Source organism: Neoarthrinium moseri (genome assembly GCF_022829205.1).
Source record: "Neoarthrinium moseri strain CBS 164.80 chromosome Unknown scaffold76_Wmoseri_CBS_16480, whole genome shotgun sequence".
In the NCBI taxonomy this organism is placed as follows: domain Eukaryota; kingdom Fungi; phylum Ascomycota; class Sordariomycetes; order Amphisphaeriales; family Apiosporaceae; genus Neoarthrinium; species Neoarthrinium moseri.
This window is the reverse complement of record NW_026055190.1, coordinates 1-134,941: the sequence shown is the minus strand read 5'-3', so window position 1 is coordinate 134,941 and position 134,941 is coordinate 1. Positions and strand designations below refer to the sequence as shown.

The 134,941-nt window shown below is 51.9% G+C and overlaps 44 protein-coding genes across 44 annotated transcripts in view; 22 read left to right on the top strand and 22 right to left on the bottom strand.

The window, feature by feature from the left end:
- JN550_011948 (uncharacterized protein) overlaps nt 1-354 on the bottom strand; it is a gene marked incomplete at both ends in the record, with an annotated part of 2,049 nt that extends 1,695 nt beyond the window's left edge. The window contains 2 exons of the mRNA XM_049310371.1: nt 1-38; nt 86-354. The exon at nt 1-38 is cut by the window's left edge and continues 36 nt beyond it. Coding sequence (XP_049166117.1) covers nt 1-38; nt 86-354 — 307 coding nt within the window. The remainder of the gene's footprint in view (nt 39-85) is intronic.
- Nucleotides 355-808: 454 nt separating this feature from the next.
- On the bottom strand, nt 809-3,769 carry JN550_011947 (uncharacterized protein; the record flags this gene model as incomplete). The annotated part of the gene is made up of 2 exons (XM_049310370.1): nt 809-2,358; nt 2,413-3,769. The coding sequence occupies 2 exons, from the start codon at nt 3,767-3,769 to the stop codon at nt 809-811; spliced, it is 2,907 nt and encodes a 968-aa protein (XP_049166116.1).
- Nucleotides 3,770-4,196: 427 nt separating this feature from the next.
- Nucleotides 4,197-6,646, top strand: JN550_011946 (uncharacterized protein; the record flags this gene model as incomplete). The annotated part of the gene is made up of 5 exons (XM_049310368.1): nt 4,197-4,951; nt 5,018-5,290; nt 5,674-5,741; nt 6,251-6,483; nt 6,551-6,646. The coding sequence occupies 5 exons, from the start codon at nt 4,197-4,199 to the stop codon at nt 6,644-6,646; spliced, it is 1,425 nt and encodes a 474-aa protein (XP_049166115.1).
- Nucleotides 6,647-8,173: 1,527 nt separating this feature from the next.
- JN550_011945 (uncharacterized protein) lies at nt 8,174-9,930 on the top strand (the record flags this gene model as incomplete). Its single annotated transcript, XM_049310367.1, has 2 exons — nt 8,174-8,553; nt 8,610-9,930. 2 exons carry the CDS (start codon nt 8,174-8,176, stop codon nt 9,928-9,930), a joined length of 1,701 nt encoding a protein of 566 aa, XP_049166114.1.
- A 357-nt stretch (nt 9,931-10,287) lies between these two features.
- Nucleotides 10,288-11,628, bottom strand: JN550_011944 (uncharacterized protein; the record flags this gene model as incomplete). The annotated part of the gene is made up of 1 exon (XM_049310366.1): nt 10,288-11,628. The coding sequence occupies one exon, from the start codon at nt 11,626-11,628 to the stop codon at nt 10,288-10,290; it is 1,341 nt and encodes a 446-aa protein (XP_049166113.1).
- A 672-nt stretch (nt 11,629-12,300) lies between these two features.
- On the top strand, nt 12,301-12,699 carry JN550_011943 (uncharacterized protein; the record flags this gene model as incomplete). The annotated part of the gene is made up of 1 exon (XM_049310365.1): nt 12,301-12,699. One exon carries the CDS (start codon nt 12,301-12,303, stop codon nt 12,697-12,699), a length of 399 nt encoding a protein of 132 aa, XP_049166112.1.
- Nucleotides 12,700-16,047: 3,348 nt separating this feature from the next.
- JN550_011942 (uncharacterized protein) lies at nt 16,048-17,607 on the top strand (the record flags this gene model as incomplete). Its single annotated transcript, XM_049310364.1, has 2 exons — nt 16,048-16,387; nt 16,451-17,607. The coding sequence occupies 2 exons, from the start codon at nt 16,048-16,050 to the stop codon at nt 17,605-17,607; spliced, it is 1,497 nt and encodes a 498-aa protein (XP_049166111.1).
- A 530-nt stretch (nt 17,608-18,137) lies between these two features.
- JN550_011941 (uncharacterized protein) lies at nt 18,138-19,730 on the top strand (the record flags this gene model as incomplete). Its single annotated transcript, XM_049310363.1, has 1 exon — nt 18,138-19,730. The coding sequence occupies one exon, from the start codon at nt 18,138-18,140 to the stop codon at nt 19,728-19,730; it is 1,593 nt and encodes a 530-aa protein (XP_049166110.1).
- Nucleotides 19,731-21,615: 1,885 nt separating this feature from the next.
- JN550_011940 (uncharacterized protein) lies at nt 21,616-23,474 on the bottom strand (the record flags this gene model as incomplete). Its single annotated transcript, XM_049310362.1, has 6 exons — nt 21,616-21,916; nt 21,991-22,203; nt 22,264-22,460; nt 22,520-23,184; nt 23,254-23,303; nt 23,359-23,474. The coding sequence occupies 6 exons, from the start codon at nt 23,472-23,474 to the stop codon at nt 21,616-21,618; spliced, it is 1,542 nt and encodes a 513-aa protein (XP_049166109.1).
- A 991-nt stretch (nt 23,475-24,465) lies between these two features.
- Nucleotides 24,466-25,718, bottom strand: JN550_011939 (uncharacterized protein; the record flags this gene model as incomplete). Its single annotated transcript, XM_049310361.1, has 3 exons — nt 24,466-24,548; nt 24,599-25,084; nt 25,139-25,718. 3 exons carry the CDS (start codon nt 25,716-25,718, stop codon nt 24,466-24,468), a joined length of 1,149 nt encoding a protein of 382 aa, XP_049166108.1.
- A 1,665-nt stretch (nt 25,719-27,383) lies between these two features.
- Nucleotides 27,384-28,277, top strand: JN550_011938 (uncharacterized protein; the record flags this gene model as incomplete). Its single annotated transcript, XM_049310360.1, has 3 exons — nt 27,384-27,665; nt 27,729-28,052; nt 28,110-28,277. 3 exons carry the CDS (start codon nt 27,384-27,386, stop codon nt 28,275-28,277), a joined length of 774 nt encoding a protein of 257 aa, XP_049166107.1.
- A 4,198-nt stretch (nt 28,278-32,475) lies between these two features.
- JN550_011937 (uncharacterized protein) lies at nt 32,476-35,478 on the top strand (the record flags this gene model as incomplete). The annotated part of the gene is made up of 1 exon (XM_049310359.1): nt 32,476-35,478. The coding sequence occupies one exon, from the start codon at nt 32,476-32,478 to the stop codon at nt 35,476-35,478; it is 3,003 nt and encodes a 1,000-aa protein (XP_049166106.1).
- A 530-nt stretch (nt 35,479-36,008) lies between these two features.
- Nucleotides 36,009-39,903, top strand: JN550_011936 (uncharacterized protein; the record flags this gene model as incomplete). Its single annotated transcript, XM_049310355.1, has 5 exons — nt 36,009-36,549; nt 36,603-38,296; nt 38,781-38,985; nt 39,172-39,225; nt 39,293-39,903. 5 exons carry the CDS (start codon nt 36,009-36,011, stop codon nt 39,901-39,903), a joined length of 3,105 nt encoding a protein of 1,034 aa, XP_049166105.1.
- A 1,487-nt stretch (nt 39,904-41,390) lies between these two features.
- JN550_011935 (uncharacterized protein) lies at nt 41,391-42,611 on the top strand (the record flags this gene model as incomplete). Its single annotated transcript, XM_049310354.1, has 2 exons — nt 41,391-42,129; nt 42,181-42,611. 2 exons carry the CDS (start codon nt 41,391-41,393, stop codon nt 42,609-42,611), a joined length of 1,170 nt encoding a protein of 389 aa, XP_049166104.1.
- A 1,762-nt stretch (nt 42,612-44,373) lies between these two features.
- JN550_011934 (uncharacterized protein) lies at nt 44,374-46,200 on the bottom strand (the record flags this gene model as incomplete). The annotated part of the gene is made up of 1 exon (XM_049310353.1): nt 44,374-46,200. One exon carries the CDS (start codon nt 46,198-46,200, stop codon nt 44,374-44,376), a length of 1,827 nt encoding a protein of 608 aa, XP_049166103.1.
- Nucleotides 46,201-46,844: 644 nt separating this feature from the next.
- Nucleotides 46,845-48,885, bottom strand: JN550_011933 (uncharacterized protein; the record flags this gene model as incomplete). Its single annotated transcript, XM_049310352.1, has 3 exons — nt 46,845-47,978; nt 48,028-48,782; nt 48,879-48,885. 3 exons carry the CDS (start codon nt 48,883-48,885, stop codon nt 46,845-46,847), a joined length of 1,896 nt encoding a protein of 631 aa, XP_049166102.1.
- A 1,977-nt stretch (nt 48,886-50,862) lies between these two features.
- On the top strand, nt 50,863-52,586 carry JN550_011932 (uncharacterized protein; the record flags this gene model as incomplete). Its single annotated transcript, XM_049310351.1, has 2 exons — nt 50,863-51,147; nt 51,237-52,586. The coding sequence occupies 2 exons, from the start codon at nt 50,863-50,865 to the stop codon at nt 52,584-52,586; spliced, it is 1,635 nt and encodes a 544-aa protein (XP_049166101.1).
- Nucleotides 52,587-53,746: 1,160 nt separating this feature from the next.
- JN550_011931 (uncharacterized protein) lies at nt 53,747-55,253 on the top strand (the record flags this gene model as incomplete). The annotated part of the gene is made up of 2 exons (XM_049310350.1): nt 53,747-54,690; nt 54,854-55,253. 2 exons carry the CDS (start codon nt 53,747-53,749, stop codon nt 55,251-55,253), a joined length of 1,344 nt encoding a protein of 447 aa, XP_049166100.1.
- A 1,110-nt stretch (nt 55,254-56,363) lies between these two features.
- On the bottom strand, nt 56,364-59,210 carry JN550_011930 (uncharacterized protein; the record flags this gene model as incomplete). Its single annotated transcript, XM_049310349.1, has 2 exons — nt 56,364-57,292; nt 57,344-59,210. The coding sequence occupies 2 exons, from the start codon at nt 59,208-59,210 to the stop codon at nt 56,364-56,366; spliced, it is 2,796 nt and encodes a 931-aa protein (XP_049166099.1).
- Nucleotides 59,211-61,533: 2,323 nt separating this feature from the next.
- On the bottom strand, nt 61,534-62,271 carry JN550_011929 (uncharacterized protein; the record flags this gene model as incomplete). The annotated part of the gene is made up of 2 exons (XM_049310348.1): nt 61,534-62,097; nt 62,218-62,271. 2 exons carry the CDS (start codon nt 62,269-62,271, stop codon nt 61,534-61,536), a joined length of 618 nt encoding a protein of 205 aa, XP_049166098.1.
- Nucleotides 62,272-63,970: 1,699 nt separating this feature from the next.
- Nucleotides 63,971-64,693, bottom strand: JN550_011928 (uncharacterized protein; the record flags this gene model as incomplete). The annotated part of the gene is made up of 1 exon (XM_049310347.1): nt 63,971-64,693. One exon carries the CDS (start codon nt 64,691-64,693, stop codon nt 63,971-63,973), a length of 723 nt encoding a protein of 240 aa, XP_049166097.1.
- A 4,162-nt stretch (nt 64,694-68,855) lies between these two features.
- On the top strand, nt 68,856-70,545 carry JN550_011927 (uncharacterized protein; the record flags this gene model as incomplete). The annotated part of the gene is made up of 6 exons (XM_049310346.1): nt 68,856-68,987; nt 69,091-69,396; nt 69,649-69,709; nt 69,764-69,827; nt 69,878-70,445; nt 70,510-70,545. The coding sequence occupies 6 exons, from the start codon at nt 68,856-68,858 to the stop codon at nt 70,543-70,545; spliced, it is 1,167 nt and encodes a 388-aa protein (XP_049166096.1).
- Nucleotides 70,546-70,610: 65 nt separating this feature from the next.
- Nucleotides 70,611-71,180, bottom strand: JN550_011926 (uncharacterized protein; the record flags this gene model as incomplete). The annotated part of the gene is made up of 1 exon (XM_049310344.1): nt 70,611-71,180. The coding sequence occupies one exon, from the start codon at nt 71,178-71,180 to the stop codon at nt 70,611-70,613; it is 570 nt and encodes a 189-aa protein (XP_049166095.1).
- A 350-nt stretch (nt 71,181-71,530) lies between these two features.
- Nucleotides 71,531-73,576, bottom strand: JN550_011925 (uncharacterized protein; the record flags this gene model as incomplete). Its single annotated transcript, XM_049310343.1, has 5 exons — nt 71,531-72,125; nt 72,181-72,998; nt 73,048-73,360; nt 73,423-73,453; nt 73,516-73,576. 5 exons carry the CDS (start codon nt 73,574-73,576, stop codon nt 71,531-71,533), a joined length of 1,818 nt encoding a protein of 605 aa, XP_049166094.1.
- A 2,453-nt stretch (nt 73,577-76,029) lies between these two features.
- On the top strand, nt 76,030-77,396 carry JN550_011924 (uncharacterized protein; the record flags this gene model as incomplete). Its single annotated transcript, XM_049310342.1, has 6 exons — nt 76,030-76,289; nt 76,357-76,379; nt 76,431-76,450; nt 76,503-76,847; nt 76,903-76,943; nt 76,991-77,396. The coding sequence occupies 6 exons, from the start codon at nt 76,030-76,032 to the stop codon at nt 77,394-77,396; spliced, it is 1,095 nt and encodes a 364-aa protein (XP_049166093.1).
- A 1,503-nt stretch (nt 77,397-78,899) lies between these two features.
- On the bottom strand, nt 78,900-79,178 carry JN550_011923 (uncharacterized protein; the record flags this gene model as incomplete). The annotated part of the gene is made up of 2 exons (XM_049310341.1): nt 78,900-78,910; nt 78,959-79,178. 2 exons carry the CDS (start codon nt 79,176-79,178, stop codon nt 78,900-78,902), a joined length of 231 nt encoding a protein of 76 aa, XP_049166092.1.
- A 2,014-nt stretch (nt 79,179-81,192) lies between these two features.
- Nucleotides 81,193-83,098, bottom strand: JN550_011922 (uncharacterized protein; the record flags this gene model as incomplete). Its single annotated transcript, XM_049310340.1, has 2 exons — nt 81,193-81,948; nt 82,082-83,098. The coding sequence occupies 2 exons, from the start codon at nt 83,096-83,098 to the stop codon at nt 81,193-81,195; spliced, it is 1,773 nt and encodes a 590-aa protein (XP_049166091.1).
- Nucleotides 83,099-83,821: 723 nt separating this feature from the next.
- On the bottom strand, nt 83,822-84,936 carry JN550_011921 (uncharacterized protein; the record flags this gene model as incomplete). The annotated part of the gene is made up of 6 exons (XM_049310339.1): nt 83,822-83,848; nt 83,912-84,031; nt 84,088-84,130; nt 84,187-84,262; nt 84,336-84,433; nt 84,509-84,936. 6 exons carry the CDS (start codon nt 84,934-84,936, stop codon nt 83,822-83,824), a joined length of 792 nt encoding a protein of 263 aa, XP_049166090.1.
- Nucleotides 84,937-85,519: 583 nt separating this feature from the next.
- Nucleotides 85,520-86,348, top strand: JN550_011920 (uncharacterized protein; the record flags this gene model as incomplete). Its single annotated transcript, XM_049310338.1, has 3 exons — nt 85,520-85,576; nt 85,638-86,119; nt 86,207-86,348. The coding sequence occupies 3 exons, from the start codon at nt 85,520-85,522 to the stop codon at nt 86,346-86,348; spliced, it is 681 nt and encodes a 226-aa protein (XP_049166089.1).
- Nucleotides 86,349-86,796: 448 nt separating this feature from the next.
- On the bottom strand, nt 86,797-88,538 carry JN550_011919 (uncharacterized protein; the record flags this gene model as incomplete). The annotated part of the gene is made up of 4 exons (XM_049310337.1): nt 86,797-87,266; nt 87,328-88,142; nt 88,193-88,332; nt 88,428-88,538. 4 exons carry the CDS (start codon nt 88,536-88,538, stop codon nt 86,797-86,799), a joined length of 1,536 nt encoding a protein of 511 aa, XP_049166088.1.
- Nucleotides 88,539-89,247: 709 nt separating this feature from the next.
- JN550_011918 (uncharacterized protein) lies at nt 89,248-90,137 on the top strand (the record flags this gene model as incomplete). The annotated part of the gene is made up of 2 exons (XM_049310336.1): nt 89,248-89,742; nt 89,796-90,137. 2 exons carry the CDS (start codon nt 89,248-89,250, stop codon nt 90,135-90,137), a joined length of 837 nt encoding a protein of 278 aa, XP_049166087.1.
- Nucleotides 90,138-90,576: 439 nt separating this feature from the next.
- On the top strand, nt 90,577-91,703 carry JN550_011917 (uncharacterized protein; the record flags this gene model as incomplete). The annotated part of the gene is made up of 4 exons (XM_049310335.1): nt 90,577-91,243; nt 91,295-91,442; nt 91,506-91,540; nt 91,597-91,703. The coding sequence occupies 4 exons, from the start codon at nt 90,577-90,579 to the stop codon at nt 91,701-91,703; spliced, it is 957 nt and encodes a 318-aa protein (XP_049166086.1).
- Nucleotides 91,704-92,127: 424 nt separating this feature from the next.
- JN550_011916 (uncharacterized protein) lies at nt 92,128-93,184 on the top strand (the record flags this gene model as incomplete). Its single annotated transcript, XM_049310333.1, has 4 exons — nt 92,128-92,322; nt 92,381-92,726; nt 92,784-92,904; nt 92,983-93,184. 4 exons carry the CDS (start codon nt 92,128-92,130, stop codon nt 93,182-93,184), a joined length of 864 nt encoding a protein of 287 aa, XP_049166085.1.
- Nucleotides 93,185-94,342: 1,158 nt separating this feature from the next.
- JN550_011915 (uncharacterized protein) lies at nt 94,343-96,052 on the top strand (the record flags this gene model as incomplete). The annotated part of the gene is made up of 3 exons (XM_049310332.1): nt 94,343-94,399; nt 94,474-95,040; nt 95,261-96,052. 3 exons carry the CDS (start codon nt 94,343-94,345, stop codon nt 96,050-96,052), a joined length of 1,416 nt encoding a protein of 471 aa, XP_049166084.1.
- Nucleotides 96,053-97,605: 1,553 nt separating this feature from the next.
- JN550_011914 (uncharacterized protein) lies at nt 97,606-98,665 on the bottom strand (the record flags this gene model as incomplete). The annotated part of the gene is made up of 5 exons (XM_049310331.1): nt 97,606-97,643; nt 97,714-97,877; nt 97,941-98,185; nt 98,263-98,432; nt 98,515-98,665. 5 exons carry the CDS (start codon nt 98,663-98,665, stop codon nt 97,606-97,608), a joined length of 768 nt encoding a protein of 255 aa, XP_049166083.1.
- Nucleotides 98,666-105,147: 6,482 nt separating this feature from the next.
- JN550_011913 (uncharacterized protein) lies at nt 105,148-106,353 on the bottom strand (the record flags this gene model as incomplete). The annotated part of the gene is made up of 3 exons (XM_049310330.1): nt 105,148-105,911; nt 106,081-106,179; nt 106,236-106,353. The coding sequence occupies 3 exons, from the start codon at nt 106,351-106,353 to the stop codon at nt 105,148-105,150; spliced, it is 981 nt and encodes a 326-aa protein (XP_049166082.1).
- A 1,606-nt stretch (nt 106,354-107,959) lies between these two features.
- On the top strand, nt 107,960-109,739 carry JN550_011912 (uncharacterized protein; the record flags this gene model as incomplete). Its single annotated transcript, XM_049310329.1, has 6 exons — nt 107,960-108,136; nt 108,203-108,343; nt 108,408-108,492; nt 108,550-108,618; nt 108,669-109,268; nt 109,318-109,739. 6 exons carry the CDS (start codon nt 107,960-107,962, stop codon nt 109,737-109,739), a joined length of 1,494 nt encoding a protein of 497 aa, XP_049166081.1.
- Nucleotides 109,740-110,042: 303 nt separating this feature from the next.
- Nucleotides 110,043-112,095, bottom strand: JN550_011911 (uncharacterized protein; the record flags this gene model as incomplete). Its single annotated transcript, XM_049310328.1, has 6 exons — nt 110,043-110,163; nt 110,226-110,923; nt 111,054-111,256; nt 111,337-111,541; nt 111,705-111,858; nt 111,914-112,095. 6 exons carry the CDS (start codon nt 112,093-112,095, stop codon nt 110,043-110,045), a joined length of 1,563 nt encoding a protein of 520 aa, XP_049166080.1.
- Nucleotides 112,096-112,607: 512 nt separating this feature from the next.
- Nucleotides 112,608-116,323, top strand: JN550_011910 (uncharacterized protein; the record flags this gene model as incomplete). Its single annotated transcript, XM_049310327.1, has 4 exons — nt 112,608-112,631; nt 112,695-114,964; nt 115,106-115,195; nt 115,255-116,323. The coding sequence occupies 4 exons, from the start codon at nt 112,608-112,610 to the stop codon at nt 116,321-116,323; spliced, it is 3,453 nt and encodes a 1,150-aa protein (XP_049166079.1).
- Nucleotides 116,324-116,957: 634 nt separating this feature from the next.
- On the top strand, nt 116,958-118,193 carry JN550_011909 (uncharacterized protein; the record flags this gene model as incomplete). The annotated part of the gene is made up of 2 exons (XM_049310326.1): nt 116,958-118,131; nt 118,180-118,193. 2 exons carry the CDS (start codon nt 116,958-116,960, stop codon nt 118,191-118,193), a joined length of 1,188 nt encoding a protein of 395 aa, XP_049166078.1.
- A 264-nt stretch (nt 118,194-118,457) lies between these two features.
- On the bottom strand, nt 118,458-119,774 carry JN550_011908 (uncharacterized protein; the record flags this gene model as incomplete). The annotated part of the gene is made up of 1 exon (XM_049310325.1): nt 118,458-119,774. One exon carries the CDS (start codon nt 119,772-119,774, stop codon nt 118,458-118,460), a length of 1,317 nt encoding a protein of 438 aa, XP_049166077.1.
- Nucleotides 119,775-120,185: 411 nt separating this feature from the next.
- On the bottom strand, nt 120,186-121,103 carry JN550_011907 (uncharacterized protein; the record flags this gene model as incomplete). Its single annotated transcript, XM_049310323.1, has 1 exon — nt 120,186-121,103. One exon carries the CDS (start codon nt 121,101-121,103, stop codon nt 120,186-120,188), a length of 918 nt encoding a protein of 305 aa, XP_049166076.1.
- A 3,177-nt stretch (nt 121,104-124,280) lies between these two features.
- On the bottom strand, nt 124,281-125,289 carry JN550_011906 (uncharacterized protein; the record flags this gene model as incomplete). Its single annotated transcript, XM_049310322.1, has 2 exons — nt 124,281-124,774; nt 124,833-125,289. 2 exons carry the CDS (start codon nt 125,287-125,289, stop codon nt 124,281-124,283), a joined length of 951 nt encoding a protein of 316 aa, XP_049166075.1.
- Nucleotides 125,290-126,883: 1,594 nt separating this feature from the next.
- On the top strand, nt 126,884-131,755 carry JN550_011905 (uncharacterized protein; the record flags this gene model as incomplete). The annotated part of the gene is made up of 4 exons (XM_049310321.1): nt 126,884-126,954; nt 127,005-128,850; nt 129,275-129,447; nt 129,625-131,755. The coding sequence occupies 4 exons, from the start codon at nt 126,884-126,886 to the stop codon at nt 131,753-131,755; spliced, it is 4,221 nt and encodes a 1,406-aa protein (XP_049166074.1).
- Between the last annotated feature and the right edge of the window lie 3,186 nt (nt 131,756-134,941).

The following is a 134,941-nucleotide window of genomic DNA, read 5'->3' as shown; positions in this document are numbered from 1 at the left end:
CAACTAGCGGCGACATGAAGAACAAGGAAGCATGGTCGCTAGTACCGTTTAGCTGCGGCGGCCACGAGTCCTGGAATATACATACGTGTTAATGGTTATTTCCGTAGGCTTCATGCCATATTTGCGAGTAATCAGGTGGCTCAGCATAAGTGCCTCGAATGCCTTCAGTGCTGATATGCTCTCGGCAAAACGCCAGTTGATAGGAATACTCGGTTGAGAAGAACCTTCAAACCGGACAAGTTCGCTGAGGGAAAGCAGTTCGATTGGGATACCCTGCATCAGTGGGTTCTTCAAGATGCCATCCTCGAGGACTTTCTGTGCCTGAGATGGCACATCATATTTACTCGCGTTCATTTTTGAAGATGTCAATTGAAATGAAAGTCTTTGGATCAAGATGAATTCGACCGGAGATGGCCAAATTTGCGGCTCCTTCCGGTATTTCGGCCCTTGACGCAAAGCGGAGTCGTGACACCGGAGGAGCCTCGGCATCATCTTAGTGCTGTCGCGACACGGAGTGCGGGACCAAAGCGGGGCATTGTAGAAAATCTCTCGGTTCAGGTTGCAAGTCTATAGTATTGTGAAATTTATAAACTGGGGAGGAAAGGAACTCAATGTTGCCGTGAATGCTTGCGAAATGCGTGCACAATGGAAGCATGCCCGCTAATGATGCAACGAAGTGAGTGGAACTACCTATACCTATGTGCCTATCGATTCGTACGAAAGTGGTGCTCCTCAGTGACAACCGAGATAGAGCAGCTGGCGTGAGTCTTCTACATATTCGAAACAAACTGCATATTAAGCCGGAACCTCACCACAATGTTGTGCTCTCGTCCTTGCCATCTAGGTTCTGTGACTCCTCATTATGTGCCTTGACCGTCTTTCCCCTTTGCAATTCACCGCGAATAGAAGGCAGAGCTTCAGCCACTGCGTCTGTGCTAGCCTTCAACTCAGCCGCCATCATATCGATTCGATGTTTCAATGCGTCAATCTCTTTCTGCAACGCGTCGCCAGAATCTTTTCGTCCTATACTGTCTACTCCTTCTCTCAAGGCAGTGATCTCTTTTCTTCTTTGATCGACCAGCTTTTCCTCACTCGCAACACGCCTACTTCTATCCTTTGGTCCCTCCGCGTAGCCGTGTGAGGTATGGACAGTAACCATGTGCTGTGGCAACGGTGTGTTTTCCTGTGAGTTAGTGGTCGAGTGGCGCGCCGAGCGACTACCGGAGGAGCGTCCCGTGCTGTAACCGGAGTCATATCCTCTCTCGCCTGAGATATGGATAAACATTGTATCATTAGAGTTGCGTGCCGTGCTGTAACCCGAGTCTGTGAAGCCGGACGGGCGTGGAGAGCGGTCTCGGCGGCGCGTGTAATGGTATGGCCTGGTGGATGATTGGGAGACTCTGGAGTCATCTCTGCCGTGCGGAAGTGCTATGGAAACTTGCGGATAAGTGTATTCATCGTCATGGTGGTATCTGGCTGGCCGTATTCTGTTGTAATGGTCGTCCAGGGCTATGCCAAAGCCTCGATTCCGATCCCTTTCAGAACGCTCATTTCGATCGAGACTCGAACTTCGGTCGTTCGGGTGGGGAATACGAGCTCTAGGAGCTTCCAAGTCGCTGAGACGCCCACGCTGAATGTCGTCGGATTCGTGGAAGCGACGATACAAACGAGCTCTGTCCGGGGACTCGTACTCGTCCCGTAGATCTCCTCTGTGCAAGATGTTTGGTCTGATGTAAAAATCTTGTTGGGGTCGGCGATCGAAGTCGACAGACTTTTCTCGTTCGTACCTTCTGGGACGGTACCTTGGTTCGAGGTCCCTGTCCCGTCCAGTTTTCTCGTCAGTTTCTAGAAGCCTCGATCCATATCGAGTATCCACGACTCGAGAATCTCGTCTCGCTCGAGTCCTTGAACCGATCAAATCATCTATCACTCGCTCCCTTGCACGGCGTCTTCCTTCGAGCTCCAAATCTACATGAGGTGGCTGTGAATTCCGTCTCCAATGGATACTTCTTTCACTTTCTTTACGCTTGTGCGGATTAAGTTCGCTCGCTCCCCCGTTGACTAAATCGGTAGTTATCGAGCATCCATTTGATGCAGGGGTCTTAGTTAGTTCTGTTGTAAGTTCCGCTTCAAGGTCGGGGATGGCTAAGTCCATCTTCTCCATCGCAACGCTGGCCATGTCAATTAGAGAGGCCACTGTAACCGTCCTGGCCTGCAGGGTTTTTGAGATGTCGCGAAGAGTATCTTGCATCGGCATGATGTATCCGCCCCCAAAAGCGTCGGAAGCAATGACGTGTCCATAGACTTCGAGGGTTCTCTCGTTCACAACCCAGGATCCCGAATCACCGTCGACAATTTCTAAGCCACAGTTAGTCCTTGACCATATCAACTACTCTCGTTTAGAATGCAAACCTTTTCCCAAACCAAGATTCACTACCAATGTATCCACAAACACCTTGCCGGGACCCATAAGGATTCTCGATGGAAGCGGCGAGATAGTCCCCCTTTTCGGTCCCTCAGATCCAGTGATGACGACTACCGACTTTCTCACACCATTGTAATCAGAAGATGGAGGTGGCATCAGCAAGTCACCCGATGTGGTGGCTACAGGGTCCGCCGCATCATCAGCGTTGTGCGTGCGAGGGCGCAGTCGATTTGGCTTGTACTTCGACATTTCAATGAGAGCCCAGTCAAAATAAGCAGAGACATCGGTTGTTGCTCGATCAGACTGATCAGCCACTTGGGGGCTCTTTTTGGAGATCCTTCCCATGACACCGAGCTCGAGAGATGACCAAGCTGTCGAGCCGTCCTGGAACATCAACACTGTCTCGGAACTCTCCAAATTTCCAGCTTCTGAGGCGCGCTCCTCAACTTCGCTGGCAGATGTGCGGTCCTTCTCGGAGGGATTTTCCAAGTCAGATTCACAGTCAGAATCTGTTTCCGAGTCTGATAGGAATAGTTCGTCACTTGTCGAGGGCACACTGTCACTGGCTGAAGCGATTGACATATAATCGTCTGAGTTGCCGACAACATGACCCGCAGTCAGGCCGTAGAGTCTGAAATCCCCGTGCTGATTGACAGCCTTGATAATTCCTCCCAGTGTGGCTCTCTTCTCTGTTCCAGACGGGTGACGGATGACAATAGGAGCGCCGCAGAAGGTGTCAGCGGTGAAGCCAACGTCGCCGTTAATGAGGGGTGCCAACACATCGATATCATCCTCGGCTTTCTTGGGGTCTGGAGGCCGCCCGTAGATAAGCACCTCAAATGATGGCAAGCTTTTATCGGACGGTCGAACCAAGTCTTGAACCGACGACTTATCAAAGAACTTCCGCACACGCTTGCACTGGTCCTCAGCTGCCAGCACCACAATATGCGGTTTCGCTTGGGCAGCTGTCTTTCCAAGGACCATCAGCCGTATGGCCATGGCGCGGTACTTTCCCTTGGTCTTCTGTACATACTTCAACAACGGTGTTTCAATCCGCAACTGTATGACTTTGAACCGATCAATTGTGGCTTCATCCACGTGAATGTCAAATTCGGATAGGTCATCGCCAGCCTTGACTCCTGATCGCAACACCAGCGTCTGGGTAGGGATCCTGTCGACGGAGTTGGACGAGCTGCGGCTCGACTGCTTTGAGGTTCGGTCCGGAGTCTGTGACTGTGTGAAGTAGCCCGAATCTCGGCGCGGCTCGAGATCGGCCGATTGGATCCGGAGCTTCTGCACCTCAAGCGGGGCCGACAGCGACGCCGACCCGGTATTGTCGTTCATATTCGTTTTCAACGCCTCAGAGATGATGAGATGTTTTGACCTAGCGATTGAACTGTTGTGAAAGAAGGCAGAGGAGACGAGGCTCTGGGAGATGTCCTGGCAATGGGGAGGCCGCTAACTGCTGCATGTTTTCAGCTCCTGGCGATATGTACAAACACCGCCACCCACTCATGTCAACATGGGCTACCCTCTGTCATTCGACAATCCTTTGGCGCCCAGCACTGCCGCAACCCTCCCTCCCCCTCCACGCACCGCCAGGCCTGTTTCAGCTCCATCACATTTCGGTGAATTGCTTACATACCTAGGTATTGAGGTCCAGCCAATACCTGCCATAAAGACCCGTCATCCCACTTACCTGCTGTCGCGTCGCCATTTTTCCACTTCTGGTGCGTAAGCGACCGGGGAAACCGAGGCTAGGCGCTCCGACATGATTGGCTCACTTCAATCAGCGTACCCCCTCGATCAAGTGGACGACGTTGACCTGAAACGGCTTTGTGAAGCCCTTTGGGGGTGGGAGCTTTGCGCGAGCTGTAAAGGCGGTCAATCTTGCAGCGGAGCAAAGTGCGCCTGGGAGCGCGCGCCCGTTTTCGCAAGCTATTTCGCATTTTATAAGGATGTGACGTCCGCCTATGTCCCCGAGCTGCTCTACGGTGATCAGCCGGCGCTCCGGTCGCACCAAGATGTCGCCGACATCATCCGGCTGATCAAGGATCGGCCGGACGAGCTCCGGGCCCAGCTCACCCACCAGTATTTCTCTCAGCGCCCGTCCAAGTCGCCCTCGTCTACCGACCAGCATCGCGCATTCAATATTGTCGTCAAAATTATGACCATGGTGAACTGCTCCGCCGAGCAGCAGCCGTCCGGCATACTTGATTTGGGCACGGAGCTGGGAACTCAGCTAATACCGTGGCACAACGACGCAAGCTTCTCGAGCTTTGTCTCACGCGCGTTCCCCAAAGGCGACGTAGGGGCGCTGAATGTCTTGGATCACGCCGGGAAGTCACGCGATATCCAGTCCTCGATTACCGCGCGGCGACTGGAGAAAATTGCCCGCCTGACTTTCCGCGGCACCGAGGATCTCCGGAACCATCTCAGGCTTGACTCGAAGAATGGCGTGGTTGAAATATATCACTACACTAGTGTTTTAAAGGAGCATCTGGCCATAGCTAATTCACCATTCAAGTAAGTTGTAAACCTTGGTCAGATTTATAGAGAAGAGACCGGATCTTGCTTACAGGTAATGGATAGAAATAATATCCCAGCACAGGTCGCTCTTGAAGCGCTCCACTCGCTCCAGATGATTCTCTTTCCTTTTGGGACGGATTCAGAACTGAAATTAAGACGTCTTGTCGCGAAACAGTCTCTAGATCCAGACTGCGTAAACTATGATTTTGTAGCCTACGACGAGGACTTTCCCTACCGCCACTTTGGGACTAGACTGATGGAGCTCTATGATGAAGTTGAAAGCCCTAGTCCTCGAGGCATAATGGAGAAATGGTTTGAAAGAAAGAGCGGCGCACGGTATGTCATGATGGCTACATTCGTTGGTGTCATTATAGCGGTATTCTTAGGCATACTTTCTTTAGTGGTAGGAGTATTTCAGTCTTGGGTGGCATACCAGGCGTGGCAACACCCTGTATCTCCGGGCAACGAGTCTTGACCTGTCCTCGCTCACCAGATTAGTTTATGTATGAATAGTGGACGGAATCCCCAGTTTCTCAAAAATGTTCGTGCATATCGTAGATTATATCGCAGTTGGTAGTATAACTAGCATATTCAGCATGTTGAGACTGCTCCGAAATTATATCCATAAACACATTCTTGACACCAAACCATTCCATCTGGCTAAGGTGTTGGAAATCTTGGCACCTGGCTCAGGATTCCTAAAAGCAAGTGTTGTTTAGAGGGCTCAATCCACACGAAGGTGGCGGCCATACGAGTGACCTAGTTCTGTATCTGAAGCACACATCAAGTATGCGTTTTGTAGTTCAATTGAATAATTTCTGGATCAAGTTAAAATAGGGAATATAGTGTTATAATACGATTTATGCCTGTCAACGTATATAGGCAAAGATGAGAATTACCTGTTTACTAACTACCTTCCCTCTTGGGCTGCATCGCTGAGACGCCGGCTGAGTCATAGTCTCCGATATATTCTAACCATATATGGTAATTACTGGTGAGCCTCTAGTCTGCAGCTTGTAATCTCGGATCTAAGGTAAACAAGCAGCAGCCAAAGCTGTGATAGACGTGGTTGACGAATTTTGATTACCAGATACAGTTAGGCTACGTCTTGATCTTGGTCCGGATTCGTACCGCGGATGATGAGTAGAGCATTGAGAGGACCGGGCCGACTGCTCGCATCACCCTATAACCATCCCCGACGAGCCCTGTCGTAGACCTTCGCCTAGAATCACCAACAAACGCGACGAAGCCTTTGAGTCTGTTGTGAGAGAAAACGGTCTTCTAACTGAACTACAGACCCGGCCATCATGGATTTACATGATTTGAACGTGTCCTACAAACGCGATACTGCCGACATCGCGTTCGGCCCACAGGAGGATGATGTGTTCGACTTCACGCTCCTGTTCGAACAGGGCATTCTGGGGATTCTCCCTTCTGCCTTGTTCATCTTAGTGTCCATAGCCAGGACGATATCGCTATGGCAGAGGGAGACCTGTGTGCGTGCCGGACGGCTCCTGTGGGCTAAGCTTGTAAGTCGCCCATGGGGGCAGAGGACGTCCAGTGTGGTCAACATATCTCATGCTTTTCTGCACACAGGCAGCAGTCACAACGTTAATTTGCTTCCGCATTGCCCTGGTCGCGCTCTGGGCACTTCCTGGAACGGTTGGGACGCAGGTGTCACTCACTGGCTAGGCCAAGTCGCCACTATATACACACTTCACTGAGACCCTTAATGGCGTGGCAACTATCCGAGCATTTGGCTGGCAGCGCGGCTTTCAGGAAGAGAGTCTTCGGTAAGAGTTCACGGTTGCTAAGCCTCCTAAACCTTCCCCAAACCCAGTCCGGATTCATTTCAATTGACGGACTCGATCTCGCGTCGGTACCGAGCGCAGTGCCTCGAACGCATCTCACAGCCTTGCCCCAGAATTCCGTTACACCGCCTGGCTCCGTCCGTACGAACCTTGATCCTTTGGAGACGGTTGTTGGTGACTAGGTTCTTATCGATGCATTATCTCGAGTTGGCGTGTGGGAAACCATCAGCAGCCGCGGGGGCCTCGGACTATCTCACGGGCAGCAGCAGCTCTTTTGCCTAGCTCGGGCCCTGCTGAGCAAAAAGCTTGTAGTGCTTCTGGATGAAGCCACTAGTAGCGTTGACCACCATTCGGATGAACAAGCGCAAAGGGTGCTGCGGGAGGCATTCAAGGACAAAATCGTCTTGGTAGTGGCGCACAGGCTAGAGACGATCGGCGACCTGGATCTCGTTGTGGTCATGGAAAAGGGACGGATCGTGGAGGTGGGTGACCCTCGTGAACTGAAGAGGAAGCCTCACTCGCTTTTCCGGACGCTTTGGTAGAGCCGACACGGTTGAAGTGAGTAGCTGTGAAAGTCCTGTGAGTGCTATAGTTCAGGTCACACCGCCAAGAGCTCAGGTTCAAAAGCGGAAGTGGGTTTTGTTGAGGGAGCTTTGTTAGGCAGACTATATCGCGAAGTTTGACTTTAACATAGAGTGCAACTGTGTCTCTGCCACAGGTGTGTGCTATGTCTCTATGTAGCCAATGAGCTGCTTGCGTACTTCCTGGATTGGAACTTCGCAAATAATTGCCGTTTGGTTAGCCCGCCCAGTCTCGGACGCCAAATTCGTCAACAAAAAAAAAGACACAGAAGGCGCCTCGTTCCTGCAGGAATCCTTCAGACGGCGTTTTCCCACGCCCCAATGATGCTTATCTGCAGGCGTGCCCATGCCCGCGCGTGATGTAAACGATATTAGCAGTAATCCTGGCGGCCGCCCGCCTACCCAGGTCCAGGTACCCAGGGTGCGCAGGACGCAATTCGTAACGAGGGCGTTCCGCGCTGATAAGCCCCGCTACAGCGTCCCTTGCTCGTTCCCCGCAGTATGCATGTCAGGCAAGGCAGGATCGTCATCACCGGCCCCAAACGGCAAATAGCTCCTCGCTGACTGTTCCCCTGGGTGAATTTACGATTGCGTCTAGTGTAGGAACGCCTTGGCGGTTCCGTTTCTTTGCGTTGTTTATCTTCACCTATATCTCCGAGCTGCCAGCCTGGGCCCCGATCTCTGGTCAGCTTCCCGTTCCCTTCCAGCCCACCCACGTTCGCTCATCTTGTGCAACTTCACGAGCACGAGCCCGCTGGGATTCAATTGGTGACTTTGCCCGTTTATACTTCAAAGACACCAAACCTGAAAGTGCGTGGTAAGCCAACATGTTCCCACGGTACCGCACAACGGCTATTGCATGGCTCGTCCAGCTAGCCTGCATCACGCAGTATGCTACGGGATCGCCTTACCAGAGCCACGAGCCTCGACTGGGCGCCGTGGCATCTGAGAAAGACGTTTGCAGCAAGATCGGCATCCAGCTCCTCAAGGACGGCGGCAATGCAGCAGATGCGCTGGTGGGCACCGTGCTGTGCGTCGGCGTGATCGGCATGGTTCACAGTGGCATCGGAGGCGGCGGCTTCATGCTCGTTCGCAGTAGCAATGGAAGCTACGAGTTCATCGATTTCAGAGAGACGGCGCCCGCCGCAGCTTTCGAAGACATGTACACAAACAATACCGCTGCCAGCTTGTACGGAGGACTCGCGAGGTGAGCCGCTTTGATATACCTGATATGAGTCTAAGTCGAGCTGATCTATTTTCTAGTGGTGTACCTGGTGAACTTCGAGGCCTGGAGTACCTGCACAAGAACTATGGAAAATTGCCCTGGGAATGCGTGGTGAAGCCGGCAATCAAGGTAGCCCGCGAAGGCTTCAGGGTGGATGAGGACCAGGTTCGTTACATGGATTCCGTAACCCCCAACGGCAAATTCTTCACCGAAGACCCGTCTTGGGCTATGGACTTTGCACCGCATGGCACCAGACTCCAGTTGAATGACACCATGACGCGAAAGCGTTATGCAGACACGTTGGAGGTAATATCCCAGGAAGGACCTGATGCCTTCTACACGGGAGCCATTGCGAACGCGACTGTCTCTGCACTGCAGAAATCCAACGGGACCATGACCTTGGAAGACTTGAAGAACTACACCGTAGCCTTGAGGAAGCCTTCGTCGATCACTTACCGCGGGTACAAGTTGACTACCTGCGGTACCCCCGCAGGCGGTTCTGTTGCCTTGAGCGCCTTGAAAATCGTCGACGGCTACTCTGGATTCGACGACCCTTCCGCCATCAACCTTACGACTCACCGTCTTGATGAGGCTATGAGATTCGCGTATGGCCAACGGACCAAGTTGGGAGACCCCTCATTCCTCGATGGTATCCTCGAGTACCAGCAGTCCATGCTTTCTGATGCCGCAGCCGCGGAGATCCGGTCCAAGATCTCGGACGTCGCCACTCAGAACGTATCAGCATACGACCCTTCCGGTATCGAGAGTCTCGAGACCCCTGGTACGAGCTATGTTGGCGCGGCCGATGCCAGCGGCCTCTCGATCAGCTTGACAACGACTATTAATACCTTGTTTGGATCGCAACTCATGGTCCCTGAGACTGGAGTCATCATGAATAATGAGATGAACGATTTCTCCATCCCCGGATCAAGCAATGCTTTCGGCTATATTCCCAGCCCCTCAAACTACGTGCGACCTGGGAAGCGACCTCTGTCATCGATTTCACCCACTATTGTCGAGACTGCGGATGGCAAGCTTTACTTCGTAGTTGGATCGGCTGGTGGCAGCCGTATTATTACAGCCACGATTCAAAACATCCACCACGTAATTGACCAGGGCATGACCGCGCCTGAGGCATTGGCCCAACCCAGGCTTCATGACCAGCTGGTACCGAACCAGGTCTCCTTCGAGTGGGCTTATGACAACAGCACGGTTGCGTTCATGCAGAGCCTTGGCCACAACGTGACCTGGACTGCCCCAGGTTCGAGCACAGCACAGGCCCTGAGGTTGCTACCCAATGGAACTTTCGAGGCGGCAGGTGAACCAAGACAGATTAATTCTGGTGGCTACGCGATTTGAGACAACAGCAATATCAGGAACGCAGCGTTTCAGCCAAACAAAGAGCGGCCGATAATCAACACCCCATAATAAATAATGAGCTTTACATTCTTCGAAAACTCGTGATTGTCTCATTGGTGACCCTGGATAGTATTGTAAATGCATGCTTCTGTAATATCACTGTCCAGTGTAGAAACGCATCGAGCTGGAGCTATCTCTGTCAGGATGACGAAAACCCGACCAATAGTAACAAACTACTCCGACTGATCGAATACACATTGGCTGCCGATAAAGTTGCTTTGCTAATGCATTCTTCTCTGTATTCATGTCCTGGCCTGTGGCCGCTGAATAAAGGTCCTTTCCGAGGCTTTTCGTAACTCATATCAATCTCGCAATCCAGCTCTGATACCGATCACGGTAGGTTTTGTTGATGAAGTTTATTTCAAGGGCTCGGATCTGGGTTGCCACCTTGGCGTAGATACGAGGTTTGGGCTTTGAAAAGGGCGAATCGTCACCATTGGGCTCGCCATGCGGATGGCCTTGAATATTCACGATGTGACAATCCCGGGATCCTTGGTCTGCCAGTACCGAGTAGAACTTCATCGACTCCACGCTGGCAGCCTTAGCCGCGGCATCCGCTCGACAGTTTCCGTCGACGTTCGTGTGCGCCGGCACCCAGTGGAAGCGGACTCGAACTCCCAGCTGAAGTATCCATTTCAGCGGACCCATCAGGTTGGTGAATGTATCGTCTGAGAATATCTCAGGAACAGTGTCTTGCCAGGTGAAGTCGTGGATATAGTAAAGGGATGACTGCGAGTCCGTCATAATAATCACGCTGGGGAACTCCGGCCGCTCCTGATTGCCATCCTGGAAGCCGCGCCGGCGGCTGTCGTCGACCATTCTCTGGATCTCGCAGGCGGCGATGTCCAATGCCAACCCAATTGCATATAGCTCTGCCTTGTGCGAGTGATGCGTCCCAATAATGGCGTACGAAGCGTTAGACCACGACGGGGGGCCTTGGCCCAAGAATCTGGAAGTAACAGCAGCGCCAGCTATGCCTGGGCCATCCTCGTTACCGTTTTTCGTGGCGGCGTCGGTGTACAAGACAATTCTCTTATTCTCCGGGTTCCAACCAGGATCAGCAACGTCATTTCCGAAAACAGCTGCGCCAACGTGGTCAGCTATCGTGATTTTGGGATTGATCTCCGGCGACAGCATCTGCGGGCAAGTTCTGAACAGGCCCCTCCTTGCGCATATCCAGCAGAAAGCGTCACGGGATCCTCTGTCGGAAGAGATGTGGGAAGGATCTCGGGATGCTGTGTCGAGCGCGAGGTTAGCTCGAACCCAAGCACGCCTCTGATCTCTAGTGGCTCGCGCGACGAAGTCAGCTTCATCGAGAAAGTCGCCATATTTCGACAAGCTGACCGAATCGATTTCCTTCACCGGGGCGGCCTTGGTTAACCCAGTCCTGGTGGCTGAAGCTGTGCTCAGTTCCATGACCGATGAATCCGTCGTGCCGCCGTGTTCTTTATCCTCAACAGGGGCATCATGCCTTCCATAGTCTGTCATGCCCAGGTTGGCTTGAGCACAAAGCACGCCTGCCTCCTGGTCATGTGGTTCATCTGACACCCCTCCCGAAGCGATGGAGTCCAGGGTGCACATGAGCCGTGCCCGAGCCTCCTCCAGGGTCTCTGAATGGCTCTCCGGTTGATCAGACATCCCAAAGTCTGAATTCCTTTACCAAGCACAGCGAAAGAGAAGCAAAATTGAGAACCGGCCACGATGTAAGTGTCGTCAAAACCCTAAACTCTGTGAACCATAGGAACAAGACACCCAATCCGAGTTTGGCGCAACATGTTAAAAGTTATGTGACCACTTTAGCCAAACTGATGAGCGGTTCATGCATGCTACCAAAGTGTCGAAGGAGTCGTACTCATGCTGCGGTTGCTGACCGCATTCGATGTAGTATAATGCTTCGGCCAAAGTTGACGGCGGTCTGTCGTGAAGAGTGTCGTCGCCCCCAAATCCCCTAGGGGATAGTACCTTGACACTAAATTTGGTGCCGCGTCCCAGCACCTGTGAGCAGCCACCGCAGCTGTCCGCACTCCTACCAGGTTTGCCAAGCACAGTCGACAACGACTTCTTTTCCATGCATTCAAGCAAGTGACAGAAGCTCAGCATAACTTAACCTTAATGCTTAATGCTTTTGTCTCTCAGGCATTGCATGTGCCAGGTCAAGATACAATCAGTCATGATCAGAAGACCCGGTGCGGTGTTCATCCGAGAAATAGCCGTCCCTGCTCCTGACTTGCGTCGGACGAAGTCCACCGTTTCTTACATGTCCCTCCTGTCCCAACTACTCTTGGATGCGCTCCGCGCAGTTGGCCTGCGATGAGCTCCCCACTGCGTCTCTTCACGACGCTCATCCGCACGCACCACATCACGTCCCGGAAGAAGCTGCAGCGCGTCAAGAAAGCCGCGGCGCACCGCTCCATCCCGTACGTCCTGGTCCGCTACGGCGGGTCGCCGGGCATCATGTACGCCGAGAGCGCCGATGGGGAGTCGCTGAGCAGCTGGGTCAGCGCCGTGCACGAGCTGCGGTACAAGGACTTCCAGTGCGCGCAGAAGCCCGCGGCTCGTGAGGTGCTGCTGGGGCAAGAGACAAAGGCGCCATCGTCCTCCGCGCCGTTCAACGAGGTCGAGTCCGTGGCTGCCTTCGGGGACGAGATGGAACGGCGAGGGCTTGCCTCGTGGTGGAAAATCGGTATGGGCTATGAAAGCCAGGGGTAAGAGATTGTGGCACCTTGCGCGGCCATGCCTGTGACCTTGCGTGGCTTGTTCACCGCGTTGGGACTTCCAGCAAGCCAGCAAGCAGCCGTTTCCAGTAGGATCAATCTCGCTGGACATATTCAGAGCCATTGGACAACCATTTGCAGTATGAGGCTTGATCAGGTACGTCGTCATGTCTATTCTATCCAACTCTATTCTATTCTATTCTATCCAGGGCCCAAGTCTCATAGATTGTCCGTATCATTTACCGTGCTATGCGATTGCCAGCTCCAGTAACGCCAGTTTCGTATGGTATATGCTACTGCCCATGATGCTAATGCTAGTGTGTGTACAAGTGCTGGTCATGCAAATGGCTCAAATGATGCTTAGCTGCTGGCCTAGCCAGTGAGCATCTCGCTGTTCCAGCCAATGTCGTGGAGGCACTTGTCGCAGATATAGGACCCAACGTTGAGGGCCTCGTGCTTGTAGTGCGGGCAGTCTGTCTTGGCGGCAAAGTGCTGCTGCCGCCCCACCGGGCAGTAGATCTCGAAATGTTGTTGACTGCCTACTTTGTTACAGCCCTGACAGACTGTGCGAAGTTCTTTGGAGGGACACATCGTGTCTGTGACGTATCAAGTTCGAATCGAGTGGAAACCGTTGCTGAAAGGTAGAGGGTATATGGAAAGGCAGCGCGGGACTGGGTATGGGGTATCTTCGCTGATGGTACTGATCCGGAGGAAAATGCTTGCTGTTATATGAAAGACGTCTATAAAAGCTGTGAGGCAAGTAATATAGGTGAATGTCCAAGAAGGTATCGTGAGGTGGGTTCGGGCATATATGTATGTGCCCCTGCACGGAGATATCTCCGGATCTCTGTCTGGGTACTACTAATGCCAGCTGTAAGGTTGACGCAAGAACCAGGCGGTCCAGACTTCACGATACGCCTTGGCCAATTGGCGACACCTCCTTTCCCTGTTCTGATGTCGTTCAGATAGTGAATCCAGTCTGGCGGTTGTGGGGGAGTCGGACTAAGAGCTCCGGTTGGTTCAAGTGGTGAGGGTCGGTAGGTATCGGGCGTATTGAGATGCGGATGCTCTAGTCGTCTACGCGTCGGTCACACGTAAGAAGAGATTTCAGTCAGGAACAGATAACCCGAGTTGGCTCGTTGAGTAAGATGCGGCGATTCGTCCGTTCCTTATGCGATACGATGCGCGAATAAGAACCCGATATTCGCCTACATATCGCGTGAAATTCAGAATCGGTAGGACACGATCCCCAGTTATAATGATGTCACCTGGAACATACCCGCAGACTCAAAGTTCTCCAGAGTCCCAATTGCCGCCGGCGCCGGCGGAGAATCATCCTAGTGGCCCCAGTGGATGCCGCCCACCTCCAGACTCTTTTCCATCGTCGCAACTATATACTACTATCGTTCCAGGTTGTTTGTCACCGACTTGCTTCCATCCATGGTTCAAGGTAAACGCAACACGGCAAGAGTTGAGACTGGGGCCGGAAGTGTCTATACTGATGGGACAAGTGGCATCTAAACGTCAGTCTTTGTAGCTGGAGAGCAACGCGCCTTTGCATGTTCTCTATCTCTCTTGCTGCCCAAGCCGAGCCGCATATGCAATCCTCTACCATGCGTACCTGGGGTTGATTACTCAACGAATAGACGGCTGACTGGTTGACGGGTTAACCGCCACGTGCGACACACGGCTGTTAGATTTCTCCGGTTCTAGGTGAGCTGGTCCCAGGCCGTTCACGCTGAAGCCTGGGCGGAATTTACCGTGTAATGCAGGCAGTTCAGCTGCGCAGTGGATTGATGCGGCTGATGTCCGACATATGGTGTCTACTGCAGGCTGTGCTGGAGCTGAAGAAGAAGCTGTTCACTGCTGTCAAAATGAGCTAGAATTTCTCCGTCTGGTCCATCCTGTTCATTCCCCCTTTTGATTGAAGCGCTCCATGTTGGATCTGCTGCGCGTTTTAAAGCTGCTCGATCTGGTCAGATAAACGGACGGTCGACACGATTCAGCATACAGACAGGACAGCCCCCAAGGTGCTTGCTTCCGGCTTCCGGGGGACAGCCAGCAGCTGAGGAGGGGGCCGCAAACAAGGAGCGTTTCAACTTGTTAGCACTACCTCAGCTTGACGCGGGAGGGCGCCCATGAGCAAGTTCTTCTGAAGACCTCAGGTCGAGTTTGAGCCGCCTGTGGCCAACAGTCTCACCGACAAATCAGAATGATAGAACCGCTAGGTAGGCTGGCTAAGCTAGAGGTGCTGTGAGTTTAAGTGGGCGGGGCGGTGCTTATTTTGGCAGAGCGTTGAGCCGAGTTCCGTCCAACCTCTAGGGCTTTTCAGCTGTGAGGCCAATCAAAGACGTCTCGGGAACGTCGATGGCATTCAGCTCACGACCCTGAGTGTTTCATGCTTACGGCTGTGGGACGAGAGCGCCTTCGCATTTTCAGGGACTGTTCTTTGTCTCCCAGATTGCCCCGATCCGCCAGGCCAAGAGCCATCGGCGGATGAGCTTAACTGTCGACAAGCATCGCCATCCAAGCCATCATCCGCGATGCCAAGCGCTGAGTTAGCTACCCCTACCCGCCAAGTCAGCCGTAGGGAGGCTAACAGCAGTTAGCCGGGGCCGTGATTTGCTCCACGATCTTGGACGGCACCAGCACTGGCATTGTCAAGATTGCCCTGTTTGTTTGACATTTGAACTAACTTAGACTGCAAGACTGCTCCATCACAGGGCAGACAGACAGGCAGAACAGGGCAAAGGTTGCCAACCCCCCGGTCGTTCCGGCTGCTAGGATTGGATGCTTCGATGCGACGCGACGACTCCGCCACCCGGCTCCCCCCTTGGAGCGCCTGTCCGCATCGTCGCCTGCCTCTTATTAAGCCCTGCCGCAGGGACGCCCGTCCCCTCTCTTTGGGTTGTGTTGGTGACTTAGTCTCTTGGCATCTCATAGTCTATTCAGCTGGGCTGGGTGACATCTCTTTTTTTGTTTCCTACTTAGATGGAGCTGGACCACCTGTCGCCTTAATAACCGCGGCGCAGTCCTCTTTTGTCAGTACGACCCTCTCTTTTTCTCGTGCCTTGTTCATGCGTCATCCTCTCATCTCCTAAAACTTCGGTGTCTTGGCATTGTGAACCCTTTATTTATTTATTTTTCTTTCCACAACCCCTTGCTGCCGAGTGAAATACCACCTTCTGTTGCGCCTGTCCCGACTCCGGGTCCCTTGCAATCTGAGGCGGTTGACGGTTGACATCATCGACTTCGCAGACTTCGAACCCGGCCACACCACGACTCCTTCCACCACTTTCGCCCGCCCAATCCGACCCGACAAGTCGCCAAACCCGGTGCGACCATGAAGTCCGCCGTAACACTCGCTACCGGCTCGCTGCTGGCTTCGGTTGCGCACGCCCAGGTGGTGCAATGGGACATCCAGAAGCGGGACCTGGCCCCCAAGAAAGGCCTGCGACGCCGCGCCGCTTCGACCTACACCGAGGTTATCACCAACGAGGAGGCAAGAGGTGGCTACTTTGCGACCGTCTCCGTGGGTACACCGGCCCAGAACCTGACACTGCAGCTGGATACCGGAAGTAGCGACATCTGGGTTCCCTCGAGTCAGTCCTCAGTATGTGAGAAGTCGGCGTCGAGAGGAGGCAGCAGCAGCAGCAGCAGCGACGGCTGCACCTTTGGGTCTTGTGAGTTCTAATCATGATTTTGATGCTCGCTCGCTCGACCTTGTCTGACCTTTTCCTGCACAGTCAATCCCGATAAATCCAGCAGCTACACCGTTGTGGGCCAGGGTGACTTCAGCATAGCCTACGTCGATGGCAGCCATTCGAAAGGCGACTATTTCACCGACGTTTTCGAGATTGGTGGCGCCAAGCTGTCCAATATGACAATGGGTCTGGGAGAGGACACCGATATCCCGTACGGTCTCGTGGGTGTCGGCTACGCCATCAACGAAGCCATTGTCGGCACCGAGCAGTCTTTGTCAGCCGCCTACGACAACCTCCCTGTCTTGATGCAGAACGAGGGTCTCATCGCGACGAATGCCTACAGTCTGTGGCTGAACGACCTCGACGCCAGTACGGGCAGCATTTTGTTCGGCGGAATCGACACGGAAAAGTACGAGGGCGACCTCAGCCGTCTTGACATCATCAAGGACGAGCAGACCAACTCGTTCAGCTCTTTCATCGTCTACCTGACCTCGGTCACGGCCAACTCATCGTCTGGCAGCGATACGCTTTCGTCTCGGGAATTCCCCATCCCCGTTGTCCTGGATTCCGGCACTACCCTCAGCTACCTCCCCACCGACATTGCCGCCCAGGTGTGGACGGAAGTCGGTGCCATCTACTCCTCCGAAGTCGATTCCGCCATTGTCCCGTGCTCCATGGCCAGTAGCAAGGGTCAGTTCACCTTCGGCTTTGGCGGTGACAATGGCCCCAAGATCTCGGTCGGCATGGACGAGCTTGTGCTCTCCCTGGTCACCTCGGGCTCGAATCCCACTTTCAGATCTGGACAGTATGCGGGCAAGGAAGCCTGCCAGTTCGGTATCCAGAACTTCAGCAGCGATCCTTTCCTGCTGGGAGACACATTCCTCCGGTCCGCCTACGTCGTCTATGACCTGGTGAACAACCAAATCGGCATTGCCAAGACCGACTTCAACTCGACCACCTCCAACGTCGTGGCGTTTGCGAGCGACGGTGCTCAAATGCCCAGCGCTACGGCTGTTGCTAACCAAGTAACTGCAACGGGCTCTGCTGGAACCTTTGCGACCCCGACTTATGGTGCCATGAAGGGTTTCACCGAGGCCAACGCCGCAGTCTCAGTACCCGTGTTCCAGTGGGCGCAGCTTGGTGTTATGGGAGCTACGACACTGTTCATGTTGATAGGAAGTGGTTTCTTCCTCTTATAATGACTCGTATGTAAGCCTACCTCATTTGAGTCTCGGTCGGGTTTTTTTTTTTGGAATTCAAGCACATGTATATAAATAATAAGAAAGCCAAGCTCGATCTTGGCAGGCACTTGACTTATAGAAGCAATTACCGATGGTCGGGTACAATTAACCAAGGGGAGTGTATCGTCGTAGTTGCCATTCGAGTTGTTTTGGGGAGAACTGCATGACGGCGCCAGTGATCTTAGATATATCTAAAACTGTGAAACATCATAACATAATCAATAGTGTCGCGTGACAAGCGTCCTACATAGTATGTCATGTCATACCCTTGGTGTGCGTGTGGCATTGGCGCCCTTGTCCTGCGGTCAGCTTGTGCCACCTTTGGGATTCGATGAAGCCAATGAGGCGCGATCAGGCAGCCTTGATTAATACAATACTGCAGTCTGCAATCTAATGGCTTGACGCACTGCGACTCGCCAGATCGAGCACTCGCAGGAATTGACTGAGGTCCAGCCACGCCATTGGAGCACCAAGTTTCTTACGTCGCAATGGGCAAGCGAATATTGTGGCCGACCGCCAAGCTGCTGGCTCTGGCAGTCATGCGGGCTATCGGGGTGGCCCACCACTTAGGGGCACAGGGCACGGGTGACGGAGATGTGATGCACATCGCGATCGTCGGAGCCGGCATCACGGGCGCCGCTACAGCCTTCCACCTTCACAACCTCTCCCTCTCCAGCCCCAGCCGGCCGCTCTCCGTCACCATCTTCGAGTCCGCCCCACGCGCCGGCGGCCAGGTCAGGACCACGTCCCTGCCGGGCAGTTGGGAGAAGTTGGAAGTCGGAGCGGCGCACTTCTACGACGATGATTGGTGTCTCATGGACGCGGCACGGGCCGTCAACTTGTCCACGAGAACCACGCGGGTGAAAGGAAACGCCCACGTTTGGGACGGGGAGAGCTTTGCTAGGGACAGGGTCTGCCATGCCTCTTTTTTCTGGGACCTGGACCGGTGGTTCGATCCGCGGCCACATTCGCGGCGGCGCCGGCGAGAGGCGTGGCAGCGTCGGAAGGAGGACCTGGAACTGGAGTGGCGTTACCGCCGGTCGCCCGACAAGTTCCAACGGCTAGTGGCTGGGTTGATGGACAGATGGAAGATGTTCGGGGCTAACGCTACCTTCGACAATGTCGGGCGGGAGTTCTCGGACGTAAGTCTTATAGACGGACTCGGCGCGTCTGCGCGGGATTTCCTACGAGGCATGAGCGTGGACGAGGAATACCAGGAGAGGTTCATAGAGCCGTGCCTGCGGGATGCCTACGGCTCAACCTTGGATGAATCATCTGTCTTGGACGCGGCCATGGCCGCCGGGGCACTGCGCTCGAAGGCGGTCTCCATCGTGGGCGGCAACGCTCTGTTGGTCGAAGATCTAATCAGGCGGTCCGGGGCTGAGTTGCACCTGGGTTCCAGCGTCACATCCGTCACGCCCGGGGTCAGTCACTTGTATCGGCTGGCCGTGGCTTCTCAAGGCTCAACGAGTGTGAAGCACGGAGAGTTTGACGCGGTGTTCTTCACGGGATCATCCCAACGTGGCATTTCATCCCCGTGGGCCGGAGCCCACAAACCATCACCAGAAATAGAGAGCCACATTGCGCACTACTCAATCTCAAGCAATCAACAATCACTCGAACCCTTTGGCGGCCCTGTTCCATTGGCTCCGCTCTCCTTTCTCACGGGTCAGGACTCCAAATACTTGGGTGAACGGGATGTGAGGAGCCTGTACACGCACACGCAGTTCTGGATTGACAGACGAGGTACTGACCCCGACCCTGAGTGCGACCAATTCGACGATGTCGTGTCGGTAAATTCGAAGAGGGCGCTCTCGGACAATGATCTCCTGCGGATCGTCGAGCATGGGAGCCACGACTCTGCAGGCGTTGGATGGTTCAGCTGGATAGATAAGCATAGCTGGGTGAGGCAGAACCGGAACTGGACCGAGGTCGGAGTCAATATTGAGGGGAGCATAGAAATACGTCCTGGACTATATAATCTTCGTCACAATGCGCTGGACACGGCCGAGATGGGATGCAGAATGGGCCAGAATGGAGCGCGGTTATTGCATGAAGGACTCATAAGTCCAAAGCAATGACTGCTCAGGGTCGCCTCTCAAGCAAAATGATTTATTTCAGCTTTCAAATGTAATGTTGGAATCATACAGTTGATCGATTGATCAAGTATGCGGTTTAACCCACCTTGCATGAAAGGGATCAGGCGTTCGCAATATGTTACCTTTCATGGTCATAACAACATGATATGATTGCTGTCTCAGCCGCTGATCATCGAGTCCATGAGAACCACCCTAGATTGCCCGCTGTATCTGTGTCACCACTCGGAGGCTACCTGACATCCCAAATCCGTTGCCATCGGGGCTGGCTGTTGCCCGATCCTATGTTCCGCAATACATCAACTTAAAAGAGATGCCATGGCGGAAAGCGTTGGTCCTACGTACCGCAATTGGCTGCTCCTGAAGGGCACCCATCCCTGTCTACGATCTAAACTTGGGATGGGGGCACAGCATACTGCATGCACTTGGTCACCCATCGAGCAGCCCACCGACATGAACTCACAACGCAAGGCAAGTCAGCAAAGAGAAGCCCACATTGTATGTTTTTCAGCATTTCAGGGGATGGCTTTCTTGGTTCCGTCCCAATCAACTAGGCTTTGTTCATCACCAGAGCCCTTTCAGAGAGGTGCAATGCATCCTAACAAGGCTTTGATTTATAAACGCTACAAATTTGACTGGCCGATGCCAGCCGAACACCTACCGGTGGAAACCCGGCCGTTCGACCCTGAAGCACCACCTTCTCCTTGAGGTGTCATGTTCAAAAACCTCTACCTGTCATTTGACCCTTACCAGCGAGGACAGATACGCTCGCCTTACCAGCCAGCCAACTACTCATGGTGCTGAAGGTTGATAATGATGATGATTAGACATACCAGATTCAACTTCTGCCAGGCGCATATATGATGTATAACTCGTGGTCTTGGCTGTCCTAAATGTATATATGCATCGTGCGGCATTCTTGTCTGACTTTGGTACGTTCAAGTTGGCCGGGAATACTATCAAGATGCGCTATGCATTGTAATTGTCTGGAAATAGCCCGAATTATCTTCGAGTACACTAGACCACAAGCATTCCGGCGCGTGATCTGGCGCGTGAAAGGCAGCATTATGATGCTTCCAGGGCCAGGTGGGCTGTCCCACAGCATCCCAACCATGCAGGCTCTTGAGGGATTCCCCTATAAACCCACGACTTCCTGTCACGCTGGCCGCGCAGAAGAATGAAGAGAATGAGATTGCCTCAGTGGCTAATTTCTCACCGCGGGAAAGGGTCAGCCGTTGGTGCTATCTAAGTAGCCTACAGTTTGCGTTTGATTTGAGGGGGTTGGTTGGAAGATCTTATGATACTTGTTGTGGTGGCATGGAGAGTCCGATAGGGAGGATCCACATACTCTACTTACATGTTGTGTGATTGATGACGTGACATCTTTCCGAGGTGGTCATGTGTAAACTCTACTGTTTTGATGCTCAATAGCCTATGTGTTCGACATGTGTAGAATCTAGAAACAGATTTTCAGAAAAGGCATTATGACGGTCTTGTCGTGACTTCAAGCCTGCGATCAACGTAGACTTTCCAGATCCAAACAGGTGGAACGTCCTTGGTATCACCTCACGTCGTGCTCCAAGCTTAGTGCCCTTTATTTCTACAGGCAGATTCTTTTGTTAGCACAAAAGTGGGTTGGATCACCGTTGGTGTCATCGTGACGTTTACTTTGTGGCTCTTCGTTTTCCGGGTACTCACTGGCTTTCAAAAGCCAGTGCAGAACACACTTTTCAGCTCTTTAGGATGGTCGTCACACGTTTGTATTAGAAAACTCGAATGATTTCATAAATATTAAGGACAGCTATGTATCCGGCGGCTCTCGCGTCCAAAGTAAATTCATATCTGGAACCTGTTCTCGACCCGGGCCATTCTATTTCGCAATTTGGTCGGCCCTTCCTAGAGTATCAGTCACAGCGTTGGAAAGCTCGTTGGTCGGTCGATCCTTGGAGTCAGAAACACGAATAGAGCCTTGATCACTTGGTGTCGGCGCGAGCTGCCTCTGCTTTCTTCGGCGTCTCAGCACATCATCAATCCATCGGCCAATTGAAAGAGTAAGCCCAACGCAGAGCACAGCAATGGCTACACTGAATCCACGTCGGTAAAGCGGCCTGTCGTCCGATCGGAAGATTTGTGCCCCGTAAATTCCGGCGATATTGGCACCCATGATGACGCTAAACGCAGACGTAGATTAGTTTCTGGTTGCATTCGGAGGTGCGCGTTCAGTGAAGACTGAAGATTAACTTACCCAGCCATGGCCAAAGCTCTCTGCTCAGAGTCATCACAGGCGAGTGACAACCATGCGATGTTGAGGGGGTGTGAGAATGTGCCAAAGACTTGCGTCCAAACGACGCCAAAATAGCGTACGCCACGAAGCGGGACGTCAGTGAAGACACGGTTGAAGATGTAACCCAGAAGGTGGCAAAAGAGTCCAACCATAACGGTTTCACCTCGTCGGTTACTGGAGACAGACCGAGTGTCAACGATGAGTGCAATAAGACTAAATTCGGAGGGGGCTTACAAATGATCCGAGAACCAGCTGAAACCAAATGACACTGGGACTTGTATGAAGAGACCAACTGCAGCCATGGCATTGCTGACAAGGTTACCGAATCCAAAGCCAGAAACAAGTGTCGGAGCGTAAGTGTCAAATGCGCGCTGCGGGCCGTTGTTACACAGAGTGATAAGGAAGTGTGCCCAAATGCGCCAGTCGGTGAACTATAGTTTGGATCTATTAGCACAACAGCGTCCACATAGAGGAAATACCACTGCCTTACAACTTTACTGAACGCGGCTGCGCCAATTCGCCTCTTCTTCTTCCCTTTCATAGGGTCGTCAAGCAGGACACGCGTCTGGAGAATGTGCAGTTCCCGTGGCGTGAACCAGCTGAACTTGGGCAAAAAAGTACTGTGCGGGTTCTGAAATGAGTCGGGTAGGCAGAAGCCGAAAACGAAGCCCCCGAGGATCGTAAAAGCACCCATGAGGGTAAACAACCAAAACCAGCCCGGCTGGCCGCCAACACCACGCATGTGTAGAATTCCATAGGCCAGCAACTTCGCGGAGGCTTGGCCAATTTGATTGCCAAAGTAGAAAACCATTACACGCTTCGCAGTTTCGGATCGCGTATACCATGTGGAAAGAGTCCAAAGACCACCAGGAATGAAGCCAGATTCGGTGATACCCAAGATGAAGCGCGTGACAATGAGTGCCGCGTAGCCACGCTGGAATGACTGGAACGTACTGACAATGCCAAAGAGGAACAGCTGAAGAGTAAGCCACTTGCCTGGCCCAACGCGATAGAGAATCATATTGGAGGGAATCTCGGTCAAAACAATGCCTAGCGACAACATCTGCTGGCCGACGTTGAACTGATCCTGATCAACGCCCACATCTTGCATGAAATTGTCCGTAATGGCGTTGGCCATATTTCCTCGATCCAACTCTGGTTTGACACTCACGTTAGAAAATCAACATTTCCATGCAATTCCATGCACATATGAATTCGACTTACGCAAGCAAAAGAAACCCAACGTCAGAATAGGCATAATTATAAGGTCCAGCCTACAGGCACGAGGTTAGAAGCCATAGTGATTACAAGTCTGTCCAAGGTGCTTACTTTCGCTTGGCTTTTGACTCTTCCTCAACGGTCCAGTCGACCACCAGGGTAGGAGCTTCATCCTGAGATTTCGTGGCTGAGTGGCTATCCACGTCAACCGACTTGTTGACCTCCATTCTGTGGGTTATGGAGCCAAAGCTTCGATCAGACTAACCAGATAACACTTTGAAGAGACCTTCAACTCAATCGAAAGGCCAAAGTAACTCTGGAGCCGCCTCAGAAGGATGACAGGCCTAAGCGTGCTCTGTGGGAAGGTCAAACATATACGAGGTCCATTATACCACATTCACATGGGCCCAGCCAACTGGTTCGAATTGCGAAATGCGTTGATTCTAGCACGCAATTCGGGCTGAAATCCTCGGCGCGCTCATTGATTGGAATTTTGAACTCTTGGTACGCCTTCTGGTCTCTTCGTATGGACGTGGTGGGCAAGCCATCGGGCCTTGGCGTCTTGGACTCTTGGTGCCGCGTGGGCGGCCGAACCTTCGAAGCTTGGCATCTGGGCGGAAAGGAACTTACCGCGGGCGCCGGCTGTGGGATATTTTCAATGACCCTTAACGTCATTGGAGTTTATCATCGTGGCGCACGTTGTGATGGTATATTTCAGCCGTGATTTAAGTGCAATATGGCATCGCGTGACTGGCTACCGTGGGGTTGCTTTTTGGAACTGGCAGGTTCTAGGCTTTCAAATACCTCTTGAACAGGCATCAAATGAGCTTGGCAACTTGACATATTGATGAGCTCATCCGACCCTGGATGTAAAGAACATCAGTATGCTATCATTAAGTGTACGTAAAATGTAACAGGGCTTCTGTAAAGCTGAGAAACATTTTCCCACAAAGCCCCAAGTTCGGCCCCACGTGTGTGCCACAATATGTCCAAATGCTGGTGATCACAGCCTGGCCTCTATTCTTCGCCGACAGCCACGAACTTGGCAATAAACTCTCTCCGCGGACCTACTGTAAATCCACTGCAATACTGGGCGTTAACATAGTCCCTGTCGGGTGTATTCATAAGGGATGAACATGAAGGGACGGTGTTTTTTTATTTCCTTGGCGTCGACAATGGACTAGGGTAAAAGTTTGCAAAAGGAAACTTAGGCCTAACTCACTCAAGCTGTTCGATTCCACTATCATCAACAATCTCCGTGGCAAACCTGCTGTATATAGCAGCAAGGGCAGCCTTCATGTCTGAAGCTCATGTTAGATAGCCAGAATAAGCGAAGCAACATGTGACTTACGTAAGATAGCAAAGTGATTTCCAATGCACATCCGACCGCCACTACCGAAAGCCCAGAACCACCGATTCATCTCTTTGAGCCTTTCGTCATCCTTGGCGCCTTCCTTCATCCACCTATGAGGCGTCCATTCATTGGGATTGGGAAATACGTCTTCGTTTCGATGAAGGCAAAGCGCGTTAGCCGAGACCCGAACTCCACTAGGCAGCGTCCCAACCCCTTCCAGAGTAGCCCCAGCATGAGACACACGAGGCTGAGGGCCTGGAACTGGTTGATGCAGCCGCAGTGTCTCCATCAGGATTGCAGAGAGCAATGGCAGCCCATCCAGACTCCTGAGTGGTGGCAAAGAGTTTTCTTGGCCGTCTTTTTCTTGCCCGTGGAGACTCCGCAGTTCTTCCCGAAGCGCATCTTGAATGTGTCTATTGCAAGGACGGCTGAGCTGGTAGGTAGAGTAATTGAGGGCTATGGAGCTTGTGTCAAAAGCTGCAACTGTAGAATTTGTCAGCGGAGGATCTGAACATTACCAGTCCTAACAACACTTACCAATGTGATCCATAATTTCACTCGCAACTAGCCTGCGTCTCATGTCTCGATCGAGGTCCTTGTTCGACCTTGCTATGGCATTGTCCAGACTCCTCCAAACGCTTGCCTCCCCCTCCTCAAGCTGCCCAGCTATTGCCCGTGCCTCAACATCACGGCACTTATCCAAGCACCATGCATCGACGAGATCGAGCCCAGTTCCTGACTTGAGTCCAAGGCGTTGAGCTAGATTGTTTAATACCGGTAGCTCTTGTGGGAGGAACACACCCTGTGATCGATCACCAAAACTTTTCGCCAATAATTTCCAGGCAGTTTCGTCATGAAGGTAGTTCGAACGTCCATCCATGCCAAAAATGAACGCAGAAGTCGCATCCACCATCATTCTTGCATAGAGTTGGACGATGCCGACTACAGTACCACTTCGAGCCTGTTCACTAATGTGTTTCACTAGGTCTCGTCCGATGATCTCGTTTGTCGATCTCGTGACAGAAGAAGGCCCTGAGATCAAGTTTGATTTAGCGTAAACAGAACTAATGATTCTTCTCCGGGCCATGTGTGACGCTGCATCCAGCATTGAGAACATATTGACGGTACCACCGATGTTTCTGAACGTCAGATACCATGGAGACTTGCTCCATCCACCCATGTAGATAGTGCGGAGACCTGAGACGTTGTTGACACTCAACTCAGCAGGTGCCAACTGTACTATTGGCCCTAGTCTTCTATGCGCGTCTAATAGGGTTGCGTTTTCACACCGAGAAAATCGTTTGTATAGGATGAACAGGCTGCTATACCGACATGACCAGTGGGCAGCGGGGAGCTTGCGAAGCGGGGAAACAAATGGTCGGGCAATTATCTGGATTGCACACGCCAGAAAGAAGCAGGCAAGATAATATGATATGATTGACATGGCTGTGCCAGTACACTATTTTGTATTGTGACGAGAAAGTGTATGAAGAGATTGGCCGTTCATTGTAGTGGAAAGGGGGCGACATTCTCGGGATGTCTTCATTCATTCAGAAACCTAGAAATACGTTTGGCACATGCTGAATTCGTCTAGTATCTGACGTGCATAATCGCTACCAGTGTATGGTTGCACAAGCCGGCACACACGGTTGGTCCCCAAAGCCAGTCTTATCGACGGAGACGAGTGCTATGTATGACATGGTGGCCGCTTGGGAACGTTTGGGTGGTGTTTGCGTAATTGCATATGGCGGTAGTCTCGTTCATTCTGCTGACCAGAGTTCCATTCTCTTTCCCAAAGATCAGAATTACACTGTATTTCTGAGGCAGTTCAGCTGTATTGAAAAGTTGTGCGGCCAATAGTTAAATTAGAAAGCCATAGTTCTGCCAGTTGTTGTCAAACCCGCTCGCAAGCCTACCATCCAGAAGCTCTTGGTCTCACTTCATATGCTGAATACACCGCCGAATGGACCATTCCGACAAGGCCTTTTGGGTTAAAGTAGTAATCGAGGCCACGAAATATTCATTTACGAAGATCTTGCGTTGAGTGTTACTACAAGGGCTTCTCAGCTTACCAAGTTGAGAGCCACAGGTACCTAGCCAAGTGTTACAAAAGCAGACGGTCAGTCGGTCTCTTTAGCCTTGAACAATATTAACAGAGTACTAATCTCATTTACACCCGTAAGCTATATTTAGAGTAATGCCTCATCCAATGTGATCAGACTAAATTTCTTCCATACAGAGCGTGCGGGAATTATCACCATCCTTGGTTTAAGTTGCCAAATTGTCCTAGAAAAATGGCCCAGCAGGACTCTTTGAGTTATTGTGAGGAGCAGATTGGTACCCACAATCGAGAAAGGGCAAAAGCGAGTCAAGTCCCGGGTACCTGGAGCATGCGTTTTCGTCACATGACAAACTATCCATCGAGGCAGTATGATTGATCCAACATTGGCTTTTCTCAATATCCGACTTAAACGACGGGTTCTGTGCAGCACGGAGTTACTGTTCAATATTCTAAAGCCGACCGAAGACTGGGGTAAATCGGCTTTTCTGTATATTTGCATGTCCGATTCCGAACTCTGCGGGCTAAGCCTCTGTCGGGGATAATGTTCTTGAAGAATGCATATGCGCTCGGCATTTACGGAGTTAATGGAGTCATGATTCATCCAACTCTAAATATCACCACCAAGCGTATAAATGCAATAAACAGCATTCGGTGGACGGATTACGATGTTTTGTCTCATGCAGGCCAAATAACAGGCGATACTTCTTAACTTATATCAAGATGACAAATTCGGACAAGGAGATCGTGCTGGTCACCGGCGGTAACACTGGAATTGGTCTAGAGGTCGTCCGGAAGTTGCTGCGGGATCACGGCGACAAGTTCCACGTAATCATTGGCTGTCGTACAGTATCCAAAGGAGAAGAGGCGGCTCAGTCCCTAAAGCAAGACGGCTGCACTGGAGTCGAGACAGTTCAGCTCGACGTGACCAACGAAGAATCTCTAGCTGCGGCAGCCAAAGCGATTGAAGAACGCCATGGGAGGCTTGACGTTTTGCATGCAAATGTACGAGATTGAATCCTGAGTATCGTCCGACGAAGTTTTGGCGAGACAGCTGACCATGAACAGGCCGGCATAGCTCTGGACCTAAATAACCCTGATCGCAGCGTGGTGCCAATGAGCAAATTGATCATGCAGACAATGGAGACCAATGTTGCCGGGCAAGCTGCAACTGTCGAGAACTTTGAATTTCTTCTCAGAAAGGCCGATAATCCGAGGGTGATATTTATGTCAACCGGCGCAGGAAGCTTCGAATTTATCTCTGACCACAAGGGCCTGGTCTTAACTTGGCCGTCATACTGCGTGAGCAAGGCGGCGCTGAATATGCTGATGGTTTATTACTTTCACAAGTTTCCCAATTGGAAGGTCAACGCCTGCTGCCCAGGGTTCAGAGTAAGTCTGCGGCGGGTCCTTTGCCGAAAGCGTTCAAATCTAACTCGAGACCGATAGGCTACCAATCTGAATAATTTCGGACAAGGATCAGGGGGGGCCAAGCCCGGACCTGTCGATGAAGGAGCTATCAACGCAGTCAGGCTTTCGCTGCTGGGGAAAGATGGAGAGTCTGGTACATATACTCAACTTGAGGGGACGGATGGATGGCGTACAGTGGGATGGTAATATGGACAACTATCACATATCGTCAAGTACAATCTTGTAAATTGAAAATACCCAATGTGGCAAATACTGTATACTGCACGTAGCTTGGAAAGAGTAAAACTCAACGTTAAAAGCATAGAAACCCGCAGCTGAGCGTGGCTGTCTGGCAATCTAGCTCAAGACACACGATACGCTCTGGCCATCCGTCAGCGCTGCAACTACTGCCGAGAACGGTATCGTGCTAAGATCGACCATCCTGCACATCGGTCACATCAGCCAATGAAACTCATAGACCTCCGCGCTGGGGAGATGCTGCTGCTTCCTTGTAGAAAAAGTGAACCCATGCAAGAACCCCAATCAGGAACAGCCAGATCTTGCCCGCCATAGTCCACACCCGAATGGCATCAGCGATGACGACGGCAATAAAAGGCTGCCGGGAAACTAACTTGACCATATTTTATTCACTTACTATGTAGAGCTGGTTGTAGTACGACTATCAACCTAAAAACGTAAGATATGTTAGCCGGACTGATGTTAGGATTCATGCCCAATTCGACACCTAATGATTACTATGTACATATCGAGTGCGGAGAATCGGGCTTTACCGTGCACATAGCATGGTAGAAAGCTCACCTCCGCTATGCCTTTTTTATGTATGGTGTAAGCAGGGGCATTGCACGATCGCTGGCATTGTCGGAAAGATAAGCAGTGGCACTGTAAATGCGAGACAGGGATGCTTGGATAATCACCGCGAGTATCGCGCGATCCAACGTGGGACCCTGGACTCCCAAGAGTACCCAGCCCACGCGTTTAAATTGAAAATCTCCGGCGCCATCTTTCCCAGTCGATCGTGGTATACCATGGTAAAGCTGTTCAAGTACCTGGATTCGCTGAAACATCCCAGCATAAGCCATGCAGCTCGCTTCAGCGCTTCTCAGGGGAATATTGATTGACGGCCATGTCGGCAGCTGCGTCCACAGCTCCTCTTTCTAATTCAGGTGAGCCAAGCGAATTGGAAAGATAAGGGCCGCAAGCTTGCCCATTCAAGGCCGTTTGGCAAGGTTAGAAGAGCTCCGCATGCAGGTATACCCACCTCTATGTATATCACAGTAGTTCTTTGACCTAGTCGGAAGTGCCTCCCAACATCTAGTTCAGAAAGTTGAGGCGGGTCTGATGCCTGTTTGGTACACCCACGATCTTTTGCAGCTCAAGATGTACGAGTGGAAATCTGGGCCGTGCAGCACCCTGCTTGGTTTACCCTGAAGCCATTCCAAATGTACTTTCGTTATGACTCTTGACTCTTTTGTTGTGTGTAAAAGTAATGTAAAGATGCTCATGTTTCTCATTGAGGGGCGAAGTAACACTGAGCAACCAGGTCCTTTGGTATAGCTCTCTACTAAAAACATCGTCGCAGGTTTGCCGAACCTTAAGAAACAAGCCAACTTACTGTTACATGGGAGACACAATAATACCCGTGTTCAATGTTTGGCCACCTTGAGCGTGAACAGTCTACCCCGCGGTGATGGTTTTTAAGCATGGGATGCATGGAGTATGATCTACCAACTCCCTTGCCTCGTGCGGTGCGATATGGGCATCCTACCGTTCTGTCGGTTCTTGCACGAGTCGAAGAGACAGGGCTTAGCATCCACCCATGCAGTTGAACGGACATGGTGGGGGCCTCGCATCTCGCAAGCTGCCGACGACCAGAAATCCAATTTTGCCAACAGGGTAGTCGCGCGATCGAATGTGACGGAGGCAGGGTCACCGATTTTGCGACCCAATCCAACGACGAGATGTCGAGTTAGGCTAGCCAGTAAGGGTGGGAGAGCTTCTGGGCATAGTTTGAACTCCAACTCACATGAGCTCTGGGGTGTATCCCACGGCACTTGCGCTGCTACACTCTCAATGCAATGGTGGTGTTTAGAGTTTAGTTAGGGCGTCCGCTGTTCAGAAGGCCTCGCATCAGTGGTGTTCTCCACTCATAGTGGTGCAAGTCGAGCGGGCAATCACAATCGAGAGGAGACAGCGCGAGCGTATTGTGCCGTGTCGTATCATCAAGCTCATTCACAGTTGCGCTTATTGAGTGTGCTTCTTGTACACGCCCCAAGAATGGCCGCTCACGCTGGTGTCGCCGATTGAACGCAGATGTAGGTACAATTCTCGGCCGTCTTGGAGGTGCTTGCCATAGGGCTCGCAAGGGTCCAACCAACCTGCATCAGAGTGGGCTCAAAGGCGATCTGGGCTGGTCTTCAGGGGAGGACCATGTCGTCCACGCGACTCTACCGTCCAAGGGTTTGGTACGCTCGCAAGCCCCCAAGTTTGACACTCCTCATATCCAGCTGCTCGACAGGGCTGAACGCGCCTTCACACTGATTGATCCTCTGGCACAATACAGACTACGAGGCAAGTGAAGATATTGGTTAGCAGCTGGCGTATAACGAACAACCTTGGAACCGTTGGAGAACCGCGGCACTGAACCACGGCCCAGCTAGTTCTCCGCCGCCAAGGCACTCCGGCAGGCCGTCGGGTCCCCTGACAAGGCATCGTACCATTGCATGCACGAAGTCATCTCTTATCTATCGTCAGATTCCATTTGTGATTTCTATTGTGCAAGCCAAGCTCATTGCTGCGCGCACGGTAGTATCCGGTTAGCGGCCAGGCTAGGTATCTGAGTGGTCTAGAGGCATGCTAGCCCTGCCGTTGCTCCGACGTTGTTGATTGCTTTCCCGAATGTTTGCCTGTCTGGTTTGCTCTAACTTGGGTTTGCATGCATACAAGCTCGTGAGCAACCGAAAGCCGCAATAGCGCCAAACCGTTGTTGCTGGCCTTGCCTCTCGTCATCGGCCACTTTCGTCGGCGGCTTGAATATAAGCCTCGCCTAGCTGTCTCTGGCTTTCAATCGCTGCGAGAGGGAGGTATTGGTTTGCAGCTGCGTTTTGGTGCAACATTGCTAGGCCCGTGTGGCTATGATGGCCCACCACTTCGCAATAAGCACCAGTGGAAGCGAGCAAGTAGTACCGTCGCTGTTGACTCGTTTGAGATACCTGCCCCGAAGAAGGGTTTGACCATTGCTAGGCAGAGGACGCCGAGGCCCTGCAGTGTCTGTGTGGGATAAGAGCCGGTGAAGTACAGTCAGGCAGTGCGTCCTAACGGCCACATACCTGATAGGCTGCGCTGGTGTGCCCAGCGTCTGCAGGTCCACATCTGGTGAGGGCGGGCTCGAACGCTATCGCACCCCTGGAGTTAAGAAGCCGACCAACACCAACGCCTAGAACCAGGACAGTCTCTATCACCGACGGTATGGACCCTAGTCAGGCCATGTACCTGGCATGTCACCCCATCCACACGGCTCTGCCGGGTCATACATATTATTTGCAGCACCTTCCACCGCATGGCGGGTGAAAAGTTAAATGAAATAAATGAATGCGCGGGTTGCTCAGAGATGCGGTCGTGGTCGTCGACCAACCTTTTTTTTTTTTTTGTTTTCCAGACGGGCAATATTTCTCGGCCAACTGCATCTCAAGATGTGCTATACAAGTTGAAGAAGCAAGCCTGATTTGCAGCGCAGAGCGCCCAAAAAGCAAGAGAGCCCGCCTGCCTGATCATCCCAAAACGACAGATGATACATCGCAGCGCACCCTCAGACCCTCTTCGCGACCCCTCGGTCGGCTTTCTGTAAACATTCGCCTCCCTGTCTGCGTTCTGGCAGTTCTCTCAAACGGTTTTGTTCGCCTACCATAGCAGCTCCAGCCCTTGATCAAGCCCAGATCTTGGCTCTGCGCGCGACCCACTCCTGAGATTGGGAACATATACAATAGGCAGGGCGCATTGCTCATCAATTTGTTGCTTATTGTCGTACGGCAACATCGTTGTTGCTCCAAGGTGCCAGTACAGGGCGGATCGGCGGCCTGCGTCCATTACACGCCGCCTTGACTCCGTCCGGGGTACTACGACAATCTTTCGAGCTTTGAAGACAGCCTCAAGTCTGCCCAAGCCAGACTATCCAGTCACTCGTTCACCGAAGGGATTATCACAATCTTTCGTACCAACTTTCACAGCTATTGGAAACTCCACTTTTCCTGTCATCCCTCGGCTCCGCCCGAAAGTAGGCGCACCTGATAACGATATAGAAAGACACCCACGTCCTCCCATCATAGAGGCCGAGGCGACGAGGTGAAGGCACACTCTGATTAGCGCTCGTTGGTTGCGCCAGCCCATCATGTCCGGACGAAGTGCATACGTGCGGAAGAAGATCACAGAGACAAAGAGCAAGGAGAAAGGCACAGCCGCCAGAGCAGGACTCAAGTCGCCAGTACCGCCAGGCAATTCTCGCGGTTCAGAATATGAGGACAGCCACGTTGTCGATTACCTAGGGCCACAAGGCACTGGGTACGCGACCTCAAATGGGCGGTTTCTCAAGTTCTCAGACACGCCGAGAGATCCGGACACGAACTTCCGCAGCCCTCCAACAGCTTTCAGCACCTACAGCAGTGGAAGCCAGAGCGGCGCAAGTGAAGGGGGCAGACGTGATGGCGCGCTGACATACCAGGGGCCTATGGACAACTTCGCATACGCGCGAGTCAGAAAACCAACCATCAAGACCGAGGATGTGTCGGGTATCGAAAGATCGGGCTTTCGGTACGCCATCGACAAGAAAAGCGACGATGTAAGGAAAGGTCTCAGCAAGGCGTTCAGCTTTGGCAAGAAGTCCAAAAAGGGGGCCGAGTCCGAACCAAGAGCGCAATCAGCCGCTGGCCATTCTTATATGAATGATCATGATACTTATGAGCATATGGACATACCTCCGATACCGACTTTGAGTCAGACCCAGCTTGAGGCATGGGATTCAGAAAATGGTGTGCCACCGCCTCCGTCGATGAAGCTTCCACCACTGCCTACATCTGCCACGTCACCTTCCATCAAGCGGTGGATCGGCGCTGGCAGACCTGTGCAGAAATGGAATAAGTTGCGAAAGGATCCAGAGCTCTGGGATCCAAACGGCGACGTTCTGGTCTACCTGGGATTTCGCGGTCAAATACCAAGGCCGAACCCTTCGTTTCGCCTGTCATCCCATATTATTGAGTCAACCGAATCTCGGGCCCTCATACAGCTTCTTAGAGAGGGTTCTACGGAGGATGACATCCACATGCCGCCCTCGCCTGCAGGCGCACCACCTATGCTGTCCCGCCGTGGCAACCCGGCCTATACTGCATACGCCCATGGTCGCGGCCAACCCACACCGCCGACTTCGGAAGATGCCAGTCTGGTCGACGCGGACGGCCAGATATCCTATGAGATCTACTTCCCTACGCCTCCTGAGCTGACCAAGTCCGAATCACATCGTTATGTCATCACCACGCGTAATGTGTTCGCACTTCTATACCAGGCTTCCCTTGTTGGTGTCTCGCTTTACCAGGCTCTCTCCGATCTGCATGCCCGCCTCGAGGACTACATGCCTCCAGATGCCGACAACGTCGGTATGATTTTGAACTATCTGTCGGTGCGCGGGATCGATGATTGTCGAAACGAACCCGAGACGGCGCTAGCCCTTCTTGCCTGGTCCGAGTCTCCTGCCGTGAGATGGGAAGAAGGCTGGCGGGAGGCCTTCCTTCACTGCGTGGGGACGTATGGGCGGCTGGAACGGTGCGCGGACTGGAAACACATAACCCCGATCACTCGTGCGCTTCTTGAAAGAGCATGCCTTGAGACTCAATTGCGCGTGCAGTCCGCCGAGGAGAGACTGGCTGGATTCGCGTATGCCGACGTCTGGCCTCCTGGCGGACCTATCGCAAATAGCCCGGCTAGGGCGGCTGCGGACAGGCTGCAGAAGTTCTTTCTCTCGCACTGCACCACATCATTCGGAGAATGGCCTCCACCTCCGTCCGGGGAGCCGTCAGCCGACGGCGAAGATGTGTGGTTGACAAGAAAGGTAGCCCAAAAGCTTCAGAAAGAGTTCGGCGCTTTGTATGACTATCTGGTCAATCGCGATATTGTCTGGGACGAGTCGGAGACCCGCAGTGGAAGGAAGTGGATGATGCTCTCGGAGAGTGGAAACAAGGCATTCGACCCGGACACCGTCGACCTCCCAATCCAGGATTTGCTCATTGAATGGGACAACCGTTCGCGCTTCCCGCACATTCCGCACCCCTATCCTCTGGTCCCGGACTCCATTCCGCCTCAGTCGACCCCAGCCTCATCCCGTGAGAAGCTCAAGAAATCTGACAAGGAAAAGAATAAGGGGGCTGAGGATCGTGCCCTTGAGCGTCGTGTCCAATTGGCTTATACCGAAGCTACCAACATCTACATTCTGGGTTCAGACTTTACGCAATCTGACCTGATTGACAGTTTTGTCAGGTTCGAGAAGTCAGACCAGATTGGTGCCGTTGACCCAATGGTCGCACGGCGTGGCCGCTGGGTGCTCATCTACATGATCCTCCAGACGCTTGCCTCTGTATCCGTCGACGCGCCGAATGTCCGATACAAGGAAAATGTGACATATCACCTCTCACCCCGGTTGAAGGGCACCAAGATACCGCCTTGGAAAGGAGTTTCGAACCCCGCCATTGAGGCGGCTCACGAACTGTCCCATTGCTGGCTTATCCCTCAAACCTGGTCCGCCGGTGAGGCTACAGCAGCACCTGGGGAGAGAGTCAGCTCCATGATGAGGTTGATGCGGGGACATGGCCACCACTCTCCCCACCCACCGCCTAACGCATCAACGAGCCGTTCTGGTAACTCGGGTTGGCACGGACTGAGTACACGAAGCGTGCGGTCCAGCGGGATCGGGCCACCCTCCAGCATCTACGGTGGCTCATCGGCGATGAGCACCGTCTCGGACGACTCTTCGAGCATCCAGGCGGCATCGGTACCGCTGTCCCAAGTCCGCAGCCGAGAGGGGTTGAAGAGTGCCCGCGGATACGCGCCGTTCAGTGGTCGAGCTGATCAGAAAGGGACCTCCCCAGACTGGCCGGCCAGGTCACAGAGCATCCGGCAGAATGCGGATCTGACCATGCCGTCAGCACCGCCGACAAGACCGCTCCCATCACCGGCTCTCAACCCGAGAGTCACCGGGAACGGCGGGTTTCTGAACTTAGACGAGAGCCCTCCACATCGTGTGAGCCGTTCGCGTAATGGGAGGAGGAGGGACGATGACTCGAGGGGGCTGACTCCTATTATTAGAGATTTTGACGAGTTGGATGTAGTCGATGACCATGAGCCGTGATGTAAGAAGATGACTGGAGGGTTCGGTAATAAAGGCACTTCAGACGGGCACGGGGGAGTTTCTAGTGTGCAGCGAAGATATACCAGTTACTTTCCCAATGAGCTTTTCTAATTTGTGATATTGTAAATTGAACCTGAGAAAAAGAACTGATCTCTCTAGCTGGAGTAGTCAACTAGGTGCAACTTGATACAGTCCACCTAGTATACACACTCGATCTTGTATTTAGCAGCACCAGCCCCCACGGTCATTTCAATGTCCATAACGACTCCACTGGGGTTGAGAATGCGGGTTTCTCCTGTGTGCGGTTTTCTGATTGGCTGACTGCCTGGAATCCCAGTCCTCACCCGCCTATCGCTGCGTCGGTAGATACTTCTGCCCAGCCGCGGCTTTGAGGGACGAGCCTGCATGCGCCTATTTTAAGGGCATCCGCAGTAGCTGTGCTCTTCTTGTGCAAAAAACCCAATTGTTCACAACATTTCTTGTTGCAGTCTACGATTGTCGCGGTCAGCCTTTTGATAATCACGGAGATCATGGCGCCTTCGGCAATAGAACTTAGCAGACGCAAACGACAGAGTGACCGAGAGCTCGGTTTTTTCCGTACTCCCACTTTGGAAGAGACGCCACCAAGTAACGCTGAGAGGATGCTCTGCTCCATTTGTCAGGGCATTTTCAATCAGCCAAACAGACCGCCCATGCCACAGCCGAAGACCAACGTGAACGAATCTGGACGGGAGGAAACGGTGTATTCGTGGGGCGGAGCAGAGTCTAAGGTCACACATCACCCTACACTGGAAAGCTTTCGGCGGGCCGTCTCCAGCGGATGTTTTATTTGTACCATTGTAAATAATCAACCGCACGCGAAATTGTCACCTGAGAACATTGATGAAGCTAGTTGGGATGCGTCTCGACAAAGTTATTGGGGAAGCATATACCAGATGCGCCATAAGTCCGCGGTCGGATGCGCCGCACGTTCTGGTGTTGCTCATGCTTATCGCATGATCGTTAAACTTATTGAGGGTACCGAGGAGGGGAAGCCAGTATCGCGCGACGCGGCATTTTTCCTCATACTTGGTCAGTAATCTATGATCTGTATAGGGCAGAGATTCGTTTCTAATATCGTCCAGCTGATGGAAGGGGACGGGACCTCAATTTGCCGTCAGAGCATCGTCTGAAGCAAATCAAACGCTGGATTGCGAACTGTCGCAACAAGCACCAATGGGGGTGTACCACGTACAGGCAGCACAATTGGTCCCCGCCGCAACGCCTTCTAAATGTAGGGAACGATATGGAAGATCACATCAAGCTCGAGATAGTCAACCGTGAGGACTTCTTTGATGTCGCTTACGTTACGATGAGCCATAGATGGCTCGATCCAGCTCCCCCGAGGTTGACGCGCGAAAACCTTGATGCGATGATGCACAACGGCGCCTTGCTGTCGTCTCTTCCTCAGAGTTTTCAAGACTCGGTATCACTTCTGAGAAGCATAGGGATCAGCTATCTCTGGATAGACTCTTTGTGCATCCTGCAAGATTCTGAGGAAGACTTCCTACAAGAAGCAGAGGCAATGGGTGAAATATATGCTGGAAGCCTTTTCAACATTGCTGCATCTAGCTCGGACAATTGGAAAGCTGGCCTCATGCCCGAATGCAGAGAACAAGATTTTATTCCAATCGTTCACCCTTCATGGGCCGAATTGGGCGAGTTTAATGCCCTCGCCATCATACCAAAAAGGTTTGACGCATCAGAGATGGCAGTGCTTGGATCTACACTATCCAGCCGAGGCTGGATTCACCAAGAAGTACAGCTTGCCCCAGCTACTCTATTCTGTACTCGAGAACAGCTGTGGTGGTCATGTCTAGAAGATACATATTGCGAGGCATTTCCTGAAGGCTTTCAAGATGTATTTGAGGCTGACGAGTATGAAGGGTATCAGCTTGGGGCGATACGAACGCTAATAGTACCGGAGTTGGCACGTCCTAGCTTATTCAAGCAGGGCAAGCTCTGGGTCGAAGAGAATGAGAATTGTGTGGTCTCGCGTCGGTTCCTAAATATGTGGATGAATCTTATCGCCTCCTACTCTGCCTCACTGACGACGAAGCCCGATGACAGATTAGTTGCCATTGGCGGTATGGTCAAGCTTCTGCAACAGTGGATGGGACACAGCGTCGAACAGTTTCAACAATCTTATCACTCCGGCATGTGGCTACATGGCCTTTTTGCGCAGTTAACTTGGTTCAGCAATCCACAGGGTCCGGTCCGCCAGTCACACAAGAGATGGCAAGGTAGCTACATTATCCCTTCATGGTCATGGGCCAGTGTACAAGGGCCAGTGTCCTTTTCCGATCTGCCGGCAGATTATGAGGGATGGATCCAGCCAGACAAGACCAACGTGACAGCACTATTAGCAACGGAAGTGTCGTCATTCCCAAGTTCAGGTATCGACTCCTTAGGACGTGCACATCATTTGGATGCTTGCATTTTGAAGTTGTCCGGGACGACTTTACCGATCTTTTTTGAAGCAGAAGAAGACCCCGAAATGCGATATTCATGGCCCGGATTCTGCGCATTGACGGCGACCGATAAACTATATGTGCAATTCCGATTTGATATCGAAGAAGATCTATACACTGCCAAAGACGGAACGAGGTGTGTCGTCGCGATGCCTTTGATCCTGCGTCGACACGAACGCTTTCCTCACGTGACCGGGCTTCTGTTGCAACAACTAGACGCTGAGTCGTCATCATATTGTCGATGTGGAATGTTCGAATCTATTACCTGGCGTTTTGTTGGGGAGGCTCTGGTTAGGGCGATAGTTCCGGTACAGAGTCTTGAGCATTTAACAAGGCCGTGCAACCGCGAATGTATTTCGATAGTATAGGTTTTGACCGGATAGTGAAGCTTGGTAAATGGCGTCGTTGGTTGAAAGAGCATCACGAGAAGACTCCAACATAGGTCCTCCATTCCGTCAATGCTACCCGAAAATTCGGCTCGACGTGAGAGTAGTGTGTCAGTTAGCCCTATGTGGAGATCAATAGGAATTAATAGAGCCATCTTACTGAGAACCACTAACCCGCTGTCTATAAAGATAAAAAGACTAATGTATGGACATGGGAGAGTATGAAGGTACCCACCACTAGCGAACGCAGTGACATGAGCCAGCATCTTGGCTAAATGAATTCTCGACCATGATGCGATTGGGGTTTCGCTCAGGGTCAGACTACAGTGGAACATAGATGTAACAAGGCTCCCAGTGGCCCCCGCGTAAAGCTGCCGCCAATTGGAAGCTAACCCTGTCGGCACAGGGCGATCAAGCAGCACCTTTACTTCACAAGAATATGAGCACCGGAATACTTGCAGCCGACATCCAGAAGATCAGGAGTGCAGTTTTGCTGACCGGGCGATGCTCGTCTATATCATTCCCAAACCTCCGAATGCTGGTTGGCGGTCACTTAAATGGACTTCGCCAACCAGCGCCCCTGGCGCATGGCAGCCGAAAGTTCAAGCAAGGTGAAACCTGCCTCGCACATCGCGACGATCAAACGCCGTAAAGCTTAATTAGACGATACACCTGGCCACTACTGCGGAAAAGAGTACATTATGGCATTGGTTCCGCCTCTCGTTGTCCTTGCTACTTGACCCGACTCGGACGATGTCTAATGAAATATTGCCGCTTTCAAGCTGACTGCTGAGCAGTCTTGACGGATGAAATTAGGATGCTCGCTACAACATTTTTATCCCCCATCCTTGGTAAGTGCCTCGAACTCTTAGCGACACCCGCGCTGAATCAGTAACTGATCAAAACCTGTGGCTCAAGGGTGGCTCGCCTGCGTGGCCGCAGCTTCGCCAGCCGACGCGTCGCACCAGACACGAGAGGCCGACCCGTTGATAACAAGGGCAAATGCGACAGTTCCTTTGCGTATCATGCCCATAGGGGCTTCCGTGACTTTTGGTGTTGGTTCCACCACGGGAAATAGTTATCGGAAGGATTTGCAAGACCTGCTCGTGGCGCAAGGCTCGACTGTGACCTACGTGGGAACGCACAAAAACGGAAACTTTGCCAACAACGAATGCCAGGCTGTGTCAGGGTTCGTTATCCGGCAGATCGCTGAGGCGGCTGCCACGGCCGTTCCTGCTGGCTACGTCAAGATGGCCAACATTTGGATGACCGCTATACAGAAGGTGGAGAGCGAGGGGCTTGTGGCTGCTGCAAGCAGCAATGGTCTCCAAGCCAATGGCAATGCCTCAACATCAACTGCCGGGGGCCGGCAAGGTGGAGGCAATCGCAATGGTACATCTACTGGCAAAGGTCAGAATGGGACGTCTAGCACCGGGCCAGTGAGCGTCTCCAAGTCGAACGTAGGCTACAGCATCTCACTATGGTTGGGATTCATGCCATTGCTTACTGGTCTCGTTGGGAGTTTGTGACACCTCTGTCGCTTACTTTTTCAGAAAAATCAAAATCAATGTAGCAACCCGAAAGAGTTCATCGTGCTAGAAATACGTAATCTATCCGGTCAACGTGGGCGGCCTCGTTGGATTGTTCGGCTTTGGCATCGCTGGATGCTTTCTCCGTTTCAGTAAAGCACATCAAACAAGGTGAGCGGAGAAGGAGGAAAGTTAAGTCAAGGGGGAGGAACGGAACATATCATGTGTGAGTCTGCAATGATGTGATTGTTGATCCAGGTCTGTTATGTCATACTGTATTTATCCTCCGAATGAACTCACAATCTGGGGCCATCGTGCAGAAACATGATGATATGAAGATATTTCAGGCACGTAGAATGCGCAGTGAATACATCAATGTTGCTTGCTACTTTATTGAACTTGAAGATAACATCGCTCCACGGCTATACAGTATCTAACCAGAGTAATCATGGAAGGACACCTTATTGTGTCTAGGTCACATTTATTTGGCTTTTTCAGGGAACTTTGCCCCATATTACCGCAAGCATTCATAATGAAGTTTGTAATGGTGGTCTGGAAGAAACCATTTTATTTCTAATATGTCTTGGCCCGTGGTAGTCTCTGTCCGATTCTTCCGACATACCTGGGCCTGGCCAGCGGAGCATTCGTTTATGATTTGTTGATTAACTTGACAGTGAGATACCCTATACTTCGCTTTCCCATACGAAACGCTAAAAGCCACTCGTCAAAGTACGACATCGTGATGATCCTGGTATAACGTCAGACCTTTCCTTGGGAAAGAAGAAAATAATACGTGGCTGTAAACATCTCAGAGCTCGTTTGCCCACCGTCTTTCCATGTCGGTGAAATGAGCTGGTCCGCTGCGTACTTCTACGTCTGAGTGCTTCTATTAGTCGAGAATTTAATTTTGGGGTTCCTAAATTCTCACCTGCTCTGGTCATTCTAGACGCCCATGTTAGATAGCCTTGCATCGTATGGCAAGAAAGTAGGAAATACCATTGCTTGTCAAAAAGACGAGATCGCAGTTTTCAGGTCCTAACCTTAACTGCGGTTCTACGATTTGAGAGATCTATTCACCTGGTTCCATTTTAGTAACCGAACAACGTTCCACCAGATCAAATTAAAGCAGCTTTTACTGATGTACTCGAATGCGGCTTTCTCAAAATGCGATCAAGTTTGTACCCATGTAGACGTTTTAATGCGGTTGAGTCGGGTTTCTATCAGCTGCAAATATCAGGATAGTCATTATCAGCAAATATCAGGATAGTCATTATCAGCAATCGTTGCTCGGTCTGCTCAGGTTATGCTATGGTGGTAAGGCCGCTTTTCTGTACATTCACCTCATCGCCCCGCGGGTCACAAAAACACGGTTTGCTCTGATCGAGCTTTTCTTCTTTTTCTTATCCATACTTTTCTCTTTTCCATTCTTCAAGCACCTCGTTCACACTAAATAATTCCCATTGATCACACCTCTCAACTCGTTCACGATGGGCTCCGTGAAGAGAGCGCGCAGTGTCCCACCTCCAGATGAGCGGGCACGCGAGCTGCGTCTGCGCCGTCGCGTCGATGAATGCGACCAGAGCCTCGAGCGCAAACTTGACTCATTCATCTGTCACGAAGACTGCATTCCCGAGCAGACTGTCTTGGATGTTGATGGAGACCTGATCATCATCGTCGGCACCATCGTCTGCCAGAGACTCGACAACGCGGCCTATCACCACAGCCTTAGCGCCGCGGCTTTTCGAGTTAGATCATCGACAGTTACAGGGAATTCGGCTGTTCTCAAGGACATAATTCACCAAAACATGAAGAGATTGAATACCACCGGCGCAGAGTGGATTGCTCAATTCCCTGAAGACAAGGTCGACCCATGGTCGGCAGCCCTCCACATCATGCACGGTCAATTCGACAAGGCCCCTGAGTTGAAATGCCATCTACTCGTTGGAGTATTCCATCTCACCGCGCTTTGCCGCAAGTATGACCTATTGCACCTTCTTCGCCCTTGGGCAACACAGTTCACGGGCCTGGGCCAGAATTTCGAGAATCAACCCTACGTGTACAACTGGTATCTCTCGCAAATCTTCTGGAGTCTTGGGTATTCATGGGGTTTCCAGAAAGCTTACTCCGAACTTCCCCTGCTTGTAACGTTTGATCCAAGCATCCCTAGGACTTTCAGCAACCCCTATCAACTTCGTTCGCATTGTGCTCCCCGATCTCGTCTTCTCGGTAAGCGCATCTGCTCTACAGATGTCTGGAAAAGGTACTGATTGCGAACAGAAACTACCGGTAGACATCGCCTCCAGTACCTACAAGCTCTGTTGGACCCACTGCGAGATTCGGTTGACTGCCTCATTACGCGCGCTCGATCACCTGCGAATGGCATCGCATGTCGCGCAAGATATCCTTATCAGATGGTCGGCGAGTGTAACAAGTTGCTTCTTGGGTCGCTCCTTCAATCGCTTTCGGATTGTGGCCTGTGGCCGGTTCCGGACCCGAGAACCGTTAGAGATCCTGTTGCCACCATCTTGAACAGAATCCGTGGTTTGGTACTATTCTGCGCTGCCGGCCACCAAGGATTTGGATGCAACTCCATTCTGGCAGGCGGAGGAGTGCGATGGGTGCCCGGTCGACCCCAACTAATTCTGACAGACTTTCAGAACAAGATCCTGCATGAACATGCGAAGAAAACGGGTTTGGATAGTGTGTGAAAGATGCATGGCATGCATCTGGTTTCGAGTGGCGGTTCAGCCGGCGGACGCCGGGCAAACGTGTATTATATGGACACAGGAGGAAGGAGGCAACTGGTTTCTCTGGTATCGTGACGGACGCATGTTCATGTGGCATTAGGGAAATGACTGAGGTAATAAAGGGAGAAAGTCTCCGTAGACTACATTTGGTCCCGTCTTGACTTAGAAACGTCGCACTGCATCACCATGATATTCCGCATGCAACGTCACACTAACATGACTTCAATGATAATGGGACCTGTCTGTAATCTTTCAGGGATGCGACACGGCGCCTACGAATCTTCTTCAGGGCCGCCTACTTGGGGGTTCTGGCGGAAAGATTCTTTAAGACCGGTTGTATTACCGTCGTTTCCATCCAGGCGCAAGGCCTACCACCTCCATCTAGCTCCCCTCGCCAACCACCTTGCCAACCCACCGCACCGGCCTAGCACTGGTCAAGTTATTGATGTCAGCCATAATTTCCCCCATTTCCATGACACTTTCGAACGCCTCGAGATCCTCAAACGTCATGATGGCCTGTACATGGTAACCGGACGTTGCTGCCATCCATGACGGCGACAGTCCAGCCCAGCAGGCCGTGCGGCCGCCAGTGCTTGTCCACCAGTGGCATGTGCGTGCGGAGATAGTAGTCCAAGCCAAAGCCCGAGGCGGCTGAGGCCGGGTACAGGACGTTTATGAGGACGCCTGGGGTTGCGGGAGACATTTCCTTTTGTGGACGTGGTGTATGAGGGTAGGTGATAAACGTGATGTGAGTAGCAAGCTTATAGGGAGAGTGCTCTCTAAACAGGAGCAAAGAACTTCTTAGGGTATATATATGCTCCTTCTGCTGCCTGAAAAGACATGGTCTCGCGTTTAGTATATAACTTTGCCAGGGGTAGCTGAGGGTCGTTGCCTTAGCTCCGATGACCCTATTTATTGGCGATATCCCTGTGTCAGTGGCAAGTGCTGAGTGAATCGTAGTGGAACGGCGTTTACCGCCCCTGTGGGTTTTCGGGATAAAAATTCATCTAAAGGGCAAGATAGCTTGCACCATTTGCCCTACGGGCCTTGCACGGTGCTTGAGTCTCGGCGCTTTATGTCTCTTTAGGAGTATATCGGCGATAAGGGAGAGTGCAGCCCCCTTCACATAGCAGAAATAAAGCAAAACATATCCAAAGGTGAGCCATGGATTCGGCTGATAGTCTGTTCGGGGACGCCAGCAACTGTAGGTCTCATTTTGAGTCTTTATCTTGCGCTTGTGGATATCATAAAGTGTCTCACATGTAAGCCTATCTTAGGTACCTTGGGGGTGTTCAGCCCACCGCCACGCATCCTAGCTAGCCAGTTTTCCTCTGAGTTTTCCGTATTCCCAAAGCACAAGCCAGAGGCAGTTGGAGGCACCATAAGAATCTTACCAATTTCTGCCAAATCCTGACTAGTACGATGCCCTCGCATAGCAAGGCCAGTAAGCTGCGACCTAGAGCTGAAGTGGCACAACAGACGGGTCCATGGGGGATTTGCGACACAAAACGTGATTGGTGGCTGAGCCGCGGCATACTACATGACTGTGGGCGCGTCCCCGAAGTGTTACAAGGCTTTCCCTCAGGCCCTACGCTTCTTGAGAAAAGACCGATACTGGCCTCGCAGAAGCATGCAGCATGGGGACCCATTATCGAAATTCTCTTCATGATGGGGCGGTCTTGCCGATAAGAGATCGTGGACTCCTGATGGATTCCAACTTTGATCAAGTCCGCCCGTTGTCTTGCCCAACGGTGTAACCCCTGGCGACACCACTCCTGCCCTCTTCCACGACGGTGCTTTCCTCATACTCCTTCTCCTCGTCGTCCACATTGTTAAAGTCGCTGCCGAGGCCTTGCCAGGTCCTCTGCGAGATCAGGTACTGAGCACCGGGACTGACAACACCGTTGACCATGGCGATCTCACCCGCCTTCCTTTGCACGAGGGCAGCTGAGGGCTGCTTCGACGATGCAGACCCGGACGGTGTACTACTTTCCCCAGTTGGACCGTTTGCAGCCGCGGGGTTCTTCCGGATGGCCATACGCATCGGTCGACTGTTGCTGACCAGCTTGCCGGTCCGGAAGTCGAACTCCGGGGGCTCCGACTCTTCGTCTGAGACTCCGCCTTCGACCTCCTCCCTGACTTCTTCGTGAGACTTGTCGATCGTAGGCTCCTCGGCTTCTTCCTCGCCCTCCTTCTTGTCATCCCCACCAACCCCCTCAATACCACCCCACCACCTTCCGTCCCAAATCCTCTTGTCGTCACCCACAAGGGCCATCTCGAGCTCAAAGGGGGTGATGACAGGCTTCCACATATCCTCCTGCTCCACCAGTCCGCTCTCCCAGCATCCAACCACGACCCAGCCGTCAATCTCGGAAAAATTGGCCAACTTTGCGGCATTCAGCTTCCCGACCACAATGGTGTAGCTCTTCTTCCCCGCCGCAGCAATGGCGTCTCGGAGCCGGTCTATGGTGGAGAGGTAGTTCTGAACCGAGAGGGTATTGACGAGGATACCGATGATCGAGGCCGTGGCCAACCGCATCACTAGTCCGTATCGCCGACGCAGAAGTCCCGGTGTCCTTGATGGGTCTGGAGGAGAGGTTGTAGCCGTGGTGTAGGGCGATGCGGGTGTTGGGTATATTCGGAGAGACGCAAGCCGGGAGGACAAGGTGAGAAGCAGAGCCATCGGCGGGCTTGAGATGTGGAAGAGGTGGTAGTCCTGCAGGTCGGTCTTGTCGTCGGCGTCATCGGGTGGCGGTTGCTCAGGGGAACAGTCCGATGCCGTGTTTGGGTCTATAAGCCGCCTGTTTGGTATCGTCGCACTTGGATCCCGTACGATCTCTGTCGCCTTGGCCATATTCCACCCTCTTTCCTTAAGCCTATCGCAAAACGGTGACACGTGCTCCTGAAACATGACGTCTGCCATAACAACCACTTTCTGCTCCCTGTCATCACCGAACTCTTTTTCGAAGGCTTCCACGACGGCATCGTAGTCGAGTTCCTGCCTCGTGAAGACGTGGAAAACCGGTAGCCTTGATGGGGGACTCAAGCAAGCCCTCCCGTAGTGCACCACCGCATCGGCATCAGCATGCTCGGCCGCGATCTCGTCAACACAGCACGCACTGTATGATGTGTCGGCTAAGACATATATCCTCGGTATGCTCTTCTCTTTCTTTCCCGCCTCTTCCGCCCTGCTGGGCTCCGGTGCCGTCTTTGCGTTGAAATCCGTCTCCAGTTCACCGGCCTGCTCCTTCTTCTCGTCCGCACAGGAGCTCAGGTCTAAACCCAACGCCCTCAACTCCCGCTCCAGCGCGCCGACGACCCAGCCGGCATCGCCCAGCATGGCGTCCGGGAACTGCAGCGCCACGCGCCTCCAACGCCTCTGGGCGATCTCGGCGGCCGTGCGCGCGATCTCGTAGGTGTGGTGCAGCTCATCGTCGCTCCTCGCGGGCCGGTCGGCGGCGGGCGTCGCCGAAGATACCGTCGGGTCTTCAAAGAAGGTGTGCTCGGCGGGCGTCGACAGGACGGGCGCTGCGCTGAGGGTGGACGCCATTGCGGCGTTGCACGACTGAGGAAGCCTTTGGAGGCCTGACTTCTTCTGATAGTCTTCTTCTGGTCTGAAATTTGCGCTTTGTGGGAGGATTACGCACGGATGGCTCGTCTCGTGAAATCTTTTCCCTCCTCTGGGGCTATAGCTTGGTGCCAACCGAATGGTCATGGAGGGGCTCGACAGTATCTGGTGGATGGCGGGGCATCGCGGGGCAGAGATTTCTGAAATTTTAGGGGTCTACGGTCCCTGTCGAGGTGGAGCTAGCTTATTGCTAGGCGCCCGCTGATGTCCAACCAGGTCGAATCGCCTTACCGACATATGTAAGCGCTACTATCCGTTGAGGACAGGCCAATCATGACTTTGGTTCGGTCAAGATATAAGACTATAAAACTGGGTATAACGTTGTCATGTGTGCTGTAAAGCACCGGAGCCAGGCCCTGGGGATTCAACTGCCATCACACCAAACCTCTTTCTTGTTCGAACCAGTGCTTCTCTATCTACATACGTAGGTAGCATATATGTAACCTCCTCCTTTGTTCTCGAATATGAGGGCATATATATACATTGATACCCATATAAACAGCCCCGACCGATTAAGCAGCACTTGAGAGCCGCACTCACCGACAACCCGACATGTACAAAGGTCGTCATAGCTTGACCCGGCCGCCGTTCAGCTCATGCCAGTCTTTCTGGCTGAACTTGACGTACGTGTCTCCCTTGAGCCACCACATCTCATCGCTGCCCACCTTGCCCGGGTCGACGCCCTGCACCCGCAAGTCGTGTTTCTGCTGCTTGTTGGTGCCCGTGATCGACGTGCCGACATCCTTGACTACCCTCAGGAATATGGGCACCGCGTACTTGGGCAGCGTCTCCCTCGCGTGCTTCGCGAGACTCGACATGACGGCCGCGTTCGGCTCCCCCTCGAGCACAATCGCTACGCATCCGGCGCGGCCGTCGTGGTTCGGCAGTTGCACGCCATACACGTTGGCCTCATGCACGCTGGGGTGCAGGCCCAGCATCTGCGAGACCTCGGTTGTCGCCACGTTCTCGCTCTTCCACCGGAACGTGTCGCCCATGCGGTCGTGGAAGTACATGCGTCCCTCCTTGTCCCAGCTGACCAGGTCGCCCGACCGGAAATACGCGTCGCCCTTCTTCAGCACATCGCGGACCATCTTGCTGTTGGTCGCCTCCTGGTTGTTGTAGTAGCCCTGGAACTGCGTCCTCGGGTCGCTCGTGTCCGTGATGACGTACATGAGCTCGCCGGGCTCGCCGCGGGGCACCTCGCGGCCGAGCCCCGTCTTAGGGTCCCTCCTCACCACGTGCGAGTCCTGGTCGACGTCGATGATGGCCATCTTCTGCTTCATCATAAGCCCGTAGATCCAGCCGTTCCTCCCGATGGCGCCCGCGGCGTAGCTGTTGCGCGTGGTGTTCCACGTGGCGAGGAACCCCTCGGTTGCGCCGTAGAACTCGGAGATTTTCTCGATGCCGAACCGCTCCCGGAATTTTTCCCACACGTCGGGCCGCAGCCCGTTGCCGAAAGCCGAGTGGACTCGATGCTTGGTATCGAGGTTTTCGCCCGTCGCCGGATCGATTTCCGGTGGTGCCGTCAACAGATATCGCAGCGTCTCACCGACGTACTGGATTATGGTCGCGTCGAAGCGCCGCACATCCTTCCAGAACATCCTTGTTGAGAACTTCTTCCCTATCGCAAATGTGGCACCGGCCTCTAGGATGTGCGCGAGTCCCATGATGGACGCCGAACTATGGTAGAGCGGCATGGGCTATTCTCATAAGCACGTACTCAAATCTGCCTCGCGGGACTTGACTTACTGTATAGAATACGTCTGTTGTTTTGGTGTTCAACCACCCTGTGAGGAAATTCCCAGCCAGCGTCAAGCGGGCCCAGGGAATAATGGCAGCTTTCGGCAGCCCTGTGGTCCCAGAGGTATAGATGAGGATAGCCATGTCATGTGCCAGGTCGCCCTGGCGCAGGGAATCCGGGGGCCGCTCGGGTGTCGTCGCCAGGACCTCGGCCTGCAGCTCTGTCGTCAGAACATCGATTGGAAGACCTTTTAATGTCGTCCGGACACTCTCGTCGATATTTCCTCCCAACTCGGCATCGACCAGCATCAAGACAGCCCCAGCAGCTTGCACACAGTGCGTCAAGGCCTGCCCCGTGAGGTTGTAGTTGATGAATGCCGGCTTCGCCCCAATGGACCAGAGACCAAAGCAAACGAAAACGTAATGGTCCGAGTTCTGCATGTCCATCGCCACCACGTCCCCTTTCTTGAGATGATACTTGGACTTCAGCCAGTTGCCATACCTCAAGACCATATCGTAGCACTGCGCATAGGTCCACGCCCGATCCTCGAACAGGAGAAAGACCCGATTGGCATATGACTTGTCCGCCGCCCTGTTCTCCAGCCTGTAGAAGGTGTTGTGCCTGTCGCCTTTCTCGCGCCTGTCTTGATTCCAGGCGGCACGGGCGATGCCGCGAAGGAGTGTATAGTCATACCAGAACGCCGACTTGACATTGAGATATGCCAGGCCGGCAGCAGCGGCCGGTAAGGCCACCGCTAGAGGGACTGTTTCGGGGGAATGGTCCGTCAGTAATTGACTAAAAATGCATCTCAGATCTCACTAGTGGGTTTGCAGCATGATGAAGCGCAATGAAGGCTTACCGGGCATTATTATTATTATTTATGAAAAGATATGTTTGTGTCCCAGATCAACCAGGTGTATTCTTCATTTGTGGCGTGTTCAGGGACGTTGGCAACAGTGTTGGGTGATTTGGAGGTGAGCGCATGCTATGATGGCAGCTTTAGTAAACCATGATGTAACTCGACAACCTATTTCAACTGAGACCGGGTATTCTAGGATGAGCTCCGTGAGGCCCGGGCGGACGGGGACGCCTACGGTACTTAAAGAAGATAAGTTAGGTAGTCTCAGGTGGTTTAACTAGCTGCTGAGGCGAGAGGGGCCATGCCAATTGCGCCAAGAAGAGTCAAGATCAAAGAACGAAAGACCGAGTTGCGACGTTGGATCTTCAAGTGGAAATGCGAAGCGGGATCCTCGGCGGTCGTACCCGCCTGTGCAGACTCGCTTCCCGGAAGGATGGGTCTGTTGAAGAAATTCACCCTAATAAATGGAAGCCACTTTTCTCCTGGTCTCCCGCCTTGTCGAGCTTCCAAAGCGGGGGCCATCCCTGGACGCGATGAAGCAGCAAGAGTGTGATGCCATGAGATGGCTCAACTCGTCAACAGGGGAGCTTGGCCATGTCGGGAAATTGACACGAGGATTCCGTCGACATGAATGGAGGCGCCATGTCCCAGGTCGCCAGGGCCCCTCCTTCAGACACAGGCGGTCGGTCGTTCACATTGGCTGGCTGGCTGGCTGGCTTCCGCTGGTTCGCGGAGCGGCACTGGGGACGAGCTGAGAGGGGGCGTTCGACCATGCAGTTTCCGAGCACCGCTATCCTGCGCTGTACCTCGGCTTGCAGCAGCTGAAGGGACCAGCGACAAGAGGAAGACGGTTCTGGCCTGCAAGGGTCCTTGGGAGAAGCAAGTCGCATTTTCATGGCGACGGCTTATGCCTCTCTCGACGTCCCACCAGCATAGCAATCGCTGGTCAGCTCGGTTCCTCTGAGCGAGCGAGCGAGGCGTGGCTCCCTCAGCAGGCCCTGTACAACTAGAGTAGACGGCTATCATACATAACACAGGACGTGAAACATCAGCGGCAGAAACAGCGCAGGTCATTCATCACTTTTACACCGTAGGATGTTACGCGCTCGCTTGCACACTCCAAGTCGATCACGATGTCATAAGCATAAGGTAACCCCATCTATCTTCCACAAGACGTGGTTGCATCGGGGACCGGTCCATACCCTCCGAGCGCCAGTAGCATTGAAGGCTCTTCGGCGCATGGCGACCTTGTAGTCCTGTAGCGACGCCATGTGGGAACCATGGCAAAGACACCTGCCCTACCGTGTACTATGTAGATCCAGAATGTAATTAATAACTCGGATAGTAGGAGGGTAGCACGAAGGGACCCGTCCTGCCTGTCAAAGGATGCAGAGAACCTTGACCCATTTACAGGGCAGCAACGCCTTGCGGTAAGCCTGCAATTGCTATATCAAGCCGGGTAGTTGTTTTGGAACATTAATAGTTCTCAGGCGCACGTAGTAGATGGCCCATCAACGAAGACCATCTTTCTCACCACGATGGCTGAGATTCTTCGTCATATTCGGCTGCAGAATGCACGATGCCACGTCTAACCGGCCCAAGTCTAGGGTTAATTTGGAAGGCGAATGGGAAATTTACTTTCTGCTGGCAGCAGCCTTGAAGCGTATCCTGCGTTCGGTTGGCGTCTGAAGCTGAATGCATTCTGCGACTTGGCACCGCATCACTGTACACCGTCCTCTGTGTAGCTCGGTTAGTTAGCGACCAAAGACAGCGCTGAGTTAAATCCACAGCGTCCCTGAGAGCCCCTGGCAGCGTGGGCCCCAGACCCTGGGGCCGCTCCTTATCACCACGTGCGTGCTAACCCGAAGCGAGTCTTATCTCGCTTACATCACTGGCAGTGGGTGAGCATCTGAGCTGGCCATTTCGCATCTTCTGGTACGGGCGCCCCCAACGATGCTTTCGAGCATTGCCCACTGCACACGCCATGTCTACTGCCGTTGACACTGGCGGCGCCTCAGACTTGACTCTGAGGAAGGAGGCGGTAACTGCATCCGCCGACAATGCCCCAACAGCACCCGAGCCGGCCGTAGGCGCGACCCGAAAGGAGCCTCCCCCTGAGAAACCCTCCGACACGAGACGCCGGTCATGGGTGGTTGCGTCCTTCTGGATTATTGTACTTTTCCTTGGACTGCCGATATGGTGGCATACTACGAGCATTTACAGGGCGAACCTGCCTTTGGACCGCATGTTGGAGTGGTCGGATGGCAAGGTAAGAAGAACACCTAGCCCGAAGCTGGCGAAAGGGACCACACGCGGGAACACTCAGACACGGGTGGCTAACAGTAAACCACCGGCTAGGCGTGTCGGCCAGTCTTCCCACTACGCATCTCACTGGATCCGGGCTCGCTGCAGGACCAGGAGGCCGAGAATCTGCTGCGCCTGACCCAGCACGCGCTCGACGACCTGAACGATTTCCCTGCCCACCACCTGCGACTTCAGCTCGCCCAGAAGGAGGCCAAGCAGGGCTCTGATGTTGCGCTCACCATCCGGCTCACTCCTGGCGAGTCTGTACACACGGCAACATCGTCTCTGCACCCGCACTTACCCATTCTCGATGTCTCGTATCCTCCGAACTCGATCCCAACCCCCATGTCCTCTTCGTCGGGGCTGGCCACGTATATCGCAGCACAACTGCGCTCCAACTTCGCCGAGGAGCAGAACATTATAAACTACCTTCTCGAGTCCTCGACGGCACACCAGGAGCAACGCTCCAAGTCTGTCTCACAAGATGTGGCGCAGACCTTGTCGAAGCGGGTTACACGGTCGCTGAAGTACGCGAGGACGTATCACCTGACCTTCTCGCTCTTCACCAATGGCCCGTCACCGAGCAGCTGGGACATTGAGTCGGCCATTGACCAGTACATGAGGCCGGTACTGGACATGCTTGCGCCCATCCACAACTTTACCCTCGACACGCAGGTACAGCTGTATGCTGCGCCAGGCGTCCAGTCACAGGTGCTCAGCAAGGAGGATCTGTCGGCATTCATCAACGCCGCCGAGTGGCCCCTGTCGCCCTCGATTGGCGGCGCGCCTACGGTCAATTTCGTCGTGTATATCGGCAACCAGACGATAGGCACTGAAGCCGCCGAGACATCCCAGTCCTGGCTGATCCCACAATGGGGCTCTGTCTACCTTCTAGCGCCCCCCTCATCAGTCCACGTTGCCTCGGACACGTTGAAGCAGCCCATCCTCACGTTCACGTCGCATCTTCTCTCCCTCCTCGGTACCCCGCAGTCTGGCTCGCTGCCCCTGCGCCTGTCAACCTTAACCCGTGTTCGATCTGCAGACCTACTGCTGCGGGCTTCGTCGTCACTCGGCTCTCTGGCACGGCTTTCGCTCGCCCTGAAGAGCATTTCTATCCCCTCCAGCGTCGCCGACGGAGTAGCCAAGTCGATGCACCACCTAGAGTTGGCTTGTGCCAGCTTGGGCAACCCCGAAAGCCTGGAGCACGCGCAGATTGCCGAGGCCGAGGCCGAGCGTGCGTTCTTCGAGAAGAGCATGGTCGGGCAGTTGTATTTCCCAGACGAGCACAAGATCGCCGTCTACCTGCCATTGCTAGGCCCAGTTGGGGTGCCCCTCGTCATGGGGCTACTAAACGAGCTCAAGGCTTGGAGAAATAGACGTAGACAGAAGGCCAAGGCAGCATAGCGTAAAGCATGGTCACTTGCTAGCAACGAAGTAAAGAAATAATATATCCCTTCAGTTACATCGAATTGCTTCATGGATGTAGTACATGGTATGCATGCACCACGGTCGTCGCTGAGGAATGCTATGCCATTCTCGGACAGGTTTTGTTGTCCAGGGACTACTAACAAGACCTCCCAGGGCAAGGACGTAGGTCAGGACCTTGGGCAAAGATAGCTCTCTGTCTGATCCTATACACACGTTTCAGGGTTGAACCGTGGGCTTCGGCATATTTCTATAGAACGAGAATGCAAACCAAGTCTACTCTTCGACGCACCTAGGGGACATCCATGCGGGGTTGGCTATACTAGCAAGTGACTGGCGGTCGTCTTACACGCCAAGGCAAGCCCTCCCGTTCGGGGTCCTGCCATCGTCCGGCCCCGCCATTGACTGCGGCCGAGGTCCACACGTTTCCTCTACCCTTCCCCCCTATCCCCCCCACATGTCCATGGGGTACCTTAGCTTACAGGCTTGCTAGACTGGTATGTCCGGTCCTGTTCGCTGTCTCGGCGACTTCATGCAGCACCACTCAATACCAGGCCGCCTGGTTACTGGTTACGTGAACATTGATTCCATCCCGCCCAGAGACGGGACCCCATGATTGGTTCTTAGCTTGAGGTGCGTAATCTGCACAATACACTCCCCTCCTACATGAGTAGTCTTGTTCGTGTCAGGGCTCACAGTCAGAGAGACAATCGCATGACCTAAAGACGACCCTACGCCTTGGCATCTGAGAACGGACCATAGGGCCGGCCAATTGAGGAAGGGCCCCGGTATTGCACTGGATGGATGTATGGAGATCTTTCCAAAAATCGACCGACCGCAGGCGATACCTCTGCAAATTCGATTTTCCTCGTTTGCTGGTGATAAATGGGGCATCTCCCAACTCCAAGAAAATACAACCGCGATATATCACACAGGTGTTGACCGACTATTCTCGAAGCCCCCTCAGCATCTAGTCGGACGACCCCTTGGCTGGTGAGGCAGAGCCGTGCACTCGCTGGGCGTTGCAGTTGCTTTTGGCCGGCTCTTTGATATACTGCTTTCTCTCTCGCTCTCTTTCTCCTCATCGCTGCACAGCACCCACTGTCCCTGTCAGATATCCAGGTCTCATCGTTGTCATGATGGCCAACGTAACGTCGACCCTGACATCGATCCCCTCACCCACGTCTTTCCTTTCTTCTCTTTCGCTGCCCTCCTCGTTAGAGACTACCCTGTCTTCCCTCCTCGCGTCACCACTATTCGCCAAGGCGAGCGGTGCATCATGGAAGACATACGCCGTATCCGTGGGGGTGGTCTACCTGGCCCTGTGCCAAGCCCTCCGCTTCCAGCGGGAGAAGAGCATGCGGCGGCGGTATGGGTTTCCGGATAGGGCGAGCCTGCGCAAGATGACGGTCGAGGACGCGCAGAAGATCATCAAGGAGCTGGCGAGCCTCGAGTTCCCGCAGATGTCGGAGACGAGCCTGCAGTTCGGGCTCTTCAAGACGTACGGCGTCGAGACCATCAGCCGCCTGCTGCTGGGCACCCGCAACCTCACGGACCCCGTGGCCAGCCGCAAGCGGTACGAGGACACGGGCATCATCATCGGCGAGTTCATGGCCAACCCGCCCAACTCGGCGCGCGCCACCACCTCGGTCGCCCGCATGAACTGGCTGCACAGCAAGTACATCCAGTCGGGCCAGATCTCCAACGCCGACCTGCTGTACACGCTGTCCGTCTTCATCACGGAGCCCGTGCGCTTCGCCCGCCTCTACGACTGGCGGCCCCTCAACGACATGGAGCACTGCGCCTACGGCGTCTTCTGGAAGTCCATCGGCGACGCCATGGGCATCCAGTACGAGGGCTTCCTGGCCAAGACCGAGTGGGCCGACGGCCTGGACTTTGCCCTCGACGTAGCCCAGTGGGCCAAGGCCTATGAGGTCGTCGCCTTCAAGCCCAGCCCGATCAGCAACAAGCCCGCCGTCGCGCTGATCCCCATGATCACCTATTGGGTCCCGCGCTGGGCGCAGAGCTTCACGCAGGAGTGTGTTCACGTTTTACTAGGAGATCGCGTGCGAGAGGCCTTCCTGTAAGTTTATATTGCTTTCCCGTTGTGGGTCCTTTCTGGCATACGCAGCCAGCCACATTTCGTGCCCGTCTGTATCTTCACGATCCACCGCTATCAAAGTTCAGCAACCCCCTGCCCGGCTCCACTACCTACTATCAGCTCCTGAACTCTAACATCACCCCAGTCTTCCCGAACCCGGCATTGCTGCCGCCACTTTCATATATAGCAGCCTGTGGCTGCGGCGTTTGTTCCTGCGGCACCTCTCGCTCCCGCGCGTCGTCCGGCTGAAGCGCCACCAAGAGGACACGGACGCGGTCGACCGGCCGCTGCACATCAACTGGTCCTACGGGAACTACCCGTTCTACATCAAGCCGACGCTGTGGAACCGCTGGGGCCCGGGCGCCTGGGCCGTGTGGCTGGCTGGCGGCAAGCTGCCCGGCGAGGAGCCCGAGGAGCACCTGCCCAAGGGCTTCACCTTCACGGACCTGGGGCCCCTGAACCGCATGGGCCAGGGCGCCGAGGAGATGAAGAAGGACTTTGAGAGGATGCAGGCCAAGGGCATGGGCGGGTGTCCGTTTGGTTAGACTTACAGGCTAGAGATGGCACTGAGATACTGTCAAGGGTAATGGGTCTCTGAATATTTGGCTGCTGTTCTGTGTGAACCATGTCAAACAGAAGACATCTGAGATCGTGCTACAATTTAAAGAATGATCGATGTTTGCAGTGTATACTAAGTTATATCTTATCTCTCTCAGTCGGCTGCAAGTAGACTCGATGACCATGAGGGTGGAGATGCTGCTCACTTTAGCTTCTTCAACCTATTATACATGGAGCCGAACAGTCAGCTCTGGCATATGGCTTTAACCCCGAATAATCACGGGAACCTGTTGGTCGGGGAATGAGAGTACGACGCACAACCGCATTCGCTTTCTGGTATCCTTCGACATGCCATGCATACATATATCGTACTTGGGGCTTCGGGCTACACGGACTGGCGAAGTAGTTTAAAGTTCTCCACATTCCTAACAACAATATAAATGTCTGATGTAGACAGATGTGGCACAGGATCATGTACTCCGTTACATGAGGAGAAGTAGGTCACGGACTCGCTCTGGCCTACTGTACAGCTCAGAGGTCTAAATATATGCAAAAGCAAATCGAAGCACAGTCTATTGTCAATGCAAAGTCTATCGACTATCAAGTCTAGGAATCCATTGTCATCAATGCCACAGCAAATTTCGGCTGTCGGAAGCCGTTCCTGAAACCAGTACGAACATAGCCACGGAAAAGGCCCCTTTCCTCCCCTCCACAGGCCCTCGTAGGAGAATCAATGCATATCGGAGGCTACTCCCCTCGTAGCTCTAGGCTTTCCTAGAGCCGCCACCCCTGAGGCGTAGTCGCAAAGGAAATCTCGGAGGTCATCATGATCTCAGAATGAGAACCATGAGTAATCTCAGCCATGCCCAATGGAATCATCGCCCTGGGAACTGATGGCTGCAAACTCAAATCATGATTCGTTGCTGGGGTGTGCTCGTGTGAGAGGGCATAACTGGCGTCAGTCATAACGGACGTCGGAGCCTCTCCAGTGTGGCCACTTCAAAATCAAAAGAGGATAACGAAAGTGCGTACAGGAAAATCTCGCAGGCGCGCCACGCGGGACATGGTGGTGCTCACCAGTGTTGCTGGTTCTGAGTTTAGATGTAGAACATGATGTCCTTGAGCCTGCCATGGAGCTTGGTCTCTGCGTTCATGTCGATAAGTGGCGTCTGTCCCTGGGCACTGCTGCCGTCGACGGAAACGTCAGGGCTTGTGTCGTAGAGGTTGCTCAGGTAACAGCGCGCTCGCTCGCAAGCGAGATGTGCGTAGTATATCGGCGTGCAGAGGCTCACCGGCAGGGTCGCTCTTCCGTAGGTATAGGACAGGCTGTGGGTGAGATCCTCGACAAGGTCTGCCGCGTTCTTGTACACCTGTCTCAGCTTCTCATTCTCTCGGAAGGCGGTGCGGAAAACCTCGTCGTGTATGACGGTGTAGTGAGTCGGGCGGGCGGTGCCTTGCAGCGCCGAGTGCGGCAGCGCGAAGAAACTCCAGCGCTCGGCCGGTAAAACGCCCCGGTCTACCACGGTGCCGGGCAAAGGGTTGTTCTTGTCAGTATGCTTTGCCTGCGTCGGGTAGAAACGGGAGTGGTGTCTCTTGCCCCCAATGATGATGGAGATGCGAGGGAAATCCTTCTTCGTGGCTTCTGGAGGGTAGATCTCCTTGCAAGCCTCGCGCAGCAGAGCCAATTCGTGGCTGATGACCAGCTCGTACTGGCCCTCCGAAACGCCATCTCGGTAGTAGATGATGTTCTGTGGGTGCTGCTTGTTCGTTGCCACCCAGCTCTGTAATCGCGAAACGAGCATTGCCTTGAGACCACTGATCATCTCTTCGCGCGCTTCATCCTGAACAGATAGCGCTGCTGGCCACTGCGCAAGCTTTGCATCGATGTTGGAGACCAGGGCAGCGATACTCGGCGCTGAATCTTGGGAGATGCCAGCGGTTGGGTGTGTTACATCGGCGCCGATTATCATTGTACAGCCATCAGAAACGATAGGCAGTCGAGTTCTCTCGACTTCCTGGTTCCTACCTATGCGATATGTTAATCCCGATGAAAGGAGACAAGAGTAATGTTTCTTACCTGTAAGTTTGAGGTTGACCTTCGCTGCGACATTGGCGCAGTATTGATTGCCCTTGGTTACCAGACTATCTGCAACCATGTGGCATGTTACAATACCATACTTGACGTCTCCCAAATGTTTGATCCGCTTGTAGATTGAGTTCTTCTTGGGAAGGATGACGAACAGCATCTGATAGCGGCCTGCAGCACGCTTTATGACACCATCAAGCTCAGGGTCATCCACACTGTGAAGACGCACGTGTTTATTGGCAGCAGGTTCCGACATCACGATACCAGTACTTGCTACTGAGCGCCGGAACCTTCGAATGTGGGGTTCAAAATATCCCAGGTCCTCACTGTGCGTGAAACCGGGGACTGAGACCAGCATCCACGCCCACTGAGATAGTTCTCCGGGTTGTTGAAATCTGAAGCCTGATAGGTTCCATGCTCTGGCCTTGGAGAGTGTTGCTGCCTTTTGGCCTTGGTAAAGCACCTTGGGCGCCTGCAAGATCCGACCTTGAACTGGCACCAATTTCGGATTGACTTGGATGCCGAACGACCCAAGTTTAGGATTAGTTTTTGGATCGAGGCCAATAATCTTCAGGCCGTGACTCAGGATGGATCTCTGGTTTATCTGGGGCTTCTTTACTGCATACCGGATCATTGTCTGTGTCTGGGATGAACTAAGCTTCTTCATGGCCGGTTGCCCGCGGATGACCCGACAAAGCTCAGCAGGTAGGTAAGTTGGGTTCCGCTTGGACTTGACGTTGACGACAGGCAGATCGCATTGGCTTAGCGTGATCCCGTATCTCATCTTGAAGAAATCGTAGACGGAAATATAGCGGCCTCCGTTATCGTCGCTGAGCCAGAAGGAGACATCTTTCGGGCCAGCACCGAGCTTTGGAACTCTCGGTGGCTGGGCCATTTTGTGATTCCCTGTCTTTCCGTCATCCAACGTGGCTAAGCCAGCGATTGTGTGGATGCGTTCTACCTGTTTGCCGCTCTTCCCCAGAATATGGGTGGTAAGAACACGGACTCTGCGCAAGAACTTTCCGAGCAATGCTATGTTGTTGACTTTCGCGGTGAAGGCTGACATGAGTTGACCTAGCTGCCCGTCTTGGTAGAAAACGCCATGTTTAACTTGAACGTTGACCAGAATTCTGTTGGTGGCTGCTCTCACAGTGCCAATGAAGCCGAGCATTAAGACAAGACCGCCAGCGAGATCTAGGCATTCCGCTGCGTTGTTGATCAAAAATGTTCTGTTCCCTCCTATCTGTCGTAGTGATTTGTAATTGAGTCGAGCGTGGTGGTTGAGGAAAGTGTTCAGCACTTGGAGGAGAGGACCCTTGGCAATGCGGAATGACGGGTCCGAGGGGTTGGTACAGGAGACAGAAGAGACCAAGTCTTGTATTGATATAGTCTTGGTGAAGTTGAACATGACATTATATCTCTTCGGGTTGGGCCGAGGCTCCGTCTCATTTTCATCCTGGTATTCAACGGCGACTGTGTTCGAAGCCGTACGGGGCTTGGTGCGGAAGTAAACGAACTCGGAATAGTCGGTGAAAGCGTTCTTTTGAAGGTTGTCTGGCATGCTTCTGTGGAAGGCCAATCGCACGATTTGCTGTCGCGCCCTTCCAACGGGAACCTGATCACGTTCCTGCTGTGGTTTGATCTCGATTCCATAGGAGTAGAGAATCAGTGGGTTATTCTGATTTCCAGGACGAATCTCGACGTAATTGGCGAGCAGTGTTGTGGAGATTCCAAGCGTGCCATGCCCGGCACGGAAAGGCAGATCATCATCAAGACGAAAGCCTTCCATTCCATTGATTGATTTGACAAGCTCATCTTCCTTGGCCGTGACCGCCTTATCAGGCGTTAGCGTCGACATTGTGAGCGGTATGAATGCGGTGAACCACTAGAACGGGCACTTCAATGGACACAGACAGTAATGGTATCCGAAGGCCCAGGTCTAAGAGCGAGGGAGGCAGGCAATGATGGCGAAATGGTTTACTTGACGCTTTTGGGAGAAACTGAGACAGTACGACCAATATCTTCGATGGCTGCGATCTCGATGAGAGCTTGGTGACAGTGAGGAGTTAGGGTATTCCAAAGTCGAGACAATAAAACGCTCCTATATTCAGATGTCAGTAAACCTGATCCGAGTGAACTACTGCTTAAACGAAATGTCGCGTGACTAACCCCGCGGGAGACAACGGGTATGAAGAATGACGACTAGGAATGAGGGACACACGACGTACCTGGGGTCTAGAGGAATTGCAGGCTTTAGATTGGCGTTGCACTTTGACTCTGAAGGCGTCACGGAATGGAAGAGCCCGCTGTTGAAACCTTGACGTTCGCCGGTAATGGCGGGGTACTGTGACTTGAGACCTTCCTGAGATGGGAACGCGAGACAGATCCTGGGAGATCCAGCTCCAGAATATGGCTCGGCTGCTCGAACTCGCACGAAACGATGGAGATAGAGCCTTCGCGTCTTCTCAGTTGCCGTGTGATGGAGAGATTGAGATGAAGGAGGCGTGCGGGAGCGTGACAGTGTTCAAAAGGGAACGGTGAGAGGTGAGAAGCATGAGAGAGACAGAGCTCGGCGGATCACGTCCCTTTATTGTAATCAGATGAAGCCAACTTCTACAACAAGCATTGGGTTGGAAGAGCCGATTGTTGGTAAAGTTTTTCTTAGGGTTCCTTTGAATAATATGAGAGAGGCTTGGTGCTGGGGCTACTATGTCAGGTCGATTGTTTCTGCTTGAGTTTGCGTTGATGACAAGACAATCGGATGGAGAGTTTTCTTGGGGGAGGCACGACCCTGTTAGATGAGGGTCTGAGTTGGCTAAGCAATTTGTCGCCTTCGTGTTGCTTGGAAGGCTTGAGATAGTGGCTCCCATATGGCGGCGCAGAGTTGTCAATGTGAAGCTTGTTGAGCTGTTTGTCTTGGTACAGACCTAGACGTTGGTATCAGCTCCCACATTCGCTTTGTGGGCAACATTTATCCAACCCTCACGATGGCATTCAAATATATGGGAGCGAGTCAATCGGGTCGGGTGCCAAAGCTTGGTGAAGTGGGAAGACGTGAGAAGTAGCAACCCTTTGTGTTGAGAATGATGGTTATGTTGGAGACCGTTGAACTTCAACTAGGCTCTGCCGAGGGCTTCCTTCAAATATGGTGCTCATGAAGATGAATCGCTCGGCAGATGGGATAAAGTCATGGGAATCAAGGAATTATAGGTACAGGAAAACGGCTTCCAAGGAGAAGAAACAAGTCATGGACTTTTCCTTGTTGGCAGTCTTATAATATCGTCACGTCACCTGCGGTTACAGAGGCATGGTGCAGACATAAAGAAATTCTCTTGCCCAGATGCCGTGAAGGTGGGAGATCAGTCGTCTGGGCAAGGGGGGGGAGTATGGCTCCTCTTCACCGCATGGCCCGCGAATGTACATTCAGGGGGTACAGTAACACTCTGCTAAGTTTTTGGCTCTGTCTGTTGAAAGATCGTTCTATTCCCTTTAGTGGGAGAAAGTCATTGGCAAGTTCCTCCCTCGCTGCTAGTAGGGAACCCTTACGTAAATACAACATACTTCCAGGTCATAAATGCTTCCGGTGGCAACATAGATCGCGTAGATGCTCTCGACCCACCCGTGGGTTTTGTGAGCCAACACCTGATGTTTCATAACACAGTCGCACATTGCATGAATTGTGTGCCAATCCAGAATGCATACTTCCAGTAACAACCGAAGCTTGACCTGGAAGCCCACAAACTCCGTCACGTATTTTGCTAGAACGAAGCCAATTGGGGATTCTATATAATTTATTGATGTTATATGAACCGTGATCTCTAGGCGTCCAGAACATGCACCCTTTCAAGCGAAACTAGAACACATACATGCTTCTCCCCAGCCGGATCCGGTCAGACCAGCTAGGCTCGGTTAAGTAGCATGTGCATTCCCAAATATACGATCATGACAAGACCAAAACATGAACCCAGAAAGGAGGCAGTCGCTCGGAACTGGCTATAAATCCAAGAGTGCCGTCGCAAGAGTCGTTATTCATACGAGTTTGAAACCATAATACCCTTTGATCCTCCAGCACATCCCTGTGGAGTGCTTGCATCTCATGCCCTAGCTCTCTCTTCATCCTAACAAACGCCAAGTGCATCACAAGGTTCGTACACCACACCTCCCATTCCTCAGATCGTGTCTTAGACGTAGACCCGGCGGTGCGAGTGGTGGGAGCTTCGTCGGCTGTGGGGGCTGTGGCTGCTGCGACGGTGTCCATGGCGGTGGTAGTGCGTCTCACGGTAGTAGGACTTGCGGTCGGCGCTGCTCATGCGATCGCCGTGGAACCAGGCAAGAACGGCCGTGAAGAAGAAGAAGATGCAGTTCATGATGCCAAAGGCGAAGCACGCCTTGAGCATGGCGCAAGTCTTGTTGAAGGTCGTGTCAATGCCGAAGTTGGAGTGGACGGAGCCGAAAATGCCAAAGTAGGCGTCGAAGCCGTTGGTTGCGGAGACATTTACGCAGTCGTAGTTGGTGATGTCGCGCAAGAACCAGACGGCGGCGATGAAGGCGCCGACGAAGCCGAGGTCGATCAGAGAGACGAAGAGCGCATTTGTCGACGACCGGTGGTAGCTGAACAGGGTGAAGATGGCCCAGGCGAGGCCCAGCACCGAGACAATGAACATGACGAGGATATAGTTCGGGGTGAGGGCGTTCTGGTTCACGTAGCCGTTCACGAACCAGGCGAGCATGCCCATCGTCGGGATCTGGGGAGACCAATGTTAGTCGCACAAACACATACACGAGCACCAGCACAAATGTTGCGCCATGAAAACCGCGCGACGTCGCCCTCTGGAAACACAATGGCACGGCGGACGGGTACTTACCAAGGTGATGATTTGCATAAATCGCCAAAAGGCGAAGAACACGGCGAACAACATTGTGAAAGTACTTCGCGACAGCGATGCAGAGCGCAAAGGGGGGATTGAGGTGCGCCTTCGTAGGACTTTTACTCAGACAAGAGTGGGAGTGAGATTGGGAAAGTTGAAGATGACAGGTTCTGCGCCGAGCCGGCAGGCGAGACGGGTGGGTGATATGTGGCTTAACTTATAGTTGCTATCGTTCGTGAGACCGGGGACGGAGCACAGAAAGCAACTTCAGACCCTTCGTGCGTTCTGCTGCGACAGATGAAAGATTGAAATGCACCCGGAAACCAGGAGATGAAAGCCAGCGGCTCTCTTGTCTACAGGGGTGATGCCCGGTTTTCACAACCTTTGCCCAGGAGAATGAGGCTGGCTCGCGTCGCAAACCGGAGTGGGCGGCAGGACTGGTGAGGATGGGAAATAGGCGATAAACAAGTGTCGATGCAACGGCAGGGCAACCTGGTGTCTGCTGAATGACGTCGGCGATCAACCATGCAGATTTCCTGGTTTTGGCTGGCGGGCTGGGGGGAGAGATCCAGGGCCCAGAGTTAACCGGCCGGGGATGATCCCTGGTCTGATTGGGTGTTTTGATCGTTTGAGTCCGACAAGCGATGCGACAGGTCTTTTCCTTCCCAGGGAAGCGCTGCTCGGGGGATCTACGAGCTCGACGAGTGTCCAAGATCAGGAACAGGAGATGATGGGACAAGTTTCAAGAAATGCAGCCTCCGTCCAAGATGTGGGCTTTGCTTGTTGCTCTATTTCTAGGCCCTGCGACGCTTTCGACCAAAAATGGCGGGGTTGGCGTCCAACTCTAAGCTGGATGTCGCTTCGGGGCGGCGGGCGCCATGAGCTGCCAGTTTCATCTCCCTAAATCTGAGTGGCTGGTCACACGCCCGATGGCCAGTGCGTCATATCCCACGCCGTTGGCAATCCTTTCTGCAGCTCCAACACCATCTTGACCATCAGCGCAGGCTTATTGCGCGCTTGCGAGGGGGGAGGTTGCTTTGCGTAATCCTCAGTCTCACTCCGTCGCCAAGCCATCTGCACAGTTCACCTACTTTACCAGGCTTGCCAAAGTCGGGTAGATGCGCCGTGTTGTACATGCCGGGAGAATTTGGACCCCACCTCTAGTGCCTTGTGGGACTGCTAACGTGCTCTAAGTTACGGAGTACGGCACTAAACACTCAGGCACCTATCGCTATTGGGCATCACAGCACCACACGTGTTAGAATACTCTGTCAAAGAGCTACGCATCGCGCGGAATGCTCAGAGGCTTACGTATCGCATCGCACGGGTCTAGGAACCCATCCGCAAAGGCGATACTGACCTAAGCAATTGTCCGAAATGTTCGAGAACCCTTCAGAGGCTCAACTATAGATATGCGCTAATGCATTCGACGATAGAGCTTGCGTTGGCAGCAAGCAGCGACGATCCTGGGCGGGCTATAGGGAGCCAGAAAGCTTGACTAATCATGCACATAGTTGCAAACGAGTTTCAGAGTGAGAATAGTCTGATATTAAATAAGCCCAGGTGGTCTTGGCAACAGCTTGACGTCTATATATGTCGAGTCAACCTTCTTTTAAACGCCAGGCCGCATGCCCTATGCTGCTGGATGATTGAGATATTCCTTGTTATGCCTATGCCCCGACCCAAACTCCGTCCATTTCCAAAGCAAAACCTATTGCGCCTCAGCGACTCATTTGCTTCGCTGTTTTCCTTATTCGTAAAATCTTTCATTCCATTCGTATTCCATCATCTCAATGGGGGCCGGCCACCATGACATTAGGGGCCCGTCCACATGCGAGACGTGCTGCTCCATGGGAATCGTTGGCTTACTGGGCCTTTGAACCCACTGGTACTCCATGCCCTCCACGGGCTCGGGCCACCACGACATCAAAGGGCCCTCGATGGCAGCCACGTGGTGTTTCGGCGGCACAATCTGAACGTGCTTGCATTCGCTGCCTGCCGTATTGACTAGCACCTGCGCCGGTGGGTTGGAGCGACGGAGCGCTGGCCGGAGCGGGGCCGGGGCCGGGGTGGCGGACGGTAGCTCTTCTTCTTCCTGTCTGCCGAGGAATATGGGAAACTCGAAGTCATCGTCCGAGATCGACATGGTGCCACCCCGAAGTCGCGACGGGGACGGAGGGATCTCTAGATCGCTCTCCGTCTCGCAGTCGCTGAGGATGGCGCTCTCATTGTCGTCCGAGGCAGGGGTGTGGATACCCGTGTCTAGAGGGCTCTCAAAGGGAGTTTCGGGCTCGTCGTGCTCGACCTCGTTTATGATGACATGGTCTCCATGGGTGGTAGCCTTGCTGCGCTCAATGTACAGCAAGTGCGACAGGTCGTCCTCATTGTAGATGGCGACCTGTGCAGAGTTGGTCTTGTCCGAGGAGTACTCCTCGAACTGGGTTGGGCGTGTGAATTGGGTAGACTTGAACATGTGAGATATGGGTGTCTGTGTCAAGTCACGTCGTGACTTTGTGTATGTAGAAGTGTGTGCTTGGTTGTTGAATGTGTCTTGATGCTTGATGATCTGGTTGTAGTACGTTCGGCAGCGGTGGGCAGATTCATCGCCTGTCTATATATGCCAGCGTGAGCTCTGGCCAAGCATTCCCAGCACAGTTCAGTGGTTTTCACAGCCTCGAGTAAGGACATCTTGGCAAGGAACCTGTCGTAAGTTTCCCGGACTGGAATTAGCCGATTGAGACGCAATGCGCCTGCATCGCCCGGGCGATTCTCGTCGCAAGGCCCAGTTATTAATCCACAAATTTTACATTCTGCGATGTGACTTGCATCGTTTTCTGGTTGTCGGGGGGCTCCGAGTCACATCTGGTCAAGTTTTTTGTGGCCAGAACACCCAAGAGTCGTATGATCGGGGTCACCCGGCTCGGGCCTCCAGACAGCCCCGATTTTCTCCGACAACACTGGTGCTTCTCAGCACGTGCCCATGAGCACTTCAGTGCTGATTGTTTCTCACGGGTGTCTCGACAGCTTCTGATTTGGATGATCTAACGCCTCTCAATGAAGGTGTAATGGGGCAAATGTTAGAAAAGCGTCGCAGCAATTGGAAATTAGAGCACTGCGAGTCCTCACACAGGCTGCGCCGGCCGCCGGCCGATCTGCAAGGCTCTTGTAGCATGCAATAGATCATTCCCAGCTTTTTCAGACGGGGAAAGGAGTTCTGCAATGATTGTTGTTGATACATCACTACCAAGCCGGCACTTCAGGCGGCAGGAATGCTCCCCTTCAGCGGCTGTGACGTTGAGACAGAGTCGGGCCAAAGGAAGCAAGCAATCACACGTGGAGTGGGTTTCAAGAGTGGCCCCGTCTTCCAAGACAAAGAGCTCGGCTCAGTTGATGATCTTATCGGTCGATGATTGAGGGCTTGCGTATTGCTCGCTTGGTCGGAAGCACTGCTCTGCTGGGACGATGATTATTCCAATGCACCTCTGCCTGCTCTGCCTGCCGATGAAGCCATCTTGTGAATATCTAAGATCATCTGCAGTTATTGACGCCGATACAGAGAAGCAAAGAAACCAAGGCTTCTGTTGAGAACACCATGATCAGACCATAACGTGGATTACCTCCTTCCGGGCTCTTGGCTCAATGCGTTTCCTTGGACTGCTCCTCGAATCAGACATTTGGCCACATATGGCAAGTTTATTGGCTGCCTTGGCACTGACCTCTTAATCTTATCACTGCCTATACGTCAAATTTCATGTCGTAGTGCAGCATAGGGTGGGGGCTCGTTCCACGACCACATGTATGCAACGGAGCTACCCGGCGCTTTATGCAGGCGGCTACCATTCTATGCATACATCAGGTCTAGAAGAGTCCTATCCATAAACAGAAAACTCCTGGGAAGAGCCTTGATTGTGGCCTGAGTAGTGCTGATGTTGTATTTCCTAGTAGTTCTCTCTTTCGATTTTGAGAACAAGTTCAAGAAACATCCAAGGGTCGTTTTCTCTGTCGTATAGGACACGGGATCCACGCCCTAATGTAGCACTTGCACTTAGTCGGCAGTGAAGGAACCGGTCAGTACTGTTGATCGTGTAAATGTTTGTGCGAAATCCAAGAAGCCTCTTCACGGCGCTTATCAGGTCTCCTGGACCACCTTTCAGCAATCCGGACACCCCCACCGTGCCCACCGTACAACCTCAGACTGATCGTCCGTGCTTTCATACTGTGTTACGCGACTGGCAAAGGTACTCAATTGTTGCGGATGATAGATTTACAAAGTGTTGCAGTTTCCACTCCTTCGAGGCCCCTCGGGAGGGTAGAATCACGCTCTGCACGGCGTTAGCATTCGGCAGGAGGATCAAATGGACGAGAAGCCTTACATATCATAATCAACAATCCAGGTTCCGCAAATTGGAAGTTACGATGTGGAATGTCGAAATGAGTCAATTGTATCGTGAACAGATATAAGAGCAAGCGGACGACCTACTTCGATGCTAGGCTATCAGGAGGCTGACTCGCTTGGACAGTTTATCAAAGCTCCAATTGAGACCCGTTCTACAGGTCAAGATCCTTTCGAAATAGGGAAGACCACCTCGATCGCCAAATCTGTATCTTTTTGTTGAATTGTCGACCATGTACCCATTTGAATCATACCATATGCCTCCGGAAATCCACCGCGGTAAGCGGCTTGCCAGGACAATGTGCTTCAAAGTAGCAACATCTACTGTCTTGTAGCCCGAATGAAGGCTTCTATGGTGAGATTGACACTCTCAGGCTACAGTCAGGCATCTGTCACCTCCAAGACCCAGCTGCAGCCAGTTGGGCTGATGTGTCTGCCAGAATAATGCGATCATCTACGTAAAGCGTGCCGTAATTTTCGGATATGTTCCGCGCCTACGATTTGGAGAAGTTCTCGATAGTATCTATATCGGCTCATGACCCACGGGCATTGCAAACTTGATAAATCACTGGGCTGGAAAACTGTCAGGTTTATATACCTACTCGAGGTCCTCTCCAGTATCCTTGAGCAGTGAGGCGGATAGGAATCACGTATAGAGTACTATGAAGAGTCGAAGCTTTGATATCTTCTTGCTGGTTCTGGTTTCACGGGAATAATGGTGGTTGCGTTATCCAGAAGAGTGAGAAGGTGGTTCGCAGCATTGTAAGGTGGCAAATTGATATAAAAATTCCCCATAGCTAAGCTAGTCTTAGAGATAACTCATCCTATAAGGTGCGTACAGCGCAAAACTCCCGTATCGATTTTTCGCTACTTTCCAGATGGATACCTCGATTTGCTATCGTGAGATATCGCAGAATTGTTGCATATGCAACGTATCTGCATTCGGGCTGACAAACGCAGTATCCGTAGGGGTTCATAGTGCTATCTGAATGAAGAAGTAGTTCACTGAGGGCTAACTGCCCACAGAATACTCATAGAAGCATTGCGAGAATGCCTGCAGAGGTTTCCCACACTATTTCGTTTCAGAACCCGCCACGTCTAAGTATGTAGCCAATACTCCTTCGTAGGCTTGCAAATCGTTACTCTCAAGCCACGCAGCAGTTGGCATGAGTAAATCAAATAAGCCCTACACGATATTACTTTGCCTTGTGAACAAGGATGTGAGTAAGATCACGGTCGCATCGTCGCGTATCATCAATAACGGCTGCGGCTCCGAACAATCTTCCTTGAAGGAACTTTTCTAGTCAACCTCCAAGGGGGATGCATCTCGGTTCGAATTCTAGCCATGACAAGGCTGTTGCAAACGGGTTCAAACTCGATCCCGACTTTTGGCTAGACAAAAACCATGGCGCCTCCTGAGTTTGGACTTACCTGCAAGCCTGCTCCACAGGAAATCACAGCACTCATCGCATGCATGGGATTGGATGCATTGTTGCCAATGCTCTAAAGTCGATGAGCTGAAGACTATTCTCAACGGCGAAACATCGAACTCCAAACACAATGCCACTCACCTGACCTGTTGGATGCGTTAAGGTCAAGCCATCTTTTGAGCGTTACCAAGCTCGGAAATAGCTTCCGGATTGCGACCTTGCAAGAACTTTGACAATGCGCTGGGCATATTTTCCCATCTGCTCTGATGTCTATAGATCCTGAGGATCTAGACTTTAGCCGCTGGACTGATTTGTAGTGGTTTTGGCCGATGTCGAAAAATCGACATCGAGTTAAGCTTTTGCAGCGGGTCAGTGCTGGGCGATCGTACGATAATCAGCCCACGTTGATTCTTAGCCTTCCCGCTTCCCCAATCACGTCTACACGTACGCGTGCCTTCGTCGGAATGACATGCCCAAAAGGGCCCAACGTGGCCACGGCGAACCCGACTTCGGTCCAGATACCCGAGGTTGCTGATGGTGATTGGCAGCCTTGCGAAATTCGCTGGTCCACAGCGCAACAAAAGCCTCTCACATGCTCACAGGCACAGCCTTCGGATTCCTTCACGCGTCGCATCTACCTAGTCTCTCGCTGCATCAATTAACTAATCTTTCTTGCTCCTTTCGTACACTCATGCGGGTTGAAATTTGCTGAAGTAATCACCACAATTGCAACATAAGTCTCTTGGACCAAGGCTCAAGCATCTTACCTCATCTCTACACATCAGGCGCACCCCTCCCATTCTATCGTCACCATGATAGTCACTCGCCTCATCTCGTTGACCAACTTCGTTGTTGCCTCGTCAGCGTTAGGATTCCAGGTCTTTGTGCTATACCCGTGGCACAAGCAGCTAGATGAGTCTTTCGAGAGCCTCAAGAAAGAGCACGTACGAGTGCTGGAGGCCGTTAAAGAAGTCGCGAGGGAAGTCGACCCAGATTCGAGAAAGGGCATTCGGAATTCGATCTTGGAGCGTCTGAACTTCACTACAGCTACCAGAGCTTAATGGAGGCCTCGCAAGGATCTTCAAGGATGCGCAGTCGGCGCCGCGCTGTTTTGGGGATTGGAAGCGCATCTCCGACTGGTTTCCGAACTATCGGTGGGACGTCGGACCGGACATGTGGGTTTGGCGGAGGGTAACCGCCGAGCACATCTTCGGAACGGTGGCACATTGGTGGAATCCACCGCAACCGGAAGCCGACGCCTCATCAAGTCGCGAACGACCTCGGATGGATCAGTCAGAATCCCGTTCGACGGCCCCAGCGCTGAATTTCTCTATTTTGGGCTTAGACTCGCCGGTTCATAAGGCTAGATGTCCCGGGAACCCATCGCGTGGGCCACGGTACCACAGGAGATATCGGGGGTGGGCCAGCCTCTGCAACAGTTTGGGATTAGGTGGATATGCGTTAATTGTTCCATAAATATATGTCACATAGATAGGGAGAGCAATAAATAGACTAAACGACTCGCGCTCAATTCCACCTGCCCAGGTAAATCGCCAAGGCGACATCTTGCACTATATACGAACCCACAGTATGCTAACCAGACAGGCCTTGTTCCTGCCTTTCCTGGCAACCGGCGCATATGCTCAACAGTCAGCATACGGCCAATGTGAGACTATACCACACTAAGAACCGATGTTGGGAGCCTACTGATACCATTTAGGTGGTGGAACTGGCTGGACCGGTGCCACTTCCTGCGTGAACGGTTACGCTTGTGCGAGTCTAAAGTGAGACTAAGTCCAATTGACCGAAGTTATCACGGACCTAACAGTTCAAGCGCATATTACTACCAATGTCTCCCTGGCACAGCAGTCTCGAGCACAGTGAAACAGACCTCGACAACTATCTCGAGTGGAGCTAGCACCACAGCTACAGGTCAGACTACGAGCGCTTCAGCATCCGCAACCACGCCACCGAAGACGCTTGTTTCAGGTCACTACTGGATCAGGGCAGTGGAGTCGCCAAACTTCCACTCCTATTTGCAAGCTGCCCCAACGGCAACCCCATCCCCGGGACCGGGGGATGCGTACCTGCGTTCGGCCACAAATGCGGGCCAGTTCAACATCGTTGATGGACAGCTGGTCTACTACACTGGAAGTTCCACCCTATACATGGGTGTAGAGAACCCGGCGAACAAGACTCAAAGAACATTGGAGACCCGGTTCGACACAACGCAGAACGATTATGGCACATTTGCTTTCCAGGGCGACACAGTGACCTGGACTGTCGCGGACATCAGTAGGCCCAACACGGCTGCTTGGTTGGTCTGTGGAGACGAGGGAAAGCTCTACATCAACACTGGTGCTTATGCCTATAACACACCCGCAGGCTGCGCGGATGAAACTGTAAGCCACCGAACACATGACAGGTTATAAGTCTAACAAGCGTGGCTACTAACACATTGGATAGATTCATTCGTATGGAGGTTCCACTGCAGACATCTAGCAGATTCTTAGGTATCGAGATATTCCAGACAGGCAATACCCCTTGAAATATCCATGTCTTTCCACTCAGAGTTTTGAATGTCTCGTATCCCAATCACCAAACTCTTTCCATCCGGCGGCTTGAACGAGCACCTGTGTCAGGTCGCGATCCAAATCCTGGGCGATCTTGTCAACCCTCGAGTTTCCAAATTGGCCCATTGTATCTATAGGCCGATCAAACTCAAAGACTGCCCCTCCTAGTGATGTCTGCCGCAGAAGTACTCGTATTGGTGCATATAGAGCAATTCCGAGCTCAAATCTAGCCATACTCAAAGCTGTGAGAGGATTGCCGATCTCATACTGAAACGCTTTTCCCGTCTGGTCCAGTACTGAAAGGAGTGAACCGAAATCGCGGGGAGGAACCACAAAGTTATTCAAAGTTGGGAGAGCCTGGAGGGCAGCCAAAGCTTGAGCATTGTTGCCAGACGAGCGCGCAGTCTTGTATGCCGCGAGATCCAAGGGTGGCACAGCACTCTCTAAAGCTGCCTTTGCCGAGTCGAGATTCCATCTGCATGGGATTATGACGTGGTTGAGTGATATAGTTCTGAAAGCGGACGCTTCCAAACGGGATGTCAGATTACTTCTTCCAGGCGACATGGTACAACGAAGCAGCCAATTCTGGACGAGAGGAATGAGTTGTTAGATTAAAGTTTACGTGTCAATTCTGTATAGTTGCTTTTCTGATCTGCTTACGCCGCAAGTCGAACATCTGGCATGATCTGATGCTGCAAGGCGTGCTAACCCTCTTCTGATTAGTCTATCTGACAAGGAGGATTCTTCCTCCGTTGGAAGCTTTCGAATGCGCAAAGACCGGATGAGCACGTGCTACTTGCGCAGAGGATGGTCAAATGGTGAAAAGGCTTCCTCTTGAAGCCAAGTTGATTTGTTTTAAATGCTTGCTATCGCTCAACTAGCAAACATTGGGTATACTAATTCAAAATTTGCTCTTATGCCTTCAGTCCCAGCTCCTTGATGATGATGTCAGCAGCCTTCTCGCCAATCATCAAGGCGGTATTGTTGGTGTTTGCGCCCAGGTTCTTAGGCGGGATACTCATGTCAGCAACCTTGAGACCCTGCACGCCGTACACGTTCAGGTTTGCATCGACGACACCCATCTCCTCGCGCGGCGCCATCTTGGCCGTGCCCAGGGAATGCCAGGTGGTGGCGACAGTCTCGCGCACAGTCTGCTCGATAGCAGCATCGTCCTCGGCCGTGTACACCAGGTCTTGGACCTCGCCCAGTGGCGCATCGATCTCCACGCATCCGGCCTTGGAGCCTTCTGGGAACCGAGGGTGGCCAAGGGCCAACTCGCCACGATAGGTGTTCATTCTTCGCATAATCTCACGAGACTTCTTGTACGCCCAGACCTGCTTCTTAAGATCGATGTCATGTTTATCGCTCAGGAAGCCAGTCTCAAAGTCGAGCGGGTCATCCAGCCCAGGACCGGTAATGTGCATATGTCCACGGGAGTATGGGTAGGCCGTGTAATTGCCAACAGTAACGTACTGTCCAGCGGGCACGGCAGCAGGGTCACCAAGGAAACTACTAGTGGTTAGCTCGGGTGGTCACATTCACAAGGTGAGAGAGGGTAACTCACCATGAAACCAGTCCCATTAACATGAGAGGGCGGTTAGGGGCATTCTTGAAATCCTTGTCCCAGGCACTCTTGAACTCTGGGCCTATCGCGGCAACCTCATCCTCTGTGGGTCTCAGCTTAGAGGAGATATCAATCGAGTTCCATCCAAGAATGGGGTCTTTCTTCTCGACCAACTCGCCAACGTTGGCACGGCCACTCAGTATCCCGTCAATGGTCTCGCCGGGCTCAAGGCTGGTTCTGAATGGGTATAGAGTCAAGTGATGGTCTTGGTAGTCGTGACCAACACCAGGTAGATCTTCAACCACGGGAACGCCCGCGCGCTTCAGGATCTCTGGGTTGCCTACACCGGATCTCTCCAGAACGGGCGGCGTACCGCAGGCACCACACGAGACGACCACAAGCTTTCGTGCCTTCACGGTTTGGAGGGGAGTCTGTGTCAGACCAATGCTGGCCTGGAATGCAGGGTTTGGCCGGTACTCAACGCCCACTGCTCTCTTGCCCTCGAAGAGGACTCGGTTAACTTGCGACTCAACAACGACATGCAAGTTAGGGTGCTTTCCATCTTGCAACTTGGGGTGAAGGTATGTGTGGGCGGTGTCTTGGCGCTTGCCATCCTTCGAGATGTAACGCAGCCATCGCTGAATTCCATTATTGGCATCCAAGTCCTGCAGATCCTCAATTTCTGGGAAGCCGACTTGTCCGGCAGCCTGGATGAAGTCACTCTCAGACCTGGTGTTGCGGAAAGTGCTGTCAGACACGTGGATAGGACCGTCATGTCCATGAAGCTCTTTGTTACCAGGGCCGTGGTAGGTTTCGAGCTGATATAACGTCAGCTGCTGTAAGACCACCTTGTTGAGTATTACGCACCTTCTTCATGTACGGTAAGACTTCGTCTGCGGACCAGCCACTCGTGTTCCACGAATCGAAATCGGACCGCTGACCTCGTGTGTACATCATGAAGTTGATGGATGAACCACCCCCTAGCATGCCACCAGACGGGACAATGGGTTCTCTGTCGCCGAGCTGTCGAGACTTGTTGCCCTTATAAAACAGAGCCGTCTTGCTCGTTGGCAGCAGATGCTGCAAAAAGAATGCGGGATTGACGACGCTGGGGACATTGTGGTTGTTTTCACCGCCCTCGATAATAAGGATTGACAGGTTTGGATCAGCTTCAGCAAGTCTACAAGAGAATTAAGTCAGCTTTCAGGAGCCGGAATACGTGAGGTATAAGAGATCGCGTACCTTCCAGCAATGATACAAGCGGCCGTTCCACCTGAAGCCATTTAAGTGAGCAACGCTGTGTGAATTGGGGATATGTGGCAGTTTGGTTCTTACCTCCCGCAATGATGACATCCACCTCCTTGATGTCGTCCGCGAGCTTGGTATACAAGCCCATTGTGAATGACAGATAGAGTTGCAAATATGAGTTTAGGTCTTGGGTTGGTCTTCACCGAGGCAATAAAGGCATGGAATCAAACAATCACCCCGCATTCGAATTCAGGGTCGAGTTCCCCTCAGCGATTCTTATAGCTCCTCACGATATCAGCAACGCATGTGGTGTACCCCACAGTCGTTCTGCTTGCATACGTCTGTGCCACTGGAGGCTAACGGACTTCGACCTTAGCGACTCCGTAGAATACCCGTTTGCCGCTGATCTACCATTTAGCAAGCGGCCTGTCGCGCGAAGGGAACACGAAAGAGATTGTGGATATTGGCCTGATTCCACGGCGGAAAGGTGAAACCATTCTAGCAACCCGAGGCGAAAGCGGGTTTCATTGCGCGCAGTCCCGCCAGCCCGCCAGCTAGACGCGGCTCCAGGCCGGTCGCTTTCACGAGTATCACGGTCCAGACTTGCGGTGGCTCATAATTATCTCGCATATTGACCCCATCCTGCACGGCTCCGGGACCCCGATTCCTTTCACGGTTACCGAGGTATCATCTTGTTCCCCTTTCGTGGAAATGTGGGTTACTTCTGCAGACTGCAGTCTGCAGGAGAGGCGCACAAGGTGCATCACTCAGGTCACTGTGGTGCTACTGCTGCTGCTGCGCCGCGCTATTAGCCCAACGACTGGATGAGGCCGCGAATGCCAACGAGCATGACTCGCCAGCTACATCACTATCCCGGAAAGGATCCGCAGTCCAATCTGGCTTGCTAGCTTACTGGATTCCAGATGACTGGGGGAGTCTGGAAGTTGAAATGGAGACGATCTTTGCCCGAATTTCCCCAGTTGAAACTACCACAGTAGTCGACTAGACCGTCTCTGGAAACCACCCAACTGGAACCACTGATGCGGGTCCCAATACCCCGGACGGCAGGGATCGCCAGGCCACGCTCCCGGATTTGCTATGCGCCAAGATCACGAATGGCCCAAGTAGCCCGGATCACAAGCGCGAGTCATGTCTCACTAAACCCTACCTAAATTTACCTACTACGGTAATATTGCAGGACGCACCAGAAATAGTCTGGCCGCGGACTAGTGTCAGCTGCGTCTGCTGTATTTTGCTCCAGGTGTGTCGCTCTCCTTGTGACATGCTCGCATGACGAGTATCGCAATATACAATGATTTACGTTCGGCCGGAATGTTGAGTTCAGTGAACTTCCGGTCACCCGCTGGATGACTAAAACTGAAGCCGGCTCAAAGTGGTGGGAGGATCGTACCCTTCCTGAACCCCAACCTTCGCCCCCAGTTGCGTATGATCTGAGATGGGTATACGTATTTCACTACACGGCTTTCCCACGGGCAAATGTCTTGGCGCACCCCATCTACCCGCTTTTGAATGCAGTCGGTGCTGCAGACCCTGGCTACCAAGCCACAGACCCAGGCTGGCTTGCCAGGACCCTTTCGGCATCAGACCGTTAACGGCCACTCAAGTTAACTTGTTGACCTTTTCCAACCTTGTCCGCCGCCGAGGACAATATAAATCTCTACCCACATTGCAGACGATGGTATGCGACAAATCCACATAGTGGAACGTCTTAGAGGCAGCCTGGCAGGGATACTGTCCATCATCGATGCCCAATCACGAGCTTCTCGGTAACATCCCCGGTGAGTAGTGGGAAATCCCGGATCGCCACATCTGGAGCCGCGACCTAGCGCAGCCTGACATCCTGAACGGAGATACACAGAAATCCGCGGAGCGAAGTAACCTCTTGATCTTCATTAAAGTTTCCCTGAAACAGAGCAGGAACATAGGGGAATTCAGGTTCCAATGTCTGGGAAGAATCCTCCGGTTTGGCTCCACAGTCACCGAGAAAGTGCAGATATGCGAGAATTGGCGGTGTATGTGTCAGCAACTTTTCGTCTAACTCACAAGCGTGGAAGCCACTGATCAATGTGTACTATGGTAGGGTACAGTGCCAAAGTACGATTTGGAGTCATTGCAGTGCATAATACTGGGCAAATTTTCACGACTATTAGCTTATCAGATCTTTCTACGGGCCATTTCATTCGACGAAGCTATGGCGCTACAGATAATTGCATGGGTTACATTACCAGCGTACCCTGACCATGACATACTATTGACGAAGAAACCCTGGAAGCGAGGGCACCGTCAAACACGAGACGATCAATTCCCTATCCAGCGTAGAAGTCCCTCACTTCTTGGTATTGACGAGGGTTCTCTGAGTCTCCTGGCGTCCCTTGTGTGTGAGTGCAAGTGGACGATGATCAAGATCCCAATTCCTAAGTTCATATGTACGCATGGCTCATTTTGCATTCATTCATTCATTCATTCATTCCCATGTAAAATTTTCTGGTTTTTGTTTTGTCTGGTTGATTCACTCGCTTCTGTAATCGTCTCCCATTGTTGCGACACGTTTCCTTGAGGGAAAGCAGCTCGTTTTTCGCAATGGCTGGGTTTTTGATCCCAGAATGGTACCAATCGGCCGTCCCTACACTGGACGACCTCTTGATCGTAAGTATCATATGGGGGTTCACGCTGGCTTCTGGTCTATTCGCAGCTGCGAAGGCGTTCAAGCAGACACGAAGGATGATGAAGCGCGCCCGGGGTTTGCATGCATACAGCATCATGGTCTGGGCAGAGTGGTCTGTCTCCATGATCATTGGAGTTGTGTCATGGTTGTTTATTCGAGGAATTGTTCCGGCTAGGTAAGCGAACCTCAACGGAACACAGGAGTCTTAATTAGAGTTCGACGCTAACATACACGCCTTATAGTTTCTGGGTATACTTTGGGTTACGTGAGTATTCCCATATCAGACTTGGCAGCATCGAGCTAACGTGTTGAATAGTTTGCCTTTGGGTCATTCAGGTATAACCAAACCCAGCACTGCACATTTCGAGATAATGCTGATAAGGGATAGATCCAATGTATCTGCGGAATCATTATCAACCGAATTGCTCTTCTGATGGTAGACAAAAGACGAGCGTGCAGCATTCGGTGGGTAGTGGCCGTTATCCTGGGCCTCATCAACATCAGCGTCTTCATCATCTGGATTCCTGCGCGCCTGCAGATCTCCCCACAGTACATCGCGATCAACGAGATCTGGGACCGGATTGAAAAGGTTATCTTCCTTATTGTAGATGCCGGCCTGAACCTCTACTTCATCCATCTTGTCCGGTCCAGACTCATTGCGAATGGCCTGACGAAATATATGCCGCTCTTCCGGTACAACATGTTCATGGTTGCCGTTTCTATGAGCCTTGATGTGAGTTGTGAAACCTTGCTTTGGAATGCTGGATTTTAGCTGACAAGTTTTCTAGATCATCCTCATCGGAAGCATGTCGATACCGAACGGACTTGTGTGAGTAGGGATGCAGGAGTTCAAACAATTTGTGCTAACGAATTCAGATATGTCCAATTCCACCCTCTCGTATACATGCTCAAGCTGCATATCGAAATGAACATCGCCGATCTCATTGTTAAGGTTGTCAAGGCCACGGGCGATAGCCAGAGCCCATACGCCTACTCGAACTCCCAAGGCACCGAGCTACGCTCCCGAGGCGCAAGAGGCATATTCGGAGGACCATCCGGAAACAAGACAGATAAAAATACTGAAGACCACCAATACCCGACAACACAGTCGTACGCAAAGGGAGGTGGTGATCCGTCTACTAAGCAGGCGTCTGGGAAAGGGATCACGAAAATCATGCAGACGACTGTCGTCTCAAGAAAGCGGGATGATGCAGATGGCGATGACAGCTCTCAGTCTTCGACTCGTCATCTGAAGAACCAGCATTCTGATAGCTTCGTTTAACAAGCGCTCTGATGCTGTGCCTATCATTCAGGAGCGCTCAAGCTCGTTTCGCTATTAGGCACAGATTATCTATTTGATGTTGGATACCGAGTCCAGAACGAAGGGGATTGAGGCATCAGTGTAAGATAGTATTATAAATAATAGGTCGCCTTGGTATATAAATATTAGATCGTAAACAGAATCTTTATGCGAATAAAACACAACTACACGTTCGCTGCAACCCAGAAACGTCACTCTACTGTCTAAGCTTGATGATCGTACACTGTACCAAATTATAGTCTCTGTGAACTATATGCATACAAACTGTACGCAGCTGTCAGCTCTCCTTAAATAATTGTGGGTACAAACGATGCAGCATGTCACGGCAATGCACGGCAATGCATTAGGTTTACAGGAGGCCCGATGAGGCTCTAGACAAGATCCACTACACAATCCCCTTCTTGTCCCCTTCGAGGGAAGTGGGACAATATTCAGTCTCTTTGTGAAAATAATCACACCATTGACCCTTGATTATTCCTGACCTCACATCATCCCTTTGACATAGGAGAAGTGAAGCCTGCATAAAGTGAAATTGAGGAATATAACTTCAATGTCACAGGGTAAGGTTCTCCTATGTGATGTCCGACGGCGATGTTCTTTCAAACTGTCACAGCTATGTAGGTAATTATCCTCATCACTGAATGTCGACCGCATTGATCGGCCGTGAGGGCTGTCACTGGATACATATGAACAGTCAGACTATAGAGGAACTGAAAAGTGGTACTTGAATTGATTGCCCCTCCCCGGATACGGATAAGGCACTGATATCGCTGGTGGCGCATCAAGAAGTGGAGTTCTTGAAGCTCACAAGTTCACGGCGATGCGTTATATAACCATGGTAAGGCGTGAATCCAGTAAGATATACAGGTTTTGCCATCTAACTATTTTCAATATTTCACTCAATCCAGTTTATTATTCTAACATGTAGTGAAATTCTGTCTTATCTATAGCGAAGCGAACCAGACCTGTGCGGAAGATGGCCCTCCTAATCTCTCTAAAAGACGTCATATTTCCTCAAGCGGATCTCTGGCCAGGCGTTAGAGATAAATTGAGGGAAAGGACGAGGAGGAACGAGAGGATATATGCGGCTAACGACAGAATAACAAAATATGGACTAATAAAGTGTGATAGAATGGACTTCTCTGGCAAAGATATGAAAGCAAGGAATTCGGTTTCCACCTCAACAATGCCACAGCGGGCTTTTCTCATATCAAAGGACGAGATAACTTCTGATTCAGTCATGTGGTTTGCTAAGAAAATTGACGAAAAGACTGTTGGATGTGTAATGAAGCTGGCTGTCGTGTGCAAAGAGAAGCACACCTGAACGGGACCAGAGGCAAAGTAACATCCTTGTTGTAGATGCTCTGGTAGTCCAATTACTCCTCTGGGAGAGTCTTTCTATTCGCAATAGGCTACACGTAGACCGTAGTACTGAGGCCCAGCTAACTCCTGAATTTGCTATCATTATTGCTTGTCTATCCCAAGGTTAGTCGCGAGTGACGAGTGCACAACGTGCGACTCACTGCGATTGATCTCCCAATTCTTGGGCATACCACGGAAGTGAGATTTCAATTGCTTCGGCTCTGACACGGTCGCAGATTTCTGCTCATTTTCCTGGCCGTCCCCTTGCGAGGCTTCACTGACCTTGTGGGCTGGCGTGCTGTCGAGCTGCTCTCCCGTTGGAAGCTTAGCCTGATTCGCTTCATCGGAAGCAGGGCTCGACTTCGCTCGATCGTCGCTCATTTTCCGGTGTATTAGAGAGCTGGTACAAGATTATAGAGGAAAATTAGGAGCCGGGCTATGTGTAAGGACGGTGGTAGTAGTTGAGTTGGCTCGTTGACGCCTCCACGAAGCGTGGATACCACGAACCACATCCAGGCAAACCCACTTAAAACGCAGTGACGTCACAGAATTAATCCAAGTCTTGCATGTGTTCGGGTTAGCCGACCCCCTTTTCAGGCACGCAGAACCTTTGTCGGATGCATCTGGACCTAGACCATTTGTATCTCACACGGCACTGAGGACTTGAGGACGACCTCATACTGCGCCCGCGCCGTGCCTCTTGCATTGGGATGGCCAGGAGCCTGGGTGGCCAACAAGCGTATCTTCATTGCAGCATCTAATGCCATACAGGCCATCGGACTGAAAGGGAAAAAAAGATATGGGAATCGTCCACTGTTCTACTTAACCATTCACTTTGATCGCATCGCGCGAGTGTCAGTATAGTGCTCCCTTGGGTGCGCATTGTAGATGCCGTATCCAAGAGAGCTTGACGAGGTCAGGATCAAGCAGTATCAGCTTCGCGAAGATGAGACTTCAGAGCCAGACCCGGAGCCATGGAAACCCGGACTCGAAAATCGCTGAGCGCACGGCAATGCTCGACGACATTTTCCTCCCAACAACTCAGACAACCAACGGATCAGCCTCTATTGCTTGCAACAGCGATGGCACAGCTTCTGTGACAAAATGGGCAGACGGGAGGAGTGGAAGGCCATAGACTTTTGAGAACAAAGGCCTTGGCGAGTCTTTCCTTCATTATCTCATGCGAGATTCCGATCTTCGCAGAAGCAAGAGCACCAGTAACTCAGAGAACTCAATTCGAGTCGAGTGTATACAATGAGACTTGGAGGGTTCTACAAGAGGTACAGCGCTGCGGAAGCCGTGGGGCAACAATCCCGGGGACCATCTTCGTCAAGACGCCAGAATCCAGATCACACCCAAATGGCATTTGAGACGTGAGCCAAAAGCCAAGCCTATCATGTGTCCTGATTTCTGCATCTATCATATCCATCACCTTTGGGATTGCGATACTTCTCATGTCCACATTGGACTGGGCCGACTCAATGACCCTACTGTCCGCCATGTCGCCATGTACACAGGCTGCCGAAACCCATAAGCTAGTGTATGCCAAACCTCCAAATCTTGACAAACTCTTGAATGCGGATGCTGAGGACAACCCCCTGGCGAGCCGGCCGCATGTTTTTTCTGTAACAAGCGATACATGCGCCAGCCAAGACTCAGGGACCACCTAGAGAAACACCTAAAACATGCGCGAGGCTGTTATACACTGTACCCGGTCGGAATGTTAGTCGAAAGCAGTGGTTCTTGAGGACGTGACTAAGTTCAAGGCTCATGCTACTCGCCTAGTGAGGCACAGATTATCGCTTGAGACAACCTAGGAGGAGGACATCGGTAGGCAATGCTGAGTCCAAAGTGAAGATGGCCTTTTCCCCGCGACGATGAACTGCTAGTTAGCAAGCTGGCCAATCAACAACTTTCCTTTACCTTTGGGGCTTTGAGATTGGCAATGCCAGTCTGCCGCCGTATCCATGGCTATCATGGGTGTGCTTCTTCCGTATGAATCCGATGTTTGACGAATAGGATTGGTGGACGTTTCCTCCGCTCGCCTTCGCACAACGTTCTTCCCGTAATGCATTCTCAGGAAGTTGAAACAAGGAACACCTTAATATGACGCCTTGATCGCCCCTGCGAGAGCAATTTCATGGTAGACAACGCAAAGCCCCGACCACCGGCTACTTGGCTGCCATCCACCTGGGCGGTCCCAGCATAAAAGACGTTGACACCTATATGAAATAGTAAGCCTCATAGTAACCTAAAGTGAAAATATGGAAACATGCCTTTTATGCTGAGATATTTAACTGTATAAGTATAAAATAATTGCTATAAATTATTAGGAGGCAGGCATCCGGGGCACTCTCATGCAGTACATATCTCTAGGTGCTTCATCAGACCGACCTTACTCCTGTTTCAAGCCGGCTATGTGAAGAGCTGCGAGATATCCAAAAGTCATCCCGACGCCTATGCTTGACCCTCCTCCTGGGTACTCGCCACGCATGATTGAATTTGCGTCAACGCCAACCGCGTAAAGTCCTGCTATCGATTTCCCACCTGTGCCGATGACCTGGGCGGCAGTGTTGGTCTGAAGACCGTAAGTGGAGCTAACATTTCCAGGATAGAGTGTCACAGCATAATAAGGCGGGTTGCGACAGGTTCCAAGACTCGGGTTCCGGAAGCCTGCGGACGAGTCGCCGAGAAAGATATCGTACGGAGATTCGCCGCGCCCAAAGTCGGGGTCTATTCCGGTTTCAGCATTCTTAGTGCATGAATCAAGCGTTTCCCGTAGTGATTTCAAAGGTATTTGCAACTTGCGTGAAAGCTCCTCCACGCTCTCAGCACGCAGGAGATAGCCATCTCTGATCAGAGCCCGCGGCGACATGGGCCAAGGTAGCGCCATTCCCATCCCATAAGCCTTGAGGAACCTACTGTCTCCTATCATGAAAGCTTTCGTAATTCCACGCTGATGCATTGTGTTGACAAACTCCTGGTATGGCTCGGCCTCATTCGCAAAACGACGACCATCCTGTCCGACAATCACTGACCCCGGCTTTGTGCGATCCGCTGAGAAGTGTGGGAAGCGTCTGATTTGTCCACTCTTTGTTCTCAACAACGAGATAGGAGCAAAAATTCCATTCTTTGGGTTCGGGGGCGGCATCTGTTACTCAGTTAGCTTGGTTTGATCATTGCAACAGCCTCAACGTCGCGTTTGAGGTCAGGTGACCACTTGCCCTTGCGCCCGCTTGCACGGCCATGTTCTGACCATCGCCGGTGTTATGTTTTGGTTGTACAGACCAATCATGTGGAAGATGTGTTCGAGCAGAATTCGATCTGCCGAACCCGCCACTGGCTAACACCACCCCTTTGCGGGCAATGATCCTCTTCTCGCTACCATCCGACTGCTTGACCTTGACGACGAAATTACCGGATGACTTTTCAAGTCTTACCACGGCTGAACTTGTGCGCACAATGACGCCTGCTGCATCACAGCTTTTCATCAAACGGCCAACCAAGGCATTGCCGTTTGCCATTTCTGACCCTTTGCCGTATCGCAGGATATCAATGCCGTATCGAATAATCTTCCTTACAGATTTGGATAAGTTCAAAAAGCTTCGAAATGGTTTCGTCAGGAAGGCCAGTTCCGCGGGATCTGCCTGTAAAGACCCAAATGCATGGTAACCTTGCAGAGTGTATCTGATGCTGCGCAAACGTTGTCTTCCAAGCTGGCGTCCATCAAACTCTCGCGTCAGTAGTGTGCGGCCAGTGCATACCCCTTCTTTTCCTGGGTGGTAATCAGGTAAAAGACATGGCTTGAATTGCACATCTGAGTTTTGTTCCATCCATTCCACCATTTCTGGCCCGCGCCGCAGATACGTATCGATTGCATCGTGGTGATAGAGATCCCCAAGAACGTGGCGAAGATAGCGATTCGCTGATTCATAATCGTCTATTATACCTAGAGACTTCTGGTGGATGTTATTAGGGATCCAGGCTCCACCTCCAGAGTACGCTGTTGTGCCGCCGATGAAGCTGCTCTTTTCGAGGACGATGGTGCGCAGCCCGTGCTTTGATGCAACCATAGCACATGCTAGACCTGAGCAGCCTGACCCTACCACTACGACGTCAAAAGATTGTTCGCTGTCTTGAGCAGTAGGTGTGGCCGTCGTCATTGAGTCGGCGACTCGGTCCTTCACCGCCGACGCACCGTGTGCTGTGATTGACACCCACCTCCTGACAGCGATACGTCGCAAGTTACTAGGAGTGGAAACGCCATATAACCTGCTGTGAAAGCACCTTGAAAGAAGCATTGTGCTCCGAAGTATTTTGAACTTTAATCAACGACTCAGTGAGCAAGTAATGGTGATCAGTGTCCGGCGACGGCGTTCAGAGAGTTGCTCTGCATTACTCAGGCCTGCAAAGTACCCAAACATCAAGACTCCGAGATACTTAACGGACTATGTACACAACGTGGGATACAAACGCCGGAAATGAGCACAGGACCCTACAGTCCACCAGACAGTGGCTGGGGCTGACTTTCGCTACTAATCAATGGGGGACTAATCGCCCCGAAAACAACCCGCAGACTGCGGACCCATGCACGCCATGTACACCGTAAAGTCCGAGAGCGAAAGCTATTGAGTACTACTCTCCGGGGAAGTCTGGACTGGATGACGGGCGTATGGATTCTTTCCAAAAGCCTTCATTGCGCGCCGGATGCCAAGCAGGGCCCCTCACTTGTGGTCATGAACAACCACAGGCGATCAAACTGCACATGGTCATGGATAAATATACTGGAGACCCACGTGGGAACCATTATCACAGCGCAGATATTGAACACAACAGCAATTTAACACTATGCTTACGCTCATCCGCGCGGTATTATTGGGAGATGGAGACGTTTACCCATGCAACGAGCTGTGATAATCGAAACTGCACAGTGGCATCTTAGTCCTAATACATCTTCTGGGAACTACGATGAGTTCTCAATCCACCGACTGTCATGCCTTGTGCCCCTAAATAACTAGAACATTTCACTGCACCGCGTACCCTCCATCAACCTGCAAAGAGTTTCTGTTAGAGCTGCAATGACAATGACGACTGGTAAGTGCTAGAGGACTCACAACTAGAGATGTGCCGGTGATATAAGTAGAGCGCTCGCCTGCTAGGAATGTGATGCTGTCGGCTATTTCGCCAGGAGATGCAAGCCTTCTGGCCGGAATCGTGGCGATTCTCTCCTTCAGCTGCACATACAGAAAGAATAAGCACTGATCACCAACTTGATGCCTTGAATACGTACGAATTCCCTGTTAGTAGAGGTATTGAGTGGGGTGTCAATGTATCTTGTGCACTAGAAATTAGTTCTCGCACGGGATCTCAAACTCTTTATTCGACTAACCCCGGGCAAATTGCGTTGACACGAATGCCATCCTTCGCGTAATCGAGTGCGTCTGACCTCGTCAAACCAATGACAGCTAAGTAAACACAGTTAGACAAAAGGCTCTGTATTTTCTTCACGCGGTGACCATCTGGATGAAGAAAGCTAACCATGCTTCGACATTGTGTAGAGGGACAACGACGGCATTGCAAGAAACCCTGCTATGGAGGCGACGTTAACGATGGTCCCACGGGATCCATTTCGGTGTCTGAACGAAGCATGAAATCAGATCAGAAGCTCCCAGACCCAATTGAACGATGGAAAGCATGGATGCTGTACGTACAGCTCATTGGCTGGCAGGGGATCTTGAGTAAGCATCTGCATGAGCTCGTACTTCTCACACAAGTAGACTGCTTTGATGTTGATATCCATTAACTTGTTGTACTCGTCCAAGGTCACCCCTGTCGTTGGTAGGAGACGCTGAGCTACCCCAGCGTTGTTGACGGCATAATCCAACCTGCCAAAAGTTGCTACCGTCTCATTGACAGCGCGCTGTACTTCAGCCTCGACGGTGAGATCAAGCACAACAGGATGGAACTTGACGTTTGGAAAGTCCTTGCTGAGAATCGACGCTGTTGCCTCCAAGCCAGACTTTGAGATGTCGAGCCCAGAAATCCTGGTGACTCCATCTCGAGCAAATTGAATACACGTTGCCTGACCGACCGCGCCACCGGCGCCGGTTATAAATGCTACGCCAGACGGGCTAAACATGGTTCTGCAGTGACGTGGGATGACTTTTCGTGCGTATTGAGAGGGCGACGTTGGGCGCACCCAAGACGATAAAAGGCGTCTGAAGTGTATTATAATCTCCTACCGCAACTCGCGGACGGTAGAGGCCAGGCTCCCCGGGTCGCTGGTTGCTACCAACCCGAGGGCAATTGCGGTGCTGCTCCGCTTCGGCTCTGCATCACTGGACCTGTTGTTGGTGGCAATCAGACCGAGCTAATCATTCGGCCGACTGTGTAGCAATTTCATGGTGGGAATAGCAGGGGCTAGGTATCCTGGTGATGCGATTTCCATTCGGTCATCTTCGCTCTAATTTCGCTCCATTGTCTCGTCGGTGGTTAAGCCCACCTAACTAGAGCTATCGCTTTGGCATGTCGACTCCACAGAACCAGCGAGATGGAGCACCTTACACCTGGGCGTCCCCAAGGGGAATCCTGCCATGCGATTGTTGCAGATAAGTACCCCGCCAATTCGTAGCGTGGAGCATCCCATATTAGCATCGGTTTCCGGACACTTCACCCACGCTTTCTGTTAGACTTCTTCGGGTGAAGCATTGTGATTCTGCATAATGCCGGACTTTTTTGTCATCGCACGCGTTGTGGGTTCGGACGGTGCCTATCCCAAGGTAAGGACCAGTCTTGCCATGCCCTGGAACTTACTAACATGCTTTGCTGTAATGGGAGCAGTGGAAGGACAGGCTTGTGGCGCTATGCACTGTCTCTAAAACCGAGCCCCATTCCACTACATATTACTGGGGCCAAGATGTCGATAATGAGCCAGACACGATCTGGGGATTGGAGGGCTACACCCACGCCGTTGGCTTCTTCCTTGGACATCCCGCCTCCGATGTTTTCAAGAGCGAGATGCAGAAAGTTGACAACGACAGACTCCTGAGGCATGTGCAAGGCCTTGGGAGCCCTGATTATGACCTCAAGTATTATGACTATCACGCGGGCTTTCTGAAGCGCCCAGACGACCCAGACAGAGATGCTACGGATAGTTTTGTAGTCATCATCCACCTTTCAAGTGGACTCGGTCGTCGAAAACAGGTTCTAGGGCTTCTCGCCGATTCTGCTGATGCAGTTCGGTCGGAAAAAAGCATGTCGGTGCAGAGCTTTGCAGTCCTGAAAGAGGTGATGCAAGAGAATTTGTGCAGCGTGTACATTCGGTAAGTGTTCCTAATGCCACAAGGCAGACAAGGAGTATATCGCTATATAAATCTTACGCCGGTGACTTGCAGAACAAGGACTCGTAGCTCATGGGAAAGCCTTCAAGCGACCCCGACATATCAGCACCTCATTGCAGAGTTAGAACGGAACGAGGTCACTGTTGAGGTACATCGATCGCAGGCCTTCAATGGTCACATTGACCAGGAGCCGCCCAGAGAACGGCCGTAATTAGTACAAGATTTCTATCCACATAGTACGACAGCGACCCTCAATAGGCCAAAATGAGTTCCCGTTCTTAACACTTTGCGTTGGTGATGGATACTGAGGTCACTCGTAGGAAAGCAACAGCTAGTGTGCCCTTGATGTTTCTATCCTCAAAGTATGACTTTTCTTTTCCTTCTTCCTTCTTTCATTTCAGGACTGTCACAATGAAATGATTCATTAGTGGCAGAGAAAGGCACTTAACAGGCTGTGAGCTTCTGAGTTGATCCCTGAAAGACCGATAGAATGTGTCTTCCTGTTGGTATTAAAGCGAACTGCTCTAGAATTCGTCTGAAATGTAATCTAGAGGTCTCAAGAAGGAACCAAATAAAGTTTGAACCAATTACCACAATAGTCTCAATTATTAATATTACAGAAAGCTGGTAGATTTGGAAACCAAGCCGCGTAAATGGGTTCAAATCTCCTTCATCCCCTTTTCCTCCGAGCGGACCTCACACTTGTGAACCGCCTGAGTCGGCACTTCGTCCTGAAACTTGATACCAACCTCTTCCAACGTCAACCCCTTGACCTCAGGAAGGTACGCCAACAGAGCAAAGCTCAACACAACAGAGACACAAATGAAGATAATGTAGTACCTCCAACCTATGGATGCGAGAGCGATCGATGCTGGTGAGGACCAAGCGACATTGGTGAGGTAGAAGGTGACCATGGCAATCGTCACACCCTCACTTCGCAGATGATTCGGCCAAATCTCCGAAGTGTACACAAACGAGCCAGCGTCGTAGAAGCCATTGTATGCTGCAGCAAATAGGAAGAAGGCAGTCACTCCCACAGCGTTTCCTGCCTTGTTGGTGGTTCCCAGATACTTGGCTTGCATGGCACACTCGATAGCCAGGGTTGCAGCACAAGTAAGCCCTCCCATGGCTTCATCACACATTAGTCGCGGCCAAACAACAAATGGACACTCTAAAATGTATGAACTTACCCATCATGCGCACGCGGCCCACACGATCCACGAACAAGCCTCCCAAACCAGCGAAAATAATGCAGCAGCAGAGCCAACCGGCTGACATGGCGAACTGACTGCCGGAAGAGTCGTAGCCGAGGCCTGCAAAGAGCACAGTCGAGTAGACTGAGATGACAAGAACTCCTGTGGACATGCCTGTCACCCAAACGAGTATAGTGCAAAGGGCGCGTTTCCGGTGAGAGCGGGTAGCCAGGATGTGTCGGTAGCCGCTTGGAAGATGTCTAGCCTCTTCAAACTGCTGTTGGATTTGAAGAAGCTCATGGTGTGCAAAATCTCCATCAGGGTCTGAGTCGTTTTGGTGCAGATTCTTGAGGATCTTGGCAGCCTCATCCACACGATCTTGAGACACCAGCCAACGGGGAGACTCGGGTATAGTGTAAATGAGGAAGACGAGTAGTAATGACAACGCAGTGTTGACAATAAAGTTAAGACGCCACTGGTAGTTTTGAGAGATGTAACTGAAGCCCAGAGAGCCCAAGGCAGATGTCAAGTAGCCGAGGTTCAGGAATACCACGTGGAACGATACCAACCGTCCACGAGATTGTGGCGGAGCCAACTCGCTGATGAAGACGGGGGGCAACGTCAATGAGATGGCACTGCCTATGCCAGCGAAAAAGCGCGAGATAATAAACATGGCGTAGTGGTAGGACCCAGCGCCGAGTGCTGCTCCGATGACTTGGAAGATACCAGATGAGGCCATAGCAAAGCGCCGCCCGTACCTGTCAGAAAGGGGTTGCTGGATCACGGCGCCAAACGCTCCTCCAGCAAAGAAGCTTCCATTTGTCAGTCACAAGAACCCTTCAGGAAGAAGCAAACTACTCACATTCCCACGAGACCGCTCGTGCGAGGATCGACATCTGGCAGCAACAGCCTGTTGGTGAACGAGGGCAGCGCAAGAGCACCGGCAATGACGTTGGAGCTGTAGCCGTATATCAAAGATCCAAAGCAAACAACGAAAGTGAACTAGGAAGATTGTCTGTCAGTATGTGTGACCTTCGTATCTATATGTAGTGCGCCTTTGCCAGGGCATCCGGACCGGCCAGGACTTGGAGACTTACAGCATAGTTCTTCCAAGTGGTATGGGCAACCTGAGAGGAGGGCAAAACTCGCTCTACCATCTCGACGTCCGCGTTGATGCTGGATGCTCTATTCTTGTCTGATGAGGGCATGGTTGCTTTCGATTGCTGCGAGTGGGATACACTTTGCGGCGGCCATGTGCTTGAAGTTCGTATCCAGATCGGCGTCAACGATGCCAATTTATGAAGAATTCCCGTACCGAACGTCCTCACTAGGACAACAGGCCGGGTCGCTTCCACAGCAGGTGCCCAGAGCTAGTCGTTCTTGTGCTACCGCGTGGGCAGCATCGGTCTCCCCCTTGGGGCGTTCTAAGCATCCATGCGAAGATGCCCCGGTGGACTTATGCGTGCCACTTCAAGACTAACCTCCACCGGTCACGCGCGGCACGTGGTTACCAAGCTCCATACCCATTAACTACTAGCTTCCACGCCCCGACCCCAGGGATCTAGACCCCATACCTGCGGATTCGTTCTGCCCACGATACTGGACTTACCCCACGGGGAACTACTAGCCGAGCTCCACAAATTAGGTGGAGCCCCGAGTCAAAGCGGCATTCGTTGTTCAGCTCGACTCAACTTCGGTATAGATTCGGACTATTGCCCAATGGTTCGTTTTACTGTCTTAAAAACAGCGCGGGCAAGGCGGACGATAGTAATGCATTGAGTGTAGGACTGCATATGTGGCCCTTTGCCCATCAAATTATAGGTAATATTTGTACAGACAACTCCGCCATTTTCAGGTTTTCCAGGTTTTGGGAACCTTTGAACACTATCTAGACTTCTTTATCTGACCTTTTAAAGTATGGAAGACGTTACCGCTGCCCCTGTGGCTATAGTCACCGGATCTGCGTCGGGAATTGGCCTTGCGGCCGCGAAGTTCCTGGTTGGCCGTGGCTACCGGGTCATGATGGCAGACTGGGACTACGACAGGGTTGTGACAGAATCCGCTGGCATTGGTCCTAGCACGGCGGCAATCAAATGCGATGTCTCTTCGTGGGAGAGCCAGCTAGAGGCCTTCGAGAGGACGATTGAGTTATGGGGCAGGGTGGATGTCGTGGCTGCTAATGCTGGAATTCCTGAGCAAGTCCCACTGCTCTTCGAGACCGGCTCTACACCTACAAAACCTAACACTATCGTTGTTGATGTCGACTTGACAGGTGCTCTCTACAGCGTGAGCCTTGCGATTTACTTTTTCCGAAGGAACGGGGGCCGTGGGGGAAAGATCATTATCACCTCTAGCCAAGTTGGCATTCACCCTTTCCCTACCGGACCAATTTACGGTGCCGCAAAAGCTGGGGTATGTCCCCGCTCCGCTCGATATGGCCTCACTATGACTGACAATATTCAAAGACTATTCACCTGGTCAGGTCCATGGCTCCTAAGCTGGCACAGGAGAAGATATACCTGAATACATTCGCCCCTGGGCTGACCATATCGGCAATTACCGCCGTTGGGGAGAGCGTTTACCCCAAACACATCATCACACCCATGGAAAATCACATGAAGGCTATTGGTGAGTTTATTGATAAGGATATATTTGGATACGTGTATGAAGTCGATGCTGGTGGCCTTCACCATCGCAAAGATCCGGAGTATTTGAGTCCAGAACATCAGACATGGCTGGGAGCTCCTGAAACGCAAGAAATGTGGAAAAAGGCAGGGACCTTGGGCTCAGCCAACCTGAGCGTGTGAAATACCGTATCTCCAACCAGGAGACCAGTGAAAAATACCTTGAATAAGATCATATTGTTTCTGCAAAATCAGCCATGCCTCAAAGCACCGGTGTTGATGTAAATCGTTTAAAGTTGCATAATGACATGTATATATTGCGGTGTTAGCGTTCACTTCGCACATAATTGGCTAGTAGCAGAGCTGATTATGCGTCCCGATTTGTACACACCTAGGACAAAGTCTAGGCGAAGGCAGATCTTGAAGAATGTCGGATGAATTTGGCAAAATTGCTCCGGTCTCTTGGAATTACCCCGACTGGATCAGTCATGCCATGCCGCCTTGGTCAGGGTGGAGAAAGATAGGCTGTATATACCAAGTGTTAGCGGATATAAATGCTCGAATAGTGCCTGATGTCATGGTACACCAACAAATACTGTTTGATCGACCGGAATGCTGAATCATGACGGCCCAGACAAGCGAAAAGATCAGACTCGTGCGCATTGCTCACGTCTACTACGCACACACCGACTTCGACGCGGCTCAGCAGTTTCTTTTAGATTTCGGCCTCGTGGTAGCTGAGCGACAGGATGACAAAGTCTTCTATAGAGGCTACGGGCCCGATCCGTTTGTATATTGCGCTATCAAAGGAAGTAGCGTGGGCTTTCAGGGTGCAGCCTTCATGGTAGAATCCATGGACGACTTGATGCGCGCTTCGACCACGTTGCCCGGTGCCACCAAGATTCAGCCGCTGAGAGCTCCGGGTGGTGGCTATATTGTCACGTTCACTGACCCTGTGGACGGATTCCTGTTCCATTTAGTCTTTGGGCAGGCAATGGCTGAGCCATCAGACGGACTACCCGAGCTCGATTACAACTTCCCACAAACGAAGAATCGAGAGGTGAACAAGACGCAGCGGTTCACAGCCGGGCCGGCCATGGTTCACAAGCTGGGGCACTTTGGGTGCTGTGTGACTGACTTCGCCAAAACGTTCAGCTTTTACACCACTCATTTCAATTTCAAGCCTAGTGATGTGTTGCATGATGGCCTGGGCCATGACCACACAGCCTTCCTGCACCTAGACCGTGGCATGGAAAAGGTCGACCACCATACATTCTTTATCTTTGAAGGTTCGTCTTGATATATCACTCATGCAGCTCGAGCTCGCTGACCACGTGAAGGTCCCAAGTTTCACATTCACCACGCCAGTTTTGAGGTCCATGATTTCGACACACAGGCTCTCGGCCACCAATGGCTGAAAGAAAAGGGCTATGATGTTGTCTGGGGCGTCGGTAGGCATGTTCTAGGCTCTCAAATCTTCGACTACTGGTAAGAGCCCTTCCTGACTCACTTACCCAAATCCTCGCAGGTTTTCGCTGACACAGGAAAAAGGTGGGATACATCGAGGAACATGGTGGAGCATTACGGTATGTTACCCATAGCTATAATCCCCATAATGGTAGCTAACAAGACTATCATGAAGCCGATGGGGACCTCGTGGACGAAACTACCCCTGTTGGTCGAGACGTGGCTGGGCCTGATAGCCTGCATATCTGGGGGCCTCCTCTGCCTCCAACGTTTATGATCTAGGGCGCACGTTTCTTTGCATTACTACGAACAGATATGAAGCATTTAGATCATAAAAATAAAGCATTAAGATTAGAACATGTTTTCATTATTGAACATTTCCGCTCCCGGGTAGCTCTATCCGCCTCTCAGCTCTGCCCTAAGAAGGTCCGCGTAGTTCCCATTTCGTGGAGAACGCTCACGGGATTTTAATAACTCCAGCACGGAAACCATCTGTTTCGCTGGACAAGATCAGAATGCTATGAAGATCTACATGGTCAAAGACCCCGAAGTTCCACCGACCCGGTACCGAAGGCCAATTAACCCGAGACAGTAGGTTGTACCTAAGCTAGATAATGACCATAAATGTACTGCCTGGATAGTGAACAGGAAAGTAGGAGCCGCCTTTTCTTGGAAGCCGACGTTTCGAAATAATACCTTTGTCAGAATGACACCTTCATGGACACGATTGATTCGCTTCATTGCGGAGGAAGATGGCCAAGTCCACCTCGGCCAAGTTGACCGAAGTGTATACCCCGATTTTGGCGTCGCTGCCTTCAAAGGCGAAAGAATATCAACGCAGCTCATACAAGGTTCAGTATTTGACGGTGTTGTAACCTCCAAGGTTCTCCATGTTGCACGGGTATGGTAATAATCCACGAGGACAACTATGCTACACCGCTGACAACATACGTTCACAGCTCCTCGCCCCTCTAACCTCAGAGGATGTACCGATCATTCGTTGCATGGGCTTGAACTACCGGGACCACGCTCGAGAATCGAACATGCCAATTCCTGACATACCGGTATTATTCATTAAGCCGCGCACGGCATTGAATGGACCCTGGCCTGCCAGAATCAATATTCCCGCGGTTGCGCAAGATGGCTCTAGCGACTACGAGGCTGAGTTATCAATCGTTCTCTCAAGGTCTGGCCGTGATATACCCGATTCAGAGGCGATGAGTTATGTGCTCGGATACACGTGCAGCAATGATGTTAGCGCTCGTACGCAGCAGTTCAAGAATAGCCAGTGGTGCTTCTCGAAGGGTATGATATGTACCCTTGGTTCCGCATGGTGGCGATAGTATTGACAAGCACGCGCAGGCTTGGATGGCTCCTGCCCTGTTGGCCCAGTGCTAGTCTCTCCAGCAGAGATTAACGATCCCCATAACTTGAGAGTCAAGGCAGTCCATAATGGAAACATTGTGCAAGACACAAGTACAAGGTACATGCTAAACACTCTGCAGAACCCATGGCGTTTCACGCTCACCATGATCATTTACTAACACCAAGTCCTTCCCAGCGAGTTCATCTTCGATATACCCAAGACCATTGCATTCTTGTCACAGGGCACTACATTGGAAAGAGGGACGGTGATCATGACGGGCACTGGACCAGGTATCGGAGCTATGCGTAAGCCTGCCGTTGTTTTGAAACACGGTGATGACATGAGGGTAGAGATTGAGGCAATTGGGACATTGATCAACGAGGTCCACTACGAGTAGTACCGAACTTCGTAAAATTGCTACTCTCGATTACCAATGAACCATAATTCCGCCGAAATGTGTTATCCTACATCTTGGTATGGGGTTCTGTGTCAGACAACTTCCAGGCCCAGCCGTCGTCATAAATGGTAGTCACAAGTAGCGTTGAATTTGGAATTATTTGGTCGACCCACGCTGAATAGGACTAAGCTCTTCCACTTGACCTGCTGTTTTCGGGTATGGGTTGGAATCGTGCGGCCATGTAGTGGTGACTGGATGCCGCTTACCTAGTTCTACCCAGTAATCATTTCCCTTTTCGCCCTTCGTTTCCAGAAATCTATAGTCACGTACTTTTTGTGGTCGAGAATGTTCTATTGACTACCATGGAGTGCTGGTGTGGGTAGTGTCGAATTAGGCCGAGTTGCTCCGCGCCGGGAGGTTTCCGGTTCATTTATGGACCTTCGGGATGATAGTCTCGGATTGTTTTCGTTCGACTCCTGAAATTGGAAGCGAGAATCGAGATTCGCGCAAGACACCAGTTTTGCTTGCGTGTGGCTTTTTAATCTACTATTCACCACCCCGACATCGATAATACGCACTGCTGGTTGAGCCAAAAGTACACCGCAGACATCTCTGTGCACCTATAGCTAACGGCAGTCGTCAGACCAACAACTGACTATCTAGTTCCGAAGCTCCAGCGAGCTCGTTTTCTGTCCTGGAAAAATGTCCCCTCATCGCGAACCTTCGATTAATGGAAGGGAAGTCGAGCATTCAATACCGTCCACAGATGTCCTCATCATCGGGTGTGGCCCTGCAGGAGCTTCTCTCGCATGCTTCCTTGCCTCCCACGGTACGAGCGTTCTCAATCAGGATGATTTTCGGTTTCGCGCTTTATTGGGCCAACATTAATATCTGTAATAACAGGATTAACAGGCATCATGGTTTCCGCCTCGTCAGGAACGGCAGATACCCCGAGAGCACACATAACGAACATGGCAGCATTAGGTCAGAAAAACATAACCATAAGCTTCAAAACCCACTTATCGAAGCTCAGTCTTGCATCAATAAGATATACTAAGACGAAAAGCAGAATGTTTGAGAGATATTGGACTGGACAGAGACGTTGATCAAGTGTCGTCCAAAGGTCACTGTATGATCCATACCCGCTGGTGTCACAGTATGGCCGGTGAGGAGTTTGCGCGACTTTATTCCTGGGGCCACGACCCCCAGCGCAAAGTATAATTGCCCAGGTCTTTCTAGTGGATAGGCAAAATCAAAGTGTAGTGTTGACCGAAAATCTTCTATTACAGGGCGACTACGAGACAGCTAGTCCGTGCAATCCCGCCGATGTACCGCAAACGTTGCTCGAACCGATTCTAATTAAATATGCCACTAATCATGGATTCAAAGTTCGATTCAACACGGCATTTGTGAATTTCGACTACTCAGATGACCTCAAGCCAATTACAGCCACCCTTTCAGACAGCTTGACTGGCCAAGAATATCAGATCAAGGCGAAATACCTTTTCGGTGCAGACGGCGCGCAAAGCAGAGTAGTCAAGCAGTTGGGCCTCCCATTGAAATGCAAACCTGGTCAGGGGGTGGCAATCAATGTCCTAGTGAAGGCGGATCTTTCCCATCTGGTTGAAACGCGCATGGGAAATCTGCATTGGGTTATGCAGCCTGACCGTGATCACCCAGAGCATGGGTGGATGTGCATTGTCCGTATGGTTAAGCCTTGGCACGAGTGGATGTTTATCTTGCTCCCGGACCCCAAAGCAGATCTTACCATGCGGCCGACGAATGCCGACTACGAAAAAAGAGTTCGTGAGATAATTGGTGACGACACCGACGGAGATCCTGGGCGTCTCCCGGTGGTATATTAATGAAATCGTGGCGGAACGATATTCTGATGGCAATATGTAAGTTTTCCCGCACGCCCGCTCCTGGTTGGAGGATACTTCAAGATTTTCTCTCCATTCCCGTTGTTTCTATAGTAGGAGAAGACTGAACAAGCGCCTGTTCAGACTATGTCTCGGTGATGCCGTCCATAGACACCCCCCAATGAATGGGTTAGGGAGCAACACCTGTATACAGGACGCATTCAATCTAGCTTGGAAGGTTGCATACGTCCACAAAGGTCTAGCTGGTCCTTCCTTACTGGAAACGTATAGTCACGAGCGTCAGCCTGTCGGGGAATCTATCGTTACACGGGCTAATCAGTCTTTCCGTAATCACTCCAAGGTGTGGGACTCGATGGGAGCCACGAAGTCAGATTTGGCCGAGCGGCGAAGTTGTTTCGGTGAGCTGACAGAGCCTGGAGAAGAGGGTTTTCGGCGGAGACAGGCTTTTCAGAAAGCTATCAAGGGTACAACGGAGGAGTTCCATGCCCTTGGCACCGAGATGGGCCAGCGTTACACTGGTGCCGGAGTCTTTACTGCCGACGAGCTTCGACCCTTTGAGCTGACCGGTCGAGCTTCTAAGAACCCCTCTTTGTACTACGAGCCAAATACATATCCAGGATCTCGCTTACCGCATGTCTGGCTCAACAAAGCCGTACCTACAACTGCTACGTCGACAATCGATATAGCAGGCCGAGGAAATTTCGTGCTGCTCACCGGAATTGGCGGAGATGCATGGAAAGAAGCAGCTAGAAGAATTTCCTCTGATTTGAACGTGCCACTGGAGGCACATTCCATCGGTTTTCGGCAGGATTGGGAAGATTTCTACTTTGAATGGGAAAGACTGCGCGGCGTAGCAGAATCTGGGGCCGTTCTCATCAGGCCCGACAGGGTCGTCGCCTGGCGAGCTGAGAAGGTCATGGGAGATGTAGAGGAGTGCCTTCAGAAACTGCAAGCTGTGCTCATCTCCATCCTGCACTTGACTTGAAGATATATTATTAGTCTGTTCAAATATGAGATACTATTGGCTCTACGCGGCGTACTTGCGCCATTACTCATAAATGTTAAATCTCCACTGCTTCCCCATTTGGCATATCGACGTGGAAAGCTGTGATGTCTGAAAGTTATCTTGAATCATAGGTATGGTGATGCGCGTGAAGGAGTCCATGCAGCAGTCGAAGGTCCTGTTTTATAGCAGAAGGTTGAGTATTGCAGGAGACGTTTCCCCGAATATTGGGGTCGTCAAATCCAATTGTGATATTCCTTTGGGGATTGGCGACGGAGACGGTACGGATGCTGACTTACACGACTGGTGCACTTCGGAATGATTTCGGTGCCACTACGGTGGTGCCGGGTCATCAAAAGCCCACATTTCCCGTGGTGCCTGGGTTGTATGGGTGATCCAACTACAGGCTCATAGCAGTACGCCCATAGGAACGGAAGTAACAGAGAAAATGAGTTCATGCTGTTCCGATGTACGTGTATATATAGGATAATTTTTTCCTCCGCATAATGGTTCTCATGCTTTGCGCGCGAAGCCTCATCCTCCTAATACAAGTTCCAACCACGCGAATTGGACTCCCCAGCCCCGTCTCACAGCCAATGCCACCGCAGGAATTCCCCTCATAATGGCAGACGGACAAGTACTACAGCTGATTATCATTCCACATCGCCCGGCAAAACCGGAAGAGATAGACCGAGATCTTGAAACCGCCTTTGAGATTCTCCAAAGGCATGGGTACCACAATATGCCAAGACGGCCCAAGTAAACATGTGCTAATCTTTCGCTCAGCGCCGACGGCCTCAATTGTCTATGGCGAGGAAAGAAATTTGAGGACAGATATACGCAGGTGGCTGTACTACTCTGGGAGACTTTCTCTGCGTCTTTCCGATTCTTCACGGGCGAGAAGTACGGCGAGATGGACAGAACAATCCAACCAGCCCTAAATGGCCGCACAATTCACTGGAGAACACATTCCTTTCTTTCATTCTCAGCATTAAGTAGTATGAGTCGTCTCGATGCGGTGCTTGACTCTCCAGCAGTCGAGGTTGCCCTAACCAAGGTGATAGAAGGGAGGGTTGCAGGCTACTACAGGCAGTTTAACTCAGTTGTCACGGGTGTGCTAGACGAGGAGCCAGGTTGTCACGGATACTGGATTAGTCCAACAGTTGAGTCCTCACAGGACCAGTTACTATTGATCAATTGGACCTCAGTGGATGTATGTTCTCTGATTTGATCTTGCTCAAGTGGCTAGTGCGCATTTTAGGGCCGACAATGAGCATTACACAGATATGCTGACCTGCTGAATAGGCACACCATGACGATTTTGAGAAGAAACCAGGCTTCGCATCTTGTATAAACGCACTCTCTGACTACTATCGTCAGTTTGTTGTCCCTTAGCACATAACAGAGATTCGCAAGGTCCCTCTGACCTGAATGAAGCTAAGACAAGAGAGATTCATATCACCTTATAAATTGAAAAAATGGATAGTGGCGAATCTTTTCTATATATAACTTCCCTGGTATGCATAGAATGCCTCCTAACATGCTGCATACCCACCGTCCACAGTCCAGTGTGCTTTGGGTACTCGTCAGCCGGGACTGTCGACGACTGGCAGGGCAAAATTAGAACAAAGCAAGACACTTACCACCAGTAACATACGATGCGGCGTCGCTCAACATGAAACAAAGGACTCTGGCGACTTCTTCCGGCTTGCCCATGCGGCCCATGCATGTCCTCGCGCTTGTTTGACTGGAACTGAACAAACCCTTTGCCTCTCCATCACGAAAGATCGGAGTGTCTATAGGTCCCCTGTCGGCCCGTAAGTTAATCGACATCGGAGAGTACCTTGATGATGAACGGTTCGAAGCTTACGGGAGGATAGCGTTCACTCTGATACCCTGTCGCCCAAACTCGCCAGCCGCCGACTCCGTTAGACCAATCACCCCAAACTTGCTAGTGGCGTACGCAGCGTTATTCGGGAGACCACGCAGACCGGAAGTACTGGACACATTGACGATAGCTCCTCCCGGCCGGGGAAGATGAGGGAGTTGAGCACGCATGCAGAACATGACGCCTTTGAGGTTGACATTCATCATGCGGTCCCAGTCAATCTCGTCCTAGTGCATATGAGCAAAAGTCGAGGAGAATAAAAGGCGATGGCAATAGAGAGGGTTTGAGGTGGATCGGGTCCTACAATCGTTTCACAAGTTGTTTCCCCTGTACCTCCTGCGATACCAGCGACATTGGCTGCCCCATCAAGTCTACCGAAATGCTTGACCGTGGTTTGAATCCATTCTTCAACTTGTGCGGCATCGCTTACATCGACCTTTGTCACGCTTATGACGGGCGTCCCTGCGCTGAGACCTGGTTGATAAATGTTAATAACAGCAGTCCTCTTCGGCAGGAAAAGTCGCCACTTTGTATCTTAGCAAACAAGAATACCTACACAGCTTCTTAGTGTCTTCCAGTCCAGCCGCGTTGACGTCGCATAAAGCAAGCCCGGTTGCTCCAAGCTCTGCGAGCCGGACCGCGGTGGCTTGCCCGATTCCAGATGCGGCACCCGTCACGACATATACACGACCACTAAGAGATGTCATCTTTCCTACAAATGATATTTTATATTTAGAATGAGCTCAGGTGATAGCTTAATTCAAGTAAACGATTAAAAATGCCGAAGAGATGGTTCACGAGCTGGCGGACACTAGCTTTTAGTACCTTATATCTGTTACTTTAGCTCTCAAGCACACCTTTTTTGCGGTCAAATTCCATGAATTAGCCCCGGTCATTATGAGCTTTAGTGCTGAAAAGGTGAAGTCTCGTCTGTATGCAAGATTAAGCCGACCGAAATTACCCCGTGGCCAAGCAGCTTGCGGAGATGCAACAAGAATCACGGAGTCACGACGCTCCGGAAAACTTCTGGCTTGATGTCAAGCGAGTCTTTTCTAGTAGTTCTTTAGTTAAAGAACTTTTACACTGCAACTTCAGATCTGATCAGGTAGTCGTGAAGTTACCGAAGATTTGTCAACGTGAGAACAAGTGAGCCTCAGGGAACCTTCGTCCAGACTGCAACACTGAGTTCAGACTGATAAAAGTGGTGCCAGATGCTATATAAATTGACAAGCTGCGTTTGAATTTCTCATATTGCAGATGCCAAAGACACCAGAGCATACATAACGACTCAACAGTTCGGGAATCCCGATAAGAGTTCCTGAACATCAATAGGCAGGTCCACATTGCGCCACTCCATGTCCATATTAGACAATGTGGGATCTGATACGGCCGTATCTGGATCAAAGAACGAAACGCCGGACTTCTTTCCAGGCATATGCATCATTTCCAAAATAGATGGGCCTATTTCTGGTATATCTTCACTTTCATTTGTCATAGATGGTGGGGAGAGAGGCAAGTCAAAGCTTGCGCCGCCTCGAGGACGTTGAACCTGCCGTATTCCGGATTGAAGGTGATATTTCTCATCATATGATCGATGCAGCTGTAAAGGCCTATGACCTGCATAGCTTTGCCAACGCTGACGGATCTCTGGGCCTGGAATAGAGGGTTCATCGATGTACAGTCCCATATGACTTTCGGGCATCGTGCCATAGGACTGCAGGGTCAGTTGCCCGGTCAAATTGCGCCTGGGCGGTGACGAAGGAACGTCAACTCTATCTAATTCCAGGAAGTTCTGTTAGTGCATGCTTTTGGAACGTGTTTATAAAATTCCTACCTCGGGCAGTGACAACAGGATTCGCTGCTGGGCGCTCTGTGTTGGGACCGCGTGAGCTCACTTGTTTGTATTGCTCTGGCGAACTATGCTCCCGAGCGCCAGCAGAGCACCTGCTTAATGATAGTGATGACGCATTGTGGTGCTCATACTCAGCTTGACTGTTGAGTTGGTCTTCCAGCGTTTCCAAGTTCCGCTGAAGGGCTGTCTTGGCATCCCAGAATTCAACGCAACGGTTATACGTGAGATACAGGATATGAAACCTGGACTTGATCAAGGACCCCTCCGTTGAGCTGCTTACGATGTGTTTCCGGACAAGCTGAACTGCAGAAGCCAGCCAGATAGTACTGAGGAGGAAGGGGTTGATGTGCTGAATGTGTTCTTCACAACTCCTGTTGACAATAGCCAAGATGTTGTCCGCTGCCTCAAAATATTGGCGGACGCGGGGGCCTTCCGGATCGGCAATACCTCGTCGTACAGCTGAATCGTCATGGCTGTGTTCTGGATTGTTTCGAGCCCGTTTATCTTGATCCCCTCCATTCGATCGAAAGAAATCGTATCGGTGTATCATCAGACGAGCGAGCTGTGTCATGACGAAGATGTTGTATACCTCGCAGTGATGTTGACGCAATGAACACAATGGCACTTCTGACGGCTTGTTTTCGAAGCTGAGGTACTGAGACCGATATTTCAATCGGGAGGGAAGAGCCAATACGAAGCAGTGAACCGCGTTGGCGAGAATTTCGAGCTGATGGGCGGTCTGTTCTCCGTACCGCCCTTGTTGCAAAGGCTTCTGCTTGTCACCACTGACTCTTCCAGGCCACTCGCCCCGGTTTTGGGGGGCTTTGTGGGGGCGGAGGCCGTAAGGGGTGGAGATGATTTGGGCCTCTTTCATGAGCGAGTTGATGACAAGGAACCACGCTTTGGCGGATTGATTGCCAACATTCTGCAGTGATTTCCAGCGTTCGATCGGGTCTTGGTTCATGAACACGCTTGGTGCAGGTTGATCCTGGAACCAAAATGAATTGTCGACAGGAAGGAGGCATTCCATATGAGCCCAGTCGATGGCGGGTGGGGTTCGTCTGATGGTGCTGGCGAAGACATCCATTTCCCATATCGCCCACCACGCCCGGCGCTGCTCCTCTTTGCACCTCCACTGGAGTCTATCTGGCTCGATCTCGGGAGACAGGTCGTGGGCATCCGTGAGTTGCAGATTGAGCTCGTAAGCGATGCGCACGCACATTCCGAGAGATCTCCATGCCTTGCCGTGTACGCCGCGCGTTAACTCACAATGTGTTGCTATGATCAGGGCTTGAAGAACACATATTGGCGGTTGCTCGTCGCCGCACTCTTCTAAGGCCTCGTTGATCAGTTTCAAGGCCATCTGCAAGAAGATGTCGGGTTGAAGAGGGAGTTCTGACTCCTCAGGAGCAGATGCTCGACCATCCTGTGTATCCGAAAGTGTGTCTCGTGGTCTAAACCGTATAGCATAGCTGACCATTGTTGCCAATAGAGCAGAAACTTGAACTGGCGAGGTAATGGCCGCCAACTTCTCCTCAAATGATGGCTGATGGAATATATTTATAGCCACCATGTCTCGGAAGTATATCTCGACTCTGTTTATCGAGCGCAGGGCAAAGTACAGTCAGTAAGGTCAAAGGTTCGCGGGGTGGCGTGAGGGGTGTACAGTTCGAGAATAATTTCCGTAGATAGGCCAATGGCTTGACATGCTTGCTGAAATAGAGACTGTGTCACCTCAGAGGTAGCACCGGTCCGCCCTGGCGTTGTTGAGTTGGTTGACTTTTCTGGCGTCGAAGCCTCGTGGCAAGGATGCAGGATGAAAGATAGCTCTAGGATATTCAGGGACGGGTCTCGTCCGTGGGGCGGCTCGTCCTCCATACCATCGACTGATTGCTCCGTTGATCTCAATATTTCCGGCGACGCAGCGTCAAGGAGAGGTCCTGTGCCCGGGGAGAGCGAGCTTGTCGTTCTCTGCTGCCTGCTTCTTTTCCCTTCTATGACACGTCGCTTTGATCGTTGCGATGTTCCTAATGCAGTGTCAGACGAAGAAGGTGCGCATGATTACAGGTGAGCCTATCTATAGATGGCAAGAAAACATACCCAACTTTGGCCCTGGCTTTTGAGCCCTCGGAGGGTACTCACAAGTTTGGTCTGTTTGTTCACATACAAGACAATGCGGAAGCTCGCGACCACTGTCTAAAAGTATTAGAATGCCAACGGTGAGGACAAGGCGCATAAGCAACATACCACTTGACCTTGCGTCTGGGTTCACAGTAATATATTTAGCACCTTTAATTTATCGTTGAATCGTTGCAGATGCAGATGGCTAGACTAACCTGCGACATGTGTAGCATGCTATCTCGCGGCGTGGTGGTTCCTGTTGCCTGGGCATCTCGGGCCACATGATTCGGTGTTTATGCAGATTCTGCAAATTTCTAGGACTCTATGACTTTCATCGAGAGACGGTGGATAATTGACTCAGGAACAGAGTTGGGGTAAGCTTCTTTTCATGCAGAGGCAAGGGTTGATGTGGGTAGATGAATCTGGGGGTGAATCTCTCTCCCCATACTCCTCTTGACACTAACTTGTGGGGTACAGCATCAGGACTGGTGAGGAGACGCGGGGATTTCTGTTCCTTACAAGCCAAGCCATGGGTTGTAAACCGTCGTGCTCCAGCCGCAGAGCTAGCCGGAGTAGCTGCTTGGCTTGAAGGTGTGGGCAGAACAGGCTACTCAGCACCCATGTAGTGGCGGCGTGGCCTCTAGACGCATCAGGATATGTACTTCAAGTTGTTGCTGGGCAGAATTGCCCCGAAAATAGTCCGTTCTGTTTCCGTACTGCCGTAAGCGAGATAGATAACAGTACCCACCATTTGGCTTTTGTAAGGGCCTCCTAGTGCCCAAAGAAGGGTTGGCTTGAGAATTAGCTTCAATTGACAGACACGGCCATAAAAGCGAGGGTTGCACCTCCTCTGAGGACAAGGATAATTGAAGGTTCCTTTTACTCCAACGGCTGCACTCATCGTCGCTGTGGACCATCTCTTCTACCCACCTTTCAACTGGCCCTCAAGTACCAGTATACGCTATTATCGCCGACACGTCTTCCCTTGCCTAACGTCTTCAAATAAGTGGGAAACAAGATAGGATAAAACCCAAGTCACCCAATGTTGCCTTGCCGCTGGATGTGACGCTACAAGGAACTAAGCTCTTGTAATGTATACTGTTTATTGCCATAGTTGACACAAGCATCCTTTCAAAGTCCTCAATGCGACTTAGAAAGGGGGCGACTACGATATGCGTACACATGGGAACGCACACCCTCTTGCAGTAGAGCATTCCTTCCAGTAGATGCTTAGTTACAGCTCGCAAAACTCCTATCAGTAGCTGAGGCAACTGTGGTACTACCAGGTGGCCTCCTTTAGGGCACTTCGAGACTGCATTCCATCGTCCACCTTGTATAGAAAAGAGAGCTAGTGCCTTGTCGTTGTAGCATTTTACACCTCTTTTTTTCCATTCTTCTTTGCTCTTCCATGCCTTTTTACCGCCTGTTTCAAGGTAACCTCGTTTCTTGTAGTAGAGCAGCAGTGGGAGAAGAAGAACTAGGGTGCATTGTAATCGCATAATAACAGCGGGACACTGAACGGGAGTTCGCCATCGTGTCTGGAGGCGTCCAGTAATTGTATCCCACCTCCCGCACCGCCATCACACCCTTAACTCACGATGATCCATCCTTCCCTTTCAACAGTCACCCCTCCCGTCGAACACCGTCGAAGGCATTATAAGAGTGTACATTGGGCCTATGAACAGAATGAGCATAAGAGCCATAGAAGTTGATGGTACCTTACCAGGACACTCCGTGAAGGTTCCGACCTGACAGAAAATTTCTTGTACATCAAACCCGATCGCTTCGATCTAATGCTGAATATCTGCTTCAGCTCTGCACTTCTCCAAGACTGGAAGGATAGAGCGAAGAGTATCTCTCGTGAAGACAGACGCCTGTCTCACCAGAACTTCCTGACTAAAACCTTGCTTGCACATGGCCAAGACTTGGTACATATCATTAATTCTTCTGAAACCCTGCTTCTCATAAAAAAGGTCCCCAACCGTAGATATGATCACACCTTGAGTAGCATCATTCAGCTTGCTGCACTTCCAGCTCCAAGTAAAAAGCTGTCTGTCTAGGCCACGGTGCTGATAGTCCGGGTCTAAAGCACATCCACGTGTGCTCAAGATATCTAAACGTGTATCAGTGTTCCGTTTCAAGTACTATATGTATTGCCAGAAAAGGGGCATACTTAGCCGCTGTGGACTTGTAGAAACCCTTGAAGGCCTGACTCTGCTGCCGGTTTTCATATCGTCTCAGACCTGAGTCATCCACTCGGATATTAAACACAGCACATTTCCTGACTTTGGGCGAATCATTGGGAAGATGCCAGTATATGAAGCCAATAACCTCGCCCCCATTATCAGGCCCAACCATAACAGAATGATGTTGAAGCGCTGTGGTTAACATCCTCGCGATGCCCTTTCTCCTGCAGGAGCCATTGACGAAGAGATTCTCAACGACACCACGATACTGGCTTGTTTTGTAGGATATAGAGAGCATTACGACCACGATAAGATCAGGACAGCGAGGCTGGCCATTGGAATCGACTTCCTTGAAGAGCATGTAGATAGAGCGTGTACGGTGGGTAACTCTACCTGCGCCCTCCACCAGGCTTGCAGAAACTCGGTTGACGGGATCAATTGGAAGGTTGTGAGAGCGCGGTCGAACCTGATACAAGTGGCATGTAGGGCCACTAGGTATGCGATCAGGTGCCTGTGCAGCGAGCAGTCAGACTGGAGGACGGCTCTAGAGTCTGGCATATTGTATGCTGAGAGAAATACCAAGAAGTTGTTTGGTGGGTCTAATTATGGCGGCCAAGGATCTGATGCCGACAATTTTGGGAAGAACGCTGCTTGCACACCAAGATGTGGGTTCAGTCGCAGGTGAGCCGCGCCGACTATGTACAGAGTTGTTCAATTCACGCAAGTCAAAGCGATATGCCGAGTAGTTTCTAATTGCCATTACATTACATATATCTGGGACCATTCGGCTCTGGCAGATGTAGTAGAATCATCTGACCGCAAGAGCCTGCCATCAGGCTAGGTCCCAAGTCACTCAAGCACCTCCAAACGCCTTCCATGAAGTCTATGCCTCGATGCTGCGCCTGATATCTGAATGGCCCTTGGCGTGAAACAGCTTCGAGAGCTGAAGTGTGGCGTCGGTGATGACACCGTCCCTAACCATCTCCTCCCGGATAGAGGCGAAATGCCGCCCCTGCGGCCTATGGATAGCTCATCGCCGCCGCGTAAGCCGAGACGAAGTGCCTGATCTCTCGGCCTCTCCGTCGTCCGGAATCCCGTTCTCAGCAGCGATCTGAATCAGGCCCTTGCTGTCGGCCATCTTCACGGCTTGGGCGAAGATGTGTCCCATCTTCTCATAACCACTGACTAGTGGGTGAGACCCATCAGGGCCGATATCTGCGATCTGAGGAATTTCGTCGCCACCGCCTTCGCTCGGGTGTAGTTCTGCCAGCACCACGGGCTTTCCCTCCTTCTCAAAGTCTGGTAATAAGGCGCGGAACTGCTTATTAATGTCAAGCACATGTGGTTCGAGGTTCGGCACAGTATTGGTCAGCAACGTGGTGAGGACCACAACAGATCGCGGGGAAGTCTTCAACAGGTAGTTGATGAAGTCCTCCATCTGGGCGCCGGCCTTGTCGATGTCGAGGTTCTGGAGGATGTTGTTCGTTCCAACATTGATAACGAAGACGTTGGGCAGAGTTTTTGGCACGATATTCTTGGCGTGATCATGAATCTGTGTGACCCGATTGCCTCCATAGGCCTCCACATCGTTGTCAACCATGTCGCCCAGCCGAACTGAGCCAACCATGTTGACAGGGACGCCGAAACTGACGAGGTCGTCGCGCAGCACCTTTCGGAAGCCAACAGTTCCCGGTGAGGTCTCGCCCTTGACGATCGATGCCCCGAGACACATTACCCTGAGAGGTGTACCATCTGCAAGGCTCCCTGCATACTGGCCAGAAGGCGTGGACGTCGCTAAACGTAAAAGAGTCAGTGGGGATGATTGCAGATGACACAGTGGACTCGAACAAAGCAGGAAAATCACCAGATGTTGTGGTTGGCGAATGGGCAGGGAGGGCAGTGGCTGATGCCGGTGTTGGTGTTGGTGTTGGTGTTGGTGTTGATGCTGCGGGTTGAGACGCACTTTGATTTGATGAGCCTGTTCCATTGCTGGCACTGCTGTCGAGATTCGCATCCTTCGACCCCGATGAACCTCCACCTATGGTATGAGTCGCACCAAGCGCTGGATTGAGATATGTTAGACGCGACCTGGATTTGTTCCCGCAATTGGATCCTCACCGATAAGGATGATAATGACCGTGACGAGAGCGCAGAGGGCAGCGATCGCCCTCTTAGTCCGGAGAAACGAGAGGCGCGAGCTCCATGACTGGGGGCTCTTTTCGGTAAGAATGGACATGATTTAGCCGCACATATCCTCCCACGAGGACACGAGGGAAGGAGAGAGAGAGTTGAGGAACGAAGACGGACTTGGGGGATTATTTGACGCTTGTCAAAGTCATGACATGGTGTTGGGTCGCGCCAAGACTGGCAGTGCCTCGATCGTGCTACAGGGCGGGACCGTTTTCGCCAGTCAGCGCATGCATTCACTGCCGTGAGATGGCCAATCTCGTCGGGGGCTAGGCCCAGGCCTGGAGCGTTAATCTCGCCAACAGCGCCAAGCCCTGGATCGCTGTGGCATTCCCGGCTACCGGCACGAAACCTGTCAGTCAACTTACTAAGCCACCGAGGCCAATCGCCGCGAATCCACCAGAAATAAGGCCTGCCTTAAGCTTAATGTTTAGATTCATGGACCGCCTGCAGCCATGTCTGACTGCAGCCCACCTTGTGCGAATCGCCCCGTGAATCAGCAGCCACGCTTAACTTGTCTGACTTCTGCTAAGATGCCCTGTAAGTAGGGCATCAGCGGCTCCAGACGTACACATCCAGACCTGAGCCACGCTGCCGTGAGTAGGTAAAGCCCCGAGTCTGGCGGGGGTTACCGCCTAGGCGTACATACCGGAGCTGTGCACCGCGGGTTCCCAAAGATTTGAGGTTTACAGATCAACTGCAGGACCACCCACGCAGCCATCGGACACCTATCGCCAAAAACTGAATCGAGACCACACCCGAGTACGCAGACATCTCCATTGAGTGAGTGGATTGGTCGCTATCGACCTAGCTTTGCTATCAACGGTACCATTGCACCTACGCCCGTGGGAAACATGATGGGAGTTAGTAAAAGCCAGATGCCAGGATCTTGAGGCAAAGCTGCAAGGCGTGCTTGCAAGCAAACCGGTAACATGCACGTCAAGCAGACCGCCGAGGTTGAAGTTCGAATCTTGAGGAAGCGCGTAAGAACTACTCGATATTGGCGACCTGGAAAATGGAGCATCACTTGCCACACGACCTGTAAATTATACAGGGCATGTACGATCATCCAGAAGGATAGGCAACGATGGAAAGTCTTGTCGCTGCCTAAATAGCTTTGCTGCGGACTTTGCCTTGCTCTCATGCCGTGAGCGTCCCCTGGCAGGGCTCTGGCGGAGAACCTTTGATCTGGTTGCTTGCAATCGCCATGAACGAGTGCCTTCCTAGGAAACAGTAGCACTGACCATGTAGAAATGATGTTGTTTACCCAAAGGCTAGGACATGGGGTTTTGTTGCAGCGCTGGGTGAATGGTATTAATGATTGGTTGAATTCAGCGTGCACTCACTGCATGGGACCCGAGGCCGAAGCCCGGGCCGCATTGACCTCCATTCCCTGTCCCGAAGCTGCCGATGCGCTACACAAATGAACATCCTATACATTGAGTACATACATAGGTACACATGCTGCAGATCAGCTGTGTAGGCGCGGGGCAGCGGTGGGAGTGACTGGTCCTTTCCCTTCTCCCTTGCATCGAAAGCTGGGTGTTCTCCAACTTCCTCGAGCTGTGCCGCGCCCCTGAGTCCCCCGTTGTCACGATAGTTGGACGAGACTCCCGCAGTTGCAATACATTCCACTACATCACACATCACCAATTATGTCGACGACACTTTATCTCGTTATTGCCGGTGCTGTTGCGACAGTCTGGCTGGGGTGGACCTTGTTGAAATCGCCACCCAAGCTTCACATAGCACATGTACAATTTGAAGGCGACAACTCGATGGCAAGATACATTTCAGAGACGAAGACCTTGATGGATCAAGGCCAAGCACAGGTGAAGAAAGTTTCCGCTGCTGCTATGCACCCGAGCATATCATAATGGCTCTAACACTTCCGCCAGCATCTGAAGAAAGGGCGCCCGTTTACGATACGCAACCCTTCGGACGAGAAGCATCCACTTGTTATTCTACCCCTGAAGTATCTCTCAGAGGTCAAGAGTGCACCCCAGAGCAAGCTGAGCTTTCCCACCTTCCTGGACAAGGTGAGTGCTATGTTCAACGTGGCTCTGCAGACATATAGTTCTGAAGTTGACGGGCCTGAGGTAGAGCAACCTTCTCACTGTCGTCGGTGGCCCTACTATGAACTTCGAGGTGACCCGCATGGTGAGGCTTAGAGTGAATCGAGCCCTTAGTATGTTTCACGCAGACCACAGCTCCCAATGACGCTGACATGTGAAACCTATTATAGAGGACTTGGTAGAGCCACTGCAAGATGAGTGCTTATATGCTTGGAACAAGGTCGTGCCAGCATGTGCAGGTAAGCGGCACCGGTGCATAGCATGACCTACGGTCAATTAATGCTCGCAGACTGGACACCGATAACGTTATTCCCTATACTAAATCAGTTATTTGCTCGAATCGCTGCACGGGTTATGGTTGGTCCAGAGCTCTGCCGCGACGATGAATGGCTGAATCTGGCCCTGTCATATACCGAGGCCAGTATAAAGGCTATTCGGGGTGTCAGAGCAAAGTACCCGCCGTCACTGCGTTTTCTTGCCCAATATCTCGACAGCAATGCACGAGAAGTTTTGAGAATACGGCGTCGTGCGGCCCAGATGCTGGGTCCTTACCTGGAGGCCAGGCGGAGTGGTCGGGACAGATCTAACAGCGATGACGCGCTTCAATGGCTGTTAGATACATACGAGTCGAGGAAGAAAGCGTTATCCGCCGATCAGCTCGCTCAGGATGAGTTCATACTCAATGTTGCATCCATCACGAGCAGTGCAGCGGTTGCGCTCTCCATCATTTACGACTTGATTGACCACCCCGACTCATTGCAAGAGATCAAAGAGGAAATAAGCAGAGTATTTGGAGAGTACCAGACTTGGACTCGAGCCAGCCTCAATTCTCTGCTCTTGCTTGACAGTTTCATGAAGGAAAGCCTGCGACTTCACACCCTTCAACAATGTGAGTTGTATTAGATGTTCCTATTAATAATTGCTAAGACAAGATGCAGTGACTGTGCAGCGAGCTGCTTTGGTACCTTGGACATTCAAAGATGGTTTCCAACTACCTGCAGGAACCAACATCTCCTTCGCCAGCCAGCAACTGAATCTTGACGAAGACGTTTACCCTGACGCTCAGACATTTGACGCCAAACGGTTTCTACGCAAACGCGAGAACATCGACCCTAACAAATTCCACTTTGCCTCAGTATCGGATGACTCCATCATATTTGGGGCAGGGTTCCATGCTTGCCCTGGGCGGTTCCTCGCACAAGATGTGCTTAAGCTGATGCTTATCCAGCTTTTGAAGCGATATGACTTTAAACTTTCTGGCGCTAGTCAAAGTCGCCCCCGGGATATCGCTTACAATTTTTCAGTGATGCCCAACATAGGAACACAGCTGCTTATGAAGGAGAAACCGACTCAGAGATGATCTTGGCGACAAGACTAAGCAATGATATACATATGAACATGCTACAGCTGCGACATAGTATTGCAGACGACCATCGGATTGTGTCCTGAATGTGCGGAGTAGGACCTAAGACATTATCTTGATAGTTCAGATAGCCATTATTGAAATGTTCCACGCAAGACCAGAATTATGAAACTAGACTTCAGTTGATTCTTCCTCTAGATAATCTTCTCCCGCATCCCGGCTCAATGATGTTTGTCTCAAGCTGACGCTTCGGGAATATTGAATCATCATACAGCGAGTCGCGCAGACAACGGCGTATAATCAACGTTCCCCGGCGCAAGAGAAATATACTCCGAGTTCGGATCCACTACCTTGCACACTTGTATGCTCCGATTCGAGCTCAGTAATAGAACCTTCACTACTGACCTCCGTGTTGACCTGACTAAGTGCTCGAACATGCCAACAATGAATGTCAAGTCATGAACCCACCGCGGCTGCTCATACCAAGAGATGCCATCAATCAAACAGAAGACAATAATACCTGATGGTACCTGCCCGACTAGAAGTCGGAAAAGTTCACACAGGGCTGGTAGCGTGCAATCGTAGACGTCGTGCAGGAACTCTTGCGAGTCAATCTCGCTCAGGTCAGGAAGCGGTGCTTTGAAGCTCAGTAAGAGCTGAACCACCAGACTCCGTAGCATGCCGTGAGGTCCGGTCAGCCCGTCTTCCGCTTGTGAATCCAAGTGGCTTCCACAGAAGAAATGTAGCACCTGTGTGTTCGGCTGATCCAATAGACTCAGACTAAGTGTGCCGGCAAGTACTGATATCGCTGAGATCTTGTCTACCCGCAGTGTACCGTCCACCAAAAGTAACGACGATTGAAGTGTTTTGAACCAGCTCTGAAATGACGTGGTCTTCAGTAGCGAACGGGCTCTTGCTTTGTCGTGGCCACTCATCCTGCTTTCCTGTCTAACGATGAAGCCGAGGTCTTCCGTGAAAGATGTGGGATCGACATCCAAAATTCGCAGTAGCTCAAAGGATGAAACCCAAGGAAGTGGTCTAGGGGATGATTTACGGGATCTCTGCGGCTCTATCTGTAAACTTTGCGACTGAAGCCGGCTATTCAGCCCTTTGAGTGTACTGATCTCTTGGGACATCATAAGAACGAGCGTCTTGATGTCAGCTGCAAGCTCTCCAGGAGCCTGATCATTCAGAATTTTTTGAACGCCAGATTCGACTTCTTTCCGGACTGCGGCGACAATTATTCCTTGGAAAGAATGACTGTATCTTTCCATTTCCTTTCTTGTTGGCATCTGTCTGAGATGCCCGTACATCATGCCCATTCCGGCATATGCCTGATCGACTTTGTGTCGTATTGCTAAGGTCTTCCCTGCTCTTGGCTGCTAGTATCATCTTGATCCGGCTGATGGACGAGGACAGGGCTGTTGATCTTTGTTGCAGTCTGTTCAGGATGTCATCAACCTTTTTCATCTCCGGCATTCCGGCTGCTAGGCGATTTAATGCTCTTGCAAGTCCTACATTGGCCGTGTTAGACGCGCTAGGTACTTGTTATGCAAATATATTAATAGGTGTCTTCTGACACGGGAACACTTACTTGGCCGCTTCTCGTGTAGTATCTGGATGAGATCTGGTATGTCTTGGCATAGTTCGTCATAATAAGACTTAGCTAACCCTGCCACGTCCTCCCCATCTTGGGGCCCGAATAACTTGCATGCTGCTTCCATAGTACGAATAATATCTGGTATATCTTCAAATGTTCGAAGAATCCTCTCCCGGTTTTCAACTTTATGCTTGGCGGACTGTTAGGACTGGTTAGTGATTATGTCAACTTCGACCTATGAGCCATTTACTGAGAATATCAATGCCAACCCCCCCTTGATGATACTAAGACCGTATTCTTCTGGTATTAGCTCAATCCATGGCTGCATGTACGGTGCCGCATCTGCGAGAACCCTATCTGACTTTTCTCGAAAACGTCGGGTCTTCTGACTTCGCGCTCTCGAGCTGGTTGAGGACATCATCCCAGGAGCAGTTCAAAAAGTCAAATTCATTAGAATCAGGCAGACCAGGGTGACCAGATGGTCTCCCATACAGCACCAAGATCTTCTTGAGTCGACTGGGCCACCATCAGCACCTTTCCTTGGGTTGTTGAATGTTAGCATAGGTCTTACTCGACAGGAGGTTCCTGGCCTGGAAGAAATCTTGATTGATCTTCAGAGTAGTATGTCTCTTCTCCATACGATTGGTGAACGATGAATCCTTCAGATTCAAACCAAGATTCCAAATCTGCGGCGCGAATGGCATTTGTGTCATCAGATCGATTCTGGGTAACCACATCTTGAAACCACGCCATGACGCACAAATGACTTATTTTATAGATTGTATAGGAGAAATAAGAGATGATAGAAGCCTGTTGGTGGTATCTGGTCATTCCCAGTTGACGAGTTCCGGGGGTCACAAAGGGCGCAAATACTCGATGCAAAGTTGCCCGCAAAACCCATTGCAGCCTGCTTCTCGTGTAACGTATCACTACGACTAGAAATCGCAGGACAAACGCTTAGCTGCAGGTTGCAGGCATTTGGGGGCAAAGTGTATTTGTGTTGCAGGCTTGGCGGTTCCTAATTGGTTTCGTTGGCTATCCTCGCTGCGCGCAGCATTGATTTACCTCACAAGCGGCACCAATCCTCGCTGGCATTGCAGGCTGCTTTTATGGGGGCCGCCCCACGCTTCATTCCTGAAAGACCCGAGAATCTACCAAAACTCCTTTCTTAAACATGGGCGTAACCGACATTCACTACTCCCAATTGAAGCTGTGTTAGACCCGCATGATCAGAATCTGTCCAGGCGGCTTCGTACTTGTTCAAAATGGAATCGGAAGTCAACAAAGACGTAAGTGCTTGTTCTTCAAGATTAATTCAGGACCAACTCAACTTGGGAAAATATCCCGCCCAGTCCACGCAGCATCTCCAAATTCAAGAAACTTCCCCTTTGACTTTGGGGGAACACCTGAAGCTACGAGAAGCTCATGATAAGTTACATGAGTTGCACAATGCTACGCATGAACGCCTCAGTGGTCTCGAGCGACGAGTTCAAAATGTTGAGGAGGGTAACAGATCGGACAGCGATTCTGATGCGGGGTCAGACTACTCTGATGTAGAAGATGACTATGAACTAGGTTACGAAGAGAACACGATTCCAGAAGTACGAGATGTCAATTTTGAGCAGTTCAAGAACCGTTACGTGGAGAGAGATGGCAAGTTTTGCATTGAAGTTTTGGTTGCAGGATCAGATTTTGAAGATCAAGTTCGCCAGGAGCTCAGACGCCGAGGGGACCTTCACCGAGACGATGCTAAGCCGCGTGCGAACTATGATGAATCTGACGAGCGGATTATTCAACGGGTCAGGATACAGTCACCAGTTGTCTTATGGTTGTTGCACCACGTTCTAGATGATCAATCGGGCCAGTGGAGGGGTCAGAACCGAACCACTTTCTTTCGCCCGTTCGCGTGGTTTATCCATGCACACGAGAGAATGGCCCAGAAGCTAGGAGAGTTTGAGAACCGCTTTTCCCAAGTATCGCCTGACGCAGATGGCGAGACAGTGAAAGACACTTATTGCCGACTAGTCGGAGATTTTCCTGATCTACAAAAACAAGGAGGAGTCGAGGAGGTATCAACTTTCAAGGAAAGCAGAGAAAACACATCCAAGACCGCCCAGGAACGCTCTCACAAGAGGCAAAAATCATTGCCGAAGCGGGTTGAACGAGACATCCTGGAAAAGACATTGCTCGAAAATTACCATAGCCTTCTGGAACTGCGCTGCTATGTGAATTTTGTGGAACAGCGTATTCTTCCACAGAAAACCAGGTATGACGTTCCAAGCCAATTGCAGGCACGCACTGTGCGATACCAAGACTTGTGGTATCTCTTCAGGCCGGGCGAGCTTTTGCATAACCCTGCACCCTCACGGCGGTATGGAGAAATGGACGGTGGCCAAGAAGAGATTGGTCGATTGTGCCGCTGGTCCAAACCAGACGTGACTGTAGGCCGGGCAGGGGGACCGTCCAGGTACCTCGCGTGCCAGCCTCGTAAACACAAGGAGAACAGTTGGCCGTTTTTCAGTTTGCTATACTATGTGGTGGATTTCAACGGAGAGGCATTCGGAGCAACGGAAAAACTTGTCACAATCCCATACTTTGATGGGATGTGTGATGTGACGTCTCTGCAGACCTACCCCCTTCGGTTCCATCCGGATCCGGCAAGACTTCTGGCTTCAATTCAAGAGAATGGCCGAAGCTTTCTGGATGCTGTTCAATTTAGGCACATGTTTTATCGTGGGTGGAGTCGCAGCTGGATACAGGAGCAATTCATCTCTGTGCCACCACCACGACGACCACCACTATTTGAGGTCAGGCCACGATCTCCTCCTATCTCGCCGAACGCGAAGATACCTGGGCCTCAACCGCCCAAGTTCTCCAATTTACCAGACTCTCATACCATTTATCCAGCCACTTATATTCAAAGCGATGTCATTATTGATGTCAAGGAGTCGTTTCGAGCATTTCCGGATTGGCAAATTAATCTGCCGTATCGCTATGCATCACGAGCCCCGCCACGTGCTTGCCAAGACACCATAGAAATAATCTGGTGGACTGATAAGCAACGGAGTGGAAAGATCCTGGTGATTCAAGATCGTACACAGGCTGAAGATAGTATCGCAGAGATTGAAGAAAAACAACTTTTGGACTCTGATCTCTTCGCCAAGCCTCAAAAGGAACCAAAGTTCGACGATGAAAACCTTCTACTATTGCCTAGACGCCTGTTTGGTTATGCTCTCCGAGAGCGAAAGTTTTTCCAGGTTGACGTACAATACCTAAGGAAAATCAAAACAGATTCAGACTCGTTCGAAAGTTTGAAGATCAACCCTGGACACATTCGAATTGTGAAGTCCGTTGTATCTTCGCATTTCCAACGAAAAGAAATGGAGTCTATTCCCGGATTCTTGGACATCATGGACCAGGACTTGATTCGAGGGAAGGGTAGAGGATTAGTAATCCTACTACATGGAGCTCCGGGGGTGGGAAAGACGGCAACTGCTGAAGCTGTGGCCTCTTCGCATAATAAACCACTATTTGTGATCACATGTGGTGATTTGGGTTTCTCTCCTAAAGACGTGGAGTCATCACTGAGCGAAATCTTTCGCCTAGCCCATTTATGGAATTGGTAGGATACCCACTCCCAAAATCAGACATCGAGAGATTGCAGTTTGCTCAAAGGCTTTTTGGTGGTTGAGTATCACGGTCTTTCTCCATTGTAAAGCTCCAATATAGGGTATCTGCCAACAGCTAACCTCTTTGTCGGTAGCATTTTACTTCTCGACGAGGCCGATGTTTTTCTTGCCCAGCGAGAGGCAAACGCACTCTCAAGAAACGCCTTAGTGTCCGTCTTCTTGCGGTAAGCTTGGCATTGACTAGATCGACCGTTACAACAGACAGCTGATGAACACTAAAAAGTGTGCTGGAATACTATAACGGCATTCTGTTTCTAACCACAAACCGAGTAGGCACACTTGACGAGGCCTTCAAGTCACGAGTTCATCTTTCGTTATACTACCCTGCTCTTGACCGAAATCAGACGGAAGATATAATCCGCATGAATCTGGTTCGGCTGAAATCCATCGAAGAACAAAGGAGCAAGGTCTCTGGGCAAAAGGCACCCATAATATACCAGGACAAAATCTGCAAGTTTGCCGTGGATCACTGGGACAGACATGCGATAAATGATGGACAAGGGCGATGGAATGGTCGTCAGATCCGCAATGCTGTACAGATCGCGGCCTCCCTTGCCTGGTATGAAAGGAAAGTTGACAAGACGCCTGGGACAGAGGAACTCCCCCCAATTCTTGACGATACACATTTTGCCACGGTTGAGAATACTATGAGCCTTTTTGAAGGCTACATGGCAAAAACTAAGGGGGGAACGGATACCTTCATATCCCATCAGAGGGCTGAGCGCTATGATAAGTTTGAACCACCCGAGGTCCTTCAACCACCTCTTGCTCCAAGGTCAACTTCATACGGCGGAGAAACCGGAGAGTATCATCCATATTCAAGGAGACAAACGACACTGCAACCTACTTGGCAACAGCAACAACGAATGCCGACTTCTACTGAGTTTGTGGGCCAGCATCGTGTGATGCAGGCATCACAGACGGGAGCGCCAGCTCAACTGTACAATACGAACCCACAGCAGGCCACGCACAGTGGCTCTACTTTTTTGCATGCAGCAGGCCACTCTGATTCTGCTGCCTTCGCCGGCCAAGCATTCTCAATGGATTCAAATGTTCAACGGCCTGCTGGAGCCAACGAGAGCAGGTTGCCTGGCACATTGTATCCGCAAAGTCCATATGCCGTATCTGGAACCATGGCCCCGCAGGTGCCTGGAGCGAGGCCTGTGATGGGTGGCTATATCCCACTCTCATCTCAGCAGCTCTCGCCTGACCCGTTTGGACCCCGGACCGAGTTAAACGCGGCGGGTCCCTTACCTGGGCAAGAAAGCCATGTAGCTAGAGCTGAGCAATAGGCAAACTAAGACAAGCTGATGCCAGTAGATCACGGTTCAAGAAGCAAAACAACGTAGCCGAGGTTCTCTTAGTTTAGTTTCTTATGCAGTTCGGGTTTCTATTATCGTCAGAAGTTTAGAATAGTAAAACATTCCCAGGGGGAACGCTAGCTGACTACATTGATTATATTTTCACCAACAAAGCACGACCGGAAATATTTTTAGGGTTTCCTGCGTATGCAAGGAAGCTCGTAACCCTAACCGCGAGCCCGGTGTACACGATCATATGAGCTATTGTGTTCTGTCTGCCTGGTTTCCAATATCGGCGTCGACTGCGCCTTGTTCGGGGCACGACCGCGCCACGGTCGAGACGGAGCTAGAACGCGGCACTAGTCTAGCCACAATGCATGTATCGGGAGCTGACAACATGGGTCTGGCCACCCTCGCAGGCCTCGCAGCCTCGTCGTAAGTGTGGCCGCTGACCTCGGGAGACACTAAAAACAGAAACGCCCGTGGTAGGCAAAGTCATTCTTATGGCAGGCTGACTTGGTACGCTATTTAAGAACGGTGGAATGCCCAGCACCAAAACGGGTAGGATCTGCTTCCCTCCGAACGCTGTTCAGTTAGAGAGGGGAGTGCAATGCATCGATCCACCATGGACAAGATGAAGCCGACTCTAGCAAAGGCTGCCCCGCCGTCGGTAGAACACGCGTTCAGGTTGCTGTCCAGCATCTACGAGACCGCCGCGCACAGCCTGTTCGACGTGGCCGGGCGCCTCGTGTCAGCAGGGCTCTCGTCGCTGCACCTGGACAACATTCATGAGTTTCTAGCGGGCATGAAAGCGGGCGAATCTAGCGATTCGAACATTAACGAGCGCGAACCACCAAAACCAATCTACCCGGAGGTCGCCACGGGCGATGCACCATACAGTTTCTCGGAAGCCAAGCTCCGTGGCGCGATCCACATCCCGAAAGAGTTCCGGTACGGCGCAGATGGTGCACCGCAGCCCGTGCTGCTCGTCGGTGGAACGGGGAACTCCGGCTACGTAACGTACGCCGGTTCTTTCATCCCGTTGTTGCAAAACCCCGAGACGGCCTTCGCAGACCCTGTGTGGCTCAACATTCCTGGGTACTCGCTTGACAACATCCAGACCAACGCGGAGTTCGTGGCATACGCGATCCATTATTTGTCAAGTATCTGCAGTCGGCGCATATCGGTGTTTGGATACTCGCAAGGAAATCTGGATGCACAGTGGGCATACAAGTACTGGCCGTCTGTCCGCCAACATGTAGCGAACCACGTAGCATTTTCTCCCGGCTACCATGGTACAAAGATAACAAACCTCCTTGCCATGGTGCCACAGCCACCGGCTTGGCTACAATCCACATATAACAGCGAGTTGGTCAAAACTATGCGCAGCAACGGCGGTGACTCGGCATACGTGCCGACAACGATAATCTACTCCTCAACGGATCAAGTTGTGCAGCCGCAAGTTGGTGACGGCGCATCGTCACCGCTGAAGGATGAGCACGGGGCAGGAGTGTCTAATGTTATGGTGCAACAAGTGTGTCCCGGGAAACGTGCGGGCGGCTTCTACACTCACGAGGGCATCATGCTACACCCTCTCGCCTATGCATTAGCCAAAGATGCGGTACTCAATGGAGGGCCAGGTCAAGTGTCAAGGCTAGACTTGGAGGACATATGGAACAACTACCTAGCTCCAACCCTGACGTTGGAGCATTTCGTTCTAACAGAAAACTCCGCAGTCTTTGCGGCAGCTGTGACCTTGTTGTATCATGGCAAGTCATGGTCAGAGCCGAAAATCCAATGTAAGACCCACTCCTAGATACAGTCTCACAATACTGACCACTGCATAGCCTACGCAACGTGATATGGGGGAGAACGAGAAGAAGTGGCATCGGAAGCCATCGCCCTTGAACCAGCTTTAGCTTTGCTCAATGCCGCTATGTATTGCAGGGTGTTCGTCCGAGTATAGCCGTATGAAAAAGTTATTAGAGATATTTCACTCACGGCGGGGTTGACAGCGTACAATGTACTATGTTATAATTAGTAGATACTGGTAGAGTAACCTTGGTCCCAGAGGGAAGCTAAGCTGGTGAATTAAACATTAATGGCACCACAGACGTGGCCAAGTCTATTTTACAGTGATAATGACAGCATTACTTCTGATGGAGTCCGCCCTCGTAGCCTTCAAGCTGAAAGTCCCCTTCCTGGTAAACAGCAGCGTCGCCTGGCCGTTCGTGTCAGTGACCACATTGGCTATCTGGGCGCCAGGCACTATTGAGCCTGTCATTCCGTCAACCACAGTGACCGTTACAGGACTGCCCACGGTTGTCTCCGTCGCACTAGCAGTAGTCTTGAGGAAATAGTTCTTGTTGAATGCATCATACGCCCACAGGATCTCATCCCCCACCGAGACGGCAAACTGGCATCCACCAACTGGCGTGAACTGATAGTTTTGCAAGAGACCCCAGAACTGAGAGCCCGTCTGAGTCGTTGTACCGATGCTGGTAATGAAGTAATCCTGGAAGGATGAGCTCCAGGTGCCATCAAAGCCAAAGCCGCAAGTATCGCCCGCAGTCTTGATGTCGCAGGTTGGTGTGTCGTTAGGGCTGGGGTTGGCTCCGTTGTTCGTGCTGTCACAGAGGTGCTGACCGCCGCTAGGTGTTGTTACCGTGCAGGGACCCGAGTATATGCAGCCCTCATAGATGGTATCGGTCGCGCCCTCGATGCGTAGGATAGACCGAGTAAGGCCAGGGCCGGGATTACATGCAGAACAGGCCGAGCTTGAGACCATGGGCTCGATGTCTACAACGGTAGCCGTCGCCGTGCTTGTCGCGGGCGACACAACTGTGGTGTCAATCTCGGTGGTAGCCACAACAGTCTCCGTCACAGAGACAACGACTTCCGAGGCAGAGGCGGTATAAGTGGCCAGGACAACGGCCGTGGTTGTTGCAACAGTCTGAGTAACGGTTGTCGTCGGCGAGGGAATCGAAACGATGCATGAACACGCCGAGCTGATCTTGGCGTCACCAAAAGCCTCGAGACCAGGGAATTCGCCCAGCCCAGATCTCCTTTTCAAAGCCTGCCCAGGAGCAATTGTCTGAACATCCTCGTACGAGGTTGACGTGCTAGTGACCGTCACTGTGGGCTCAGGCGAGTAGGACGTGAAAGTGTTGATGATGCTAGTCACGCTGGTTTGACGGATGGTGGATGTCTCCGTAGACGCCTCTAGGGACTTCGTGACTGTCCCCGACGAGGTCTCGGTAGCAGTGACGGATTTCGTAACCTTTGGTTGCAGCCATGCCGAGCAGAAAGGGCTGGCGCGAGCCTCAACCTCCGAGGATTTCAGGATTCCAAGACAGTCATCCACAACACACACTTTGTTGCATTTAGACTCCACCAGAGCTGCACCAGCTGCCACTAAAACCGGAATGAATGAAGCTCGCATCTTGGGAATGTTAGCAAAAAAACAGTAACGAGCGTGGTAAAATCAACAACAGGACGTGATTAAGGGAGTGTAGAGATGGACTCCAGGTTTAACGAAAATCAATAGTCTCCGGAGCTTGTGTTCCTTCAAACAATTGGTAGTAGAACCGGTTCCATGCGGAATGCTGTATGAAGTCTGGGTCTTCTTAATATTGATTGACATGGGTTCTGTAGTCTAGAGCTGTATGTCTGGGGTTATAGGGTGGGCCGCTAGGTCGTGATAGGGCAAGCGAGCATTTCCAGCGGCGCCTTCTTCAGCTGGCTGCAAGCCACATGAGAGTTAGGCGCTGTGCAAGATGAGCTGAACGCAGAAAACAGACACGATGCAGGTGATGCCCCTGGCTGAGCCCCTTTAGTCATTCACGATTGATTATTACTTCTGAGAAAGCATCATGGCGAGGCTCTCCAGAATCTCGTCTGCCTTGTTCGTGGGTAAACTAGCGTGGCCGTCTTCCTGTGAAAGTCGCAACTGTGCATGTGGGATCAGTTTTGCAGCCTTCTCCGCCATCGGTACTGGCACGTTGATATCATGGGCGCCGTGCCATATAATCAATTGCCCGGGCGAAACCTGGAGCTCCTCAAGTTTAAAATCCCAATTACTGCCGAGCATCCTTGCCTCCCAAGCAGCACCCTGCCCACCATTCTGCAACGCTCCTCTGAGACTCTCCACAAGGCTCTTCCGGAAATTTCCCACATCGTTCTCCCAGAGAGCTCGGTCTACCGGCGGCCGCGATTTGAGGTTGTCGGCAACAGCCTGTTCGAACTTTTCGGGATGTTCCTTGTCCCTCGCCATGACTCCGAGTCCTTTATCTAGCCCCATTGCGACGAGGCCTGTAAGCCAAGGTGCAACCCAGAGCAAAACGCGGGCCTCAAGGAGCATGCCAGCAGTACCCAAACTCGTTGGGTAAAGACTCGACACGATGCCTGCTCCTACGCACCGAGAGCGTGGGATCTCACGCCAACATGCGAACACATATGGTCCGCCCCCTGACGTGCCTAGAAGGGCGAACCTTTGTACGTTCAAATGGTCCGCGAGTGCCAAAAGATCTGCAGGCCAGTCCAAAAAGCGACGCTTGGGTTGGAATGTTGACGAGCCCATCCCGGGGCGATCTACCGCGACGAGGCGGATACCATGCTTTTTGGCCGCGGCGTCATACATCAGCGCCTCCGGATGGCTGGCGGGGAAGCCATGGAAGTAGAAGACCACCGGAGCTGTACTAGACTCCGACCCGTATGTGGCGTACGACAGATCGCGACCGTCGGCCAATTTGTATATGGATGTTGTCGCCATTGCAATATAGGTGCTGTCTCCAAGGAACGTCCTTCACGGTAGGTTCTTGGCCAGAGATGTGGCGTTGGTATGAGTTGCCAGCGCCCATCGTATTAAATAACTGTTTTGTAGTCAGTCGTTAATGGCCTTATTGCCAGGGTACCAGTTTCACACAGCTGAGAGTAGGTTAGTAGACTCTGGGCGAAGGATTTGGAGGTGTGGCGCAGTGCCCTTGAAATTACAAGTTCCAGGGGAATGGTTACCTAATTTTAGAACGCTAGTAGCACCCTCGCCGATAGCTCAGTATCACAGCAAGCATCTTGACGGGAACGGGAATTTGTTGCAGCCCGAATCAGATCTGAGCATCCAATGGAAGTTAAGTGATTGCGTGGCCAGCTTAAATTGCGCAATGCACTTCGACTGATAGACGTCGGGCAATTCACACGTGGCAGTCCACAAAAAAACCATCGAATGGTACTGCGCAATGGTCAATTGGCAAGTTGGAGGAATACATACAGGGTGTCGATATACGAGGGAGCTGTCTACGTCTGTGTAACCAAGGGCCACATGCAGCCATAGCTCTGCCAATATCGCTATCATCAGATATTTATTCTATTGCAGAGCGTGACATAACATTGTGTACCTATGTCTTCGCTGAGTGCTGGTGCACAGACGCACATCTACTCTTGCCAGGTCCAGATGATGACCGCCAGAGCACCCTGCTAAGAAGGTTACGATTTAGTTCATGTTGGGCTGGTTGAGCTTGTCTACCTCCTTTGGGAATTGAAATTTTCGCGGTCCGATGCTTGGTTGTACGCTGTATTCAATAACTGAGTGCTCCCCTGATGCGATTCTCCGCAGCTTAGCGGTTGAGAAGCGTCAAGATCGAAACGGATTAGAGCAATAAGCGCAAAGAGACGAGACCACAGTAGTTAATTGGCAGGCTAGTAGGTTTGATAAAAGTTGAAATATTTTAATTTTTTGCTCAGCTTCAACTGACATCGCCAACAATTTCTTCTTGTTTCCAACAGGCAAGTTCAAGAGTATTAGAGGAGCGACTATATCTTCCACGCTTCGAGATGACTGCCCTCCTCCGTCAATTATATGTTGAAACACAAGCTTCGAGTCCTAGCGGCAATGGCCAATGCAAGACTCAATGGCCAGCCATTTGCAGCACTGCTTGAATGTGTCCCTATTATCGTGTGCGACATGACATTTCTAGAACTATATCAGCTTGGTGTCGGGGTTGACGATCTGGATGAGAGCTGCGTACCATGCTCTTGGTTTTGAGTCCCATGTTGGTGCAGCATGTGGTGGTTTCGTCCTTCAGTAGAGCGCCGTTCACGCTGTTCATGCAAATGCAGTCATCGCCATCAAGTTGCCATTTGCACACGTCTTGGTCTCGTTCAAATATGCTACCCCCGACGGCGAAAGTGAAGAGGATGGAAATAACGAAACCTTTCATCGTGCCGTAATTACGCGCAGATCATAGACAGTTTAGATAGTCTCCTCCGATCGAGAGATAGTGGTCTGTCTCTGTCATTATTTATACCGGTTCTTTCGGTGGATCGGAGAGGTGCTGGCGTCCTTACCCAAAAGCACGGCGGATTTAGCCGTCATATTGCTGCATGTCAATATTGCTGCAAGTCATCAGCAATAACGCGGCGCGGATCTCTTTAGCGGGGTAATCGTTGGATGGGACGGGCCACTGACATGATCTCCCAATAATTCGAACCAGTTACCAAGAACCTGGCTTCTACGGCTTGCCGCTCGGCTGATAAGCCGGCGGCCGATCCCTTGGTTCAGATGATAGGATGTAGCTATTTATACACTGCCCTCTTGGTGAACTACATAGGCTAATATCGCGAACCATTGCAGATATCTAATGAAAAACGCCCCTTACGTATCTTTGTATGTCATTGGTTTGGAGCTGCACTTAGCTCGCAAGATTTCCAGCTTGTCGTCGGTGAAGGCCGGGGCCTGTCCAGCTTTGTTCTGTACTTTGTTGCAGAGGCAGGAGATGGGCTGTCCGGGGACACTATAGGAAAAGTGAAGACATTTGCTGCCAAGCATAGTTCAACGGCTATAGGTGTGTCTACTCGGATATTTCGCGGGACGATTTCTCATTGTCATGAAGTATGGGTAAGTATGGGGAAGGGAAAGTATGCTGTTACCTATCACACGTCCCCTCAAGGGCCTCAAGGGATGACTGCTGTATTCAAGTTCCAGGGTGAGTGGAATGGGCCTGTCAAGCTGTTGGCAAATCGTTGTTATAGATCCTTAACCGCAGTACCCGTATTTAATCCATCCATTAGGAATATTGGACTACCTCACACTGCATGTACTCGGTAGGTCCTGGCAGCCAGAACCGACATCATGGGCACCCTCGGGTTGAGAGCTCCACGCCTAGCATCAAGCTACTGCATGTCTAGGAGCCCGAATCCGTAGCCTCAAAATAGTTCGTCCCAGACAACGGTCACACGGCGTAAGAGTCTCCGGGCTGGATGGATATATAAACTAGCAGCAAATAAGAGACCCGGACAGAAGCACACAGAGAGGTAAAGCTGGAGGTATCTTCTAAACCAGGATTGGTTCAATCACATTCGACGCCTGGTTGCGGTGAGTTCAGACTGAGGTCATGTGGTAGACTCAGAATAGATGTCAATTTAGACTTTGCCTCCAAAACGGTGCCGGTAATAGGACGTGCACAGGGATCAAGCTTTGACAATGCCTCCAAGCTGTCATAGTTCCCGGTGGGCCGTGGTGGATTGCCAGTCAGCAAAGCCTGTTGGCGATACATGCAAAACAACGCTAGCTGATTAGTACGGATCTAGACTTGGTATTACTCATACGCCCTGTTTATTCACCCGAATAGTAAACGTGCGTAGCATGTGTAAATGTTTGAACAAGTTCACGTGTTGTTACTAAGAGAAAGGGAATGCAAAGTGTAATTAATAATTTCATTATTCTCGTCACTATTCCTCCACCATTACCTCAATGCCTATTTGAGCCATTACCTAACCTAAAGATCGTGGGGTATTTCCAACTTTGACGCACAGACATAACTACATTCAGAAACAGTAGATAGACAACAAATGAAATGATTAGACACCCAACCTGGCGTGATCTCATGTGTTGATAGTCCAGTACTCGGCGTAAGTCTTTGCTATGCAGTCGAGTGACTTATACGCCCTCCATTCAAACCTGATGACCATTGGTAGCTGGGGTAGCGGTAGGAGCGCCAGCACCAGCAGTAGTTGGAACACCGGCTCCATTTGTGCCAACCGCTCGGTCGGGACCGTGAACACCGTTCTGGGGTTGGTTGTACTTCTCATTAGTCTGCTCAGGGTTGCGGATGTGTAAGCCGAGCTGGCTGGGGTTGATGTTGCGGTGACCCCAGATCAGGAGCGCACCCCAAAGAGGCTTGGCAAAGATGTCGAGAATACCGTAGAAGATGGCCTCGGAGTCAGGGTGGATCACGTTGCCACCCTCGCTCAAGCCCCAAGCGATGGGGTACAAGAACCAGAGGCCAGTGAGCCATGCGCCGCACATCATGTACGTCTTCTTGGGCTCACCACCCAGAGCGTTTGCGTGGGAGCGAGCAGTGCCAAGCAGAGTGTACACAACGAACAAGAACGCTGCCGTACCAAAAGTCCAGAATCCCCATTTGTAGGATGTGCGAGTAAGAGCACCTGGTCCATGGAATTAACACCAGTTTAGAGTACAAGGGCGGGGATTTGGACGACTTACCAATGAGTCCAGTGACTACCATGATTAGATCGGCAAAGATGGTAATCAGGATCGTGGGCCAGGGCAGACCAGCTGTAAGCAGTAGGTCAAGGAGTAGGAGAGGCGTTGTAATGGCCCAGTCGATATAACGGGCGTAGAAAATCTCTCGAGTGCCAGCCGCGCCGACCCAATGGGAGTTGGGGCGAACGAATTCGGCTTGAATTGGCACCTGTCCCAGGTTGGATCCCATAGCGAAGTACGCGATGCAGGCCACGGCACAAATTCCGGCAGTGATGTAGTGAAATATGCGGTGGCTCTGCGGCCTCCTAAAGGCGAGGGCCATGAAAGCGACGGCCGATATGCCCATAATGGCACAAACCGTGTAATACCAGTCCGACCCATGGTTTGTGATCTGAAGGTTGGCTTGCTGCCCAACAACATTGTTGATGTTGAGCGCTTGATTTCCCGGTCCTGACATCGCGACGGTGCTTGGAATTTGAAACTGCGCGTTATGAGCAGGTCTGACAACGATTTACTGTTTTTACGGTGCAGGTTACGCGGAAGTGTAACTGGTCAGTTATATAAGATGGCACGGGACAGCTGCTTAGCAAAGTCGGGCTGGTCAGTATTTGAATGCCACGCCAGGACAAAGCTACTACCTATCATACTGACGATAGTAGCCGATGACTTCATCCTTGATGGTCTTCTCCGCGGCAACCGAAATGGTGTAATCATTTAGTGATGCGCATGCTGACTGGCCAGAGTCGTTACTCAACACCATGTCGTTTGGGCTTTGCGCCATGGCAGAGCTTAACGCGAACGACCCGGCACTGCGATCGGCTCCGGTCACTTGATCGACAATTAAGCTCTGTCTTGGATGGATGCTTCCCGCAGCTGCAGGGAAGTAAAAACCACCTACCGGCTCGGCCGGGGAAGACAGCTGCAGCGCAAAGCAACATGAATACCTTGACTAAGAAGACTAATACCTATAGGGCGTCGAATCACGATGATCGGCCTCCCACCGGCTTGGACCTATAGTGGTCAAGAATACAACGGCTCTTAGTATGTGATAGGTTGGATTTGGAACGAGGGTTGTACGATATCGGCTTTCCTGTCCGACGGTCGGCCTGCGAAGTCGTAGCAGTTTTGACTTCGGCGGTGGTGATGAATCATCACTAGCGCCCGAAATTCCCGGAGCCAGACGCCGGCATCCCTCGATGTGCACGTTTCTGACTAAATTGGGAATGAAGTCATGATATCATCACAGGTCTGACAAGCACCCTCACCCAGATCACTGGCTACCACCAAGCTAGGGATGCCAGTAGTATCTCTTTCTGGATGTTCCCTGGCAAGGCTAGATTCTGGCCAATTGCGAACTCGGCTGCAAGCCCGTACCACAGTTGCATGATAATCGACACTCTCCGCACCGACCTGCTGCAACCCATATGCCGGTACTTGCCGGCGACTATACAGAGTAGAAGGCCCACCAGCACGTTTTTGGCGGCGTCTAGCGCCTGAAGCTTGATTGCCAAGATGACAACTCCGCTTCAGATCGGCTAGCCATGTAATCAAGCAATAGTAGCGTTCGTCACTAACATGTCGACACTATTCCCTGGAGATCTTTTTGCATGTGGCATACCTCGACATGCATTTCCTCCTACCCAATCAAGATGCGCGCTAAGACCACCATCCGTCACGGGGGGAAGCGGAGATAATTGAATGACCCCTGGGTAACGGGGAAGCTTCCTGCCTGCAGGCCACAGCGATGCCGTCATAGGTCCTTGACATCCGAGTGGGACGAAGCCTGACTGCGGTAGACTTCATGGAACACTACCAGAGCTTGAATAAAGTCGGCATTATTAAGAGTACTATTCTAGTCGCCAATTGGAAGGCATGGTTTGAGGTGTACTAAGTCGTCGGGTATCTAACATCATATGGTCTGGCTGGATGCCTCAAAGGTCACGGCTAGTGTTGCTGGTGGTCACGTCGTAGTCAGTGGTGTTACCATCGACGACTGATCATTTCGCTGCCACTGTGCGCGATAATCAGAATTCCAGAGGTCAGAGGGCATAATGTCAGAAGCTCTGCTGAGGACGGTTGAGACCAGAGATGAGAGCACTGAGACAGTTCGGGGCCCTCACCCGTAAGTATCATTGGACAGGTCTCAGTTTCGCGGTCTGACCAGAGCTGCAGATACCTCTCGGGCAACTTTGCCCCCATCAAGCAGACGAGACCGTTGACAGTATGCGACTATACTGGGGAGATACCTCGGGAGCTCGCTGGCGGGCAATATGTGCGCAATGGGGGAAACCCGACCACCAACGAAGACTTGGGAAGAGATGCGCATTGGTTTGACGGCGATGGGATGCTCAGTGGTGTTCTATTCCATAGGACGGGAGAGAAGGGGACGGAGATCCAGCCTCAATTCGCGAACCAGTTCGTCCTGACAGATGTTTTTCTCAACGCGAAAGACAACAAGAATCTTAAGCGGCCACTGCTACCCAGCATTGCCACATTGGTCAGCGCCACGTTCGCGACAATTGTCTTTGTGGTATTTCGAACACTGTTCCTGGTCGCTTTGTCGTGCCTGCCGGGATCCAGAAGACGGGTGAAGAAGATCAGCGTCGCCAATACCGGGGTCGTCTTTCACGATGGCAGGGCGCTGGCAACGTGCGAGAGCGGCCCTCCCATGAGGTTCCAGCTCCCAAGCCTGGAGACTGTAGGATGGTTCAATGGTCGGAAAGCTGAAAACGAGCCGGGCAAAGACACTCGAGCAGGATTCGGAGGAGAGTCGTCCATCGCCTTCATGAAGGAGTGGACTACCGGCCACCCTCGGGTCGACCCTGCCACGGGCGAACTGATTTCATTTCACGCAGTGTTTATAAAGCCGTTCGTGTATTACTCGATTGTGCCGCCGAGCAAACCCATCAGCAAGTCTGCACCCATTCTCGGACCTCATTTCGACGTACCAGTCCCAGGTGTGAGCTCGCCGAAGATGATGCACGACTTTGGCGTTTCGGCTCGCTACACGGTCATCATGGATCTCCCTCTGTCTTTGAATCCAATGAACAGCCTAGCAGGTAGACCTGTTGTTTCATACGACCCAACTGAACGTTCGCGCTTTGGGGTGTTTCCTCGATACGAGCCGCACAACATCCAGTGGTTCGAGACAAACGCATGTGTTATCTTCCACACGGCCAACTGCTGGGAGACGACGAGACTGGACCCAGTACCCGAGGTTTGCGTTCACCTGCTTGCCAGTCGCCTGACATCGGCATCTGTGGTGTACAGTGCCGGTGCCCTAGCACCCCCTATCCCGAAGCCGGTGCCCCCTGAGTACGTCGAAGAGGAGCAGTGCCGGCTCTACTACTTCAGCTTCCCGCTCAGCAGCGGCACGGACCGACCCATGATTCGAAATCAATGGGCGTTGTCGGCCATTCCTTTTGAATTTCCTGCGCTGTCCCCTGCATATGCGATGGCCTCAGCACGTTACGTCTACGGGTGCAGTACAGGGTCGTCATCGTACTACTCGGCAGCTCTCGGAAAGGCGGCCAAGATCGATTACCTGGCGAAAATAGACGCCCAAACGTTGATCGCCCGGGGCATTGCGCACCCGCCCCAGCAGATCAAGGGATGCGTCGACACACGAAGCATAGACCATATTATGCACAGCAGCGATCCCGACGACCCGGTCAAGCTGTTCAAGCTGCCCGATGGCTGGTTTGCCCAAGAGCCCCAGTTCGTACCTCGGGCCGATGGCGCCAGCGAGGACGATGGATGGCTCCTGACGTATGTATTCGATGAATCACAGCTAGATGAGAGCGGCGAGTGTGGAGCGGACGCGATCAGTGAGCTCTGGGTTATCGACGCCAAGACTATGAAGGATGTCGTGGCGCGGGTAAAGCTGCCACAGAGGGTACCGTATGGGCTACACGGTGCATGGTTCGACGAGGGCAAGATCAAGGGGCAAAAGCCTTTTGACTGTGCCCGACGCGAAGTATCCAGGACGGAGCTGGACGAGAAAAGTCCTTTAGCAATTGTTAGGGCTACCCTGGAGCGTTGGGTCGGATGAGATGCGAAGAGATAGGGTTTGGGTTGCGTTTGGGAAGAATCTATGGGCCATTGTCATTGGGAAGTAGATTACAATACATAATCAAATTGAAACCAGCGTGGCAAGTCGCCCTAGTAAATAAGACTTGACAAGTACCAAGTTATACATAGGTCGGTCTATAAAGGAGCGGACGAATGCCGACACCATTTCCTGGCGCGGTCAGTGGAACTCGGGTGTTGCGCTAGGGCCTGGGGAAGTAACTACAGTAGATCACGTCCCTGTGCCTTAGCGGGCAAACCCCCTAGTCTTCGGGGCTTTGGCTCTCCCACCTCTCCACTTAACGACAGCTTAGCTACACGACGCGCGCATTATGCAAGCACAACAAAACAACAACCAACAATGCGGAATGTAGGACTTCTGCGATAGTCAGCCGAAGCTGCTGTCTCCAAATTGCTTCTGCAAGACCACAGCGACCACCGATGTCCATGAACACAACCACACCGCAACCTGGCAGCCGCTCTATGGCGATACACCGGCCATGGAGTTGATCCCGTACACCTCACGAGAGGGCCGTGAGATTGTTCTGTACGTCATACCTCACTGTCCTGTCCCCCCCGCCCTGGCACCCGGGCCGATGAAGACGGGATGATTCCAGGCACACTTTGGGCCGGCCGGCCTGGACTTGAATGACGCAAATGAATGAGTTCAAGGAGCACTGTTTTCGAGAGCGACTCGTCCGCTAACAGATTGCGCACCACTAAGACGGCACCGCAACGCTCTCGTCGTGCGAGACCCCTCGTCACAGCGTCTCGAGATCCGAGGCCTGTCTCTGACGGAATGCCCCACCTGCCATCAGCCGCTGCGGACGCGGTCCTCGTCGCCAGAACGCCATTTCGATATTCCGCCGCGCGACGAGTCGTATGTCGACCCAAACTACTTCCGCATGCTGCGGGCGGCTCCCCACGAGGAGCATCGCACGCCGCCGAGCCCCGTCCGACGGCTGACGCAGCCTACACTGCCCATCGGTGATGGCGCCAGCGCCGCGAGCTCGAGAGTCGAGGAGGTCAGCGACGCCGAGTTCCTTTCGAGCTCTCCGGCGCCGCAGGAGGGCGCACGCATACGGAGAGAAGCGTTCAGCCCGAACTACTTCAAGACCTTCTTTGTCGAGGAGCAGGAGCTGGGCCGGGGCGGAAAGGGCGTCGTGCTGCTTGTGCGCCACGAAATCGACGGCTGCCACCTGGGCCACTTCGCTTGCAAGAGGGTACCGGTCGGCGACGATCATGCCTGGTTGGAGAAGGTCTTGATTGAGGTCGAGCTGCTTGCCAAGCTCTCCCACCCGAACCTCGTCTCATACAGGCACGTCTGGCTGGAGGATGTCAAGCTTCACCGGTTCGGGCCGAGTGTGGCATGTGCCTTCATTCTCCAGCAGTACTGCAACAGCGGCGACCTGCTGCGCTACGTGGTTGGCGAACTGCCCAAGGAGACGACCAAGGAGCAGCTCAAGGCGCAGATGCGGCGGCGATCCAAGGGCCACGCTGAGCGGCCCGACCTCTATGCCTCACAGCGGCGCCTGTCATTCGAGGAGATATACTCGCTGTTCCGGGACATTGTATCAGGGCTTGCCTATCTGCACGGCGCAAACTATATCCATAGGGATCTCAAGCCTAGCAATTGTCTACTACACAGCGAGGGTGGAAAGCTCACGTGCTTGATCAGCGATTTTGGGGAGGTGCAACCAGAGAATGCAGTCAGGAAGTCGACGGGTACAACGGGCACCATATCCTACTGTGCCCCCGAAGTGCTCACAGCGGATGCTTTTGGGCAATTCGGCAACTTTACCACAAAGTCCGACGTCTTTTCGCTGGGCATGATTCTCTACTTTCTGTGTTTCAGCCGGCTGCCCTACCGAAATGCCAACACGGTGCAGGAGGAACTGGAGGACATCGACCTGCTTCGTGCCGAGATTACAGACTGGAAAGGGTTCCAGGAAGAGAGGAGAGTGCGCCCTGATCTCCCGCCAAAGCTCTATCACCTCCTCAAGTGGATGCTGGCTCTCGACCCAGCACAACGGCCCACGGCTACAGAAGTTCTGACTGGGATGAACCACGAATCACATTTGGGTGGCCTACGCAGAGACTCGAGAGCCAACAACAGCCCTCCGCTGGGTTTGCACGAGCACAGGATCCAGAACTTGGACTCGCCTATGCCACCGTCCACGCCTGTAGTCGACCCACTCAAGCACCATTACAGGGATCTGCCTGCCGAGCGAGCGGCATCGCCCGACGATCTTGCGTCCACCCTCCCAGATCACCTACATCGCACCACCCTCCAGAGCGGTCTGCAGCAGCATTCAAACCCCGGCAGTCCTCGCCGAAGGCACGTTATGACGTTGTCTCGAAGCCAGGACGGAACCATCCCCTCTTCATTGTCTCTTCCAGACAGCGACGATGTACTCACACCCCATGCCTCTCCCCCGCTTCTGATGCCCCCGCCAACTACCTTCTGGGGCGACATGCAACACAGGAGAGAGATCACACAGCATCACATATTGCGTTTCTATCATGACAACATTGACGGGATCGTCTTCCTATCACGACTGGGTCTCTTTCTGATAAAGATGGCCTCATTGGCCAGGATATGTTGGCCCTTTATGGTGCGCCTCGAGATGGGTGCGCCCCTTATTGGCATTGCAGCCATAGATCTCGGCATGCCACACAAGGATGGCCTCGTGGTACCGTACCAAGGTGGGCCGCGTATGCGCCGGCGTTCGGGTTCGTCCCGATGGACATGGGGGTGGAGGGTGAGTGGTGCGCTTCTCATGTTGCATTTCAGCATCATATGGGCCGCATGGCGGTGGGATAATTCGTGCGCAGCCCCTTGGCGCACATGGTAGCACGCGAGCATGTGCAGATAATCTACAGCGACCTTTTTATAGCATATTGACTCTACGGGACTTCCCAGAGTATGAGTGAAAACGGTGTCATTGTATAGGTATTTGTATTGGATCAGGGCTCGTAACATCAGCGATGTGTATGTTTACGATAATAACTGCTGTTCTAGCGTGGAAGACGTGGTGTAAGTCGCCGTGTCTCTTAGGAACGTATCTAGCAAACCGGCACCCTTCCGCCGGATTCTTGCAGTGGTCATTTGGTCGCGTGTTGTAATGCGATAGAGGTGAGTTGTGCCATATCAACATACTAGAATTCATCTATTTCTCACAGATCGAGCTCGGGCTGTCCAAATCCAGGTCAATCCTCCGAGCTATTTCCCCTCCTGGCAACGCGCTGTCTTTCTGAACCCCTCTTTCTACTGAACTCTCGGCCTTGGTTTCCTTTTCCTGTCGACCTGTGCTCGCGCGGTTGATAGACGAGCTCGAGTGGGGGAAACCCAATTCTGTACCTATCCACTGAGCGTCAAGTTGGACGACCTCATCCCCGACTCCACCACCTCTTTCCACTTGTATCATATCAAGCTTCTTAGTTAAGCCCCACCAGTTCAACCGCCGGGCCTGCTACTGGCCCTGGCGCTCGCCCTCTATTATTGGAAGAGGTATACTTGCCAGAACAGTGCCGGGGCCCACTCCAGCGCGAACAGCCCACCCGGAGCTCTTGGCGTCGCGGGTGCTGAAACAGGCTTGGACATCGCGGAGCTTGTTACAAATACTCGCAGCGACATCTGCCCGGCCAGGCGCCCGTGACCGATACCGTTGGCGTTGATATTACTCTACTCCGATATAGTGTACCTCCAGGTCCTCACCGTCGTCACCACGCCGTTTTATAAGAGAGTTATGAGGTCCACAAATCATGCAACAAGCAGTTGACATTTTTGGCACCACCTGCTAGTCCTAAGAACTAGAAACCGCGTGCGCCACAGACCCTGACACCAGACCGCTCCTTGAACGAGCACCTACGAGCTTAGTTATTCATCCCAGCCCGCGCCCATCCTCGTTCACCTTCGATGTGCACACACAAGGTCTTTATCCACCACAAGTGCGGCCACCGGATTACAGAGCTCACAGAGAACTGCGACAATGTCGAGTGCAAGTCCGTCAAGGACAAGTCGGTCATCACCAACAAGTACGGCTGTATATTACCCGGGTGTGCTTATTACGGCCAATTCTGAGCATCCGTAGCAATGCCGTCCACTCGGCGGGACTTACGGGACTCCGGCCCTCAGCGTGGCGGACTAGGGTTTGGTTGACGTGGGCTAATGTGGCTCCCTAAAGCTGTTTGGGTCCAAGGAGAAGACCCTGTGGGATGTAGCACGATGATTTGGGCTTACATTACAATCGTTGGAGATCTATGGTTGCATTTAAATGGATCGCTGTGGTTGCATGTTATCCATCTTGAAATTTAGTTTCTGACCGACGGTCTGAAGCAAGAATGGCTTGATTCCGAGGAATACACCGAGGCACTGCCGAGGTTTGGTTTTAGGAGGCCGTCATCAGGAATGTGTTCATGGGTGATACGGGAAAGTAGAACTCATCATTCAAACGCTTGTGGTTTAATCATCGCATATGATTTGGCAAGTAAAATTTGGTTTTGCAACGTGCGATCTACAAACATGAATATATTAATGATACAGAGTATTTTTGAAGATACAGTGAGGTACTTACTCCTACGCTCGGCGTAATAAGCACAACCCGCCCTCACTCATCTGTGGTTGTTGACGATGACCTGATCATCCTTGACAGACTGTCTTTTTTTCAAACTGTCTCTAAAGTAAGGGAAAACGGCGACAATTAGAAGCATTTGACCATGTCATATACTATACAATTCATAATAGACTGCCATGGTAAATATGCTACATAGCCATCAGTTTGTATTCCTTGTTCCCGCCGCTTAAGATGACAGTGGTATCCTTCACAATCTTTTCCATCTTGTCTATATTCTCCATGTCAGGTCTGTATTGCAGTAGCCAACGTTCCTCTTCGAATGTGATACTGTCAGAGCAAAGAGGATAATAGTCGATACAGCTAGAAAGCACGGCAGGGCCAGCCATGGCCAGTTGACGCGTAGACATGTTGCGCAATGGACACTCTGTCCTGTAGCCGGCTGGCTGAAGTTGGGGTGCCCATTCGAACGAACGTAAAGGGTTAGAGCACCCGCAAGCTGATCTGCGATATGCTTCGCTTGTTCAAGTCGACAAGGCCGCCGTTGCAAATGGTCACAGCTTCCGGAGGCCCGCTGCCGCTACAATAGTTCCTCAGATCCAACGGCACATCCCGACGACTGGGCCCCCATGCGTACGTCACCGGATTATAATCGTGACTGTCCCCTCCAGAAGATCACTGAGAAGGTGATACCACATATCTCTCATGAATGTTTCTGAGAGAACATATAGACACCCTTCAGCCATGAGAGACTGTGGATATGGTGCGTCAGGAGGTATCGACGAGCTGATGGTGAAGTTTACTTCATACCGGAACCAACGTCAGCCAGATGTCGAATTGTAACCAGATGAGATTGCGAGTATCCAATAGAGCATATTCCAAGAATGCCGTGTCATCGGAAGGCAGGTAGAGCAAGGGGTGGGTGCTCCTCAACTAGCCACTTGATAAAGGCATCATGGATGCTCTGTGACAGGTGGAAGTGGTACAATTGGACTCGCGAGTCGCCAGCTTCCTTAAGTCTCGTGCATGGTAGCTCTTGGGCTGATTCCACCAAATTTGCATCGAGAGCTGAGCGCGGTGACTAAACCATTCTATCTCCATTTAGTGATGCCAACCAGCTTGGAAATCTCGGGATCAACTACTCAGGCGGACTGTTTATACAGCTTCCCCTTCGAAGATATGGATCCTAGTATTTACTTGAGATGTGACTTGAGACGTGACTTGAGACACAAAGGGCGGCAGGCCGGCAATGACGGAGCAGAGGCGGAGACGAAGGATGCGATTTGGGGGCCACGGAACCCCACCACCACCAGCGCTCCTCCTTATCGCAGCTGAGGCCCGTGAGAGGACCGTCCAAGTCAAAGGCGACCCCGTCCACTGTCCAAGTTTCTGGTTATCAGAGTACGGGCCTGCTCGAGCAGACGCAAAGTCGGGCTTTCTAGTAGTTACCTCGAAGACGATTTTGTG